At 42.5% G+C, this 144179-nt stretch overlaps 1 protein-coding gene across 3 annotated transcripts; it reads right to left on the minus strand.

The window, feature by feature from the left end:
* Nucleotides 1-1278: 1278 nt before the first annotated feature.
* Nucleotides 1279-117558, minus strand: LOC144678782 (uncharacterized). Of its 3 annotated transcripts, none has more exons than XM_078538687.1 (24): nucleotides 117477-117558; nucleotides 115351-117087; nucleotides 113296-113364; nucleotides 110285-110309; nucleotides 100726-100830; nucleotides 97221-97357; nucleotides 89420-89542; nucleotides 82562-82628; nucleotides 79428-79499; nucleotides 77287-77331; nucleotides 66559-66696; nucleotides 63699-63788; nucleotides 60802-60938; nucleotides 56374-56481; nucleotides 45152-45221; nucleotides 43916-44062; nucleotides 41694-41780; nucleotides 38686-38869; nucleotides 37625-37682; nucleotides 36231-36284; nucleotides 11641-11748; nucleotides 10684-10783; nucleotides 3076-3327; nucleotides 1279-2623 (listed from the first exon to the last, which is right to left on the minus strand). In XM_078538687.1, exons 2-24 carry the CDS (start codon nucleotides 117070-117072, stop codon nucleotides 2556-2558), a joined length of 3966 nt encoding a protein of 1321 aa, XP_078394813.1. In that variant the 5' UTR covers nucleotides 117073-117087; nucleotides 117477-117558; the 3' UTR covers nucleotides 1279-2555. The 3 variants fall into 3 exon arrangements, with proteins under 3 accessions (XP_078394813.1, XP_078394811.1, XP_078394812.1); XM_078538685.1 differs by having other exon boundaries at nucleotides 63699-63791; XM_078538686.1 differs by having other exon boundaries at nucleotides 63699-63791; nucleotides 117424-117498.
* Between the last annotated feature and the right edge of the window lie 26621 nt (nucleotides 117559-144179).

The raw sequence follows: 144179 nt of genomic DNA on the forward strand, positions 1-144179 counted from the left end.
CTCTTTCAATACACTCAGAATTACTGATTAAAAATGAAACTTTTTTTTAAAAGCCAGTTTCAAGAACTGGTTAACAATTTATAATCTGGAAATGTAACTATCTATCCCTCTTAAAATTCCCCAGCACACACACACACAATTGAACAAAAGACAAGCGGATGGGGTCTCTGCAGAGACGGGCGGTTGAAGACTTTATAAAATAAAGGATAAAGTTCGCAGGGTTTTGACGCTGTTGATCTGAAGTTCCCTCATGTGAAGATGGCTTGCTAGTCCTAGTAGGTTCTCACCAACAGAGCTTCGGCATGGAGGAAAATAAAGCCAACCAATCCTTCTCCTCTTAGCCTTTCGGGTTTCCAAAGACAGACAAGATCCACTGAGATGAGGATTCCAAGCTGGATACGGATAACCACTATTTCAGGCAAGGAAAGGAGTGTGTGAGCTGGGCAACTTCATTTTCTCAGTTCATTCACAACTGAGTTGAAAAAAAAAGTTCAAAACTTAAAGCTCCTTGGTCAGGTGATTTCCAGTAAATCACTAGGCCTTTGCCTTTAAACTAGTTTTTTTCCCCTCCATTAATTACAGCTCAATAAGCGAACAGCTCTCCTCAAATGCCATGCAGGTCAGGTGATTTATTTGAAAAGGCATGCTTGCTCACAATCCAAGGTGAATTTATGACCTTTTAAAAAAAGTGTCCAAATAATACAATGTCCTTCTGAATTAAAAAAATATACAGTTCTTAAAGATATTCTTCCCAACAATGACCAATACATTCAGCACCTCAAGTTACAATTACAGTTGATGCAGTCAAGCCAAACTGGGCCATTCCAGCATGACTGGCCACTGTATGGGACTCAGTCTAGTCATACAGTAAACCCAAATAGCATGTTTGAAAATAAGAAAAGGTGAAATTAGGAATGGATGAAACAAATCCAACTGTGGGTGACAGGAGAAAACGAACTGTCACACATATGACATTCATTTTCCCATCAGACATTTAAAAGGCTACATTTCTCATTGCCGTAGAAAGCAGCAGAAAATGCACAAAAAGTGAAGGGGAGCACTTACTGCCAATACTGTCCAGAATTTTCTTCCACCATCCCCAACTTTACCACCTTCCTTTTGATTGTAATTCTGTATTTAAATGTTGGCATGGAATGCCAAGGAAATAGCTCCTTACACACTAATCCCGCCAAACATAGTTTGCACCATTCAATAACTGATGAAACCAGAAACTCTCACATTACAAATGCTTCAATAGGAAACCAGACCTCACAAGGAAACAGTCATACAATATTTATTTTACCCAAAACACAGAAGAAAAAGATTACATTTCTCATCAGAACAAATAAAAGATATACTTGTATTGAAAGTCACTGTCTGTATGGGCAGACGGGCATTCAAATGAAAGTAATTCTTGGCAAATGAGTTTGAAAAAAGACATAATGCCATTTCTTGAAGCAGGTATTGTTAAAAACTAAATTGAGCTTTTAAGTTTTCAAAACACAAAAATGCAATTGTGTTTTATGATCGGGATGTTGGGAAATGACTGACTGTGCTCATCAGTGGCTCAGTAAAATTATACTAATTTAAGCTGATGGAAAATACTTGTGTGCAGAAATGTTAACCCTTCAGTACAAACAACTTTGCACCAGTAAGGTTCTAGAGTCTTTGAAACATCAACAAACCCTGGCTACAATACTCGATGACACTTTTTTCAATTACAGATTTTAAGCAATAAATGAATAGTTCTTTTATTCTTCTTCGTTGTAGTTCATTGAAGACCAAGATAAATTAAGCAAGCAAGATTTCTAATAGTTTTACATTTGGGGATACAGGTAAGTATGTTTCTCTAAAAAAAATCTTAGTTTGCTTTGTAACATTCACAAGAAACCCTCAAATGAATGAATTAAAACTTCCAATAACGAGGCATCAGCTCACAACAGGTGCCTTGCACCTGTGCTAAGCGACATGTTGATGCCAATGTGAAAATTATTAAAGGTGTTAAGATAATATAAGTACCGTCTAGAACCTAGATATCAGTCAGTATTCAAAAGATTTAATTTACTTACCTGGATCTCCAATCCCCTGTTGCGAATCAAAATGGTTTGAGTTTGTTTCAAATAACTGATGGGATCCCTCATTAGATTTGCACATTGTTGTTGGGACTACTACTTTCAGATCAGTGCCAGTTTTGACTATCATTTTGACTATCAAAATATTTGATCTTTGCATTTCTAACAATTTCAGCAAACAAAATACAGAACACTTTAGCTAACTTTGAAATCCAGAAGGTTGAAGCTTTGTTGCAACCAGAATTAAAAGATCTACATCAAAGCTGTAAATCAACAGTACTCACAAAAGTTAATTTTGTTCTACAGACATACTTAACTGACATTTCAACATCTTGGAATGCACAAAACAAGCCTTTTCCCTAATGTAAGCTTATAAACAAGGTTTAAAAAGGAATTTTAATTGATTTGTAGCTGTTGCCCAAGATGTCCAGGTACTTTCTTGTAGATGATCAGCTGGATAGGGCGCTGAATTGTAGTATATCTTTAATTTGGTCTTTTACTAAGCACACCAGCCTCCCTCAGCACAGTAACCAAGGTTGAAATCCTTATACCTAGAAAGAAGGCAACAAGGTATTGATTAACGTGGCTCTCTAACAATGAATATCTACAGAATTATAAATTATTTTAATGTTATATTTTAATCATCTTTGGGAAAGATGCTCTTTGTGATCTTTTCGCGATGAAAAGGCACAGATGACCAATGGACAAATGAAGACTGAACAATTTAACATTAAGCTTCTATATCTAATAATGCTGTGGATCTGTTAAGGTAATAGAACTTATAGCCAAATAAACAGTTCTCCTGGAGTCCTGACCAGTATTCAACCCTCAACTAGCACCATCAAACAACAGATTAACTGGTCATTCATCTCACTGATGTTTGTGGAATCTTGTTTTGTGCATTTTCTTACATAAAACAGGAACCATTTAATTTGGCTGTGAACAAATAATAATGCAATTTCATTCATTCTTCTTCCTTAATGCAGTTTAAAAAGTGGTTTACCTTCAAATGCAGGGTTGTTGGCTGCTAGCCTAGTGAGAGTATTAGTAATTGTATTCTCATCCATTCCACGAATAGAATTCAGTAGTGATGGGGTCAGGAGGTTGCTGTGTATCGATGACATTGACATACCAGTGTTACGCATCATGGGGTGAGCTGTAGGATTATTTGAGGAGCTTCTGGTTAGGGTACCAGAGGATGGATATGATGAATATTCAACTGATTGCCGCATGCTCTTATCCCTGCCAGAAATACCTACAATATTTAAAATATACAGGAACAGGTAAACAATCCAGTAATGGCCAAACTACAGACATTCAATTTCTCTGTAAAATACACCATATTAAAGATGTGTTTACTCAAAAGCAATGCCAACAAATTACATGAGAACTTGTGGCTGTGTACATTTTTGGGCTGGGTATAAATTTATTTGCATTTTACTATATCTTTCTTTGTACAAAAACAACTTGTTTATACAAAAAAAAAGTGAAATTTAGGAAGTATAGAACAACATTTTCTGCCACCCTTTGGGGAAAACAAGTTGCAACCATAAACAAAGCTGTTGTCCTGTACCTATTAAAATGTGAAAGTTTTAATAAAAACCTTCACTATGGCATAGTTATCAACAAACTGGGGAGTATTATGCATAATACATATTATGCTGCTGTATAAGCTTCCACAATCTGACCAACTGAGTCCTTTCACTGAAAATTCAGTTGGAGGAATCTTTTGGCAAAGAGAAAAGTTGTGATGGCATTCCCTTTCTTCTGCTTTTTGGATGTGGGCAAGGCTGAATTTATGCCCATTCCTAGTTGCCCTGAGTTGGTGGTAATGGGCTCTCTGAACAGCTGGAGTCCTCATGATATTGATGTTCACACACTGGTAGAAGATGGGATATTCCAAGACATTGACCAACAAACGCCAAAGGAACAAGTATGTACTTTGGAGGGAAACTTGTAGGTGATTATGTTCCCACAACATTTCTACCCTGACTCTTCTGTGATAGAAATTATAGGGAAAAGAGGTACTAATTGAAGTAATGTTCATGAGTTATGCAGTGCATCCTACTGATTGTACATGGTGCATCTACAGGATACGTGCTAGTGATGGAGCAGGTGGATACAGAGTCCAGTGGCAGAAACACCAATCAAGTAAACTGCTGTGCCTTGGATAATGTTGAGCTTGAGTCAATTGGGTTGTGCCTATCCAGGTGAGTGGTGAGCTTTCCATCAAATTCTTGATTTGAGCCTTGATGGAGGATAGATTTTGAAGGGATCAAGTTAGCTACTAACTAAAGAAACCAGCCTATGCCCTACTCTTGTAGTCATGGTGATGAAATATCTGGTGCAATTAAGCTTCCAGTGAATGGAATTCCAAATGATGTTAAAAACGCAAAAGAAGTGCAAAAACATAGTAGGAGATTTTAACTACCCCAATATTAACTGGGATAGTTTTAGTGAGAAAGGAATGGAGGGAACAGAATTCTTAAGATGCATTCAGGAAAATGTTTTTGGCTGGTCTGTAGCAAGTCCAACATGTGAGGGCAGGGTTCTGGACTTTGTCATTCATTTGAGGAATTGAAGCTAGGCAGGTGAAAGGAGTGACAATGGTCATAATTCAGTTACTTTTAACATAATTATGGAAAAGGACAAAGATAAAACAGAAGTTGAAAGTTCTAAATTGGGGAAAGGCCAATTTTACTAAGCTGAGGATTGATTTAGCAGAAGTGGACTGGAAGTAAATCAGTGTCAGAGAAGTGGGAGGCATTCAAGGGGGAGATTCGAGGTTCAAAGTAAATACGTTTCCACAAAGAAAAAAAGTGTGGGATGGCCAAATCTACAGCCCCCTGGATGTCAAGGAGCTTACAGGGTAAGATAAGAGAGACAAGGAAAGCTAATGTCAGGCACTGAACTCAATACTACAGAAAGCTGAGAGAAGTATAGAAAGGGGAGGGGTGAAATAAAAACGGAAATTAGGAAAGCAAAGAGAGGGCATGAAAGAATATTGGCGAGTAAAATCAGGGGGAACCCAAAGATATTTTATCAACATATTAAGAGTAAGAGGATAACCAAGGAAAGAATAAGGCCCATGAAAGGCCAAAAAGGTAGCCTGTTTGTGGAGTTGGAGGATATAGGTATGATTCTTAATGAATACTTTGCATCTGTCTTCACAAAAGAGGGGGACAATGCCAGACACTGTAGTTAAGGAGGAGTAGTGTGAAACATTGGATGTGACAAACACAGGGAGAGAGGAAGTATTAACGAGATTAGCATTGTTGAAAGTGGATAAATCACCAGGACCGGATGAAATGTACCTCAGGCTGTTAAAAGAAGCCAGGGAGGAAATTGCGGAGGGTCTGAACATCATTTAGCAATCTTTACTGGGTACAGTTGTGGTGCCGTGGGATTGGAGGTCTACTAATGTAGTACCTTTGACTAAAAAGGGAGCAAGAGATAGACTGAATAATTACAGGCCAATCAGTCTGTGGTAGTGGGAAAATTATTGGAATCAATTCTGAGACACAGGATAAACTAATACTTAGAAAGGCACGGATTAACCAAGGAAAGTCAGCATGGATAAAGAAAGGCTGTGTCTGACTAAATTTGATTGAAGTTTTTGAGGAAGTAGAAAGGAGGATTGATGACGGTCGTGCACCAGTGAGGTGGTCTACATTGATTTTAGCAAGGCTTTTGACAAGGTCCCACATGGAAGACTGGTTAAAAAATAAAAGCCCATGGGATCCAGGGGAATGTAGCAAGCTGGATACACAATTAGCTCAGTGGCAGGAAACAAAGGGTAATTGTTGATGGATGTTTTTGTGACTGGAAGGCTGCTTCCAGGGCTCAGTACTCAGTCCCCTGTTTTTTGTGTTATGAGTGATTTGTACGTAAATTTAGGGGAATGATCAAGACATTTGCAGATGACACAAAAATTAGCTTTGCAGTTGAAGTGAGGAGGATTGCTGTAGACTGCAGGAAGGGCCGGTCAGATGGGCTGAAAAGTGGCAAATGGAATGCAACCCGAAGAAGCGTGAGGTGATGCATTTGGGGAGGTCAAACAAGGCAAAGGATTACACAGTAAATGGGGGATACTGAGAGGTGTAAAGAAAGTGAGGGACCTTGGAGTGAATGTTCACAGATCCCTGAAGGTAGCAGGACAGGTTGATAGGGTACTTAAAAAGACACATGGAATCCTTTTGTTTATTAGCCAAGGCACAGAATACATGAGCAGGGACGTTATGCTGGAACTATATAAAACATTGGTTAGGCCACAACTTGAGTAGTGTGCTCAGTTCTGGTGACCTCATTACAGAAAGGGTGTGATTGCAGACAGGGTACAAAGGAGATTTATGATGCTGCCAGAACTGGAAAATTGCAGCTATGAGGAAAGATTGGATAGGCTGGGGTTGTTCTCCTTGCAACAGAGGAGGCTTAGAGGAGATTTGATTGAGATGTACAAAGTTGTGAGGGGCCTGGATAGAGTGGATAGGATGGGCATATTTACTTTAACAGAGTGATCAGTGACTAGGAGGGTATAGATTTAAAGTGATTGGTAGAAAGTTTAGAGGGGAGGTGAGGAAATATTTTCACCCAAGGTGTTGTGGGGTCTGGAACTCATGCCTGAAAGGGTGATAGAGGCAGAAATGCTCAACTCATTTAAAAGATGTCTGGATATGCACCTCAAGTGCTGTAACCTGCAGGGCTACGGACCAAATGTTGGAAAGCGGGGTTAGGCTGGGTGGCTCGTTTATCAGCTGGCTCAGACACAATGGGCCAAGTGGCCTCTTACTGTGCTGTAAACTTTCTATGATTCTATTCTAATGGTAAGGGGTTAGGTGATATTGAAAGTCAAAGGAGCTGTTGAAAGTCAGGTGAAGGTGATTGGTAATTTTCTTCATAAAGGTGGATATCATCATAATGTGGCATAATGGTTGTTCGTACTTGTCACAATAAGCTGGTTGTTCTCCAGTTCCTCTGTAGGCTGCCGTGGGTTGCTCATTTTCGGAGGAATTTTGAATGTAGCTGAACACTGAAATTATTAGTAAAACGTTTATGACAGAAGAAAGGTAATTGATGATCTAGCTGAAGATTATTAGCCCAAGGACACTTTGGAGGTAGTTCAGGGGGTGTAATGACTGGCATCTAACAACCATGACTATGTTCATTTATGTCAGATCTGACAAAACAATGGAGAGATTCCACCCTCGACATTCATTAACCTCAGTTTTGCTAGCATTCCTTGCTGCCATAGTCAAATAATGACTAAATATCTAGGGTAACTAATCTCATTCCTCCTCTGTTGTTTCGCTCTTGCACCTAAATCTGGATCAAGGCTATGATGAGATTGAGAACCAAATACGAACGAACATACAAATTAGGAGTAGGCCATTCGGTCCTTTAAGCCTGCTCCACCCATTTGATAAGCTCATGGCTGATCTGATTGTGGCCTCTACTTCCCCGTCTATCCACTATACCCTTTGACTCCCTTGTCAATCTGAGATTCTAATAATCTATCTAACTCAGCCTTAAAAGTATTCAATGTCCCTGCTCCACCACTTTCTAGGGCAGAGAATTTCACAGACAAGCAACCCTCACCTGTTTAATCTGTGTCCCCTAGTTTCTCCCACAAGGAGAAGCATCCTTTCAGCATCCACCTTGTCAAATCCCCCTCAGGATCTTAAATGTTTTAATAAGATCACCTCTCATTTGTCTAAACTCCAATGGATACTGGCCCAACCTGCCCTTATAAGACAACCCCTTTATCCAGGTACCCGTCGGGTGAACTTTCTCTGAACTGCTTCTAATGTAATTGTATGCTCTTTCTAAAATAAGATGACCAAAACTCTACACAGTACTCTAGATGTGGTCCCACCAATACCTTGTACAACCGCAGCAAAACTTCCTTACTTTTATATTCCATTCCCTTTGCAATAAAAGACAATATTCCATTTGCCTTCCTAATCACTTGCTGTACCTGGACATTAACTTTGTGATTCATGTACAAGGATACACAGATCCCACTGCACCGCAAAGCTTTGCGATCTCTCTCCATTTAAATAATATGCTGCTTCTCTATTCTTCCTGCCAAAGTGGACAAGTTCACATTATACCCCATCGGAGAAATATTTGCCCACTCACTGTAAATTATCTGTATCACTTTGCAGTCTCTGTGTGTCCTCTTCACAATTTACTCTCCTAGCTTTTGTTGTGTCATCAGCAAATTTAGCAACCACACATTCGGTCCCTTCATCCAGGTCATTGACATAAATTGTAAATGGTTGAGGCCCCAGCACTGATCCCTGTGGCACTCCACTCGTTTCATCTTGCCAAGCTGAAAATGACCCATTTATCCTTACTCTGTTTCCTGTTGGCAAATCAACACTCAATCCATGCTAATATGCTACCCTCTATTCCATGAGCTCTCATTTTGTATAGTAACTTTGTATTGACACCTTGTCAAATACATCCTGGAAATCCAAGTGCACACAACTACAGGTTCCTGTTTATCCACATTGTTTGTTACTTCCTCAAAGAACTCAAAAATTAGTCAAACACCATTTCCTTTCACAAAACTATTTTGACTCTGCCTGATCGCATTAAGATCTTATTGATGTCAGACCTGCTGAGTTTTCCCCAGCATTTTCTGTTTTTATTTCAGATTTCCAGCATCCACGGTGTTTTGCTTTTATCATAGTATTTAATTCACTGCCACTTCTCTTCCAGGAACGGCTAGCTTGAAGAAGTACTGCTCTTCTCTCCGACAGGATTTCTGTTTATCTCTTTCACCCTGTTCACATTCATTGCTTTCCATTTCCCTCCTGGTATTTGACAAGGTATTTATGAAAACTCGCTTTCACAGCCATATTTCCTTCCTCAGTGACCGTCTCTGACTTACCCTGCGTGGATTCCAACTGAAGTTCCATCCCTCATGTTTTGAATCCACCCAGGATTACAGGTATCTCTGGGACACGCAACGTTCCTCGGACTGCTGATCTTGCCACATCCTGAGATCCACACTCAGTGCCATGCGCAGTGATATGAACGCACTTGACCTCTCCCTCCAGCAGCACCGATTCATCCTATCTCAAAGCTGTCCTTGTCCCCAGTTTCACTTTATCATTCATCTCATCCGACGTCTTAAGAAATTTTTTCTCTTCCTTTCAAGATTTTCCAAGTGTCCTGCTATAACCTCCTTAATAATATGTTATAGGACGTACCCTATGATAATATGTTAGGCTAACTGGCCACTGGTTTCCTGCTTTCTGTCTTCCTCCTTTCTTGAATAGGGGAGTTATATTCACTATTTTCCAAAAATTAAAACCAATGCATCTACTATCGTAGCAGCCACTTCTTTTAAGACTCTATGATAAAGTCCATCAGGATCTGGGAGCATGTCATCTTTTAGTTCTACAAGTTGAGTATCCTTTATCCGTATCCCTCAGGGTCATACGAACATACGAGTAAGGAACAGGGGCAGGCCACTCGGTCTTTTGAACCTGCTCCACCGTTCAATAAGATCATGATTGATCTGACTGTAACCTCCTGCCTAGCCCTGATAACCCTTCAGCCCCTTGTTTATCAAGAATCTATCTACCTCTGCCTTGAAAACATTCAAAGGCTCTGCTTTACTGCCTTTTGAGAAAGGGAGTTCCAAAGACTCGATACTCTCTGGAGAAAAAAAATTATTCTAATTTCTGTCTTAAGTAGATGACCACTTGCGTCCAACTGCATTTTGGTTAATTTTGGTTTTTCGATACCGCATATAAACTTACATTACAATAGCCTAAGCTAGTTATGGTCTAAAGTAAATAAAATAGCTAGAAAAGCAAGATGTATCACCGAATGATAAATAGTTTCTTTTTGACCTGTTCACCACAGAAATCGCAAGATAAACAGTGCAGACAAACAACTAGGCTTCCCATGCTAAAGGTCGATGAGGTTCAAAAAGAGTGTGGTTTTTGGATGTGTTCGGTTTTCCAATTTATGGACAAAGAATATTCAACCTGTAATAACTTAAGTACTTTTCCCCTGGTGGATGTAATTGTTTAAGTTCCACCCTCCTTTTCATCTCTTGATTTACAATTACTTCTATGATGTCACTTGTGTCTTCTACAGTGAAAACAGTACAGAAAATATCTATTCAATGCAATCTAGCATGCTTTTTCATTTAATCAATCTTTATAAACAATTTTTCTATCAAATCAGTAGGGAAACTATAAGTCTGAAGATGTGCATGTTCAAGCTAGCTTTGTAGCTCCAAAATATTTGCTACCTGGTCAAAGCAAGTTTAGTGAGGCTTGATGAAGCGCAGTAATTTTGAGGGGTTTAACTAAAAGGTTAGGCTCAGGGTGTTCAACATGAAAATAAAGATCTACTTCCGTTTCAGCAAAACAAATCATGCAAAGGAGTTTGTGACAAAAAACATCAGAGTACTATAAATGGCTTCTGTTCCAGCTCTCCATATGCTATAACACTGACATGACATTGATGCCCTAAGGATCTTACAGGCAATGATAAACTGCTGCTAGGAGTGATTAAAAACACTTGGTAAATCAACACTTGCACCATACAGAGTAAACAAAGTCTAACATCTGTTTGAAACCCAAATTACCTGGGTAACTCCCCAAGTTCGTTGCCATACGAGATTCATGTCTAGGATTTTCATCTGGTATATAGGATTTTGTTTCTTGAATTAATTTCTCAGCAGAACCCTAAACAAAAAAGGAATACTTATTCTAATGTACGATGTACTAGGGACTCTACACACACTTAGCGTTTTTGACATTTGTAACAGAGAGAGATGTAAAGTTAATCTAGGGGCCCTTATAAGTTTTCTAGCAGTCAGCATAACGGTAACATGGTTATATAAATGTGTTTCCTGGCTGGGGAATACTGGCCTGGTAAGAACATAGTTTTTTTTAAAAGGTGTGGGAATTATTATAACATGCATTTTAAAAAAAAGGCATATCAATCCTGGTCACTGTAGCACAATAGCGATAGATTGGGACAAGAGAAATAAGGTAAAATTTTTAAAAATTGAAGATTTTATTCACGCGTGTGCGTGTTGGGAGAGTGATAGAACATAATGAAAATGCACACAACATTAGCTCAGTGAGCAAACACACTGTGCGGCTTAATAATGAGCTACGCAGATCAACAAAGATCATAGGTTCCATCCATGATTAGTGTTAATTTAGCCAATCCAAGCCAAAGTAGAGGAGGGGCATTGCATTTTGTTTTAGTGCCTCTGGCTATAAAGAGGAGAAACAAATTTTTTAATTTAATTTTTTCCTCTACCCCTGCTTTCTATGCAATGACCCCACTAAAACTCTGAACACTATTTGGCTAGGCTTTGCTCATCGCAACTAATTAGTCCACCTACATGTACTGGCCAGGGTCACACATGAAGGATTGCTACTTAACCAGGTACTTACTATTGCCAATGCAATTGTACCTCAACATAAGTACTGCCTCAGGAAAGGGAAATACGTGGTGGGAAAGGGAAATACGTGGTGAGACTGGAAAGGTTAACAATTACATGGAATTAAGTTTTCTTCAAAATATTTACCGTGATCTTCATGGCCTTTTGACCAAACTGCAAAAGTCGATTGCTAAGTTTGTACATAACCTCCTTGACATATCCAGCATCAGTATCATTAATAACTTTAAAACTGGTCTGAAAGAAAATAAAATATAATTACCAACCAAGAATTTTTAATTAATAACTCTTCTAACAGAGGTGTTTTAACACTTCAACAAAGAATTTCTGGCTTTAAAATCTACTCAGCACTTCAGAGCTGCCTCTTAACAATGCAAGTGACTTTCTACAATATTATATAGCAATCTATTCAGCGGCATTCACTTAATAGGTCTTCCCGAGCACTGCATCAAGGGAGCCCAGAGTCCCATGTGTTGGTTCTTTTTTCAGAAAAGAACAGAAACAACAGAACAAAATGAGACACTTGACTGTAACCCTTGGAGAAACATTGGAGGCATATGGAGAATGTTTCATTTAATGAATGAATGAAGGTAGTTCTAGAAACTAGAGAACGTTAAAATACCACATAATAATGTAAGTTAACAACTTTTAGTATTGACTTAATTGATCTCAAAGATGCTCATATCTGTGCAATCAGGAATTAATTCTACCCAGGATAGGGAAGAAAGTGAATCATCTAATTGGTTCCCTTGAAAAAAGCTCAACTCTAGCTGTAGAATTGTTTTCTCTCTCCTTCCTCAGTTCTGCTACATCATAACCTTGCTCCGAGGCAGGCAAACATCCAACATTAAGTTCCGACAAAATGGTGTAATAATCCAAGTAAAAATTGTACAATTGTGGATCAAAGCTGGCAAGACAGTTCAGAAAATAAATGGTCAGGCTGAGAGAAGAGAGCTTCTATAAAGGCTGAACTTAAAACCAATGCTGCAAGTATACTTCTTCAGCTGCTGTATTCAATCAGGAAGTACATCGTAGCAACATTAAACAAGAACATCGGGACAAACCTTTGACCATTTACATTTTCAGGTCAAAATGAACAGCAGCGCTTAAAATACTCACCAATTCTGACCTTGTAGAGGCACCTGGGCTTCAGAGAGAGTTTATACAGGAGCCTTCCATAAGCTGGCCCACATAGTGGGCATTGTGCCAAGAGAGATAATTAATTTTACCTGATGGCACTGACCCAGAGACAACTTAAGGGCTACTAACCAACTTTTGAAACCTCTGCTTAGTAATAGGTGTCCTTAATAGTTTATTTCTATATGAAACAAACATTTTGCTTAGGTTCGATATCCTATATCCATCTATATAGTAATCAAGCTTCCACATAAAACAAGTTTCTTTTAATAGGTTAAAATATGAAAACGGAGATAAAATGTTCAGCAGAATGATTTCACAAGGTTAATGGAATTCAGCTGACTTTAGGTCAAAACTAATAGAACTAAGCATACGCCGTTAGTATTAACATATTGTGTTGACTGAATGAAAACAGAAAGTGCTGGAAATACTCAACAGGTCTGGCAGTATCTGTGGAGAGAGAAATGTCTCAGGTCGATGACCGTTCGTCAGACTGGTGAAGGAAGTGGAAGCCATCCTTGCTAAAGAACAAGTCCTTCCTGTTTTCCAGAATCCCAAATGCTGGCCCTTTAAAGACTCTGGTCATTAGCTAAAGGGTTTCTGAGTCACAGATTGAGACATGTTCATCCTGTGGGGGATCCTGAACAGCTCATTGAGAATTAGAGCTCATATCCTATAAGAACCACATCCTTCTGTGCAAATATGGAGTCACAGGGATCACCGTCAACTGCTAACACTAGTTTACTAATCGTAACTATCAGGGGGAAAAGGAGTGAAGACATTCAAGAACCTCTACAGACAAAAGTGGAGATTAAGTATTACACCAACTGCATGCCAAAGATACTAACATGCTATGTTCATTGACCCTGGATTGAGTGTTTAAATGAGTCTATGAACAAGTAAACCAGGTTTTACCCTTCTTAGATAATCCTATGGTTTTTCTATGTGCCTTCCTTGGCATTCACAGAATCACACCGTGCAGAAGAGGCCCTTCGGCCCATCAAGTCTGCACCGACACGTGAGAAACACCTGACCTACCTACCTAATCACATTTACCAGCACTTGGCCCAAAGCCTTGAATGTTATGACGTGCCAAGTGCTCATCAAGTACTTTTTAAAGGATGTGAGGCAACCCACCTCCACCACCCTCCTAGGCAGCGCATTCAAGACCGTCACCACCCTCTGGGTAAAGAAGTTTTTCCTCACATTCCCCTAAACCTCCTGCCCCTCACCTTGAACTTCTGTCCCCTTGTGACTGACCCTTCAACTAACGGGAACAGCTGCTCCCTATCCATGCCCCTCAATCTTGTACACCTCGATCAGGTCGCCCCTCAGTCTTCTCTGCTCCAACGAAAACAACCCAAGTCTATCCAACCTCTCTTCATAACTTAAATGTTTCATCCCAGGCAATATCCTGGTGAATCTCCTCTGCACCCCCTCCAGTGCAACCACATCCTTCCTATAATGTGGCGACTAGAACTGCACACACTACTCCAGCTGTGGCCTCACCAAGGTTCTATACAACTCCAACATGACCTCCCTGCTTTTGTAACCTATGCCTCGATTGATAAAGGCAAGTGTCCAATATGCCGTTTTCACCACCCCACTAACATGCCCCTCCGCCTTCAGAGATCTATGGAAACACACGCCAAGGTCCCTTTGTTCCTCAGAACTTCCTAGTGTCATGCTGTTCATTGAATACTTCCTTGTCAAATTACTCTTTCCAAAGTGTATCATCTCACACTTTTCAGGGTTAAGTTCCATCTGTCACTTATCTGCCCATTTGACCATCCCGTCTATATTTTCCTGTAGCCTAAGACACTCAACCTCACTGTTGACCACTCGGCCAATCTTTGTGACATCCGCAAACATACTAATCCTACCCCCCACATAGTCATCTATGTCATTTATATAAATGACGAATAATAGGGGACCCAGCACAGATTCCTGTGGTACGCCACTGGACGCGGGCTTCCAGTCATTAAAGCAGCCTTCTGTCATCACCCTGTCTCCTACAACTAAGCCAATTTTGAATCCACCTTATCAAATTACCCTGTATCCCATGTGCATTTGCCTTCTTTATAAGTTTCCCATGTGGGACCTTGTCAAAGGCTTTGCTGAAATCCACATAAACTACATCAACTGCACTACCCTCAGCTACACACCTGGTCACCTCCTCAAAAAATTCAATCAAATTTGTTAGGCATGACCTCCCTCTGATAAAGCTATGCTGACGATCCCTGATCAAACCTTGCCTCTCCAAGTGGAGATAAGATTCTCTGTAGATTTGTCCACTTTTAAGCCTGCCAATACCTCCAATACCTTGTCACTCCCTATATCAATTTGCTCAAGAACCTCGCAGTCTCTCTCCCCAAGTTCCATACCTTCGTCCTCATTCTCTTGGGTGAAGACCGATTTGAAGTATTCGTTCAACATTCTACCGATGTCCTCTAGCTCCACCCATAGATTGCCCCCTTGGTCCCTAATGGACCCTACTCTTTCCCTGGTTACCCTCTTCCCATTGATATACTTAAGAGAATATCTTGGGATTTTCCTTACTTTTAACAGCCAGAGCTTTCTCATATCCCCTCTTTGCTCTCCTAATTGCTTTCTTAAGCTCCACCCTGCACTTTCTGTACTCCACTAATGCCTCCGCTGATTTGCTCCCTTTGTACCTGCTAAAAGCCTCTCTTTTCCTTCTCATTGTATCCCGACTATCTCTGGTCATCCATGGTTCTCTGGGCTTGTTACTCCTTCCTATCACCCTAGAGGGAACATGTTGAGCCTGTACCCTCCCCATTTCCTTTTTGAATGCCCCCCCATTGCTCTTCTGTAGATTTCCCCACAAGTAGCTGTTCCCAGTCTACCTTGGCCAGATCCTGCCTTATTTTACTAAAATCCACTCTCCCCCAATCCAAAACATTTTTTTGCAACTTGTCTATTTCTTTGTCCACAACAAGCTTAAATTGTACCATGTTGTGGTCGCTATCACTAAAATGCTCGCCCACCACCACCTCAACCACCAGTCCGGCTTCATTCCCCACAATTAGGTCCAGCACTGCGCCGTCCCTTGTTGGACCCTCTACATATTGTCCTAAAAGGTTCTCCTGTACACATTTCAAGAAATCCACTCCATCCAAGCCCTTAACACTATGTCTATCCCAATTAATGTTGGGAAAGTTGAAATCACCTAATATAATTACCCTATTGTTATTGTTTTTACACACCTCCGCAAATTGTGCACATATTTGTTCCTCAATTTCCTGCTGACTATCTGGGGTTCTATAATAAACACCTAACAATGTGGCTGCCCCATTTTTATTCCTACGCTCTACCCACTAAGCTTCATTCGATGCCCCCTCCCAGATATCATCTCTCCCTACTGCAGTAACTGACTCCTTAACTAATAGTGCAACGCCTCCTCCTCTTTTACCCCCTCCCCTGTCTCACCTGAAGATTCTATATCCCGGAATGTTCAGCTGCCAATACTGCCCCTCCCTCAACCACGTCTCTGCGATGGCTACTATATCACGTGTCAGTCCTCATCCGTTTTACCTGTAATACTCCTGGCATTAAAGTAGAGGCTATCCAACCTTGCCTTACTCCCTTGAAACTTAATGCAGCTGTACTCCGTCAGACTTGATTGTTTTACTGTATTATGATGTGTCCCTATTCTGCTAACATTCTGTGTCCCCTCCCACTGCTGAATTTGTTTAAACTCCTCCCAACAGCACTAGCAAACCCGTCCGCAAGGATGTTAGTCCCGCGCTGGCTCAGATGTAAACCGTCCCACTTGTAAAGGTCCCATCTTCCCCAGAATCGGTCCCAGTGATCCAAGAATCTAAAACCCTCCCTCCTGCACCAACTCTTAAGCCACATATTCATCTGTGCTATTCTCCTATTTCTGTGCTCGCTAGCACGTGGCACTGGGAGTAATCCAGAGATTACAACCCGAGAGGTCCTGCTTTTCAGTCTACTGCCTAACTCCCTGAATTCTTGATGCAAGACCTCATCCCTCTTTCTACCTATGTCATTGGTACCAACATGTACCATGACCTCTGCCTTATCACCCTCCACCTTCAGGATGCCCTGCAGCCGTTCACCGGACCCTGGCACCAAGGAGGCAACACACCATCCTGGAGTCACGTTGACGGCCACAGTAGCACCTATCTGTTCCCCTGACTATAGAATCCCCTATTGCTCTTCCTACCCTCCTGTTCGGACAGGCTGCTTGTGGTGCCAGTAGCTTGGCTCTGTCTGCACTCCCTGGAGGAACCAGCACCCTCATCAGCCTCCAAAATGGAATACCGATTTGCGGGCGGGACCCCAGGGGACTCCTGAACTACTTGCCTGTTTCTCTCGGACTGCCTGGTGGTCACCCATTCTCTTCCTTCCTCAAGTCCCTTCGGCTGCAGTGTGACCACCTCTCTAAACGTGCTATCCACGATGCTCTCAGACTCGCGGATGCTCCACAGTGTCCCCAGCTGCCGTTCCAGCTCTGAAACCCGATCTTCCAGGAGCTGCAGCTGGACACATTTCCTGCACACGTGCTGGTCCCGGGCACTGGAAATGTTCCCGGCTTCCCACATGGAGCACGAGGAGCACACCACGACTTTGAGCTCTCCTGCCATGACTTATCCATTTAAACTAAACCATTTAAATCAATTACCCTAGGGCCCTTCTTTCCTGATCCTCGTTACTACAGAATATGCAAACTATAAACCACAAAAAGACCTTAAACCATAAGCAATAAAAGTAGTAAATACTTCCCCGGCCTTACCCACTACTTACCAGTCATTTCTCTCCCTTGTAGCCTCTATTGCTGCAGCAGGACAAGACCACTCTCAGTTCAATTCCCACTGTGCACCAAATTGCCAATACCCACACTCACTCTGGCTGTGTCTCACTCAGGATGAGGTCTCTCCCCTGCTCGTGTGCAAGCACACTGATCGTGTGCTTGTAATATTCCCTTTTTTAAATAGAGCTGAGGTGAGCTGAGATATCTCTCACTAGTTAAGCTTCAATTAATAATCAACACCTATTCAGGCCCTAATCATGCTTCAGGTGATTGACAGTTAACTGTCACACAGTCAGCTACCTTACCAACCTTTTAACTCGGCTACCGAACTTACAAAACTTAAACAGAAAGACTTACCAGTTCAATTCCCACTGTGCACCAAATTGCCAATACCCACACTCGCTCTGGCTGTGTCTCACTCAGGATGAGGTCTCTCCCCTGCTCGTGTGCAAGCACACTGGCATTCTCTGGAGGTCCCATCAAACCACTCACTGCCACTTCCTTAAGAACAGCCACCCTAATTTCCCCACCCTACTCTATGACCTTTCCGCACAGTGCGTTCACTGGAGGCTAATCTCACCAACCTTCTTCCTGTCACGTGCAGCACTCCCAATACTGGCCTGGCGAACTCTGTCAGCGGATCAGCTATCACTGCATCTTTCTCTCTCTGTAGAATATCTGTTCATATGTGAACAAGGCCGTTGGCATCCATGAGCTTATTTGGGTGATTGCATACGACATCATGGCCTTGACAGAAAGCTGACTGAGGGGTGATGATACTCTCTCACTAAACTAAGCTTCCCTACCTGGCTATACCTTCCACTGCTTGTCCAATCCAAACTGGTATGGTGGCATTGTGGCTCTTATCACAAGCTGGTCTGCCCCCTTCTCTGGCATCATTTCCTCCTCCGAGTTTCTCATCTTGTTCTACTCGTCTCGCCTCTCATTTAAAATTCCTGTTCTCTACTGTCCACTCAAGTATCATGCCAAGTTTCTCAGGAACATCTTCCCTGGCTTAGCCTTTGCCATTGAGTGGCTTCCCAACCTGCTATTTTAACCTCCATCTAAACTCATCATGTTCTCCTCCAAGCCTTCCTATCCTCCTTTAATTTCTCCTTCTATATAACCTCATCGACCCATACTCTCAGCCGCCGGCTTGACCTTGTCATCAAACATGGACTATCTACTCTCATTGTCAATCATAGAAGAGGCCATATTTGTTCACTTCCTTGTATCACAACCCACCCAGAGAAAAACTCTAACCAATTTAATTACAACTGTACTTTCAACTTCCTAACTGACTAGCCTTTGGCCCTCCATTCACCATAACATTTCTGCAGCTACCCTGCTGATCTTCTCAGTCAACACCCTCACCTCCAATCCCTTGTCCATTAAAATCATTATACACTGACTTTGGCTGTTCCCACTTGCTCATTTTCACAGCTCTGATGGAAGGCTACATCCAAAACATTACTTTTTCTCTTTGCTCCACAGGTGATCAGTGACCTCCTGTGTATTTGCAGTTTTTGTTTTACTTGCATCCCATGTCATTATGTGTTCCTGACAAATGCTGAGCTGACATATTCCACCATGATTTCACCTGCATACATGCTAAATCTGCAGCATGCAGACCTAACAGATTGGGGATTGAGTTTTGTTCCCACAAACTCATTGTTCAATTGGACCATTGAGGTACTGTCAGTCCACAGTATCAGTGCATTGCCCTATAAAAGTGACTAAGCGACCAAACTTTCAAATTCAAATCAATTAATGCGCCAAAGATGGGTTGCTCACCCTTTGTTCATATTTTCTCCCATAATTTTTAGCATGCAATTTGAATTAAGACTTTTAATGTTTTGCTCAAGATAGTAATGATGAAACCAGAAACCACTGAATTAGAAATTTAGCTACATAAGGAAAGAAAAAAGACATCTATGACACCGCAAAAGCAGCTACTATTGCAAATCCTAAGAAATGAAATACTGGGCCTGAACTTCCTCAGAGTGGCAATCAGTTTCTTACCCAAAATCCTATCTTGCCTGACCTTCTGACTCAGGCTGGGCAAGATCCGATAAGTGCAGTGCGTCCCCAGGGCCTAGTGCAGAAGGGCAGCTCGGTTGGATGTAAAGAGGCCAAGCCCCCATTTTTTTTACAACACTAGCCAAGTTTAAAGCACCTTGACAGGCCAGGGGGAAGGTATGTGGGTAGGTTTGTTTGGGGGGTTTGTGGGGGGGGAAGAAAAGAATCCCTGTGGGGGTGGGGAATTCCTCAGCACATCTTTGGGATACCTCCCCAATACGAAGCCCTGGAGCTCAAAAGTTATGGACCAATGTGTCAGGATTGGGGAGCCTGCTCATTTCAAATGCATACTTGAGCTTTTATAGACCCAGGACATTATAAAGAACATGCAGGTTTGTACTCACCTTTATCTGAAATCTATATAATCTCTGAATTCCGGTTGTTTTTTTTAAAAAAAAATTTTTCATGGGATGTGGACTTTGCTAGCCTGGCCAACATTTACTGCCCATCCCTAAATGCCCTTGTGAAGGAGATGGTGTAGGTACACCCACAATGCTGAAGGAGATGGTGTAGGTACACCTACAGTGCTGTTAGGGAGTCCCAGAATTTTAACCCAACGACAGCGAAGGAACAGCAATATAGTTCTGAGTCAAGATGATGTGTGGCTTGGAGGGGAACTTGCAGGCAGTGGTGTTCCCATGCATCTGCTTCCCTTGTCCTTCTAGGAGGTAGAAGTCATGGGTTTGGAAGGTGTTGTTGAAGGAGCCTTGGCGAATTGCTGCTGTGCGTGTTGTAGATGGTACACACTGCGGTCACTGTTTGTCGGTGATGGAGGGTGTGAATGTTTAAGGAGGTATATGGGATGCCAATCAAGGAGGCTACTTTGCCCTGGATGGTGTCGAGTTTCTTGAGTGTTGTTGGAGCTGCACTTGTCCAGGCAAGTCGAGAGCATTCCATCACACTACTGACTTGTGCCTTGTAGATGGTGGACAGCCTTTGGGGAGTCAGGTGGTGAGTTACCGCAGAATTCCCAGCTGTTGACCTGCTCTTGTAGCCACAGTATTTATATGGCTAGTCCAGTTCAGTTTCTGATCAATGTTAACCCTCTAGGGTGTTGATAGTGGGAGATTCAGCGACGGTAATGCCACTGGATATCATGGGGGGATGGTTAAATTCTGTCTTCTTGGAGATGGTCATTGCCTGGCCCTCGTGTGGCACGAATATTATTCGTCGTCTATCAGCCTAAGCACGAACATTGTCTAGGTTTTGCTGCATGTGGACACGCACTGCTTCAATATTTGAAGAATCGCTAATGGTGCTAAACATTGTGCAATCATCAGCGAACATTCTCACTTCTGACCTTATAATGGAGGGAAGGTCATTAATGAAGCAGCTGAAGATGGTTGGGCCAAGGACACTACCCTGAGGAACTCATGCAGCAATATCTAAAATGAGAGACCTTCAATAACCACAACCATCTTCCTTTGTGCTAAGTATGACTCCAATCAGTGGAAAGTTGTCCAAATTAAATGCAAGAGGAAAGCCTATTAAAAATGAATTCAAATGTCTGTACAGCAATGTACACAGTGCCCATAATAAGTGAGGGAAGCTGGAGGTGAAACCAGACACTGTAGGGATTATAGAGACATTTCTACAGAAAAATCAGGACTGGGAATTAAACATTGCAGTGTATAATATATTTAGAATAGATAGGAGGGAAAAGGGGAAGTGGAATAGCTGTGCTAATTAGGGATAACAATAGTAGAAAAGTGACGCAGCTATCGTGTGGATGAAGATAAAAGATAAAGGATCACAACACGGGTGTAGACCAGTAACAATAATAAGAGCACATGAGAAAAGTAAAAGCAGGGGAACATTATACAAATTAGGAGGAGTAAGCCATTCGGCCCCATGAGCCTGCTCTGCCATGGCTGATCTGATTGTGGCTTCTACTTTCCTGTCTATCCCCAGATACCTTTTGACTCCCACGTCAATCGAGAACCTATCTAACTTACCCTTGAATATATTCAATGACTCGGCCTCCACTGCTTGCTGGGGAAGTGAATTCCATAGACTAATGACCCTCAAAGAACAAGAATTATGTTTCAATAACATCACCTCTCATTCTTTTCAACTCCAATGGGTACAGGCCCAACCTTTCCACATAAGACAACCCCTTCATCCCAGGAATGATATGAGTGAACCTTCCCTGAACTGCTTCTAATGCAATTATATTATTTCTAGTAAGGAGGCCAAAACAGTGCACAGTATTCCAGACGTGGTCTCACCAATGCCCAGAACTGCTGCAAAACTGCCTCACTTTTATATTCCATTCCCCTTGCAATAAATTACAACATTCCATTTGCCTTCCTGATTGCTTCCTGTACCTGGATACTAACTTTTTTGATTCATGTACCAGAACACCCCGATCCCTCCGTACTGCAGAGTTCTGCAATCTCTATCCATTTAAATAATATGGTTTTCTATTCTGCCTGCCAAAATGGACAACCTCACATTTACCCACATTATGCCCCATCTGACATTTTTTTGCCCACCTACTTAGCCTATCTATATCCCTTGGGAGACTCCTTATGTCCTCTTCATAACTTATTCGCCGACTTATCTTTGTGTCATCAACTAATTTAGCAATCATACATTCCTGGGCTAAATGGGATATGGAACGAGCAACTCAAGGCTGGGCAACCCACAGGGCACTGTGGGCCATCAACCACAATCTGTAACCTCACGGCCTGGCACATTCCCCACTCTACCATTACCACCAAGCCAGGGGATCGCAGAATCACACAGTGCAGAAGAGGCCCTTCGGCCCATCGAGTCTGCACCGACACGAGAAACAACTGACCTATCTACCTAATCCCATTTACCAGCGCTTGGCCCATAGCCTTGAATGTTATGACGCTCATCCAGGTACTTTTTAAAGGATGTGAGGCAACCTGCCTCCACCACCCTCCCAGGCAGCGCATTCCAGACCATCACTGCCCTCTGGGTAAAAAAAGGTTTTTCCTCACATCCCCCCTAAAGCTCCTGCCCCTCACCTTGAACTTGTGTCCCCTCGTGACTGACCCTTCAACTAAGGGGAAAAGCTGTTCCCTATCCACCCCGTCCATGCCCTCATAATCTTGTACACCTCGATCAGGTTGCCACTCAGTCTTCTCTGCTCCAACGAAAACAACCCAAGTCTATCCAACCTCTCTTCATAACTTAAATGTTTCATCTCAGGCAACATCCTGGTGAATCTCCTCTGCACCCCCTCCAGTGCAACCACATCCTTCCTATAATGTGACAACCAGAACTGCACACACTACTCCAGCTGTGTCCTCACCAAGGTTCTAAACAACTCCAACATGACCTCCCTGCTTTTGTAATCTATGCCTCGATTGATATAGGCAAGTGTCCCAAATGCCTTTTTCACCACCCCGCTAACACGTCCCCCCGCCTTCAGAGATCTACGAACGCACATGCCTAGGTCCCTTTGTTTCTCAGAACTTCCTAGTGCCATGCCGTTCATTGAATACTTCCTTGTCAAAATACTCCTTCCAAAGTGTATCACCTCACACTTTTCAGGGTTAAATTCTATCTGCCACTTATCTGCCCATTTGACCATCCCGTCTATATCTTCCTGTAGCCCAAGACACTCAACCTCACTGTTAACCACCCGATCTTTGTGTCATCTGCAAACTTACTAATCCTACCCCCCACATAGTCATCTATGTCGTTTATATAAATGACGAATAATAGGGGACCCAGCACAGATCCCTGTGGTACACTACTGGACATGGGCTTCCAGTCACAAAAGCAGCCTTCTGTCATCATCCTCTGTCTCCTACAGCTAAATCCACCTTATCAAATTACTCTGTACCCCATGTGCATTTGCCTTCTTTATAAGTCTCCCATGTGGGACCTTGTCAAAGGCTTTGCTGAAATCCATATAAACTACATCAACTGCACCACCCTCATCTACACATCTGGTCACCTCCTCAAAAAATTCAATCAAATTTGTTAGGCATGACCTCCCTCTGACAAAGCCATGCTGACTATCCCTGATCAAACCTTGCCTCTCCAAGTGGAGATAGATTCTCTCCTTCAGAATTTTCTCCAATAGTTTCCCTACCACTGACGTGAGACTCACTGGCCTGTAGTTCCCTGGCTTATCTTGACAACCCTCCTTAAATAGCGGAACAACATTAGCTGTTCTCCAGTCCTCTGGCACCTCCCCCGTGGCCAGAGAGGAATTAAAAATTTGGGTCAGAGCTCATGTGATCTCCTCCCTTGCCTCCCTCAGCAGTCTGGACACAAATCATCCGGACCTGGAGATTTGTCCACTTTTAAGCCTGCCAACACCTCCAATACCTTGTCACTACCTATATCAATTTGCTCAAGAACCTCGCAGTCCTTCTCCCAGAGTTCGATACCTTCATCCTCATTCTCTTGTGTGAAGACGGGTGTGAAGTATTCGTTCAACACTCTACCAGTGTCCTCTGGCTCCACCCACAGATTGCCCCCTTGGTCCATTGTGGGCCCTACTCTTTCCCCGTTATCCTCGTCCCATTAATACGCATAGAATATCTTGGGATTTTCCTTACTTTTACCAGCCAGAGCTTTCTCATATCCCCTCTTTGCTCTCCTAATTGCTTTCTTAAGCTCCACCCTGCACTTTCTGTACTCCACTAATGCCTCCGCTGATTTGCTCCCCTTGTCCCTGCTAAAAGCCTCTCTTTTCCTTCTCATCGTATCCTGAATATCTCTGGTCATCCATGGTTCTCTGGGCTTGTTACTCCTTCCTATCACCCTAGAGGGAACATGTTGAGCCTGGGCCAGATTCTGCCTTATTTTACTGAAATCCGCTCTCCCTCAGTCCAAAACATTTTTTTGCAACTTGTCTAGTTCTTTGTCCATAACAAGCTTAAATTGTACCATGTTGTGGTCGCTATCACTAAAATGCTCCCCCACCACCACCTCAGCCACCTGTCCGGCTTCATTCCCCAGAATTAGCTCCAGCACTGCGCCGTCCCTTTTAAAAAGTTCTCCTGTACACATTTCAAGAAATCCACCATATTCTATAAGTATATCACCCCAAGGTTAGTGCCTGCCTTCCCACCTCCATTTTTTGAGCTTTCGACCTTGCTGACACATGTTGGTCCTCGCATTTCCTGCTAGATGGTTAAAAGTTTGTGACCTGGGGCAGGCCCCAGGTGGCTGTCATGAACATGGCAAAATGGTACGCCGGGCCATACAGTCTGGCTAGTATGGCATCGGTGCGCCTTGTTTCTTTACCAGACCAGCTTTGTCCCTCCCACTATGACTGTGGAAATCCCTCCCATTGTTCTGGAAGAGCATCATGCTCAGGATTCCCTCGCTTCAATCACTCCCCTTTCTCCTCCTCTAATCCTTGATTCCATTGTCATCATCGTGGATATCACTCTTCTCTCCCCAATCCCTTTGATGTTGATGTCCCATGTGGGCTTCGCCCCTCCCCATCTTGAGGTCCATTGCACTGTGACCTACAGAGACGGTTCCGCCCCCCCCACCATGAGACCATTGAGCACCTGGGACTACATTACCTGTTTCTTAAAAAATGCAAAAAAGGTCACCCGTGACACGCCCAGCTGTGCTCAAGGTGCCTTCAAATTACGTGTGGGTGCTGCGCCTTAGTGCACCCCCCACCTCTGCCCCCTCGCTGACAGTGGCATTGGGATCAACCCTGGTTCGATGAAGAGTATAGGAGGGCATTCCCAAAGCAGCACCAGGCATACCTAAAAATCAGTTATCAACCTGGTGAAGTGACAACACAGGACTAAGTGCATGTCAAACAGAATAAGCAGCAGGTGATAGACAGAGCTAAGTGATCCCACAACCAACAGATCATATCTAAGGTCTGCAGTCCTGCTACATCCAGTGGTAAATGATGGTGGACAATTAAACAACTCACTGGAAGAGGCTGCTCCACAAATATCCCCATCCTCAATGATGGAGGAGCCCAGCACATCAGTGCAAAAGATAAGGCTGCAACATTCACAACAATCATCAGCCAGAAATGCTGAGTGGATGATCCATTTTGGCTTCCTTTGGCAGTCTTCAGCCAATTCGATTAACTCCACTTGATATCAAGAAACAGCTGAAGGTACCGGATACTGCAAAGACTGTGGGCCCCGACAATATTCCGGCAATAGTGCTGAAGGCTTGTGCTCCAGAACTTGCCGAGCCCCTAGCCAAGCTGTTCAAGTACATCTACAACACTGGCATTTACCCGGCAGGCAATATGGAAAATTGCCCAGGTATGTTCTGTACACAAAAGCAGGACAAATCCAACTCAGCCAATTACTGCCCCATCAGTCTACTCTCGATCATCAATAAAGTAATGAAAGGGGTCATCAACAGCGCTATCAAACAGCACTTGCGTAGCAATAATCTGCTCAATAACGCTCAGTTTGGGTTTTGCCAGGGTCACTCAGCTCCTGGCCTCATTACAATCTTGGTTCAAGCATGGACAAAAGAGCTGAATTCCAGAGGTGAGGTGAGAGTGACTGCCCTTGACATCAAGGCAGCATTTGACCAAGTGTGGCTTCAAGGAGACCAAGCAAAACTGGAGTCAATGGGAATCAGGTAAATTGGAAAAACAATCTGCAGGTTGGAATCATGCCAAGCACAAAGGAAGATGGTTGTGGATGTTGGAGGTCAATCATCTCAAGTTCCAAGACATCACTGCAGGAGTTCCTCAGGTAGTATCCTAGGCCCAACCATCTTCAGCTGCTTCATCAATGGCCTTCATTCCATCATAAGTTCAGAAGTGGGGATGTTCGCTGATGATTGCACGATGTTCAGCACCATTCGTGACTCCTCAGATACAGAAGCAGTCCATGTCCAAATGCAGCAAGACCTGGACAATATCCAGGCTTGGTCTGACAACTGACAAGTAACATTCGCTCCACACAAGTGCCAGGTAGTGACCATCTCCAACAAGAGAGAATCTAACCATTGCCCCTGACATTCAACGGCACTACCATTGCTGAATCCCCCACTTTCAACATCCGGGAGGGGGGGGTTACCATTGACCAGAAACTGAACTAGCCATATAAATACCGTGGCTACAAGAGCAGGTCAGAGGCTAGGAATTGTGCAACGAGTAACCCACCTTTCGACTCCCCAAAGCCTGTCCATCTACAAGGCACAAGTCAGGAAAATACTCTCCACTTGTCTGGGTGAGTGCAGCTCCAACAACACTTAAGAAGCTTGACACCATCCAGGACAAAGCAGCCTGCTTGATTGGCACCCCATCCACAATCAATCATCTCCATCAACACTGACGCACAGTAGCAGCAGTGTACACTGTCTACAAGATGCACTACAGGAACTCACCAAGCCTCCTTAGGCAGCACCTTCCAAACCCACGACGATCTAGAAGGACAAGGGTAGCAGATAGCTGGGAACCCCACCACCTGTACGTACCCCTCCAAGCCACCACCATCCTAACTTGGAAATATATCGTCATTCCTTCACTGTTGCTGGGTCAAAATCCTGGAGCTCCCTCCCTAACAGCACTGTGGGTATACCTACACCACATGGGCTGCAGCGGTCAACAAGGCAACTCACCACCACCTTCTCAAAGGTAATTAGGGATGGGCACTAAATGCTGGCTTAGCCAGCATGTTCACATCCCATGAATGAATATATATAAAAAAATGTAGTCTTTTCATTCAAGTCATTGATATAGATTGTAAATAGTTGCGACCCCAGCACTAATCCTTGTGGCACTCCACTAGTTACAAGCTTGACAACCCAAAAATGATCCATTTATCCCTACTCTCGGTTTTCTGTTAGGTAACCTCCCCTATCCATGCTATTATGTTGTCACCCATACCATGTGCTCGTATTTTGTGTGGTAACCTTTGATGTGGCACTTCATCAAACGCCTTTTGGAAATCCAAGTACAGCGCATCTACAGGTTCCACTTTATCCACATTGCTTCTTACTTCCTCAAAGAACTCTAATAAATTAGTCAAACATTATTTCCCTTTCACAAAACCATGTTGATTCTACTTGATTGCATTAAGTGCCCTGCTACAACCTCCTTAATAATAGTTTCTAGCATTTTCCCTATCAGAGATGTTATGCTAACTGGCCTGCAGTTTCTGATTTCTGTCTCCTTCTTTTCTTAAATAGAGGAGTTATATTCACTATTTTCCAATTGATGGGACCTTTCCAGAATTGGAGGGAATTTTGGAAAATTAGAACCAATGCAGCTACTATCTCAGCAGACACTTCTTTAAAGACTCGAAGATGCAGGCCATCAGGTCCTAGGGACTTGTCAGCCTTTAGTTGTAATAGTTTTCTCAGTACCCTTTCCCTGGTGATCGTAATTGTTTTAAGCTCCTCCCACACTTTCACCTCTTGATTTACAATTATTTCTTAGATGCTACTTGTGCCTTCTACAGTGAAGGCAGACACAAAATATCTATTCTACTCTTCTGCCATATCCTTATTTCCCATTATAAATTCCCCAGACGCACACTCAAAAGACCAACAATCCCTTAGGTTACTCTTTTCTTCTTAAATACTTACAAAGACAGACAGTGAGAGTTTCTACATTTCTAGCTAATAATAGTAATAATACGCTAATTTCTCCCTTTTTTTAAGTCATTCTTTGCATGTTTTTAAATTCTGTCCAATCTTCTGTCCTATCACTAATCTTCACAAAATTAAACACTTTTATAATAGTGACCACAACATAACACGCATTAAGATGATAACAGAGAAGTACATCAATGAGATGAAAACCAGTCAATATATTGAGGAAAAGCTGATTTTGAGGTGTTGAGAATTTAGGAAAAATAAAATGTGCAACAATGTTGGCAGACAACAATGTAGAACAACAACAGAAAACATTTAAAACATTGCTCAAAATGCAGGAATAATATATATTTCACTAAAAAGAACAAACTAAACACTATTGAGAGTCCATGGATGAATAGACAAAGGAACAATTGAGATTTAGGAAGAGGCATACATTAAGTACATTGACAATAGAGGAGTGCATTATAAGAGAAAACACAGAGATCTGGAGAGAAGCCAAAAGGCAATTAGGAAGCAAGCAGAAACTATGAAATTAAATAATCAAGGAACATAAAATAAGTGTTTTACAGACACACTGATAAAAAAGGAAGCTGGCATGGGAAAAGGTCCATTAAGGGATAGATAGGATACTCGCATTAGAGAGATGGTAGAAATATTAAGTAATTATTTTACTTTGGTATTTAGTAGAGGGATAGAATGGGTAGACAAGACATTGAATGGTGAGATGACCAATGAGATAAGTGCATTTAAAATAAAAAGGGGATGTACTGAATAAACTAATCACACTCAGAGGATAAAGCCCATGGTCCAGATGGATTGTGCCAAGTATTTTAAAAGAATCTAGGGAAAAGATAGAAAAAGCATTACTAAGGATATTTAATAATCAGTCAGTAAAAGGTGTAGCGTCAGAAGACTGGAGGATAGCAAATGTCAATCCTGTATTTAAGAAGGGAGACAGAACATGCCCATGGAATTATAGTCCAGGCAGCTTAACATCAGTGGTAGGAAAAATAATGGTATCCTTACTGAAGAAGAGAACAGAAGAAAATCTAGAGAAGAAAAATATAATAATGAATAGTTAACAGAGATTTCAAAAGGGAAAATATTGTTTGATCAAACTTATTGAATTTTTTTGAAGAGGTAACACAGGGAGTAGACAAAGGTAATGCAGTAGATGTAACTGATCTGGATTTTCAAAAGGCCTTCGATATGGTGCCCCATAATAGACAGATTATAATAAGGTCAGAGAATGTGAAGTCAGGGGACAAGTGGCAGAATGGATTGCTAGCTGGCTTCAAGGCAAAAAGCAGAGATTGGGTGCAAAGGGTAGTTTTTCAGAGTTCAGACCAGCAGAAGGTAAGAAATTACGTTCCACAATTAGCAGTTCTGGGACACTGCTGTTCACAATTTACTTTAATGTTTTGGGCTTTGGAATCAAAAACACAATTTCTAAATTTGCTGACATCATCAAATTGGGGGTGGATAGTCAATTCTGAGGAGGACTGCAACAAATTATCGGAGAGCAATAATAAACAACAAATGAAGTTCAACACATAAAAGTACATATTGGTAGGAAAAATAGGGAGGCCATTTATTACTTGGAAAATGTGAGTTGGGGAGGTAGAGGAGCAAAGGGATCTCAGAGTTAAAATATACCAATCACCAAATGTTGCGGCACAGGTTAGCATGGCCATAAAAAAAAAGCTAAACTTTATTTCTAGAGGCATAGAATTTAAAAGTAGGAAAATTATGCTAAACCTTTATCAAACTTTGGTTAGACCATATCTAGAGTAGTGCATGTAGTTCTGATCACATTTTAAAAAGGACATAGAGGCAAAGGAGAATATGCAAAGATTTGCAAGGATGATACCAGAAACATCTGAACATACATATCAGGAAAGGATGAACAGGCTGCACCTCTTTTCTCTTGAAAAAAACTGAGGGGGATGACATAATAGAGGCCTTTAAAATTATGGAAGGTTATGATAGCGTATATACAGAGAGAATGTTTCCACTACAGTCTATCAATATAAAATAATCACCAAGAGATACATTATGGAATTCAGAAGAAACATCTTTACGCAAAGAGTGGTTAGAATGTACCACAGGGCGTAGCTAAAGCAAATAATAAGGTGCGGCATGGACTTGTTGGGCTGAATGACCTGTTTCCATTCCATATATCCTATGTAAACTTATAGATTTGTCCTTATCTATATCTTAGACCTAGATAACCTTAGAATTGTCGTTATCCAAATTAATCTGTTTTTATCCACAAGGCAACACTGGAATACTGTACATGTAAACATTAGTAATCAAAATTGATTTAAAACATTAACTGGCATTAAATACGCATTCTCCCAGAAACCAAGACATTACAGTTTCTCTAAAACGAAAGAGAAACTATAATATAGCTATCTTGCAAGTTTACTTTTTTCATGCAGTGAGTAGCACGTTCATATGATAGTGGAAGAAACAAAATCCAAACAAACAAGTGTAAAGAAGAATCATTAAAACTGGGTTGAAATCTTTTAGGAGACTAAGAGATTTTCCTGGATCTATGCAAAGGTGCATTAGCTTGCCCGGACACAGGAAATATTTTTAAAAAACTTGAATAAGCTCCACTGCTATAACCTGCTCTTGCATATTTGCTACTCCACTGTGCCTGGATGTCAATTCAGGAAAATGATCCTAAACGAATATGTTTTGCCTGAAGTGAACCTATAAATGATTATCCATCTGATTTGCTCAGTTGAAAAACATACCTTTTGCATAATGTAACAGAGCTCCATTTCAAAGAATAATAAATTAACACTCTGCACAAAATATCTTTAAAATAATAATGGCATAGAGAAAGGGAAACTTGCTGTCAGATCTGTTGATTCCCCCTCACTTCCTTATCTAATTTCAGATAAGATATCAGATTATCTCATTTCAGATAATACCCATGATGTTACCAGCATTATTGCACATCCTTTGTGCGTGAAAATTATTCTTCCAATTATCCTCAACAACTAGTACATATATTTGTCAGGAATTATATGCTGAATAAGCTTAATTTGTTTTGTGTAATGTGTCAGCCTGGGCTCAGTTAGTAGCATTCTCACCTGAAGATTGTGGATTCAAGTCCCACTCCAGATCTTGAGCACAAAAATCTATGTTGATACTCCAGTACAATACTAAGAGAACACTGCACTTTTGAAGTTGTATTGCAGCATATTTTGGATGAGGCGTTTCACCCACTCAGGTGAACATGAAAGAGTCCTCGGCACTACACCTTGCTACAATTGTATAGGACTTTGATGAGAACACACCTGGAGTACTCTGTGCAGTTTTGGTCTCCATATTTAAGGGAGGATATACTTGAAGGTTTACTAGATGCTGAGTAAATTGGGCTGATACTCTCCGGGGCTTAGAAAAATGAGAATGATCTCATTGAAACATACAAGATTCCGAAGGAGCTTGACACAGTGGACACAGAGGTTGACTGGGGAATCTAGAACACAGGGGCAGTCTCAGGATAAGGGGTCGATTATTTAGGACTGAGATGAGGAGAAATTTCTTCAGAGACTTGTGAATCTTTGGAATTGTCTATCACAGAGCAGAAGAGGCCCTTCGGCCCATCGAGTCTGCACTGACACGTGAGAAACACCTGACCTACGTACCTAATCCCATTTACCAGCACTTGGTCCATAGCCTTGAAGGTTATGACGTGCCAAGTGCTCATCCAGGTACTTTTTAAAGGATGTGAGGCAACCCGCCTCCACCACCCTCCCAGGCAGTGCATTCTAGACCGTCACCACCCTCTGGGTAAAAAAGTTTTTCCTCATATCCCCACTAAACCTCCTGCCCCTCACCTTGAACTTATGCCCCCTTGTGACTGACCCTTCAACTAAGCGGAACAGCTGCTCCCTATCCACTCTTTCCATGTCCCCCATAATCTTGTACACCTCGATCAGGTCGCCCCTCAGTCTTCTCTGCTCCAAAGAAAACAACCCAAGTTTACCCAACCTCTCTTCATAACTTAAACGTTTCATCCCAGGCAACAGCCTGGTGAATCTCCTCTGCACTCCCTCCAGTGCAATTATAGCTTTCCTATAATGTGGCGACCAGAACTGCACACACTACTCCAGCTGTGGCCTCACCAAGGTTCTATACAACTCCAACATGACCTCCCCACTTTTGTAATCTATGCCTCGACTGATAAAGGCAAGTGTCCCATATGCCTTTTTCACCGCCCCACTAACATGCCCCTCCGCCTTTAGAGGTCTATGGATGCACATGCCAAGGTCCCTTTGTTCCTAAGAACTTCCCAGTGCCATGCCGTTCATTGAATACTTCCTTGTCAATTTACTCCTTCCAAAGTGTATCACCTCACACTTTTCAGGGTTAAATTCCATCTGCCACTTATCTGCCAATTTGACCATCCCGTCTACATCTTCCTGTAGCCCAAGACACTCAACCTCACTGGTAACCACCCAGCCAATCTTTATGTCATCCGCAAACTTACTAATCCATAGTCATCTATGTCGTTTATATAAATGACAAATAATAGGGGACCGAGCACAGATCCCTGTGGTACACCACTGGACACGGGCTTCCAGTCACTAAAGCAGCCTTCTGTCATCACCCTCTGCCTTCTACAACTAAGCCAATTTTGAATCCATCTTATCAAATTACCCTGTATCCCATGTGCCTTTGCCTTCTTTATAAGTCTTCCTTGTGGGACCTTGTCAAAGGCTTTGCTGAAATCCATATAAACTACATCAACTACACTACCCTCATCTACACACCTGGTCTCCTCCTCAAAAAATTCAATCAATTTGTTAGGCATGACCTCCCTCTGACAAAGCCATGCTGACTATCCCTGATCAAACCTTGCCTCTCCAAGTGGAGATAGATACTCTCCTTCAAAAATTTCTCCAATAGTTTCCCTACCACTGACGTGAGACTCACTGGCCTGTAGTTCCCTGGCTTACCTCTACAACCCTTCTTAAATAGCGGAACCACATTAGCTGTTCTCCAGTCCTCTGGCACCTCCCCCGTGGCCAGAGAGGAATTAAAAATCATCAACCGTCTTTTCTGCTAAACTCCTTTCCCAGTCCACTCCAGGCAACTCAGCCCTCATTCCATTGTAATTACCCTTATTTAAGTTTAGCACAGTTGTTTCCTACCCTACTCCATCTTAAATTGAGTGCTAAATTCTACCATATTTTGGTCACTGTTTCCTAGGGGATCCTTTACTCTGAGATCATTTATTAAACCTGCCTCATTACACATTACCAGATCCAAAATAGCCTGATCCCTCGTTGGATTCACAACATATTGTTCTAATAAACTGTCCCGAATTAATTTTTGCTCGTGTCTACCTCTGCCAATTTGATTTTCCCCAATCTACATGAAGATTAAAGTCATCCATGATTAATATGCTGCCTTTTTTGCATGCCCTCATTATCTCCTGATTTATTCTCTGTCCTACAGTATAGCTACCATCAGGGGACCTATAGACTATTCCCTACCAGTGTCTTCTTCCCCTTGTTATTTCTTACCTCTACCTATATGGATTCTACATCTTCCGATCCTAAATCCTTTCTTGCTATCGTCCTTATTCCATCTCGTCCTAACAAAGCTACCCCACCAGCTTTTTCTTCCTGCCTATCCTTTCGAAAAGTCACATACCCCTGAATATTTAGTTCCCGGCTTTGATCTCCTTGTAACCACATCTCTGTAATGGTTATGAGATCATACCCATTAGCCTCTATTTGTCCCATTATTTTCCCCTTGTGACCCTATTTGCTGCTGTTTTTTATGTTTGTACACTCTGTCCCTTCCTGTCACACTCTGGGTATTATTACCTTAATAGCTCCCTTGCAAGGCTGCCATGTCCTTTTGCTTTGTAAGCCTACGTATCCCCTTTCCAGCACCCTCCCCCAGCACCCCATTTAGTTTAAAGCACTCTCTACTGCCCTAGTTATTCGGTTTGCCAGGACACTGGTCCCAGCACGGTTCAAGTGAAGTCCGTCCCACCAGAACAGCTCCCTTCTACCCTAGTACTGGTGCCAGTGCCCTATGAACGGAAATCCATTCCTCCCACACCAATCTCTGAGCCACGCATTTAACTCCTTGACTTTATTTACCCTATGCCACTCTCTCCACAGATGCTGCCAGACGTTGAGATTTTCCAGCATTTTCTGTTTTTATTTCAGAATTCCAGCATCTGCAGTATTTTACTTTTATCTTACCATTCACTCTTATCTTGTGTAGTAACAAGGGCAATTAAGAATGGGCAACAAATGCTAGCCTTGCCAGTGAAACCCACATCCCATGAAGGAATAAGAAATCTTTTATGTGGCACCTTATCGAATGCCTTTTGGAAATCCAAATACACACCTACTGGTGCCCACTTGTCCACCCTGCTCGATATCCCCTGAAAGAACTCTTAATATATTTGTCACACCATATTTTACTTTTATAAAACCGTGTTAAGTCTGTTTGATTGTATTATGATTTTCTATATGTCTTGCAACAACTTCCTTAATGATAGATTCCAGCATTTTCCCAAGGACAGGTTAACTGGCTTGTAGTTTCCTGCTTTCTGTCTCCCTACATTCTTGAATAGAAGAGTTTCATTTGCAGTTTTCCAATCTGCGGGGACATTTCCAGAATCTAGGGGATTTTACATGAAAGATTACAACCAATGCACCCACCATCTCTGCAGTCACTTCCTGCAGACCCTCTCATCCAGGCCATCAGGTCCCGGGGGACTAGTGAGCCTTTAATCCACACACAAACAGCAAAAGGATGGTAAGAGGAGTAGGGCTGATTAGGGACCAAAAAAGGGATTTACACATGGAGGCAGGGGGTATGGTGTTAAATGAATACTTTACACCTGTCTTTACCAAGGAAGCAACACGATGACAGAGAAGGAAACTCTGTCACTACAAGGGCTCAAAATTGATAAGGAGGAAGTGTTGGATAAACTGTCGGTACTCAAGGAGAGGGCTGTGGATGCTCCATCGTTCAGTATGTTTAAAGTGGACATAGACAGATCTTTGGATTCTCAGGAAATCAGGAAGTGGGTGGGAAAGTGGGGAGTTGAGGTAGAAGATCAGCCGTGGCGATATTGAATGGCAGAGCAGGCTTGAGTGGCCGTATGGTCTACTCCAGCTCCTATTTCTTATGTTTATGAGCAGGGGAGTTATCCCCGGTTTTCTGGCTAGTATTTATTCCTCAAACAACATCACAAAAACAGATTATTTGGTCATCACCGCATTGCTGTTTGTGGGCACTTGTTAGGAGCAAACTGACTGCCGTGTTTCCTACATTAGTACAGTGGGATGTCCTGTTGTCAAGGAAGGCATCTTTAAGTTCAAATTATAGAATTTGTAAAAGAAAGTTAACTGCAGTTATAATGACACTTACTTCATCAATATGAAAGCTGCAGAAAACTCAGGAATCAAATTACAACCTGTCTCCTGAGCACATTAAACTCAAGCAATGTGAGATTCCTTTCAGGAAACATACCATTTCGATTCTGTACTAAGTAGAGTGTAAACGCCACTCCAGTAGATAGCTGCATTTAAAAATAACTCAGATCACCGAATCCCATGGACACTTTACACATCTGGTAAATAATCCTTTGGATGTTATATGAATGCTCTTTCCTAATATTACAAATATTAAAATGTGGAACATACATGCAGAGCTCTCTTCAGGTAGACAGATTGTAAGCTACAGTGCAATACAATTCTAGACTTGACAGTTGCACTTCCCACTCTACAACTACTCGCTTAAACCAGCACTGCAGCACAACTGCAGCCCTGGAGACTTGTTATCTCAAGAGATATGACTGCCAACATCCAAGCAAGTGTTTTTCAGCTCTTATTACTTCTACATTTGTCATCCACCAATTTTGTAAAAATAGGTTTATCACAATGTAAAAAATACTAACATATTTATGATCACTTTTGGAAAAGTTTTTTTAAAAGTGCATTATTTTAGCCAATCAATTATAATTTGCTCCGTGCAGCATTTGTGAATAATTGGTCTTTAATCCACAGATTTAAATTGCAAAATAAAACGGCGAGTTGTCTTTACAATGTGGTCACAATGTTTGGATTGCAATTATAATTCTTGATTCCTTTCATGTTCTCAAAATTATTTATTTTGCACTCACCAAATATTTCAAAATCTCCTTCTTTATGATAGCTTCACGTTTGGAATGGTCAGGCTACAATATAGAAAGAAATATTTTTTCTTAAATATTACTGTAGCTGTTAACACTGAGATTACTTACAAAACTATTTCTAAATTAGAACCCACACAGTAATACTAAACTACAGAGTTATGGAACACATTGATGCTTGTGTTTTGTGTGTGACCTTAAACGAACAGCTTCAATTCATCCACAATATGGAGGTTTTTCCCAATGAGCAAACATACAGAAATTTAAATAAAACTTAGTGGTTCGGTACGGTTATACCACTTGTTCATTTCCCAATTCTCAATGTGACATAGAAGGGTTTATTGTCTAAGTACGATCGGGTTCTATGGGTTGCCACCATAGCAATTGTCCTTGTTTCGCATATCAAAGACTGTCAGTCACGTCTATGACATGACCACGTCAATTTCAGATACTGAATTATTTGGTGGCTGAAAACCCAGTCTTTAGAGTTGGTTTTTCAACCAACAAAATCCAGAATCAGAAGAAAGAAAAATGGCTATGTGAATTGTTTAAAAAAATAAGGATTAGAACTTTTAAATAATAAAAAAGTACCTAAAAATGAAAAATGAGGTGACAGAAACACAAGTGGTTACAAAACAAAGATTACAAAATGCTCTGCCTGATATTGTGCAAGAAAAGTCAGAGCCAAATATAGTCTTCCAGTGAGGTGGAGCTAGAGGATGAAGAACTACTGGATTAGGGTGTGATGTGGTGGTGGGGTGAGTAGGGCAGTAAGTGGGATGAAGTTAGTTCCCAATTAGCATACTGGGCATGAAAATCACGATGAAAGATGGAAAATTTGAGGGTTGCTATCCTTAAGGAAGCAGTTACAGGGAATTCTAAGAGAAGTAGAAAGGGCAGCTGTTGGTTTGTTCAAGGGGGAATTCAAGCCTGGGATGGTTGTAGAAGAGAATGTAGACTGAGGAATAGCAGTGGATTGTAGTAGGGATCACAGGCAAGGTAATACTGGAAATGAAATAAAAGAGGACACGGTCAATTTAGGAGAGGTAAGCAAGGCTCTGCTTGGACATACCTGACATCTCATGAGAATGAATTTCCTGTTCACAGCAGTGGAACAAAACCTCAACACATTACTGAAAGCATTTTTCTAACCCAAACATATCACCAAACTGCTTAGCAGTATTAAAACACAAAGATGAACTGACAGGTGGCATTAAATACAAACCTAAAGTGTTAAAAGATGGTCACTGAGATGAATACAGGTCAGTTTCAGAGTCTTAAAACTAACTAATGCTTTGAGTTTTTAAAAATTTAAAACACAATAGTTGGTTATGTGGCAACTATTCATTTGTAAGACATGAAGATTTTTTACACTTTTTATTTACCTTTGCAGGTGCCCGAATGCTGGTCTCAGGTCCTTTGTGGTGATCATCTTTACTGCTCCTATGGAAGAATAATCAATTTCACGTCTTCAATATAGCACTGGAACGTTGGGTTGAGTCAGGACACAAGAACGCATGGACACTACTTTTAAGAAATCGGCCAGATAGTTATTTTCATTAGAATTTTGCTTTTTCTCGCACAACAAAATGCATGTTGATTGTATTGCAATGGAGAGAGAAATAAGAATAAGACTTCCATCAAGAGAAGGAAATGTACTCACTGCCAGCAAACAATTTGCCTTATTTACATCTCTGCCATTTAATACAACAGCAACCATGCAAGTTAGGAGAAACACCTATCTGATTCCAAGTGCCTGGCTTAGGAGGGCTCTAAAAAGGAGACTGCTCTGCCACGTTCCATATTTCTGCAAGAAGCAATGCAGCTTCACAGATCAAATTTTTGAAATTTGCTCTTAAAATAGCTGCTCCGGTACAACGGGAAAACTGTAAAATTCCACTTTCGAGATTTGTAACAGTATCGTTATAGGGTCCCTACAATATTTCACAGTTGGTGCTCAAGATTAGCATGCAGTATCTTTTCAAGCCATATGCACCAGATATCATTGTGTTCCCAGTAGGTTCCTTACCTCTTGCTGAGGTACACTCCTGATTCCAATCTGGTTTTGACTAGGTATGATAAATTTATATGACTGGCATATTGATCCCTAGGAACCAAATTTCAAACTGCAGCAAAATAAACAAAAGAGCTATAACTGAGATAAATGTAGAACATTAACAATTTTGTCTAATTGACAAATTTATTGTTCTCCTGACCTAAACTTTCTGTATGTCTGTGCCTGAATACTGCCAATACTTTCTCTTGTTTTCTCAATGAGTTTAGAGACTATTAAGAAGATTCTAAAACAGAATTGTTGCAGTACAGGAGGCTGCCATTTGGCCCCATCGTGTCTGCACTGACTCTTCAAATGAACAATTACAAGATAGTGACAGTATTTTAGCATCACTAGACAAAGAGAAAAAACGTTTTGCACATAATGCACTACCTGGGCTTCTCTTTTTTCTTGTAGTCATCTTTAGAGTCCGATCTGCTTTTCCGTCTGTCTTTATCTCTGTCAGAATGTGTATCTTTCTCTTTCACTCTTTCTTTTTTATCTTGTTTACTGGGTTTTGTCCGTTTAATAGATCGCTCCCATTCATCTCTCCATTCTTCTCCAGAACGTTTAATATCTTCAAAAACATTTGAAAAGTGAATATCCAGCTCGATTAACATATAAAAAAGTGCTATACCTTGACAGAATACTTGTGAAACCAATTTTACGATTAAAAAATTATGGCATGGCCAGAAAAAGAAAACCAAACTAAGCTTTATTTCTGAAGTATAGAATTGAAAAGTAGGGGAGTTATGGTAACACTGTATCAAATCTTGGTTAGGCCACACCTGCAGTACCGCGTTCTGGTCATCATTTTATAAAAAGGGCAGAGGCACTGGAGAGCGTGCAGAGAAGATTTCCAAGGGTGAAACCAGAAATGGTAGGTATACATATCAGGAAAGGATAAACAGGCTGGTTTCTTTTCTCTTGAAATAAGAAATAAATCATGAAATAATTATGAGGGATGACCTTATAGAGGTCTTTAAAATTATGGAAGGATTTGTTAGTGTAGATACAGATAGATGCTTTCTCTTGTGGGGAAGAGAATACCTAAAGGCATCAATATAAAATTATAAAGATAACCAAAGAGAATTCAGAAGAAACTCGAGTGATGAGTGGGTGGAACTTGCTACCACAGGGTCAAGCGATAGCATAGATGCATTTAAGGGGAGGCTAGGCAAGCATTTGAGGGAGATGACAACAGAGGATTACAATAATAGATTTAAATAAGGAAAGACAGGAGAAAGTTCAAGTGGATTATAAACGCAGGAATAGTTGGACCGAATGGCCTCTTTCTGTGCCATATATCGTATGTAATCATGTTGCTTTATACTTCTTTTGGAAATAATGTAAAATCCAGAAAAAACATAGCATGAGCTAAGGCTGGATCAAAAATTTAATTCTCCAAGCAACTACTCGGAGATACACAAAATCAGCACCCTTCTATTATCCCTCCATGGAGTGGAGTCATAGAGTCACACAGCACAGAAACAGGCCCTTTGGTCCATCATGTGCGTGCCAGCCATCAAGCACCTATCTATTCTAATCCCATTTTCCAGCACTTTGCCCGTAGCCCTGTATGCTATGGCGTTTCAAGTGCTCACCTAAATACTTCTTAAATGTGAGGATTCCTGCCTCTATCACCCTCTCAGGCAGTGTTCCAGATTCCAATCACCCACTAGGTGAAAAACATTTTCCTCAAATCCCCTCTAAACCTCCTGCCCCATACCTTAAATCTATGCCCCCTAGTTATTGACACCTCCGCTAAGGGGAAAAGTTTCTTCCTAACTACCCTATCTATGCCCCTCATAATTTTGTATACTTCTATCAGGTCCCCCCTCAGCCTTCTCTGCTCTAAGGAAAACAACCCTAGCCTATCCAGTCTCTCTTCATAGCTGAAATGCTCCAGCCCAGGCAACATCCTAGTGAATCTCCTCTGCACCCTCTCCAGTGCAATCACATCCTTCCTATAGTGTGGTGATCCAGAACTGCACACAGTACTCCAGCCGTGGCCGTGGCCTAACTAGCATTTTATACAGCTCCAACATAACTTCCCTTTTTCATTCTATGCCTCGGCTAATAAAGGCAAGTATCCCAAATGCCTTCTTAACCACCTTATCCACCTCTGCTGCTGCCTTCAGGAGTCTATGGACATGTACACCAAGGTCCCTCTGATCCTCCGTACTTCCTAGGGTCTTACCATTCATTGTGTATTCCCTTACCGTGTTAGTCCTCCCAAAATGCTTCACCTCACAATTCTCAGGATTAAATTCCATTTACCACTGCTCTGCCCATCTTACCAGCCCATTTATATCATCCTATAATCTAAGGCTTTCCTCCTCACTATTTAGGAGACCACCAATTTTCATGTCATCTGCAAACTTACTGATCATCCCTCCTATATTCACGTCTAAATCATTAATGTACATGGCAAACAGCAAGAGTCCCAGCACCGATCCCTGCTGTACACCACTCGTCACAGGCTTCCAATCGCAAAAACAGTCTTCGACCATCAACCTCCGCCTCCTGCCACTAAGCCAATTTTGGGTTCAATTTGCCAAATTGCCCTGGATTCCATGGGCTCTTACCTTCTTCACCATTCTCCCATGCAGGACCTTGTCAAAAGCCTCACTGAAGTCCATGTAGACTATATCCACTGCATTACCCTCATCTACACAACTAGTCACCTCCTCAAAAAATTCAATCAAATTTGTTGGACATGATCTCTTCCTGACAAAGCCATGCTGACTATCCCTGATTAATCCCTGCCTCTCCAAGTGGAGATTAATCCTCAGAATTTTTCCAATAGTTCCCTACCACTGATGTTAAGACTCACTGGCCTGCAATTATGTGGTTTATCCCTACTACCCTTCTTGAATAATGGTACCAAAACTCGCTGTCCTCCAGTCCTGTGGCACCTCTCCTGTGGCCAGAGAGGGTTTGAAAATTAGTGTCAGAGCTCCCTGCAATCTCCTCTCTTGCCTCAAATAGCAGCCTGGAATACATCTCATCTGGACCTGGGGATTTATCCACTTTTATGCCCGCTAAAACCTCCTCCCTTTTCTTGCTAATTTGTTCAAGTATATCACAGTTCCCCTCCTTGATTTCTAAACCTCCATCATTCTTCTCTTAAGTGAACACAGATGAAAAGTAATCATTCAAAACCTCACCTACGTCCTCTGGCTCCATGCACAGATTGCCACTTTGGTCCCTAATGGGCCATGCTCTTTCCCAGGTTATGGTAGATCATGGTAGAACAAAGATGTGTGTGCCACTGATACAACCGACCCAGCTTTACTTTTTTTTGGATTTTGATCAAATCTTAAGACAATATGGCCATACGGGCTTTTAACTGAATCTATTTGATAATAATAGTTAGAGTACATAAAAATATGTTTTACCTTTAGAGCTTTCTCTTTTCCTAGGCTGGTCACGTTTACTTGTTGAGGAGTCACGTCGGGAATATTTATAATCTGACCGAGAACCAGCTGAAACAGAATTTATTGTTGCAAAAAATTCTTAGCACCTTGAATGTTAAAATAAAGTAGATTGTTCATGTACTGGTAACACAGTTTTGATTGAGGGACCGGTTTCTCCAATTAAAACGTGAAGAGCAAAGTTGTCATCTTTGGCCCCCATCACAAACCTATCCTCCATCTGCCAAAACTTTCAGTTCATCATAAACTCTGTTCCTCATGTCCTACCCTATATCAAATGTTACTTACCCGTCTCGATGAACTGACTAACTTTTCCTGGCTCCAGGTCTTTTCAATTTAAAAATTCTTATCCTTACTTTTACACTCGCTACAACTTCATTCCTCCATCTCTCTTCCTTTAAAATCCAGATTTTCAACTAAACGCTTGGTCACCGTTCATTTTGGCTTAGTTTGGCCTTTTGCTTCGCAAGTGTCTCAGGATGCATTCCATGTTAAAGGCACTATATAAGTGCACCTTAATTGCTGTAAACCCGGTGATTATTAGGGCAGATTAAGGGATATATAGATTGGATGCTAGGTATGGTAACATTCAGAGGAATATCAGAATGTGCAAGCAAGGAGCCATCAGCTGAAATGTTTTGGCGGTATACCAAACTTCACAATCCATTTGCCCTATTTTGCCGTACATGTCCTCAGCAGCATACAAAACAAAGAAGCTTAAGGAGAGAGTTCCAGCATGTAGAACACGATGGCTGAAGGTTCTCCTGCTAATGGTAGGGCAGAGGGAGGTAGAAAATTGAATTGCAGGGATAGGGCAAGGAGCTGAGCCAGAGAATTAACACTGTGATATAGGGCTGGAGCAGATTATGAAGTTAGGTTGGAGAGAGGGCAAGAAGGTGTGCAAAAGTGAAGTCAAGTATTTCAATATCAAAACATCAATGGATAGAGGCCAGCGCTAGCTCGTGAAGGGATAGGTGATGCATGTCCAAGCTTTGCCCAGGGTGAAATACAGCCACTTAATTCAGTGGACTTTGTGTAATGTTTAACTAGGGAAGCTGGTGGCTGAAAAACAAGATTTGCAGTGGAATAAACATGGATGAAAGTTTCAGCAGTATGGAGATTACATAGGGAATACAGTAGGCACTGTGGAGTTGATGAATGGTTATTGAGTATGGCTGATAGTCATGCTTTCTGATGACAGTATTAAGTTGGGCAACTCTCTCTCCTGTATTCAAAGTTGCCTACAGAAAAGTTCTATTTTCAACTCCTTTAAGTTTTCTCTTCCTCTCTGGCTCTTGAAGATTTTATGCCTTTTTCCTCCCTGGATTTCTTCATGTTTATGCTATTTGTACTTGTTTTGTGATTTTTCTGTTGCCTTGTAGATACTTTGTTACTTTCTATTGCAATGGGAGAATGAGCAGGATCTGCACGTCAAAGGAGCAGGCTGTGTGAATGAGGAAAAATGACCAAGACAGATGCATGACTGCAGGCAACAAATATTGTTCATCAACAATCAAACTAGAGGTACAGAAACTCTGGGCCCAAGGTTAGGAGGTGATGAACAGATTTTTTTTTTGTAAATATAAATAGGCTCAAAATGCACAGACTAAGGAATAGGTCGCCCAACGTAGCAGAAATTAGCCATGTTGCATTATGGTGGTGCTCTTACACCTCGAGTTACTCCTATACAAATAGCTGTTTTTTCAAAAAACAAGCACAAGTCCCCAGAGAAAATGTAGTTACCATCAGTATTCATCTTTAGAGATATTACCTCCTTTAAGGACTTATATTAAATATACAATTTTTAAAAATACACATTGATAAGCACCTCACAATTTTTACTCCACATGCTTGGCCACATGTTGTTAAACAGAAGATTATGCATTATGAATAGAGTATAAATCAAAACATTTAGCATTTTTAATTTAGTAAATATATTTTATCTCTATAAAAGCAGTAGAGCCAGCAGGTAAACGGTCTACTTCCAAGCCTGAGCCTGTATTGGTTTGCAACAGTTTCTAACAAATGTGAAAACACACCTACCTAGCTGGATTCCTCAGATTACCACTCCAGCTATGATAGGGAACTTACAGCACAACAAGCTACAGAAGCATGCTCCACTTTGTGATTAAACTGAATTTTGATTTTGAGACAGGGGAATATTAAAATGCTATAGACAAACATACCTTTCGAAGAACTTGTTCTGCTGGATGGTTTAGAACTTGTACTAACGGAAGACCTTTTTGTTCTCGTATCTGGAGAGCGAGGGGTTTCTGTGTAAATGCTCTGGTCTTGGTCAAAACTGCTGTATTCCATGTCTTGCAGCTGACTTTCTATAATTAAAAAAAGAATCCATTTGTTCAGTAATTAAAACTGTGTCAAAAAAACACACCAAATAAAATTTGACAAATTCAAATAGTATCACTTAGCAGATCAAATGGAAAGAACAGCTCTGGTTTTCTAAATTCTCCAGTACATTTTGTATGGGAGAGTTTGGCTTGAGGATCATACTTGTTTACCAGCACATGACAAACTGCTTGTTAAAGAGCTTCTCCATATAACTGGGAAGCTGCCTTGGCTTCTACACACCATGTTGGAACTAGGCACTAATACAAAAGCAAAATACTGCGATGCTGGAAATCTGAATCACGGGGATGAAACTATCATTCTGTTTTTCACTCCACAGATGCTGCCTGACCTGCTGAATATTTTCATCATTTTCTGTTTTTATTTCTGATGGAACCAATGCTAGCTAATTTCACAATGCAGATGTAAAAATAATTAATGTGCAAATATTGTATTTACTGTCTGTACTCCTGCCATTCTCTTCTAGATGATCATTAGCCATTATACACAGAAGGTAAAGCATCAGTGAAATGAGGAACACTTCTATACACACAAAAGGTGGTACAAGTTAGGAGCTCTTCCACAAATGACAACTAATGGTGAATAAATTGCTAATTTTAAATCTGAGATTAATATAGGAGGGGCAGGTGGGAAAGTGGAGTTGATGCTGCAGACCAGACATGATCATATTGAATGGCGGAGGAGGCGCGAAGGGCCGTATAGTATACTCCTGGTCCTATTTCTTATGTTATGTTATTTTAGAAGGTTTTTTAAAAACCAAGGATATTAGGCAAATGGAGTTAGCTCACAGATCAGCCATGATGTCACTGAATAAGCTCGAGGGGCTAAATGGCCCTAGTCCTGTTGTGTTCATACAGGAACAGGAGCTGCATCAAGCTCAATTATTTCACTTAAGTTTGTAATATGTATTAAATGCTAAATCATTTGGTACATGTATAACTGAGTTGAGTCATGAGAATTAAAGTAACTTTGTTAAAGGAACATACAGACACTTCCATATCGTTTACTAAGTTTCCTATTGTCTAAACTAAGAGTAGCGAATGCTGGTGCTTTACCATCTTCAGATGCAATCTTTGCAACAGCTATCCTCTCGCTAAGTGCAGGTCCATCATAATCTCGGATAACCTGGAATTTAAAGAAATTTCACTTTGAAGAGAAAACATTGTTAGCAAATTCTGCTCTATTAAAATATTAATTTAGTGTATTTAAGATTGATGTTCAAGTAGTTTTTCTTCTGTAAAGTTTATTATTTCTATAGAGAACGGTACTTCTTTCAATAGTTCAATGCACAGAAACATTCTCTCAATGACATGTGCCTTTCACCATAAGATTATGTAGTCCTGGGGAAACCATATATTCAGCCCAAAGGTAAACTATAATGACCTTTTGGATTGGCAGAGTCTCACATGACCTCTACTCCCACATGCAGTAAGATACCAGGATTGGTGGCATTACTATAGCTGGTTGTCAAACAAAACTAAATTAAAACCAACTGCTAAAACCTGTAAGCCATTACCTAGAGAAGCTGAGGGAACAATGGGGTAGAATTGTAATGTGGAGGATGAATCACCTTGTATTTATATAGCACCTATAACATAGCAAAACGTCCCAAGACGCTTCACAGGACCATTAGCAAACAAAAAGAGACTTGAGCTACATAAAGAGCTATTAAGACGGATGATCAAAAATTTGCCAAAGAAATCAATTTTAGGGGATGAAAGGAAGAGAAGGCATGAGGTTTAGGGAGGGATTTCCAAAGCTCAGAGCTTTGTCAGCTGAAGGTCACCAATGGTGCAGTGGTTAAAATCAGGGAAGCTTATGAGGGCAGAATTGGGGGAGTACAGCTATCTTAGAGGGTTGTAAGGCTGGAGAAGATTACATCATTAGGGAGGGGCAAAACCATGGAAGGATTTGAAAACAGGCATGAGAACTTTGAAATTGAGGCGTTACTTAACTGGGAGCCAATGTAGGTCAGTGGACACAGGGGTGATGGGTGATTGGGACTTGGTGCCAGTAAGGATTCGGGCAGCAGAATGTTAGGTAATCTCAAATTTACAGGGGATAGAATTTTGGGAGGCCAGCTAGGAGTGTGTTGGAATAGTCAAGTTTAGAGGTAACAAAGGCATAGATGAGGGTTTCAGCAGATGAACTGAGTCAAAGGTAGAGTCGAGCGACTTTACGGAGGTGGAAAATAGCGGTCTTAGTGATAGCGCGGACATGGGTTGTAAGCTTGTCTCAAGATCAAATATGACATTAATGTTGAAAACAATTTTGTTCAGCCTCTCACAGTTGTCAGAAGGGAAATGGAGTCAGTGATTAGGGAATGGAATTCGTGGTGGGGACTAATTCTTATTTAGTTTCTTCTCATCTAGTATTGGATGTCAAACAAGAAATCTGACAATTTAGGGACAGTGGAAGGGTTGAGAGAAACATAATTTGAAGGATGAATACAATTCCATATTGGAAATAGAGTATGTCATGTCATCTAGTGGCAGATGTTGGTCAGTGCAGGTAGCAGCTGAAGTCCTGACTACCTGCACCAACCAATGTCTGCCACTAGATGGAGTCCAGGACTTCAGTGCAAATTCAGCAAAAGAGCCATGAGCAGAGCAGCAAGAACAGACCCTGGGGACTAAGGTAAGAAGAGGGCGAGAGGCGAGGGTGGGGTGGAGCCAAGGCCAGACAGCGAGTAAGAGAGACTAATGGCAAGAACAGAAGCACAGCAGGAAAGGTTATGTGAGCAGGCAGGCCACAGAAGAGGAAGTCTGTGGCAAGCAACATTAAGGTGAAACTAGCAACATTAAATAGATATACTGACACTACTTTATTAACGGCGTTAAAGTGAAACAACATTAAGTGAGGCAACATTAAGCGAGGACTTTATGGTTTTTTTCTGGAATTTTAGTTGTTTTAAATTAATTACTGTAGCTGTCATCTGGATGCGTATCGCCAATGTACACACATAGAGGCACACATATTTATGTGGCAGATGCATCTTGCAATACCAGCATCTGAAGGAATTATGTTCAGGTGTGTGCTTAAAAGTTCTGGAACTCCTTCCTTAATATGTTCCGATCAATGTACAATAATAATTTTAAGTAATTGAAAAATGTGTCCTTTTTTTTAATGCCATGAGACAAGTCATAAAAAGCCTTTGCAAGAACAGGTGGAGCTTAAATTGAAACAACTTTCAGCTGAAACTGAAGATATGTCCTAAAAATCATTTGGTCAGAATCCCAGAAGTTTCAGCTCAGAAGGCAGCACTCACCTCAGTGAAGCGGCACCAGTGAAACACCACACTAAACCTAACAGCAAATAAGGAAAACAAATACTAGAGATTCACACAGGTTTTCAGTTTGTTTTCACTAAAGTTAGCATGCCCTTACAAAGGTGTGACAACATGTTTCATCAGGTACCAGGAATGGAATATTTAAATTGGCTGGAAAATTGTAACGGGTGACAATGCTACAGAGGACATGGAGAAAATGTAGACAAGACTGTTGAACTATGACTCTATCTACAAGTTAGGAGTCCTGTAAAAAGAATTTGGTAAATGGCTCTCTCAGCCTGCATCAAGTTCTAGGCTGCCACTGCTACAGATTCCCTTAGTTGCTCTTCATTGGTCCATCTTGCACCTGTTGGTGCCCCCCCGATGTGCTTTCTTCAGGTCTTCCTTTTTGTATGTAGCACACAACAATCCTTGAAACCTTAGTGAGAATATATTGCATGATGTCCCAGGTCCATTAAAGTACTGCTGAGACATATATTCAATGACAACTCCGACTGATGTCAGTATCTCATAACTATTCTTGACTGGTGTCTTGGGATACCACGCATTTGAGGGTAGCCCTGCTCAAAGGAGCTTCCCCAAGACCCACCTTTGTGGATCAAATAGGGGTGGGACAGTGGATTGCTTTAAAAACTCATCATGACAGCTGGCAAAGCACTGATTTGCAAATCAGATGATAAGGAAACTGGACAGAGTGGATACAAAGAGAATGTTTCCTCCTGTGGGTTAAGAGCATAATTAGAGGCTATCAATTTAAAATAGCCACCATGAAATCCAATAGGGAATTTAGAAGAAACTTCTTTACCCAAGGAGTGCGGAAGGGAGTGGTTGTAGTGAATAGCATAGATGCATTTATGGGGAAGCTAGAAAAGCATCTGAGGGAGAAAGGAATAGATGGTCACAATGGTAGATTTAGAGGAGGAAAGATGGAGGGCTTGAATGGAACATAAACACTGGCATGGACTGGTTGGGCTGAATGGCCTGTTTTCATAATCCTCCTGTTGATATAGGTAGTGGCAATGTGAATGACAGAAAATAGTGCCCTAAGTAGTATTATCTGTAACTCCCAGACTTCTGGAATTTTGCGAATCTATAAAATTGCCTAGTTGTCTTATGCTGGCTGGGAAGGAGACAAAATTGCTTGCTCAAGCAAACAATAGTTAACTGAACAAAAACAAAAATACCTGGAAAAACTCAGCAGGTCTGACAGCACCTGCGGAGAAGGATACAGTTGACGTTTCGAGTCCGTATGACCCTTCATCAGAACTAAGGAAATAGAGAAATGGGGTGAAATATAAGCTGGTAGAGGGGAGTGGGACAGGTAGAGCTCGATAGGGGGCCAGTGATAGGTGAAGGCAAAGAAGAGATTGCTAAAGATGTCACAGACAAAAGGGTGTTGACGGTGGTGATATTATCTAAGGAATGTGCTAATGGGGACATTAAGGGTAGCAAGCAGGATAGGCTAGTGGCAGATGGCCCTAGTGGGGGTGGGGTGGGGGGAAGGGATCGAAATGGGCTAAAAGGTGGAGATAAAACAATAGATTGAAATAAATTTAAAAATAGGTGGGAAAAGAAACATATATTTGTAAAAAAATTTATAAATTATTGGAAAAAGGGGGATCGGAAAGGGGGTGGGGATGGAGGAGAGAGTTCACGATCTGAAATTGTTGAACTCAATATTAAGTCCGGAAGGCTGTAAGGTGCCTAGTCGGAAGATGAGGTGCTGTTCCTCCAGTTTGCATTGAGCTTACTTGACCTATGTTGCTTATGCTCCCCATTGGAAGCCTGAAACGGTCAACATAAATGTCAAGCACCTGTAATACTGTGCCTGCAAAGAAATTTGCTGCAGATCCACTTGGAACTTCTGGCATAATTCTGTCATGATCTCCATTATAAATCACAGCCCAGGAAGTACTGGACCCCTGACAAGTGTCTATACTTTTGCTGTAGAGGTGCCATCAAGTGGGTGTATATCTCCATTGGCACTCCTCCTTTCCTGTCAAATAGCAAATTATTGAGGAAACTAACTGTGTAAACCACTGGAGCTGTTAGAGCAATGAAAATAGCATCACAATTATTGCTACAAAAGCTGCTGAAAATCTAAGTGACTACAAGGGGGAAAGAGCCAGAAAAAAAATGCAGGATAAGCTTGGAATCAGTCCATTAAATCTTCTTACTGGCCCTTTTAAATTGACTTCGGTATACAGCGCAATCCCAAGCAACCTTGGAAAACCATTTCATATGGGTGGGTACACCTCAGCCGATGCTGTGGGAATATGGGTTCACACTACCCTTGTACGCCAATGTATTGGTCTGTTTGTGGGATCAACACAAGTTAAATCAGCTTTGCCTAAGGCAAGGATGAGATGAGGAATATGTGCAGGCCATCATCCATATCTTGAGGATATTAAGTGGAACATATAACCATGGTAACAGGATGGTTAAGAAGTTGAGAAGGACTAAGTGGACCATCATGTCTCCATGTTGATATATTCAATGTCACTTTTGTGTGTAGAGCTCAGAAGAAGAGCTGGTATAAGAGTTTTGAGTGAATCACTATGTTGTAGTCATACTGGATTGCAGAGTATGATTTACCCATGTACTCATGATGAATTGTGTAACATGAACTAATTAAAGACCTGATTCTGTGGTTGTTGCAATTGATGTCTCCGTACTCTGGTATTTAAAGTAATGAAATGAAACTGAAAGCAGCCTCAACAAAAGAACACCAGAAAGTGCTTAAATGTTTGCAAACATCTTCAGCCAAAAGTGCTAAGAAATGGACTGGCCGCATCCCAGGTCACCAGCATCAAATGTGCTACTGTCCAGCCAATTTACTCGAAGTGACAGCAAGCGGATGACTGAATATGGCAAAGTGAAGTCTTCATGCATATGACATCTTGCAGCATTACAAATCTAAGTCCAAGTTGGACAGCGAAGACATACCACTGCGTTGTTAGTTGGATTGCCCTGAATCCTGTGGCAAATTTTTGTAGGCCTCATTCATTCACAATGTGGTGAGCAGTCTGATCCGGGTGACCACAGTCTCACGTTGAGCTGTCTTTGAAATTCCGTTTGTGGAGGTGTAATGACCTTGCATGGAGAGTGCGGATCCTGTTGAGTGTAGACCACAATTTGAGGGATGTTGAAGCTTGGAAGTTCTGCTGTCAGATCACTTGCTAGAACTTTGTTGGCATCAGCCCAAATTTGCCAGCTTTGTGAAAACCTGCACTGCTCAAAGCATTCACAGAGGTCCAGAAAGGTTGTGTGATTTTAGTTTCATATTTGGTGGGTTCTGACAGTCTTCATGCATTGGCAGTTCTAGGATGGCTTCAATGAGGTCAAACTCTTCCAGTGTTTCTGCCTTATGGTGCACATCAGGAGGTGGGATAGACACAACTGGAATCCATTGTACTGATGTATATTTCTGTGGTTAGAGCAGTCTATAGGCCCTGACAATATCCCAATTATAGTGCTGAAAACCTGTACGCCAGAACTAGCTATCTCAACTCCATAAGTCAGGTCATTCCAATGCAGCATCTACTCAACAAAAAAAAAAGGACAAATTTAATTCAACTCATTGGCAAAGTGATGGAAAGGGTTATTAATAGTGCCATTAAACAGCACCTAGATACCAATAACCTGCTTGCTAAAACTGTGTTTTGGTTCTATTGTAAGCATTCTGCATCAGGCTTCATCACGGCCTCGATCCAGACATGAACACACAATCTAAAGGGCAGGCAAGATTAACTGCCCAAGACATCAAGGAGCCCTACAGGACTTAGGTACAAAATAAATCTTTGTGAAAACTATCCAGTTAAAATAAAGATGGTCTTGGTTGCTGGAGGCAAATCATCACATTCTTTTTTTTTCAATTAAAAAAAAAATTCATTTACAGGATGTGGGCATCATAGGTTAGGCTAGTATTTATTGCCCTCCGTAATTGCCCTTGAGAAGGTAGGTAGTGATGAGCTGCCTTCTTGCACCGCTGCAGTACATGTAGTAGTAAAAGTACACCCATGGTGCTGTTAGGGAGGGAGTTCCAGGATTTTGACCCAGCGACAGTGAAGGAATGGTGATATATTTCCAAGTCAGGATGGTGAGTGGCTTGGAGGGAAACTTCCAGGTGGTGATGTTCCCATGTATCTGCTGACCTAGTCCTCCTAAATGGTAGCGGTTGTGGGTTTGGGAGGTGCTGTCTAAGGAGCCTTGGTGAGTTTTTGCCGTGCATCTTGTAGATGGCACACACTGCTTTGTCCTGGATGGTATCAAGCTTCTCGAGTGTTGTGGGAGCTGCGCTCGTCCAGGCAAGTGGAGAGTATTCCACCACACTCCTGACTTGTAGATAGTGGACAGGCTTTGGTGAGTCAGGAGGTGAGTTACTCGCCGCAGGTTTCCTAGCCTCTGACCAGCTCTTGTGGTCACAGTTTTATGTGGTTAGTCCAGTTTAGTTTTTGGTCAATGGTAACCCCACAGGATGTTGATAGTGGGGGATTCAGTGATGGTAATGCCATTGGATGTCAAGGGGCGATGGTTAGATTCTCTCTTGTTGGAGATGGTCATTGCCTGGCACTTGTGTGGTGCAAATGTTATTTGCCACTTGTCAGCCCAAGCCTGGATATTGTCCAGATCTGCTGCATTTGGACATGGACTGCTTCAGTATCTGAGGAGTCACGAATGGTATGAACATTGTGCAGTCATCAGCGAACATCCCCACGTCTGACCTTATGATGGAAGGAAGGTCATTGATGAAGCAGCTGAAGATGGTTGGGCCTAGGACACTACCCTGAGAAACTCCTGCAGCGATGTCCTGGAATTGACATGATTGACCTCCAACAACCACAACCATTTTCCTTTGTGCTAGGTATGACTCCAACCAGAGGAGAGTTCCCCCCCACAATTCCCACTGACTCCAGTTTTGCAAGGGCATCCCAACTATTTTCATTTAATTCATCAATGATCTTCCTTCCACCAGAAGGTCACCAGGGACTTTTTCCTAATGATTCCATTGCGTTTATTTCCATTCACAACTCTTCAATATGAAGCAGCTCATGCCAGCCTATTTGCAGGGCTTGGACAACACCCACACGGATGATTGGCAGGTAACATCACACCACACATTAATGCCAGACAATAACAGTATGCGACATGAAAAGACCCAACTACTTTCCCCAACCTTCACAAAAACTACAATGACCAAGTTCCTCACCAACATCCTACACCAACACCACTAACCAGAAACTTAACTAGACCAGGTACATCAGCACAGAATACAGGCTGTGTACACTGCACAAGTGGCTCACTTCCTGAACCCTCAAAACTCCTCCAGGACCCACAAGGCTCAAGTCAGGAGCTTGACAGATCACTCGGCACTCATGTGGATGAGTGTCGCTATGACATTCGATGCTCAACAGCATCCAGAACAGTGCACTCTGCTTGATTAGCATACCTCCAGTGGACTTGATATCTATCCCCTCTACTATTAGCGCACTGTAGCTGCAGTACATTCTATTTACAGGCTGCACTGCAGGCCACACTAAACCTACTTAAAAAGTAATTTTTACCATGAAGAACAGCAGCAGGAACACAAGAATATAAGAATATCAGTTCCAGAATCTCCTCCAAGTGACATAACATCTTAAGAAACATACTGCCATTCTTTCATCACTGCTGGGCCACAAACCTAGAAATTTCTACTTAAATTTAGAGAGCATCATTGTTACAAGGACTACAACAGTTTAAAGTGAAAGCCAACCAACACCTCAGGACAACAAGGGACGAACAATGATTGCAGCTTTGTCAGGGTCATCTATAACACAATAGAAAAATGTTGCATGCATGTCAAAACAACATCGCCACAACTCAAGTATTTAGCTCCTTGATGCTTTAGCAATGGAAACCCTCACAATGTGTAAAATGTGAGGGAATCTACCATGACCAATGTCTTTCATTTTCTGATTAGTGCCCACTTTATGCCCAAAGTATGGCAATTATTGATGAGAAAAAAAACATTAAATTGGCAAATCTGGAATTGATTCTTACATTAAAAAGAACTTCTGGTTGTGAATGACTGCCAGGGTTTAGGAATGGAGAAATTCCTCATCACTTATACCTCTTGGAATTGGGGTCATTATTCTCATAGCATCGTTGACTCAAAAAGCACCATAGAGTGGAAGAAGGACTCAATCCTGTTCCTGCCCGTAGACTTATTCACCCACTACGACTGTGCCTGCTGACCCACATTAGTTCCTGGTCCCCTAAAGCTTCCAATTTAAAATTCTCCTCCCTATGTTTAAATACTGGATAGACTGGATTTACTGTCTTTGGCCCCTGCCACAAACTTGAATCCCTGACCGTCGTTACCATCTGTCTCCAGGCTATTCACAACCTTGGTGTTGTTTTTGAACCTTAGTTGAGCTTCTGACTACATGTACAGTCCATCGCCAAGACTGCCCGACTCCACCACCTCTGATTCCAATTCTGCCTCAGCTCATTTCCTGCTGCATTCCTCATCCATGCCTTCGTTATCACTCAGTTATTTCAATGCTGTCCTGACTGGCCTCCCAACTTCCACCCAACATAAATGTGCGCTCTTCCAAAACTCTGCTGTCTATATCTTAATTCATACCAAATCCCATTCACTCATCATCCCTGTTTTGCTGATCTAAAACAAAAATAAAAATACCTGGAAAAACTCAGCAGGTCTGACAGCATCTGCGGAGAGGAACACAGTTAACGTTTTGAGTCCGTTTATGACTCTTCAACGGAACTCTGTTGAAGAGTCATACGGACTCGAATCGTTAACTGTGTTCCTCTCCGCAGATACTGTCAGACCTGCTGAGTTTTACCAGGTATTTTTATTTTTGTTTTGGATTTCCAGCATCCGCAGTTTTTTGCTTTTATCTTTGCTGATCTATACTAGCTCCTAGTTTGACACTGCCTCAGTTTAAAAATCCTCATCCCTGCTTTCAATCCATCCATGGCCTTCCTTCTCCTTTTCTATGTAAAGTCCTCCAGCTCTAAAAGCCATTGAGATACCTGTGCATCTCCAATTCTGGCATCTTGCACATTCCCAATTGCTCCGTCATTGGCAGTTGTGCCTTCAGCTGCCTGGTCCTTTGGCCCTGGAATTTCCTCCCCAAACCTTTCAGCTTCTACTTCCCTCTCCACCTTTGAGATTCTCCTTAAAACTTAACTCTTCGACCAAGTTTTTGCCATCTGTATTGAAATCGCTCTCAGTGGCTTGGTGTCAAATTTTTTATTGCTAATTCTCTTTGTAAGCACCATGAGGTGTTTTGGCCGCTGACCTACAATGTCAGGGGGCAGCAGCAGTGGAGGTAACAATGGTGGTGGTCAATGAGGAAGGGGGAAGGGAGAGACTGTTTGACTCAGAAAGGGAGGGAAACTCTGTAGGGTTCAGTGTGGGAGGGATGGATTGCAGGGATCAGTAACCTGGCAGAGGGGTGGGAAGAAACTTCAGGGGTTGGAGAGTGGAGCTGCTGAGCAACTAAGTGGGGGGTGGGGGGGGCGGGGGGTGGTAGAGAGGATGGTTGGGAGGTGAGGTAGCTTGTGTCCTCACTCTGCACCAGATTACTATATCCTTTAGGTTTTTGTCTCTTTTATATTGGCTCAGTGAATTAGCATCCCCTTTAAACTTTTCAAAATGATTCTTACCTAAGTTATCAGTTGGGTCATTAATTTGGGTGTGGTCCTCTTACTGCATAGTAGGATGTTTGGAAGCCAGCATCCTGATGTGTTTGTCAGCACTCACTTTAAACAAAAGTCTTGAGGGGGAAAGAAGCCTGAAATTGGCAGAACAAAACTAAAGAATGCTGGAGAGCGCTAATTGCAATTAATTTTTAAAAGGGGCTGCAGATGTGAGACTCAGTCCCAATAAGTTACCTTGTGTCAAGTAGTTAGAATTTTCATTTTAGAAACGGAATATGGGAGATTTGTTTATAATAAATTAACAAAAACATGTTGTTTATAGATTCCTAATTACAAGTTTTATATAACATACAAACACATCTATTAGTCTTTGGTAAAAGCAAAAAACTGCGGATGCTGGAAATCCAAAACAAAAACAAAAGCAAAAATAAAAATACCTGGAAAAACTCAGCAGGTCTGACAGCATCTGCGGAGAGGAACACAGTTAACGTTTCGAGTCCGTATGACTCTTCAACAGAACAGTTCCGTTGAAGAGTCATATGGACTCGAAACGTTAACTGTGTTCCTCTCCGCAGATGCTGTCAGACCTGCTGAGTTTTTCCAGGTGTTTATATTTTTGTTTTTGTATTAGTCTTTGGTATTTGTGCTACATTTTCTATCTAAAGGAGGAAACCTTAAAAATATCAACACAAATATAGAAGGTAATGTTACTTTGTGACTGCATCACCTAATAAAGGAGTTAGTGAGAATGAAGAAGGTGCCCCTGAAAATCAAGAAGCCGCCTTCGTGTAAATCTCAAGAAGACCCCTCAAAATAGAAAATTATTTTGACGCCTGCTTGACAGCTAGTCGTATAAGGAGATATAAGAATAGGCAAGCAAAATTTTTGGTAAAGTTTTTAACAAGCGTCTCCAAGGTGGGAGAGGGAAGTAGAATGGTAAAGACGTTCAGAGAGGGAATTGGAGTTTGGATCTAGACAGCTGAAGGCGCAACCCACCTGATGGGGCAAGGAAATTCAGGAATGTACAAGAGGTCGGAATTAAAGAACAGTTTTTGGAGGGCTGAAGAAAGTTACAGAAATAGAATGCAACAAGGTCAAGGACAGATTTTAATACAACAATGAGAATTTGAAATTTGAGGTATCACGGCACCGGGAGCCAGCACCAGGTCTGCAAACACGGGGTGAAAGAGGACTCCAACGTTGTGAACAGTATAGTCCAGCCTCAGACAGTGGTCAGACAAGGGGATGGAACTGGTTTTGACACTATTTGTCATGGATTCAATTTGCTCCTATAACGAGCATTTCATGATGCATACTTACCCGAATCCTTCCTCTTCCATCTATCTTTTCAATTTCAGCTGCTTTCTTCTTGACAATTGTTTTATATTTTCCTGTATTTACTTTCAATAACTCTGGATGCCTTTTTTTCTGAAAAATAGACACAATAAATATGCCTTATGCATGGAAAATCACCAATAGCCATATAAATAGAGCATTCTAGCATGGTCCACATTTAACCAAATGTTTTGACATTGGCATAGAAGATAAATCATGAACAAAAAAAAACATCAGCACTTTTCATTTGTTAAGCAAACTAGCACTGAGCAAGAGCAGTTGTTTAGTACCTTGATATTCACTCTAGGACTAATGGTCATTTATTTTTGACCTCCTCCCCCAAGACAAATAATCAATTTATTTTTATAGGCTATAGGAGAGGTAACTGTGTTTTTCATCCAGGAGTATTTCCTAATTGTTCACTTTTAGAACTGGTAGCGCTCACACCAATAGTAGTGTTGCCAGGTACTAATACAACAGGAGGAATGCTGGGGTCAGCAGGGAGGAAGACGGCGAAAAAAAAATCTCACTCATTCTGATATGCATTAATGTCCAAAGCTCAATTCATTACCTCAAATTATTCCCATCACCTGTGACAAAGCTGTGACCACCAATATGCTACCCTGTTTATACAGATCAAAACTACCTCTCTATATACGATCTAGAATCTATAATTGCACTGCAGGGTGCTTTTCACAATTCAAATGTACATTCAAACTGAAGCTCATTGTACCCTCATTGTAACACCCACTTTACATGGTTCCTGTTCAGTGTCTGAAATCCGACACTCAGAATTTTGGTTCCTTCACTCCCCCTGTCCCCATTTTTATTTCATTCTTTCATAAAGCATGAACATCGCTGGTAAGCCATCATTTGCTTGTCATCCCTATTTGCCCTTATTTCTTGCAAAGCATGCCTAAGTACACCCACAGTGCTGTTAGGAAGGAAGCACCAGGATTTGATCCAGCAATAGTGAAGAAATGGTGTTAAATTTCCAAGTCAGCATGGTTTGTAGCTTGGAGTGAAACTAACAGGTGGTATTCCCATGCGTCTGCTGGCCTTGTCCTAGGTGATAGAAGTTTTGGGTTTTGAAGGTGCAGTTGAAGGAGGTTTGGCGAGTTGCTGCAGAGAATCTTGCAGAAAGTAAGCACTGCTTCCATTGTGCACTGGTCACAGGAGTGAGTTTTGGTGGATGGGGCACCGATCAAGTGGGCTGCTTTGTTCTGGATGGGGTCAAGCTTCTTGTGTTGGAGCTGTACGCACCAAGGCAAGTCCTCCATCACACTTCCAATGTGTGTCTTGAAGATGAGAGACAGGCTCTGGGGAGTTAGGTGAGTTAATCGTCGTAGAATTCCCAGGCTTTGACCTGCTCTTGTAGCCACAGTAATTATATGGCATGTCCACTTAAGTTTCTGAACACTGGTAACCCCAAGTATGTTGATGGTGAGGGATTTAGAAATGGTAATGTCTGGGGAGATGGTTAGATTCAGCTATGGAATTCAGCTCTTTTGGCCATGTTTGGACCAAAGCTATAATGAGGTCTGGAGCTGAGTGGCCCCAGTAGAACTCAAACTGCACGTTGGTGAATAAATTGTTGTTGTCTAAGTGTCACTTGATAGCACTATCGACAAACCCTTCCATCACTTGTTGATAATCAAGAATTGACTGATTGGACTTGTCCTGCTCTTTGTAGACAGGACATTCCTGGGCAATTTTCCACATGGTTGAGTAGATACCTGTGTTGTAGCTGTACTGGCGCAACTTGGCTAGGGACGCGGCCTGTTCTGGAGCACAAGTCTTCAACTACAGCTGAGATGTTGTCAGAGCCCACAGCCCTTACTATATCAAGTACCTTTAGCCTTTTCATGATGTCACATGGAGTGAATCGAACTGTCTGAAGATTGGCATCTTTGATTGTGAGAACCTCAGAAGGTGGAGATGGATTATCCACTGGGCGCTTTTGGCTGAAGATGGTTTCAAGTGCTTCAGCCTTGTCTTTGGTACTGACATGCTGGACTCCCCTATCATCCAAGGATGGGGGTATTTTTGGTGCCTCCTCCTCCTCCGGCTAGTTGTTCAATTGTCCACTATCTTCCACAACTGGATGTGGGCAAGGCTACAGAAGTTTGATCAGATCCATTTTGGGGTCGCTTAGCTCTGTCTAAACCGGCTTCCACTGTTTAGCATGCAAATTGTCCAGCGTAGCTCCACTAGATTAGCACCTCATTTCTAAGCATGCTGCTCCTGGTATACTCTTGTACATTTTTCATTGAACCAGGGTTGGTCCCCTATCTTGATAGAAACAAAAGTGTCAGGAATATGGCAGGCCATGAGGTTACAGACTGTGGCTGAACACAGTTCTTCTGTTGCCGATGGCCCACAGGACCTCAAATGCTCAGCTTTGATCTGTGGGGATAAAATGCAGATTGGTGACCGCTTTGCGAACACCTTAAATTAGTTTGCAAGAAAGATTCAGAGCTTTCAGTGGCCTACTATTTTAATTCTCCAACTTGCTCTCAAGCTGACATCTGTCCTAGGTCTATTGCAGTGGTCCAATGAAGCCCAATACAAGCTGAAGGCACAGCACCTCACCTTTTGATTCAGCACTTTATAGCCTTCCGGACTCAACATTTAGAAAGTTAGTAATTTCAGACCTCAGACCTTAATCTCTGCCCCCATTTTGTTTCCTTTTCTTTGCATGTTTTGGTCTTAATCTTGCTGTTTTTTCCTATTTTTGCTTCTGGACAGCAGCAGTTCATTATTCTGCCATTCACACCTCCTCTGGACGCATCTTTTGTTTCAAGCGAGATGAATTTGTTAAGGTGACAGTGACTGCCCTTGACATAAAGGTTGTATTTGACCAAGGAACCCCAGCAAAATTTAAGTCAAAATAGGAGTCAGGGAGAAAACTCCCCATTGGTTGAGTCATACCTACCACAAAGAAAAATGATTGTGGCTTTTGAAAATCAATCATCTCAGCCCCAGGGTGTAGCTGTAAGAATTCCTCAGGATAGTGTCCGAAGCTCAACCATCTTCAGCTGCTTCATCAATGCCTTTCCAACCATCATAAGGTCAGAAGTGGGGATGTTTGCTGATTATTGCGCAATGTTCAGCACCATTTGCAACTCCTCAGATACCGAAGCAGGTCGTGTCCATATAAAGCAAGACCTGGACAACATTCAGGCTTGGGCTGATAAGTGGCAAGTAAAATTCATGCCACAGATATACCAGGCAATGATTATCTCTAACAGAGAATCTAATCATCTATGCTTGACATTCAACTACATTACCATCACTGAATCCCCCATTGTCTACATCCTGGGGTTACCACTGACCAGAAACTGAACTGTACCAGCCATATAAATACTGTGGCTACAAGAGCAGGTCAGAGACTGGGCATTCTGAGACAAGTAATTCACCTCTTGACCCCTCCAAAACCTGTCCACCAACAACAAGTCAGTATTGTGATGGAATACTCTCCACTTGCCTAGATGAGTGCAGCTCCAGCAACACAAGCTTGAACCATCCCAGGACAAGGCAGTCCACTTGATCCCATCCACTACTGTAAACTGCCTCCGCCACTGGTGCACAATGGAAGCAGTGTTTACTGTCTACAAGATGCACTGCTGCAACTCGCCAAGCTCTTTAAACAGCATTTTTGAAAACTGTGAACCCTCTTCCACCTACCAGATAAGGGCAGCAGGCACATCGGAACACCACCACCTGCAAGTTCCTCTCCAAGTCACTCACCATCCTGACTTGGAACCACATCATTGTTCCTTCACCATCGCTGGATCAAAATCATGGAATTCTCTCCCCAACGCAATTATCAATTTACCTAAACCGCATGCAGCAGGTCAAGAAGGCAGTTCAGCACCACTTTCTCAAGGGCAGGTAGGGATGGTCAATATGCGACTGTCGCATCGCAAAAACAAATTTAAAAATTACAAGGTTGAGGGTGGAGTGTGAACTGAGAACTAAAATATGTACAGTAACCAAGTGGGAATTATTAGTGGTTAACATGTATTTCAAGCAATGCTGAATCAACATTTGACCAAATATCCATTCATCCAGTTCTAATGTTTGCTGCAACTTTTTTAAAAAGTCATCAATTTCCTTGCCAAATATATCAATGATACAAGTAAATAAGCAACAGTCAAGCACCATTTCAAGAAGGTGGTCACATCCAATGTATTTTTGGAGATTCCTGCCAGAGTAACATTTCTTGGCAGTCTAGGTCAGTGTTGTCCACCATCATCTCAATAGGGAAATATGGTATTTGCAATTTGTCTGTTCAATTCAGGCTAGGATGATATTTCTACACAAATTCTACAGTACAAATGACAAATATGCAAAGTAAATATATTTATATGTATTTATAGTATGTAGTACATTTATAGACTGTATACTTACTACATAACGCATCTTGTGTTTAAGTCCAAAGATATGTGCCAGAACACACTGTAGAGGCAATTCACAAGTGCACAGTTCACAGTAATATAATGGTTCAGTTTTTCCAACATAATGGTATTCAGTCACAAAATCCAACCCTGTGAATGGAAATAAATATATATTACTCTCTCAGCCCAGAGGACTCAATTCCTAAGAAATTTGGCCACACAACACTAGTGTGTCCACAATTTAGGAATTTTGCTCACAGGCATTAAAACAAAGAAATGGAGAAACATGAAAAACAAACTTGAATCAATAAAGGTACCTACTGCACTCTGCATTTCATACAAGTTGAATATTTTTACACTTTCTGCATACTTTGCTAATTCAAAATGCAAAGTAATAGCCAAATTACCTGATGTCAATACAAGATTAATAAGTTCACTCCCATTGTAAGATCTGCGACCCTAGTTTTTGGGGCTGATTTCTTTGTTCAATAAGGAATACGTACAAGCCTCAAGCCTGTTTCGAATTACCCAGAAGCTTGGGGAGCCAATAGCTCCCCATTGCTTTCACCATGGCAACACCTTCGCCAATTATATTCATTCCACATGATATCAAGAAATGACTGAAGGCACTGGATACTGCAAAGGCTATGGGCCCTGACAATATTCCGGCAATAGTGCTGATGACTTATGCTGCAGAACTTGCCGCACCCCTAGCCAAGCTATTCCAGTACAGCTACAACACTGACATCTAACCGGTTATGTAGAAAATTGCCCAGGTATGTCCTGTACACACAAAGCAGGACAAATCCAACCCAGCCAATTATCGCCCCATCAGTCTATTCTCCATCATCAGTAAAGTACTGGAAATGGTCATCAACAGCGCTAACAAGCTGCACTTGTTTAGCAATAACCTGCTCACTGATGCCCAGTTTGGGTTCCGCCAGGGTCACTCAGCTCCTGACCACATCACAGCCTTGGTTCAAACATGGACAAAAGAACTGAACTCCCAAGGTGGGATGAGAGTGACTTCCCTTGACATCAAGGCCACATTTGGCCGAGTGAGGCATCAAGTAGCCCTAGCAAAACTGGAGTCAATACGGATCAGGGAGAAAACTCTCTGCTGGTTGGAGTCATACCTAGCGCAAAGAAAGATGGTTGTGGTTGCTGGAGGGTCAGTCATCTTAGCTCCAGGACATCACTGCAGGGGTTCCCTAGGGTAGTGTCCTAGGCCCAACCATCTTCAGCTGCTTCATTAATGACCTTCATTCCATCATAAGGTCAGAAGTGGGGGTGTTCACAGATGATTACACAAAGTTCATGCCATTCGCAACTCGTCAGATACTGAAGCAGCCCATGTCCAAATGCAGCAGACCTGGACAATATCCAGGCTTGGGCTCACAAGTGGCAAATAACATTTGTGACACACAAGTGTCAGGCAATGAACATTCTCCAGCAAGAGAGGGTCTAGCCATTGCTCCTTGATGTTCAATGGCATTACAATCACTGAATCCCCCACTATTAACATCCTGGGGGGCTTACCATTGACCAACAACTGAACTGGACTAGCCATATAAATACTGTGGCTACAAGAGCAGGTCAGAGGCTAGGAATCATGTGATGAGTATCTCACCTCCTGACTCCCCAAAGCCTGTCCACCATCTACAAGGCACAAGTCAGGAGTGTGATGGAATACTCCCCACTTGCCTGGATGATTGAAGCTCCCACAACATTCAAGAAGCTTGATAATGTCTAGGACAAAGCGGCCAGCTTGATTGGCAGCACATCCACAAACATTCACTCTCTCCACCACCAACGCACAGTAGCAGCAGTGTGTACCATCTACAAGATGCACTGCAGAAATTCACCAAGGTTTCTTCAACAGCACCTTCCAAACCCATGACCACTACCATCCAGAAGGACGAGGGCAGCAGATAGATGGGAACACCACCACCTGGGAGCTCCCCTCCAAGCCACTCACCATCCTGACTTGGAAATATATCACCATTCCTTCACTGTCGTTGGATCAAAATCCTGGAACTCCCTTCCTAACCGCACTGTGGGTGTACCTACACCACATGGACCGCAGCGGTTCAAGAAGGCAGCTTACCACCACCTTCTCAAGGGCAATTAGGGATGGGCAATAAATGCTGGCCCAGCCAGCGTAGCCCACATCCCATGAATGAATAAATAAAAATCAGAGTTGTCTTGCCAACCAGTCAGCACCCTTTTCACCAGTAGTATAAATTGTTCTGGTCATTTGAAATTAGGCACTCATGTTTTTCCTGATGAGCGCAAATAAACATGTCAACGCATCCACAAATATATGGGACAGTTGGTCATCCTGATTAAATTAACTATATCCCTTTGCATCCTCCTCACGGCGTACTATTCTGCCAAATTTTCGATAATCAGCAAAGCTGGATGCATTACACTCAGTCTGTTTGTAGAAAGAAAGGCATAGTTTTGCATAATGCCTTCCATGGTCATCAGATACCCCAAAACTTGAATAAGCTATCTTCTGACTGAGAGGTCTAAGTGCTAGCTATCAACTGAGCCATGACTAACGTTCCTCATCTAAGTCATTAATATAGATTGTAAACGGCTGAAACTCAAGCATTGATCCTTGCAGACCTATCAAACACCTCTAGCAAATCTTAACTTTTTCTCTGCTTTCCTTAGCGCAGAGCAGAGAATATTAAGTACTTATCACAAATTACCATCCTGACAAGATTAACACCAATTGACTTACACCAGAGGAAAATAAATCCTGCAATGTCTCAATACAGCACAACAGGGAGCAGTATTTTTTGTAGTTTTCTGAAGCAAATTTACTTTAAAAAAATATATACATCAGCAAGTCATAGGAAAATGCATAGTAAAACATTTCATACTGAAAATATTGAAAAATACCTATTATAGTCTCCTCAAAATCAGAGTTTGTGATGTGATCTTCCAGAAGTTTTGATCCTATAGCACTTAACAGGTCATTAACTGCGGCAGCTGCTAAAAGTAAACCAAAATTAGATACAACAGAATGAGTGCTAAGAATTGAAATTATTGTTAACCTCTTTTCCAAGCCCTCCCTTGCCCAGCCCACATCAATTCTCTCCATTCCTCTCTTTGAGGTGCTGATTCATGCCAGCTAGAGGTCATGTTAAGTTCTGGCAGCACACTGGTACCAGGCCCAATGAGCTATTCTTCACACACAAGCCTAAACAGCTGTTAGCAGACTGTTAGCAAGAACATGCTCCACCATTCAGCCAGCCCTAAACTGAAATACACTTTTCAGCAGAAGTCACCGGATAGTAATCAGCTGCAGAGCTATGGCCGATTTTCCCAAACGGGGGACATTAAGGGCAATAGCACAGTCCTTCTGCTGTCCAAACAGCAATCAGCTAACTATGCAAAGACCAGTTATCAAGCTTGGGACCTTCCTAGTGTGAAATCATATTTGTGTTTGAACCAGTTGTACGAATATTTTTATGTAACATTCAATGGCATTACCATTGCTGAATCCCCCACTATCAACATCTTGGGGGTTAGCATTGACCAGAAACTGAACTGGACCAGCCATATAAATACTGTGGCTACAAGAACACGTCAGAGGCTCAGAATCCTGTGGCAAGTAACTCACCTCCTGACTCCCCAAAGCCTGTTCACCACCTACAAGGCACCAGTCAGGAGTGTGATGGAATACTCTCCACTTATCTGCATGAGTACATCTCCAACAACACTCAAGAAGTTTGACACCATCTAGGAAAAAGCAACCCATTTGATTGGCACCCCATTCACAAACATTCAATGCCTCCACCACTGATGAACAGTGGCAGCAGTGTGTACTATCCACAAGATGCACTGCAGGAACTCACCAAGGCTCCTTGGACAGCACCTTCCAAACCCACGACCACTACCATCTAGAAGGACAAGGGCAGCAGAAACATGGGAACACCAATACCTGGAAGTTCCCCTCCAAGCTACTCACCATCCTGACTTGGAAATATATCGCTGTTCCTTCATTGTCACTGGGTCAAAATCCTGGAACTCCCCCCCACCCCGCCCCGCAACAGCACTGTGGTTGTACATACACCACATAGGCTGCAGTGGTTCAAGAAGGCAGCTCACCACCACACTCTCAAAGGAAATTAGAGATGGACAATAAATGCTGGCCTAGCCAGCAACGCTCACATCCCATGAATGAATTTAAAAAAACACGGTTCAACAATAATTATAACAATTGTGAAATGTTCACAATTCTTGGCATTTTACAGGAAATGTTTAATGGATAATATGAAACATATATTTTGCAGATACATGTAGTTGCTTTTCAGACTCAAGATTCAATGGCTGAAACATTGTAAGCACTTCTTAATATAATAAAACACCCGAGATAAATAACAGGAGTACTAAAAAGCAAAAGGCGACACTGATTCACATAAGGAGATATTGAACAAATGACCAAATGCTTGGTCAAAGAGTTGGATTTTAAGGAGCATCTTCAACGAGGAAAGAGAGGTAAAAAGAGGGAGATGTTAGGGATGGAATTCCAAAGCTAAAGGACAAAGCAGCTGAAGACATGGCCAGCAATGGCAGTGGGATTAAAATCAGGGAGAATTGCAGCAACTCAGAATATGGTTGTGGGGCTGCATTAGGGTTAGGAGGAACAAAGCCATGGAGGGATTTGAAAACAAGGAGAAATTTAAAATCGAGGCCAATATAGATCAGCAAACACGGGTGATAGTTGAAGACTTAGTGCAAGTTAGGCATGGGCAGCAAAGTCTTTGACAACCTCAAGCCTGCTGAGGGTAGAATGTGGATGGTCAGCCAGAAGTCCATTGAAATAGTCAAATTTAAAGGTAACAAAGACATGAATGAGGGATTCAGCAGGTGAGCTGAGGAAGTAGTGAAGTCAAGCAATGCTACAGAGGTAGAAATAGGCAGGCTTAATTTTGTTTGGAAGTTCATCTTGGGGTCAACTATGACATCAAGGTTGTGTACAGCCCAAGACAGTTGCCAGGGAGAGGGGTGGAGTCAATAGCTAGGGAATGGAGCTTGTGCAGGAACAGAAGGCAATGGCTTCAGTCTTCCCAATATTTGATTAGATCAAGTTTCTGCTCATCTAGACTGGACGTCAATGAAGAAGTCTGATAATTGAGAGACAGTGGCGGAGTCGAGAGTGGTGGTGTTGAGGTAGAACTGGGTATCGTCAGTGTACATGTGGAAACTAGTGCTGTGCTTTTTGGATGATATCGCTGAGGGGCAGGGTGTAGGTGAGAAATAGGAGGGGGCCAAGCATAGACCTTGGGGGACACCAGAGGTAAAGGTGTGGGAGAGGAAGGCGAAGCCATTGCACGTGATACTCTGGCTATGATTAGAAAGAATGTAATCATGCGAGTGCAGTCCCACCCAGCTAAACAACATTGGAGAGGTGGAGGAGGATGGTGTGGTCAGCTGTGTCAAAGAGGACCAAGCATCATAGGGTATTTTTGTCATAATTCCATAGAAATATTCAAAATAAACCATCAGTATAAAACATCTGCCTAATCTGTCTTTTTCCACTACTCGATAACTAATCTATGCTGGGATAAATCAAAAACTCAAATATAAATGTATGTACAAAGCAGATAGCAGAGACTTCAGATCCTGTGCTGCCAGCTTAGTAGTAGCCAACAACAGAGTAGTGCCCACATTACGCCTCCAATTCCTATTACACCCTGCAAGCCTTCAGGCTTTTGCTGCAATCTCTCATGCAATCTTGACTTTCTTTCCTCACCTCCATGTGTTGCAGTGGCTTCCTGACGTGCCAGTACCGGTCGGGGCTGTGGCTTCGGATCCACTGGGAGATTGATAGGAAGACCATCTGGATAGAGGTACATCCCAGTCCAGTTCTCATTTTCCTTTGTGTCCTGGGCTTTAAGGTTAAATATACAAACTAAGTACATCAATAGAGGAGTACATGCGAGAGACACTGATTATGAGAATTGACATGAGACATAAGAAAAAGCATAGAAAACTTTAGAAAGACCAAAAATGTGAGGTTTAGGCATAGATAAAGAATTACAAAGAGAAAGTTAAACATACAGTGCAAGATAAAAACAAAAGGGCACAGTGCAAAACTAATAGAAAACAATGGAAGACAGCAGTATGGAGTAGGGGACGAGTAAAAACAGCTATAAGAGAAAAAAAACTTCTTCATTTGTATGTCAGAATAACAAGGTACATCAGCTATAGAAAGAAGACTGCCTAGTACCAAGGAAACAATACTGTACAACATGGCAATATTGTCCAACTTGTTCATAACGTAGCAATGTAATCTACATATGAACGAATTTGTACAAGGGCGCCAGAAGCAGTTCGGACAATGGTCTTTCACCCGGATTAAGATTCTGCCCCAGAACATACACTTCAATCTAGAAAAACAGCAACGGTTATCAATATCATCAAAAAAAGGGTCAGAATTTAAGGAGGGCAGTGGGGGAATGGCCTTATGTCCAGCACTAAAATAGTGGCAGCCCCGCCAACCTAATCTCTGGGAGCCCCAAGGGAATTAAGTCCCTAATTGACAGCGGGATTTGTGTAGCCGGCGCTCCACGGGGGGACATTTAATTCCAGGACCTCCCCTAGTGAGACAGAAATCATACCCCCCGTGAGCTGCCAGCAATTTAAAGGCCGGCGACTCTCCATTACTGGTAGTGTCACCGGGAGTGGTGGCTGCTGCTGGTAAATCACCTGGGTTTTCACCAGAGATCCCTGGCGAAAGGTAAGTGAGGGTGCGATGGGGATCATGGTGGGGTTCCTGGCAAGGGGCCTGGGGATAGTGGGCCAGACGAAATGGCAGGGTTTGGCTGTCAGCAGGCACCCCCTTTCCAGCACTAGTACCCTCAATCAGGCACTTTGAACGAAGAACAGCTCTCCCCTCCACCCCAAGTCGGTTGCAAGCAAACCTTGCTGGACAGTCTCCCTGCATGACGAGTCCCCGCTTGCCACTGGAGTGGGAAGAGGCCCTTAATTGCCCACTCAATTGGCATCTCGCCCCAGACTCAATGGAATGGAGGCAGGATAGTGGTGGGGTCTCCGCACCACCTGATCCCCCACTAACCTCCGAACTCACCAAGGGCTGGCGGGGACATTAAATTCCACACAAGCTGACAACTCAAAGTGGCCTGGCATGCAAAAACAAGTCGTCATACATGCTTTGTTCTTCAGCAATAGGTACACAACAATGTTGCATTGAGAGCCTGAAGGGGAAATTCAAATGTAAAAACGCTAAAATCACAAAATCAGTCATTAATTTCTAGGAAGCAAGGCTGGGATATGTTTCCATGGAGAATTCTGAATTTTTACATTAGATGCATTCCAATTAATTTTGCACATTCTTATCCAACTACCCATTTCCTCGTCAAAGTTTTTGAACGTGTTGTCACTTCCCACATCCATGCCTTTCACACAATTCCATTATTTCAATCTCTCCAATCAGGTTTCCAGTCCGGTCAGTGTTGAAACAGTCTGTGTTTTAAAGTCACAATTGATATTCTTTGTGGCCATGAATGTGTTAAACTATCCCTTTTCAACCCATGTACAGTTTTTAACCCAGTTAAGCACACTATCCTTCTCCAATGCCTCTCCTCCATCATCTAACTGGGTAACATTGGCTTGCTTGATTTCATTCTTACCTATCTAATTGTAGTCAGGGAATTTTGCGCAATGTCTTCTATTCCCATTCTTGCTCTGCTACCCTCGAATTTTTGAAGGATCTACCGTGATGACTACCTTTTATTTTGCATCTACACGTAACACAATGGAGAGGGATGGCAGGAAACCAGGATATAGAAGTGGCTTGGGTAGAGATGAGGAATGATAAAGACAAGAAGTCGCTTGTGGGAGAGGTGTACAGACTCCCTAACAATAATCACATGATAGGATGGGATATCAAAGAAGAAATAGTGGGAGCTTTTCAGAAAGGTCTGATGATTATCATGGAGGGATTTTAATCTACATATAGGATGGAACAACCAGATGGGCAAAGATAGCACAGGTGACGAATTCATAGAATGTTTTGGGGATGATTTCTTCGATCAGCTCCCAACCAGGGAGCAGGCTACACTGGACCTGGTATTTTGCAATGAGATAAGATTAATTAATGACCTCATAGTGAAGGCGCCCCTAGGTAGCAGTGATCATAATATGATTGAATTTTACATTCAGTTCAAGGGAGAGAAGACTGGGTCTAACACTAGCAATTTGAACTTAAATAAGGGCAACTACGACAGCATGAAAGCAGAGCTAGCGAAAGTGAACTAGCAATTTAGGTTAAAGGATAGGTCATTAGAGATTCAGTGGCAGACATTTAAGGAGATATTTCAGAATACACAGAATAGATACATTCCAGCAAGAACAAAATATTCCAAGGGGAGGATTCACCAACTGTGGTTAACTAAAAGAGTTAAAGATAATATCAAACTTAAAGTAAAAGTACATAATTGTGCAGAGATCAGTGGCAGGTCAGAAGATTGGAGAGAATATAAAAAACAGCAAAGAATGACTAAAAGATTAATAAGGGGGGATAAATTGGAGTACGAGAGAAATCTAGCTGGAAGTATAACAACAGACAGTTAAGAGTTTCTATAGATATTTAAAAAAGGAGAGTTAACAAAGTGAGTGTTGGTCCTATAGAAAGTAAGTCTGGGGAACTAATAATGGAAAATAAGCAGATGGCAGATGAATTGAATAGATATTCTGCATTGGTCTTCACTATAGAAGATACAAGTAATATTCCGGAAATAGCTGTAAATCAGGAATTGGAAGGGAGGGAGGAACTCAAGAAAATTACAATCACCAGGGAAGTGGTACTTGGCAAATTGCTGAAACTGCAGGTTGACAAGTCCCCTGAGTCCTGATGGATTTCATCCTAGGGTCTTAAAACAAGTGGCTAGTGAGATAGTTGATGCGTTGTTTTCAATTTTGCAAAACTCACTAGATTTGGGGAAGGTTCCATTAGATTGGAAAATAGCTAATGTAGCTCCTTTATTCAAAAAGGGAGGGAGACAGAAAGCAGGAAACTATATGCCAGTTAGCTGAACCATCTGTCATAGGGAAGATGCTAGAAGCTATTATTAAAGACATTATAACAGGGCACTTAGATAAATTCAAGGTAATCAGGCAGAGTCAACATAGCTTTGTGAAAAGGAAATCATGTTTGGCCAATTTATTGGAGTTCTTTGAAGAAGTAACAGGTGCCGTGGATAAAGGGGAACTGGTGCATGTGCTGCAATTAGATTTTCAGAAGGCAATTGATAAAATGACTCCTAAGGTTATTGCGGAAAATAAATTCTCATGGTGTAGGGCATGGATAGAAGATTGGCTAGCTAACAAGAAACAGAGTAGGCATAAATGGCTCATATTCTGGTTGGCAGGATGTGACAAGTGGTGTGTCACAGGGATCAGTGCTGGGGCCTTAACTCTTTACAACTGAAATAAATGATTTGGATGAAGGGATCGATGATATGGCTGCTAAATTTGTTGATGCACACAAAGGTAGGTAGGAACCTAAGTTGTGAAGAGGGCATAAGGAGGCTACAAAAGGATATAGATAGGTTAGGTGAGTGGGTAAACATCTGGCAAATGCAGGAAAATGTGAGGTTGTCCATTCTGGCAGGACAAATAAAAAAAGAGGCATATATCTCAATGGTGAGAGATTGCAGCTCTGAGATGCAGAGGGATCTGGGTGTCCTATTGCATGAATTCAAAAGGTTAGTATGTAGGTGAGCAAGTAATTAGCAAAGCTAATAGAATGTTATCGCTTATTGTAAGGCAAATTGAATACAAGAATAGGGAGGTTATGTTTCAGTTATGCTTGGTGAGAGATCACATCTGGAGTACTGTGTACAGTATTGGTCTCTTTATTTAAGGAAAGTGTAAATGCATTAGAAGCAGTTCAGAGAAGGTTTTCTGGATTAATACCTGGAATGGATAGGTAGGGAAGGCTGGACAGGCTAAGATTGTATCTGCTGGAGTTTGGAAGAGTAGGAGGCGACTTGATTGAAACATACAAGGTTCTGAGGGGACTTGACAGGGTGAATGTGGAAAGGATATTTCCTCTTGTGGGAGAATCTAGAACTCGGGATCACTGTTTCAAAGTAAGGGGTCGCCCATTTAGGACTGAGATGAGGAAAAAAAATTCTCAGAGTTGAGAGGCTTTGGAATTCTTTTCCTCAAAAGATGGTTGAAGCAGAGTCCTTGAATATCTTTAAGGCAGAGGTAGATAGATTCTTGATAAGCAAAGGGGTGAAAGGTTATCAGGGGTAGGCAGGAATATGACATTAAAATCAGATCAGCCATAACCTTACTGAATGGTGGAGCAGGCTTGAGGGGCCAAGTGGCCTACTCCTGGTCCTAATTTGTATGTTCATATCTACATGCCACTCCTCAGCAACATAATCCGAAAACACATCAGGTTCTAGCGGCATGCTGCTTACACTCAACTCTATCTCGACACCACCTCATTCGACACTCTGCACTGTGACTTGTCACACTTTCCTCTAAATATTACGAAGATTGAAGCCATTGACTTTGGGCCTTGCCATAAACTCCATCTCATGCCAGTTTCCATCCATGGTAGCTATCTTAGATGAGTAAAACCATTTGCACACTTGTTGTGTTTCAGACTTCAAGATGCATTTCCGACCACATAATTACACCATCACCAAAGCTGCCTACCTACACCTTCGTAATATTATTCAGTTCCAACCCTGCCTTAGCTTATCTGCTGCTAAAGCCTCACCTGTGCCATTGTTACCTCTAGATTTAACTATTTCAATGCTCTTCTGGTCAGCCTCTCATCTTACACCATACATAAACCTGTGATCACCCAAAACTCTGCTGCCTGTATCTTAACTCACATCAAATCTCACTCAACCATCACAACAATGCTCGTTAACACTCTCTGGTTCCCCATCTGACAATGCCTCAATTTTAAAATCCTCACCCTTGATTTTAAATACCTCCATGGCCTCAACCCCTCAATATCTATGCAGTCTTCTCCATCTCTATGAGCCTTCTGCTTTCCATTAATTCTGGCCTTGAGCATCCCTGATCTTAAATCAAACTGCAGTCGGCAGCTGTGCTTTCATATGCTTTGGCCCCAAGCTCTGAAATTTTCTCCCTAGATCTCTCTCTCCTTTTATAAGATGCGTCTTAAAAGCTCTCTTTGATCAAGCTTTTGGTCATGCCCCGATTTTGCTTTTTGCAGCTGTGTCAAACGAGTCCAAATTGTTTTTATTGATATCACACTGTTAAGTGCCTTGGAACTTGTTAAAATGCATTAGTATAAATGTAAGCTGTTGTTAAAAAGGAAAGTGCTGTTTGGATTTTCCACATGCTGCCACTTACTTCAAAATTAAGTCAACAGCCACTCTCAGCCAACCTCAATCACCTCAGTTCACAAAGGTGCACAAAGTCTTCTACATTTATTTCAGAGACACTCCATCTTATACAACTCTCCACCCTTTCACATAGATCCAGTTCATACTGGGACTTGGCCCTTTTCCTATCCTGCATTCAACCTACTCCCCTTCTCTGCCTTCACAGTTAAGCTAGTATTAGAACAAAAAACAAATAAAAGTACAGCACAGGAACAGGCCCTTCGGCCCTCCAAGCCTGCGCCGATCATATTGCCTGTCAAACTAAAACATTTTGCACTTCTGGGGTCCGTATCCCTTTATTCCCATCCTATTCATGTATTTGTCAAGCTGCCTCTTAAACACCACTATCGTTCCTGCTTCCACCACCTCCTCTGGCAGCAAATTCCAGACACTCACTACCCTCTGCGTAAAAAACTTGCCCCGCACATCTCCTCTAAAGTTTTCTCCTCTCAACTTAAATCTATGTCCCCTAGTAATTGACTCTTCCATTCTGGGAAAAAGCTTCTGACTATCTACTCTGTCCATGCCATTCATAATTTTGTAAACTTCTATCAAGTCGCTCCTCAATCTCCGTCGCTCTAGTGAGAACAATCCGAGTTTCTCCAACCTCTCCTCATAGCTAATAACCTCCAGACCAGGCAGCATCCTGGCAAACCTCCTCTGCGCCCTCTCCAACGCCTCCATATCCTTCTGGTAATGTGGCGACCAGAATTGCACACAATATTCCAAGTGTGGCCTAACCAAGGTTCTATACACCTGCAGCATGACTTCCCAGCTTTTATACTCAATACCCCTGCCGATGAAGGCAAGCATGCCATATGTCTTCCTGACTACCTTATCCACCTGCGTTGCCACTTTGTGACCTGTGGACCTGTACACCCAGATCCCTCTGCCCGTCGATGCACTCAAGGGTTCTGCCATTTACTGTATAATTCCTACCTGTATTAGACCTTCCAAAATGCATTACCTCGCATTTGTCCGGATTAAACTCCATCTGCCACTCCTCCACCCAAGTCTCCAACCGATCTATATCCCGTTGTATCCTTTGACAATCCCCTACACTATCTGCAACTCCTCCAACCTTAGTGTCGTCTGCAAACTTACTAATTAGCCCAGTTACATTTTCCTCCAAATCATTTACGTATACTACAAACAGCAAAGGTCCCAGCACTGATCCCTGCGGAACACCACTAGTCACAGCTCTCCATTCAGAAAAGCACCCTTCCACTGCTACCCTCTGTCTTCTATGACCAAGCCAATTCTGTATCCATCTTGTCAGCTCACCTCTGATCCCGTACGACTTTACCTTCTGTACCAGTCTGCCATGTCAAAGGCCTTACTGAAATCCATGTAGATAACATCCACTGCCCTTCCATCGTCGATCATCTTTGTCACTTCCTCGAAAAACTCGATCAAGTTAGTGAGATACGACCTCCCCTTCACAAAACCATACTGCCTCTCACTAATACGCCCATTTGCTTCCAAATGGTAGTAAATCCTGTCATGAAGAATCTTCTCCAATAATTTCCCTACCACTGATGTAAGGCTCACCGGCCTGTAATTTCCTGGATTATCCCTGCTACCCTTCTTAAACAATGGAACAACATTGGCCATTCTCCAGTCCTCTGGGACCTCACCCGTAGCCAGTGAGGATACAAAGATTTCTGTCAAGGCCCCAGCAATCTCCTCCCTTGCCTCCCTCAGTACTCTGGGGTAGATCCTATCTGGCCCTGGGGACTTATCCACCTTAATATTCTTCAAGATGCCTAACACCTCCTCTTTCTTGATCTCAACATGATCCAGGCTATCTACACACTCTTCCCTAGACAAATCAACCGCTAAGTCCTTCTCTTTGGTGAATACTGATGAGAAGTACTCATTTAGTATCTCTCCCATTTCTTCTGGCTCCACACAGATTCCCACCTCTGTCCCTGAGTGGGCCTACCCTTTCCCTGGCTACCCTCTTGCTTTTTACATATGTATAAAAGGCCTTGGGATTTTCCTTAATCCTGGTTGCCAATGACTTTTCATGACCCTTTTTAGCCCTCCTGACTCCTTGCTTAAGTTTCTTCCTACTTCCTTTATATTCTCCACGGGCTTCATCTGTTCTCAGCCTTCTAGCCCTTACAAATGCTTCCCTTTTCTTTTTGACTAATCTCACAGTATCCTTCGTTATCCAAGGTTCCTGAAACTTGCCATACTTATCCTTCATCCCAGCTGGAACATGCCGGTCCTGAATTCTTATCAACTGACGTTTGAAAGTCCCCCAACATGTCAGTTGTTGATTTCCCTCAAACATCCGCCTCCAGTCTAGATTCCTCAGTTCCTGCCTAATACTGTTATAATTAGCCTTCCCCCAATTAAGCATCTTAACCTGAGGACTCCTGTTATCCTTATCCACCAGTACCTTGAAACTTACTGAATTATGGTCACTTTTCCCGAAATGTTCCCCTACTGAAACTGTTCTTCCATTGCCACTTTTTAAACTGGTACTTGTCGCATTTCACTCTCCTATCTCCACGTCCTTATATTAACACACACTGCTGCACAACATTCACTGTTTACATTAGCATTGTACTTCACCAACCAAAATATCTGCTGCCACCCTCTCCTTCCTTGCTCAAAGGATTGCTCTGAGCTTTTGACTACTTCAGTCTCCCTCTCACCAGCACAAGGACATAAAAAATAAAAGGAGTAGGCCATTCAGCCCATTCTGCCATTCAATGAGATCGTGGCTGATCTTCTACTTCAACAACATTTTCTTGCACTATCCCCGTATTCCTTGATGTTTTAAATATGTAGAAATCTATGGATCTCAGTCTTGAACATACTCAACGACTGAACCTCCACTGTCCTCTGGGGCAGAGAATTCCAAACTTTCATTACCCTCTGAGTGAAAAAATTCATCCTCATCCCAGTCCTAAATGGCCTGCCCCTTAATCTGAAACTATGTCCCCCGGTTCTTGACCCTCCAGCCAAGGGAATCACCCTTCCTGCATCTACCCTGTCGAGCCCTGTAAGAATTTTTTATGTTTGAATGAGATCAGCTCTCATTCTTCTGAACTCCAGAGAATAAAGGCCCAGTCTATTTAATATTTCCTCATAGGACAATCCCTCCATCTCAGGAATTAGTTTAGTGAACCTTTGTTGCATTCCCTCTAAGGCAAGTATATCTTTCCTTAGGTAAGGAGACCAAAACTACACACAATACTCCAGGTGTGGTCTCACAAAGTCTCTATATAATTGCAGTAAGGCATCTTTACTCCTGCTCAAATCCTCTTGTAATAAAGGCCAACACACCATTTGCCTTCTTAATTGCTTGCTGTACCTGCATGTTAGCTTTCAGTGACGCATGAACAAGGACACCCAAGTCCCTTTGAAGTTGAACACTTCCCAGCCTCTCACCATTTAAGAAATACTCTGCATTTCTGTTTTCCAACCAAAGTGGATAACCTCACATTTTTCCACATTGTATTCCTTCTGCCAGATTTTTGCACACTCGCTTAGCCTCACCAAACCCTCTTGAAGCATCGTTGCACCTTCCTCACAACTCAGATTTCCACCTAGTTGTGTATCATCTGCAAACTTGGAAATAAAAAATTTAATTCCCACATCCAAATCATTGATATAGATTGTGAATAGCTGGGGTCCAAGCACTGATCCTTGCGGTACCCAACTATTTACAGCCTGCCACAAACTGAAAATGTCCCATTTATTCTTACTGTTTTCTGTCCATTATCCAGTTCTCAAACCATGCCAGTATGTTCCCCAAATGCCATGTGCTTTAATTTTGTTTACTAACCTCATGCCTGGAACCCTATCAAAGGCTTTCTGAAAATCAAAATATACCACATGTACCAGTTATCCCCTTATCTATTCTGCTAGTTACATCCTCAAAAAATTGCAACAGGTTTGTTAAACATGATTTCCAAGAATTTGTCCTCCACGACATAATTAGGTTTACCCAGTGTCTATGTAGGTTGAAATCCCCCATAATTACTGTATTACCCTTGTTACATGCAACCTCTAGTTTACTGTAATTTTCATTACCACTGCTGTTTGGTGGCCTAAAAACAACTCCCACCAACGTTTTCGGCCCTTGCTGTTTCTTAGTTCCACCCAAAATGATTCTATGTTCTACATCTTGATCTTTAGAACTATTAACCAAGCTCCCCCCGCATCCTGTCCTTCCTGAATGTCACTTACCCTCGGATATTCAGGTCCCAGCTTTGATTTCCTTGTAGCCACAACTCTGTAATGGCCATCAGGTCATGCATATGAATTTCTATTTGTGCTGTCAATTCATCTGTTTTATTAAGAATGCTGCAGGCATTCAGATACAGAGCCCTTAATTCAGTTTTTTTCCATTTGTAAATTCTGGCCCTATCTGCAGACACACTCTTAAATTTGCAATCACCATCCCTTCCTGCCATACTCTGATTATCATTACCTTTATTGCTATTGGTTTACTTCACTGTTCTTTCCCAGTTTCCCTTCTCACTCCTCCACTGCTATCCATTGTACCTCTCTCCTCCGGCTATTTTCCCCCTCGTCTTGCCAATCATTATTACCCTCTTCCTGTTAACAGTTTCCTATTCCCATGTATTCTGCCTCCGTTCCTTTGCGAAAAAGTTGTTTCCCTTTTCCCTTATGCTGCATTGTCCTTCCCAACACTTCATGTATTTGGCCATCTCACTTTGTGAACTATTTCTCCATCCCTCCCTTTGCCCCCAACACAAATCATTACCCCCTCTTCCCTACCATCTTCCAACCCACTTATTTTTAGCTGATGGCTTACACACTGGAATGGCCCTGATGCTCGCTTCAGAGTATTGTCAGAGCTAAGTGCCACTTGTGGGAATTTTCAGTTTGATGAATTCTGCCTCTACAGCAGGCACTTCAGCTCATTAGTGCAGGTCATGCAAATTTCAGGTTTCCAATATATTCAGGTTTCTTTCAACAGACTTAAAGGTCACCATCTAAAATGTTATTTAAATTGAGCTCCAAAAGTGAATATGGAAAAAAGTCAGTGGCAAACATTTGGAATGATGCATAATCCTTCATCATATCAATAACTGTACCTGGGCTAGGCTTGGGTTGCTCATCAGGCTTAGCGTTCTCAGCAGCTGAAATATAAAACAGCAGGGAAATTGTGAAAATGCTTCAATGCCAATTTTGAACAAAATTTTGAAAGTAGACACTAATAATGCAAATTGCTTCTATTATAGTTACCCCACACACAAACAATCTGGGATTTTAACCAGTGACGTTCCTGGAAAATGACTGCATATCTGATGGAAAGGACTGGATTTGGTACTGTTGGACCCACAATGAATTAGCATGCCAGCATTCACCATTTAAGTTGATATAAAAAATGGCTACTTGAATGAGTTATATGAGGATGGCCTAATGCCATTCAAACTACATCACAACAGAGGAAAAGCCTGCAGGAAAGAGCAGAAAATTCTGAAAACAAATTAAAAGAATGCTGATAATGGCATGAAAATCATTCAAAAATGTAGTCAGAACATAAACATAACAGCCAGTCAGTCATCCATGTGGAACCTTAAAATATTATAAATCACGTATTACTAGAGCACTAGAAAAAACATGAACTGTCTAACCTGATCACAAGCCTTTAACATGGTGACAGCAGACTCTAGATGAAAATGTGCATCTGTATCTCTAACAGAGGTTGCTTTCAGTCACCAGTGATAAGAAGTTTTAACATGTCAGAATCTTGTCCAGGGCTTAATTTGATACAAATACTGCAAGCACTGTTAGCTGTCTACAAGTTTGATGGAGGAAGCATCTACTTTCAAACAGACTGCTTTGATCAGTTATCTGAACGACTAATCGAATTTGTTATTCAAGTCCTAGAACATCCTGTTTTCTGGGATACTTAAAGAGCCGTGGTTCCAGCTAGTACTGCTGCCATAACGAAAGCAGAAACACTGCTTACTAAGCAAAGAGAGTAACGAAGGGGAGGGGACAGAGTCATGGAGGCATAATGGTACAAAAGGAGGCCACTTGTCCTATAAAGTCCATGCCAGCTCTCTGTAGACCAAACCAATCAGTCCCATTCCCCCTTTCAATACCCTGCAAGTTTATTTCCCCTCAAGTACTAATCCAATTTCCTTTTGAAATCATTCACCTCCCTCATAGGCAGCAATTTCCAGTCCAATACCACTTACTGTGCAAAGAAAATCTTCATCACACCCCCCACATCACGTGCCCAAAATCTTAAATGTGTGTCCCCTAGTGGTTGTACCATCAGCTAATAAGAACAGCCTTTCTTAGTCTGACTTGATTAAATCTGTCATAATTTGTCAAATTTCCCCTCACTCACCTTGACTTCGAGGAGAGCAACCTCAGCTTCTTCAACCTAACCTTGTAGCTAAAATCACCAATCCCTGGAATCATTCTGATAAATCTCTTCTGCCCCTTTCAGGGATCCTCACATAATTCCTAAAGTGTGGTGACTAGAATTGGACGGAGCCAGTGGTAGGTCTGTGCAGTTTTGTTTTCATTGAGCAGGGGGAGGTGAAAATTTTCAAATGCAAAAAAATTCTGTCTGATAAGTTGTGTATGAGCTAAACAGTTCCACAACACAAAGATGATTCTGAAAATCTGAAAAGTGGAGATGATGTACTGCTAGGCAGTCAACATACATAGAAGCTGATCCTAATTTCATTGATGGAGCCTTTGAGGAGTAACACCTAGATTAAAAGGGACAAAAAATGGATCCATGGGATCTGCAGAGTTGATTACATAGATCTAAAGAGACAGTTGAGATATGATCCCATGTCAAACTCTGCAGAAAGGTTAGGGAGAACAAGGAGGTACAATGCACTATGGTTGTAGCCAGAGAAGACAGCTGTGGGCAGTTTCTGTACACTGAACAAGCAAGGGAAACCAAATCTGCGAGGAAGTTCAGGTCTCTCAACAAGATAGAAAGGTTAGAAATATGGAAAGGCTTGGAAAGGACAGAAAAATTCAAGGGTAATCATGTCTAGCACTTACTTTATTTCACATACCTCCACATGGACAAAGGCTCCTGTGCTGTATTCACAAATACAGTAGCCATTTTTTGTGGCACAAACAGATCAACTTCCAACACAAGACTTATATGGGTTTGAAATCATGATCTCCAAAGTTTATAATGGGTAGGGGGCAGTGAAGAGGAAGGAGAAAATGACAAATAAATGTAACAGCAGTTCACCTGTGCTAGGGCCAGTAGCAGTACTTGGAGCAGCTTCAGACTTCTGAACTTTACATTCTGGCTCTGCAGCAGCTGAAAAACAAAGCCAGAAAACTTCAGTGAAAATGTTTTGATGAGGAAAGTACTTGACTGGACAAAACCAAACTTGTCTCTTCACTGTTTTAAAATGGATAGGATTTGCCAGAGTGAACTTTTCTTCTATATTCTCATCCTTAGTCTGAAATATCCATGAACAGTGTAATCTTCTCCAGCTTCAGTTTTTTAAAAATATATTCATTCACGGGATGTGGGTTTCACTGGCTGGGCCAGCATTTACTGCCCATCCCTAGTTGCCCTTGAGAAGGTGATGATGAGCTGCCTCCTTGAACCGCTGCAGTCCACATGGTGTAGGTGCACCTACAGTACGGTTAGGAAGGGAGTTCCAGGATTTTAACCCAGCGACAGTGAAGGAATGGCAGTATATTTCCAAGTCAGGATGGTGAGTGACTTGGAGGGGAACTTCAAGGTGGCGGTTTTCTCCTCTATCTGCTGCCCTTGTCCTTCTAGATGGTAGTGGTCGTGGGTTTGGAAGGTGCTGTCGAAGGAGCCTTGGTGAATTCCTGCAGTGCATCTTGTAGATGGTACATACTGCTGCTACTGTGCGTTGGTGGTGGAGGAAGTGAATGTTTGTGGATAGGGTGCCAATGAAGTGGGATGCTCTGTCCTGGACAGTGTCAAGCTTTTTGAGTGTTGTGGGAGCTGCACTCATCCAGGCAAGTGGGGAGTATTCCAGCACACTCCTGACTTGCACCTTGTAGATGGTGGACAGGCTTTGGGGAGTCAGGAAGTGAGTTACTCGTTGCACGATTCTTAGTCTCTGAGCTGCTCTTGTAGCCACCGTATTTATATGGCTAGTCCAGTTCAGTTTCTGGTCAATGGTAACCACCAGGATGTTGATGTTGGGGGAATTCAGTGATGGTAATGCCACTGAACATCAAGGGACAATGGTTGGATTCTCTCTTGTTGGTGATGGTCATTGCCTGACACTTCTGTGGCGCAAATGTTCTTTGCCACTTGTGAGCTCAAGCCTGGATATTGTCCAGGTCTGGCTGCATTTGGACATTAACTGCTTCAGTATCTAAGGAGGTGTGAATGGTGCTGAACACTGTGCAATCATCAGCGAACATCCCCACTTCTGACCTTATGATGGAAGGAAGGTCATTGATGAAGCAGCTGGAGATGGTTGGGCTCAGGACACTACCCTAAGGAACTCCTGCAGTGAGGTCCTGGAGTTGAGATGACTGACCTCCAACAACCACAACCATCTTCCTTTGTGCTAGATATGACTCGAACCAGCGGAGAGTTTTCCCTGATTCCCATTGACTCCAGTTTTGCTAGGGCTCCTTGATGCCACACTCGGTCAAATGCTGCCTTGATGTCAAGGGCAGCCACTCTCACCTCACCTTGGGAGTTCAGCTCTTTTGACCATGATTGAACCAAGGCTGTAATGAGGTCAGGAGCTGAGTGGCCCTGGCGGAACCCAAACTGGGCGTCAGTGAGCAGGTTATTAAGCAAGGTTATTAATTATTATTAAGCAAATGCTGCTTGATAGCACTGTTGATGACCCCTTCCACAGCGTCATTCAATGTGCCCTACTCCAAGTCTAGCTGTAGATAAATATGAATTGGAGAAAGGTTAGAGCTGAGGAGAATATTTTTCCACCTGGAGGGTGATGGGAGGTCTGAAACTCGCTGCCTGAAAAGGTGGTATAGATAGAAACATTTACTGTATGAAAAGAAAATTGAGGGAACAGGAGGGTCGTTTAGCATGGTGTATTTGATGTGGTCAACATAGATTTTAGTAAGGCGTTTAACAAGGTCCCATGTGACAGACTGTCAGAAAATTAAATGCTCATGGGATCCTAAGAGAAATAGCAAGTTGGATCTAAAACTGGCTCAGTGGTAGGAAGTGACGGGTAATGGACGATGGGTTGTGATTTGTGATTGGAAGGCTGTTTCCACTAGGTTTCTGTAAGGTTCAGTATCAGGTCCTTTGCTGATCGTGGTATATTTTGATGATTTAGACTTAAATGTAAGAGCCATGACTGAGAGGTTTGCAGAGGATATGGAAATTGGTTGTGTGGTGGAAAGTTGCAGTCTGCAGGAACATATCGATTGACCAGTCAGATGGGCAGAAAAGTGAGAAATGGAATTCAATGCAGAAGAATGCAAGGTCATACACTTGGGGAGGGCAAAAGATCTCCTAGGCTCTCTTGAAAGGCACACAGCCTCAAAGTTATCAGGCTACACTGTGATGGCTTCCATTCTGAAATTCAGGACCCATACACATGAGGGAGGGGATAGAGACAAATGAGAGAAGATTAGAGTGAAGATAAAAAGCTCAATGAATGGAGCACAGCGGGAGCTCTAAAATTCGACCTGATACCTAAAACTCATTCAGTAACTTTGTCCATGGATTGAACAAGCAGACCATTTTCTTGAACATGATGAACACAAAACTATTTTTCAAAGCCAATTTTGAATATCCACTTGTACAATATTTCATTAACTGCATACGCTAAGGTCTTCAGTCAAGAAACCTATTGCTCGTAAACAAGTTGTCTGGAGATTTTTAAGCAGGCCCAAGCAACTCACAGCATCATTTTAATACAGTACAATGGGAACAGAAACAAACAGTATTGGATAAGTAAAACAACTTTTATTATAGCCTTATAATCTTTTATCATCGCATCAGGTAAATATTTATATCTATGGTGTTTTCTGGTTCGGCATTCTAACATTATTCTATAATCCAGAAAATTCTGAAATCCAGAAATGACTTGGTCCCAATTATTCCAGACTGGAGAGGTTACAACCGTGTATAGAAAACACAAGTTTAATATTTGAAGAATATCAAAAGGAAATAGGACATTTTATGGTAACTTGATTACAGAAAATCAAAGCAAGTCTTCAAAGATAAAAATAAAGGCCTGGACAAATTTTCATTCCGTAAAGAGATAAATAGCAATCAACTTTGGCAGTTGGATGGATAACATTATTGTGCAAGACGGATAAAAAAAACCAAACTGAATCTATTATTGTAAATGATGTGTAATTTTGATGGCTTAATATAAAATAACTGTGCCAATAACTTACATTTTTCTGCAACTCTTTTTACAGCAGTTTTTTCATTGGCCTTTGTATCATTTTTCTCTAGGACAACCTGAAATTTAAAATATAACCAAAAGCTTAATTCAAAACCTTTTTTTTTAATTCATTCATGGGATGCAGGCATCGTTGGTTAGGCCAGCATTTATTGTCCTTGCCTAATTGCCCTTGAGAAGATGATGATGAGCTACCTTCTTGAACTGCTGCAGTCCATGTGGTGTAGGTACACCCACAGTGCTGTTAGGGAGGGAGTTCCAGGGTTTTGACCCAACGACAGTGGTGGAACGACAATGTATTTTCAAATCAGGATGGTGGGTGGCTCGGAGGGGAACTTGCAGGTTGCGGTGTTCCCATGTATCTGCTGCCATTGTCCTTCTAGATGGGCGAGTTTGGAAGGTGCTGTCTAAAGAAGACTGGTGAGTTCCTGCAGTGCCTCTTGTAGATGGTATACATTGCTGCCACTGTGCGTTGGTGGTAGATGGAGTGAATGTTTGTGGATGGCATGCCAATCAAGTGGGTTGTTTTGTCCTGGATGGTGTCAAGCTTCTAGAGTGTTGTTGGAGCTGCACTCAACCAAACAATTGGAGAGTATTCCATCACACAGCTGACTTGCGCTTTGTAGATGGTGAACAGGTTTTGGTGAGTCAGGTGGTGAGTTACTCACTGCAGGATTCCTAGCCTCCAACTTGTTCTTGTAGCCACAGTATTTATATGGCTAGTCCAGTTCAGTTTCTGGTCAATGGTAACCACCAGGATGTTGAGAGTGGGGGATTCAGCGATGGTAATACCATTGAATGTCAAGGGGCGATGGTTAGATTCTCTCTTGTTGGAAATGGTCATTGCCTGGCGCTTGTGTGGCGTGAATGTTACTTGCCACTTGTCAGCCCAAGCCTGGATATTGTCCAGGTCTTTCTGCATTTGGACATGGACTGCTTCAGTATTTGAGGAATCAAAAATGGTGAACATTGTGCAATCATAATCAAACATCCCCACTTCTGACCTTATGATGAAAGGAAGGTCATCGATGAAGCAGCTGAAGATGGTTGGGCCTTGGACGCTACCCTGAGGAACTCCTGAAGCGATGTACTGGAACCGAGATGATTGACTGCTAAACACCACAACCATCTTCCTTTGTGCTGGGTATGACTCCAACCAGCAGAGAGCTTTCCTCCTGATTCCCACTGACTCCAGTTTTGCTAGGGCTCCTTGATGCCACACTCGATCAAATGCTGCCTTGATGTCAAGGGCAGTTACTCTCACCCCATCTCTGGAATTCAGCTCTTTTGTCCCATGTTTGGACCAATGCTGTAATGAGGTCAGGACCCGTGTGACCCTGGCGGAACCCAAACTGAGAGTTAGTGAGCAGGTTATTGCTAAGCAAGTGCCGTTTGATAGCACTTCCATTACTTTACTGATGATCGAGAGTAGACTGATGGGGTGGTAATTGGCGAGTTGGATTTGCTCTACTTTGAGTGTACAGGACATACCTGGACAATTTTCCATATTGCCAGGTAGATGCAAGTGTTGTAGCTGTACTAGAACAGCTTGGCTTGGGGCAAGGCAAGTTCTGGAACACAAGTCTTCAGTACTATTGCTGAAATATTGTCAGGGCCGGTAGCCTTTGCACTATCCAGTACCTTTAGCTATTTCTTGATATCACATGGAGTGAATCGAATTGGATGAAGACTGGCATGTGGTGCTGGGGACCTCTGGAGGAGGCCAAAATGGATCATCCACTTGGCACTTCTAGCTGAAGGTCATTGCAAATGGTTCAGCCTCATCTTCTGCACTGATGACTTTCACATACAATAGACAAATCCATTGCAAAAGGCTTTAGAATGTTTAAAGTTTTTACTCCAACCTGTCAACCTGGTGAAGCAACAACACAGAACCACTTGCATGCAATCGACAGAGCTAAGCGAACCCACAACCAACAGATTAGATCTAAGCTCGGCAATCCTGCCACATCCAGTCATGAATGGTAGTGGACAATTAAACAACTGTAGGAGGAGGCTCCACAATAAGGGGCTTCCCCATCCTCAATGATGGGGGAGCCCCACACATCATTGCAAAAGACCAGGCTTAAGCATTTGTAGCCATTTTAAACCTGAGGTGCTGAATGGATGATTCATCTCGGCCTACACCTGTGGTCCCCAGTTTCAGATATGGATATCACTCCACTTGATATCAAGAAACGGCTGAAGGCACTGGATACTGCACAGCTATGTGCTCCAACTACATTCCAGCAATAGTGCTGCAGACTTGTGCTCCAGAACTTGCCACACCCCCAGCCAAGCAGTTCCAATGCAGCTACAACGCTGGCATCTAACAGGCAATGTGGACAATTGTCCAGGTATGTTCCACCCACAAAGAAAAGGACAAATCCAACCAGGCCAATTACCGCCCATCAATCTACTCTCAGTCATCAGCAAAGTATTGGAAAGTGCTGTCAACAGTGCTATCAAGCAGCACTTACTCAGCAGTAACCTGCTCACTGGCACTCAATTTGGATCCCGCTGGCGCACTCAGTTCTTGACCTCATTACAGCCTTGGTCCAAACATGGACAAAAGAACTGCACTCCTGAGGTGAGAGTGACTGCCCTTCACATCAAGGCAGCATTTAACTGACAGTGGCTCAAGGGGCCCCAGCAAAACTGGTGTCAATGGAAATCAAGGGGAAAACTCTCTGCTGGTTGGAGTCATACCTAGCACAAAGGAAGATGATTGTGGTTTTTGGAGGTCAATCATCTTAGTCCTGGGACATCGCTGCTGGAGCTCCTCAGGGGAGTGTCCTAGGCACAACCATCTTCAACTGTTTCATCAATGACCCTCCCTCCATCATAAGGTCAGAAGTGGATGATTGCACAATTTTCAGCACCATTTTTGACTCCTCAAATACTGAAGCAGTCCATGCTCATATGCAGCAAGACCTGGACAATATTCAGGCTTGGGTTGATATGCGGCAAGTAATATTCACGCCACACAAACGCCAGGCAATAACTATCTTCAACAAGGGTGAATATAACCATCTCCCCATAATGTTCAATGCATTACCATTGCTGAATCCCCCACTATCAACATCCTGGTGGTTACCATTGACCAGAAAATGAGCTGGACCAGCCATGTTGGTAATGTAGCTATAACAGTGGGTCAGAGGCTAGGAATTCTGCAGACATCAACTCACCTCCTGAGTCCCCAAATCCTGCCCACCATGTACATAGCACAAGTTAGGGGTATAATGGAATACTCTCCACTTGCCTGGATGAGTGCAGCTCCAACAACACTCAAGAAGCTCAACATCATCTAAGAGAAAGCAGCCTGTTTGATTGGAACCCCATCCACCGCAATAAACATTCACTCCCTCCACCACCAATGCATAGTGGCAGCAGTGTGTACCATCTGCAAGATGCACTGCACCAACTCACCAAGGTTTCTCTGGCAGCACCTTCCAAACCTGCGACCTCTACCAGGACAAGGGCAGAAGATACTCGGGAACACCACCACCTGCAACTTCCCCTCCAAGCTACACATCATTCTGACTTGCAACGATATCACATTCCTTCACTGTTGCTGGATCAAAATCCTGGAACTCTCTTCCTAACAGCACTGGGGGTGTTCCATACACCACATGGACTACAGCGGTACAAGAAGGCAGCTCACCAGACCCTTCTCAATGACAATTAGGGACAGGCAATAAATGCTGGCCTGGCCAGCGACATGAACAAATATAAATAGAAACATCAAACATCATCTTCCAAAATCTGTATTCCCCACTGCTCCCCCGTACTTATACACATAATTAATGCATTGCTATTTTGCACTTTAATGTCGAGGACTACACAAGTACTCCATCTAACATATGAACTGTGTTCAAAAGTAACTGTCTGAATAAACATAATGTTGGATTACTGCATTTAATCAACAGGAGGCTTCTTATTAGAAAATAAACAAAACTAACAAAGGTTTGAACGAATTTCCAGTTAAAAATGACTTCACATCATCAAGATGTCCCAAAGTACTTCAGAGCCAATTATTTTGAAGTTAAGTGACTTTATAAAATTTAAGGCAGCTACGTTGCACACAGCAAGATCTAACAGGTAGCAAATAATCAATTACTCTTTCTCTGTGGCACTGATTCTAGATAGTGCGTTGGCCAAAATCTCTTACTCTTCTTCAATTAGTGGTATGGGAACTTTTATTTCACATGAACAGTCAGTCAGTCAGCAATGATTCCCTACAGGTTTTACCATCATAAATCCCCAAGGAACAAGCTGTAGACAAACTATAAAGCCTCATACTGCTGAAAAGCTTGCTGCCTTTAATACAGTTGATCCAGTATAATAACTCAAGCTGAACAGTTTGAGCCTCTTTGAAGAGCCAACACCCAGCACGGCAAATGTCATTTAACATTTATTCATGTTGCCAACATAATCAAAAACATCTTTTACCATAGCTATTTGATGAAGCAACAGAGGGTTGATGGGAGTGCAGCTGATATTGTGCGTAATGGCTTTCAAAAGGTGTTTGATAAAGTATCAAATAAATAGATGTTAAAAAAATTGAAGTTTACTGGATTAAAGGGGCAGTGCCAGCATGGATGAAAAACTGGTTAAGAGACAGGTTGCAGAGAGTAGTGGCGATCAGTTATTTTTCAGACTGAAAGTGTGCAGTTTTGTCCTTCAGGAGTTAGCATTAGGACCATTGTCCTTTTTGATATAAATTAATAGCCTGGACGAGGGTATACAGGACATAATTTCAAAGTTTGCAGACGACATGATACTCGGTAACGTAGTATACAAAGAGGAAGAAAGTAACAGACTTCAGGACGACATACACAGGCAGGTAAATGGGTAAACATGTGGCTGATGAAATATAATGCAGAGAAGTGTGATGTGATGGGTTCTGGTAGGAAGAATATGATGCGCTTTAAATTAAATATTATAATTTTAAAAGGAATGCCGGAACAGAGAAATCTGGCAGTGTACATACAGAAATCTTTGCAGGTGACAGGACAAGTTGAAAAGGCTGTTAAAAAGCATATCAGAAAATTGGTTTTATGCACAGAATCACAGTACAAAAGCAAGGAAGTTATGCTAAACTTTACAAATCTTTATAAACTCCATTTGGAGTATTGCAGCCCATTTTTGGGCACCATACTTCCAAGGTGTCAAGGCTTTAAAGAAGGTGCAGAGGAGCAGTACCAGAATGGTATCAGTTTTACATCATAGAAACTAGGGTTATTCTCCCAGGACAGAGAAGTTTAACTGGAAATTTAACACAGGTGTTCAAAATTATGAATGGTTATGAAAGAGTAAAAAAGGAAAAACTGTTTCCAATGACAGCCAGCAAACAGAGGATGCAGATTTAAGGTAACATAGACCTTGGATGAAACCTAGTGCAGGGAAAGGTGAGGCTGTATATTTTGCAAAGACATGAGAAATTGATGCAGTTTTTCATATGGAGTCTTCTGTATTAAATAGTGGCACAGAGTACAAAAGAGGTAATGCTAAACCTATACAAATGATCAATTATTCCTGTGTTAGAATATTGTGTTGAGAATAGGGCACCCCAGTTTAGGAGGACAGCCACTAAGATATCAGGGATGAGGCTTTCCTTATGAGGAAAGGCCAGAGAAACTGGGGCATAAAAGATAGAGCTGTACAAAATTGCATTTCGGAGTTGTGCATGTTTCTTTCTTCCCTCCCTCCCAGAACCATGATAGGATTTTGTCTTTCCTTCAACCACTCCACCAGACTCTATATTCAACGAATTAACCTCTGCCATTTCTGCCACCTCATGATGTCACCACCACCAAATATCCTTCCCCGCTGCTGCCGCCACTCCCCCCACCCCTTTCAGCATTCCTAAGGGACCATTTGCAACATACTGGTCCACTCCTAAATCACCAACACCCCTTACCCTACCCACAGAACCTCATCTTTCAATTCAGCACTTCACAGCCTTCCAGGCTCAAGACTGAGTTCAACAATCTCAGATCATATCCACGACTCCCATTTTTTTCCTGAACAGCAGCTGCTGGTAATGATTCTGTGATCATTTACAACACCTCCAGACCCAGCTTTAGTTTATTCACTTGTCCCATTACCAACCACTTTTGGTTTGCACCATCACTCTTTTTGTCAGTGACTCATACCTTCAACCCTATCACAAAGCTTCCCTTCTGAGCTTACTTTTTGTTCTTTCCACCCTACCTTTATATGAAATCTGTTATATCTCTTGCCTTTTTCCAAACTGATGAAAGGTATTTGGCCTAAAATGTTAATTGTCTCTCTTTCCACAGATGACATTTGGCCTGCTGAGTATTTGCAGCATTTTGTTTTTTCAGATTTCCAACATGTGTAGTACTTTGCTTTTGTCATAAAACAGGTAATGCACATCAAAAAGTAAGCTATTCTTTCAGAGGGTACAAACACAATGGGTTGAAAGGCCCCCTACTGTGTTGCAAAATTCCCCGATTCTGTGCAACTTATGAATGACGCTGGCAAGGTTATTTGGCGTTCACTGTGCTTACTGGATACAGAAGTATGTTTAAAAACTTGACAGTCAAACATATGATTAATCAGTTCCTCTCAAAGATATGAAATCAATAAGAGAGAAATAAAGCAGACCCAATTCATGTGGGAAGACATGCAGATTACTGCCGCTGCAGCTTCATGAACATGGCAGATAGTAAGGTGAAATCACTGATTAGCTGCAACCAAGAGTCACTTGGGTACCGTGAGAAACAGCCTTAAAGAAGTATTGCCCCAGTGTTCCTTGTTGCAAGTTCTTGCAGTTGCCAGGATAATTTGTAAATAAACAACCCACAAGCAGATTTGTACTTACCTTCACCTTTCCTCTGCCATCCTTTTTTTCAATTTCCAGTGCTTTTGTGAAGACAAATTCTTTCCATTCAGAAGGTTTTAGTTTTTCTCCCTCATATTTGAGAATATATGGATGATGCTTTTCCTGAAAAGAACCGCATATTACCAAATGTCATCCTTCCAACATACATTAATTTTGATAATTTGATACAGTACTGGTTGAGAAAAAAAGCTTCATGCTCTAGCAGCTAAGTATTTTGTATTCAAAAACAGAATTACCTGGAAAAACTCAGCAGGTCTGGCAGCATCGGCGAAGAAGAAATCAGTTAACGTTTCGAGCCTTCATGGCCCTTCGGCAGAACTGAAGCATAGTTAGAAGAAGGGAGAAATATAAACTGGTTTAAGGTGGGTGGGTGGGAGGGGTGGGGGGAGAGAGACATTGAGGGTGTGGTGATTGTGGAGATGAGCAGATAATCAAAAGATGTCACAGACAAAAGGGTCAAAGAGGTGTTGAAGGTGGTGATATTTGTCTAAGAAAAGTGCTAATTAAGAATGGAAGACAGGATATTCAAAGTACAGCTCTAGTGGGGTGGAAAGACTAACAAGGTTTTAGTTTTAGATTTAAAAATAATGGAAATAGGTGGGGAAAGAAGAATCTATATAAATTATTGAAAAAAAAGCCGGGGGGGGGGGGGGGATGGGGGCGGGGGAGTTTAAGATCTAAAGTTGTTGAATTCAATATTCAGCCCGGAAGGCTGTAAAGTGCCTAGTCGGAAGATGAGGTGCTGTTCCTCCAGTTTGCGTTGGGCTTCACTGGAACAATGCAGCAAGCCAAGGACAGACATGTGGGCAAGAGAACAGGGTGGAGTGTTAAAATGGCAAGCGACAGAGAGGTTTGGGTCTTTCTTGCGGACAGACCGCAGGTGTTCCGCAAAACGGTCGCCCAGTTTGCGTTTGGTCTCTCCAATGTAGAGGAGACCGCATTGGGAGCAACGAATGCAGTAGACTAAGTTAGGGGAAATGCAAGTGAAATGCTGCTTCACTTGAAAGGAGTGTTTGGGCCCTTGGACGGTGAGGAGAGAGGAAGTGAAGGGGCAGGTGTTGCATCTTCTGCGTGGGCATGGGGAGGTGCCATAAGTGGGGGTTGAGGAGTAGGGGGTGATGGAGGAGTGGACCAGGGTGTCCCGGAGGGAACGATCCCTACGGAATGCCGTCAGGGAGGGTGAAGGGAAGATGTGTTTGGTGGTGGCATCATGCTGGAGTTGGCGGAAATGGCGGAGGATGATCCTTTGAATGCGGAGGCTGGTGGGGTGATAAGTGAGGACAAGGGGGACCCTATCATGTTTCTGGGAAGGAGGAGAAGGCGTGAGGGAGGATGCGCGGGATATGGGCCGGACATGGTTGAGGGCCCTGTCAACGACCGTGGATGGAAAACCTCGGTTAAGGAAGAAGGAGGACATGTCAGAGGAGCTGTTTTTGAAGGTAGCGTCATCAGAACAGATGCAACGGAGGCGAAGGAACTGAGAGAATGGGATGGAGTCTTTACAAGAAGCGGGGTGTGAGGAGCTGTAGTCGAGGTAGCTGTGGGAGTCGGTAGGCTTGTAATGGATATTGGTGGACAGTCTATCATCAGAATTTTGTATTGTTCTTTTTACTGCCAGCATCACACTTTGGATGCTTGGACACATCGATTGGCCAAAGTACAAATCAAAAATTGCATTTATCTAGCATCTTTAATTTAGTAAAATATCCCAAGATGTTTCAAACTAGCATTGCCAGATGAAATTTGACACCTAGTCACATAAGGCGATTTTGGATGAGTGACACAAAGCTTGGTCAGAGTGAGATTTAAGGTTGACTTAAAGTAAAAGTAAGCAGGCAGGCAGAGAGGTTTAAAAAGTGAATTCCAGAGCTTAATGCCTAGTCAGCTGAAGGCATGGAAACTAGATAAATGATGAAAATTGGGATTGCACACAAGGTCAGAATTGGAGCAGTGCAGAGATCTTGGAGGGTTACACTGCTGAAGAAGGTTACAGAGATAGGAAGGCAAGATAACATAGGAAACATATGCAGGAATAGACCATACGGCACCTCAAGCCTGCTTCACCATTCAGTAAGGTCATAGCTGACCTGATCTTGGCCTCAACTCAGTTCAAAAATCTATCTCAGTCTTGAATATATTCAATGACTCAGTCTCCAAAGCTCTCTAGAGTTGAGAATTCCAAAGATTCACAATCCTCGGAAGAAATTCTGCCTCATCTCCACCTTAAAGGGGAGACCCCTTATTCATAACTTATATCTCCTAGTTCTAGATTTCCCCATGAGAGAAACATTGTCTCAGCACCTACCCTGTCAAGTCCCCTCAGAATCCTATATACTTCAATAAGATCACCTCTCAATCTAATAAACCCCAATGAGTATAGGCCCAGCCTGCTCAACCTTTCCTCATAAGTCATCCCCTTCACCCCAGTAATCAACCTAGTAAACATTCTCTAAACTGCCTCCAATGCAAATATATCCTTCCTTAAATAAGGAGACAAAAACTATATGTAGTATTTTAGGTGTGGTCTCATCAATATCCTGTACAGTTGTAGCAAGACCTAGCTATTTATGTACTTCACCCCTTTTGCCCTCCTAATTGTTCTACCTGCATGCTAACCTTGTGTGTTCACGTATAAGGGCACTCAGATTGCTCTGCACTGCAACATTCTGTAGATTCTATTTAAATAATATTTAGCTTTTTGCACATTTTTCCACATTACATTCCATCTGCCAAATTTTTATCCATTCATTAAACCTATCTATACCCCTTTGCAGAGTTTGTGCCCTCTTCACCTTCCCATCTATCTATGCATCATAAGCAAGTCTGGATACAATACTCGAGGCCTTCACCCAAGTCATTAATATAGATTGTAAACAGTTAAGGCCCCAGCACTAATCCCGGTGACACTCCACTAGTTAGTTTGCCAACCTGAAAATAATCCATTTATCCCAACTCTCTGCTTTGTTAATTAGCCAACCCTCTATCCAAGCTAATGTATCACAGAATCTCTCAGTGCAGAAGTGGCCCTTCAGCCCATTGAGTCTGCACCAACACGTTAGAAACACCTGACCTACCTACCTAATCCCATTTACTCCACTTGGCCCAAAGCCTTGAATGGGCCAAGTGTTCATCCAGGTACTTTTTAAAGGGGGTGAGGCAACCCACCTCCACCACCCTCCGAGGCAGTGCATTCCAGACCATCACCACCCTCTGGGTAAAAATATTTTTCCTCACATTCCCCCCCCTAAACCTCCTGCCCCTCACCTTGAACTTATGCCCCCTTGTGACTGACCCTTCAACTAAGGGGAACAGCTGCTCCCTATCCACCCTGTCCATGCCCCTCATAATCTTGTACACCTTGATCAGGTCGCCCCTCAGTCTTCTCTGCTCCAACGAAAACAACCCAAGTCTATCCAACCTCTCTTTATAACTTAAATGTTTCATCCCAGGCAACATCCTGGTGAATCTCCTCTGCACCCCTTCCAGTGCAATCACATCCTTCCTATAATGTGGCGACCAGAACTGCACACACTACTCCAGCTGTGGCCTCACCAAGGTTCTATACAACTCCAACATGACCTCCCTGCTCCCTACCCACCCCTAACATTTGAGTTCTTATCCAGTGCAGTAACCTTTTCGGTGGCACCTTATGGAATGCCTTTGTAAATCCAAATACTCTACAACTACAGGTTTCCCTTTATCCACCCAACTTGCTACATCTTCAAAAAACTCACCATGTTGAATCTGCTTGATAGTATTATGATTTTCTAAATGTCCTGCCACTACTACCTTAATAATGGATTCTAGCATTTTCCCAATGACAGATGTTAAATCAACTGGCCGATAGTTCCCTGCTTTCTGTCTCCCTCCTTTCTTGAATATGGACATTCCAATCCACTGGGACCTTTCCAGAACATAGAGAATTTTGGAAGACCAGCATTTCAGCAGCTACTTTATTTAAGACCTTAGCATGCAGGCCATCAAGTCCCGAGGACTTATCAGTCTTTAATCCCATTAGTTTATGATTGTTTTAATTTCCTCCCTCCCCTTTGCCCCTTGATGTTCCACTATTGTTGGGATACTTTTACTGTCTACTTCTGTGAAGATAGAACATGCTTGTTCAAAGGCTTTGCCATTTTCTCATTTCCCATTATTAAATTCAGTCTCATCCTCTAAGGGAACAATGTTTACTTGGCTTCTCTCTTTCATTTTTTATACTTGTAGAAGCTCTTACTATATGTTTCATAGTTTCATATTTCATCCTAGCATACTCGCAATCTATTTTCTCCCTCTTATTTTTTCAGTTACGCTTGCTGGTTTCTAAATTTTTTCCAATTATCTGGCCTAGCACTAATGTTCACAACATTGTATGACTTCTCATTCAATTAGAAACCATCCTTAACTTGCTTAGCTAGGACAGATAGTGCGTCTTTCTCATAGTCATTTCTTCGCAATGGAATATATCTTTGTTGAGAATTATGAAATATCTTCTTAAACGTCTGCTTATCTACAATCTTATCTATTAATCTTTTATCCCAATCCACTTTAGCCAATTCTATCTTCATACCAGTTCTGATGAAAGGTCACTCAACTTCGAACATTAACTCTGTTTCTCTCTACAAACGGTCCCTGACCTGCTGAATTTTACCAGCGTTTTTGGTTTTTATTTCAGATTTTCCAGCATTCGCAATTCTTTGCTTTTCTATCTTCATACATTTGTAATTGCCTTTAAGGCGACTCTAGCTTCAGACCCAAGTTTTACATTCAGTTTTTGGGTGAGAAATTCGATCAAGTTGTGAGCATCGCTTCCTAGGGGATCCTTTGCTATTGGATTAATTAATACTGTCTCACGACACATTACTAAATCTAAAATAGCTTGTTCCGATTGGCTCCACAACATATTGTTCTATGAAACTGTCCTATATACTCTATAAACTTATCCTCAAGGCTACCTTTGCCAATTTGATTTGTTTAATCTATATGAAGATTAAAGTTACCCTTGATTATTGCAATACCTTTCTTACAAGCTCCCATTATTTCTTGATTTATATTCTGCCCTACAGTATAGATATATGTATTTGACGTAATCTAGTCTACGTAGTCTACTTGGACTTCAGCAAGGTTTTTGATAAGGTCCCGCATGGGAGACTGATAACGAAGTTAAGAGCCCATGGGATCCAAGGCAATTTGGCAAATTAGATCCAGAATTGGCCGAGTAGCAGGACGCAGAGGGTGATGGTCGAGGAGTGTTTTTGTGACTGGATGCCTGTGTCCAGTGGGGTTTCACAGGGATCGGTGTTGGGTCCCTTGCTGTTTGTGGTATATATAAACGATTTAGACTTGATCAACAAGTTCACGGATAACACGAAAATTGGTGGGGTGGTAAATAGAGAGGAGGATAGCCTTAGATTACAGGAGGATATAGATGGACTGGTCTGATGGGCTGATCAGTGGCAAATGGAATTTAATCTGGATAAGTGTGAGGTGATGTACTTGGGCAGGACAAACAAGGCCCGGGAATACACGATGAATGGTCGGACCCTGGGAAGTACTAAGGATCAGAGGGACCTTGGTTTGCATGTCCACCAGTCCCTTAAGTAGTGGGGCAGGTAGATAAGGTGGTTAAGAAGGCGCATGGGATACTTACATTCTATGCCTCGGCTAATAAAGGCAAGAGCAGGGAGGTTATGCTGGAACTGTATAAAATGTTGGTTAGGCCACAGCTAGGGTATTGCGAGCAGTTCTGGAATCCGCATTGTAGGAAGGATGTGATTGCACTAGAGAGAGTGCAGGGGAGATTTATCAGGATGTTGCCTGGCCTGGAGAGTTTTAGTTATGAGGAGAGATTGGATAGACTGGGGTTTTTTACCTTGGAGCAGAGGATACTGAGGGGGGACATGGTTGAGGTGCATAAAATTATGAGGGGCATAGATAGGGTAGACAGGAAGGAGCTTTCCCCCTTGGTGGAGGGATCAATAACCAGGGGGCATAGATTTAAGGTAAGGGGCAGGAGGTTTAGAGGGAATGTGAAGAAGAATTTTTTCACCGAGGGTGGTGGGAATCTGGAACACTCTGCCTGAAAGGGTGGTAGAGGCAGAAACCCTCGTAACACTTAAGAAGTATTTGGATGTGCACTTGTGATGCCATGGCATACATGGCTATGGGGTGACTGCTGGAAAATGAGATTAGAATAGTTAGGTATTTGTTTGACCGGCGCAGACTTGATGGGCTAAAGGGCCTTTTTCTGTGCTGCAGACCTCTATGACTCTATGAATACTATTAGGGGACCTATAAACTATTCCTACTAGTGATTTCTTTGCTTTGCTATTTCTTATCTCCACCCAATTCTATTTCTTGGTCTTCCAAAGCGAGATCATTTCTCAGTGCTATACTGATCTCATCTTATATTAACAGAGCTATCACACTTTCTCTTTCTTTCTGCTTATCCTTCCCAAATGTCTGAAAACTCCTGAATATTCAGTTCCTGGCCTTGGTCACCTTGCAACCACATTTCTGTAATGGCTGTCAGGTCACGCCAATTTATTTCTGTTTGTGCCATCAATTCATTGATCTTGTTACAAACACTGTGTGCTTTTAGATAACCTTTAATTTTGTCTTTTTACATTTTCCCTACTCTGATCTTATTTGCTGGTGCACTCTTTATGTTTGTACATTCTATCCTTCCTGTCGCACTCTGGTTATCATTGCCCATGTCTATTGCCTTGCCCTTTCCCTTTAACTTTTGAAATTTCCCATCATTTGAACACTTTCCCTCTCCCTATTTACCAGAACACTGATCCGATCTCAGCACAAGTCATGTGAAGCCCACCCCAACAAAACAGCTCCCTCTTTCCCCAGTACTGGTGCTAATGCCCATAAATTGAAACCCATTTCTCCCACACCAATCTATGAACCACTCATTCAACTCTGATTTTATTTACCCCATGCCAATTTGTTCATGGCTCGGGTAGTAATCAGAGATTATTACCTTTGTGGCTCTGCTTTTTAATTTAGCCCCTAGCTGCTTGTACTCCCCCAGCAGAACCTCTTTCTAAGTCTTATCGATGTTGTTGGTACCTACGTGGCCCATGGCCCTCCCCACTCCAAGCTCCTTTCCAGGCCTAAAGTGGTATGCTTAACTCTGGCACCAGGCAGGCAACACATTCTTCAGGACTGCTTACGTCCGCAAAGGCTGCAAGAACCTCATATGTGTTTGACCAGTGCAAGGGCCAAGGCTCTTCCAATGCTAAATTCAGTCATAGCTCCTGGAACAGAAGTGTCCAGGTAACGTTCTCCCTCCTTGATGCATTGCAGTGTCAGAAACTCGGATCCCAGCCATGGAGTAATTTTGAAAACGAAGTTGAGGATTTTAAAACTGAGGCATTGTCATAGTAGGAGCTAATGTCCATCAGTGAGCACAGGGGTAATAGGTGAATGGGACTTGGTGAGAAGTATAAAACCAGCAGCAAAATTTTAGATGGTCAATTATACTGTTCTGTGTAAACAGTTTGCTGATCACAGAGGTGTGGCTCCAACCCACATGCAGACATTTAATCAATAGAGTCACTGAGTGGAAAATCAGATAAGTAGGAATATCTCAGGTCATGGAAGTTTTCTGTTAAATAGACAGTTGAGAAAGTACTTTGTATTAAAGCATTTCTAATTCATGCAGTAGTGTTCTCCTTCAGTATAATACTCCATAATTGCAACAACTGTAATCACATAATCAAACTTAAGTTTTTATTCTAAGGATTCTATGTATTACTGAATATACACTTACCAGGTAATTTGCCATGTGTTTAGCTCCAAGGAGGTGGGGGAGAAACCAGGTGAGTTCTGATTTACAGTAACACAGTTTACAGACAAATTGTGGATTTGTCTTTTGGTCATAACGATATTCAACCACATAGTCAAGTCCTACAGATTAAGAATAAGCATCAGAAAGTACCCTCCACGGAGATTACTTCCTTAAAATGAGCACAGTTTAGCTAACAAATTCAGATCTTAAAATTACATTGAGAGAATATTAGTAATAGATTGTTAATGTTGCTATATGAAAATATTGTGTCCATTGTTTTAAGATAAAAAGTTAACACCTCAACTAAAAGCGGACAACTGAATTTCATTAAATGGATTAAACATTTTAATACTTATAATTGCATGATGCAATCTTGAGTACCATTTAAAACCGGGAGACTGTATGTAAAAAGCTGTATGGCACCCATGTAAGTACATTCTTCAATATGGTAAATATGAGTACTGCTGAAAAAAGAGACACATCTAAGCTTTTCATCTTGCACTCATCAGGACATTCGCAAGAACACCAATATAAAGGGGAAAACAACAATTTATACTGCATGTGAAGAGACTGCTGATTGGTTGGCAAGTAGTGTTGCCATGGAGAATTCACCACTGATAGTGACTGTCAGTTAACTGCCAAGCACTGTTTGAAATTTAAACCAGGCAGCTTGACCCTGAATGGCCATTCACTGACCCATTCCTCAGAGCAATGCCTGATGAGTGTCCTAATGAGTTTAAGACAAAAAGCAGACATGTCTCTTTTTTCAGCAATACTCAAGTTCTGTACTACCAAACGACTAATGGTAAATATTCTTCAATTTTACACCCATAGAAACAGTGTGAAGGTTACAAACTTTCAACAGAACTAGTGGTCTTCCAATTGTTGCCAGTAAGTCTGGGTTCTGATGAAGGATACATATTCAACATACCATACCCTATCTTTCTCTTTACAGATGTGACCAGCCTATGTATTTTCAAACTTTGTTTCAGAATTTCAACATATGTTGTTGTCCTATTTATATTACTGATCAAGCCACAGTATCTTCTGCTACATGTTTCCTCCTCCAGGTATCCTTCATAGATAAAGGAAGATTGATAGAAACAGTGATGTGCTTTCTTTTCTACCCAGGAGATCAGACTTACAAGCACAAATTAGAATCACAGGATAGTTACAGCACAGGAGGGGGTCATTTGGTATTTCGTGTCAGTGTCAGCTACCTGCAAGAGCAACTTGCCTGGTCCCACTCCCCTGCCCTTTCCCCATAGCACCAAATTTTTCTTCTCTTCAGATAATTATCCAAATCTCTTTTGAAAGCCACAACTGAATCTGCCTCCACCACACTCTATCAATGAATTCCACATCCTAGCTCGATGCATAAAGAAGCTTTCTCTTGTCACTGTTGATTCTTTTGCCCATCAGCTTAAACCTGTGTCTTCTAGCTCTCGATCCTTCCACCAATGGGAACAGTTTCTCCCCATCTACTCTATCCAGACTCCTCGTGATTTTGAATACCTCTATCAAATTTCTCAAACTTCTCCAAGAACAGCCCCAGCTTTTCTAATATATCATTTAACTGAAGTTCCTCATCCCTGGAACCATTTTCCTGAATCTTTTCTTCACCCTCTCTAATGCCTTCACATCCTTAAGTGTACTGCCCAGAATTGGACACAATACTCCAGTTGTCACCGAAACAGTGTTTTGTACAGGCTTATCATAACTTCCTTGCCTTTGTACTGTATGTCCCAATTTATAACACCCAGGATCCTGCATGCTTTATGAACAATTCTCTCAAACCACCCTGCCAACTTCAATGATTTATGCATTTATACCCCCAGGTCCCTCTCCTCCTGCATCCCCTTTAGAATTGTACCTTTTTTTGATATTGCCTCTTTTATTCTTTGTGCCAAAATGAATCACTGCGCATTTCTCTGGATTAAATTTCATTTGCCATTTGTCTGCCCATTCCATCAGTCTATGTCTTTTTGAAGTTTAATACTATCCTCCTCACATTTCACAATACTTTCAAGTTCTGTGTCATTTACAAATTTTATGCTAGGTCATTAATATATAAATATATATCAAGAAAAGCAGGGGTCCTAACACTGGCCCCTGGGGAACCCCATTTATAAACCTTCCTTCAGTCTGAAAAATATCCATATATCTGCTCTGTTTCCTGTTACTCAGCCAATTTCGTATCTATTCTGCTACTGATCCTTTTATTCAATGAGCTCCAATTTTGCGCACAAGGCTATAATGTGGAATTTTATCAGATGTCTTTGGGAAGTCATGTACATTACAACAATCTTATTATCCTCATCTACCCTCTGTTACTTCATCAAAAAACTCAAGCAAGTTAGTTAAACATGATTTGCCCTTAAAAAATCCTTGCTGGCTTCCAGTATTTGCCCAAGTGATTGTTATTTTTGTCTCGAACTATTACTTCTAAAAATTTCCTCACCACCAAGGTTAAACTGACTGGCCTATAAGCTTAGCTTTACACCCTTTTGTGAACAAGGGTGAAACATTTGTAATTCTCCAGTCCTCTGGCACCACTCATGTATATAAAGAAGGTTGGATAATTATGGCTCGTGCCTCCGTAATTTTCATCCTTACTTCCTTCAATGTACTTGGATGCATCTCATTTGGTCCCGGTGACTTATCAACCTTAAGAACAGGTGGCCTATTTAATACTTCCTCTTTATCAATTTTTAGCTCATCAAGGGTCTCAATTACCTCTTTTTCACTATGAAAAATAGCGCACCTAGTGACTGGAGGCCAGATATAAAGGAGGGGGAATCAAAGGCCAAATATAAAGGAGCAGCGGTTGAAAAATTGTTCCAGGAGCCCAATCGAACATAGGAAAAAAAAAATCAAAAAGTGATGTCAGAGTGACATCACAATCAAGGAAGCGTGGAGAAACAGAAAGCAGGTCGGAGTATACTGGTGAGCTTGTAATCTAAATTAACCACTATAAAGTAAGACTTTATTGATCCATTAATATAAATTAAGCACATTTCTTTCAACCCTATTAAAATGATCCATTTATAGAGCAGGCATTTCCTTAAATATTTCCAATGATAATCAATATTTTTTTTTGTTAATAAATTGGTGACTCAAAGGTTAGCTGAGAGCTGCTCTCCATAAAATAAAAGTACCCATGGGCGATGAATAGATTCATACAACAAAAAACAAATAGATTTAGATTTGCACATTTCCAAATTCTGGAACTAACTACAAAACAATAAGCATTAACAGAACTTTGTGATCTGATTAAAATTTTCTGACAAATGAAAAGTTTTATTGACAAGACAGGCTGACCAGCACTTTTATTGAAATTGAAAAGTGAAGAGAAATGGAATTTTGCTATATACAATTGCTTTCATATTTGACTTTGTGGTTTTTCATATGAAACATCAAGAGACAGCATACTTCCAGCTGATACTGTAAATATATATTTTATATATATGAACTTTGAAAAACATACCAAGCACAGCCTTGTTTAGCTTCATTTTGCTGAGGTGATCTTCTACGGTTCTCGTCTCCATAGGGGCTAGAAATTCATCTTTAGTACCTCCTTCCTCAGTGTGAACTAGAATCCAAAATTTGGACATTAATTCTGCTACATATTTATATGTATATATATTTTTAAAAATCACAGAAGGGATGACTATCCATGTGACAACATACATTTTAAAAATCCAGTATTTTGGAATTTCTTGAATTCTGCCACTTCCAAATCTTATTAAGGACACAAAATGCATCACTTTCAGCTTAACAAGTTCCTTCACATACTACCGTGATCCCAACTGTGAAACGATACTAGAAATAAAAAGCTATAAATCACCATAATTATCGGAGCAGCAATTTAAAAAACCAAATATTTAAAGCTTCCTGAACAAATTCATCCATGCAGTGCATGTAAGCTTTGCTTTTTTGCTATTTCAACCAACTTCCCCCTCTCCTCTGAACAACAATTTGTATTTATATAGCACCTTTAATGAAATAAAAAATGTCCCAAGGCATTTCACAGGAGCATTACAAAACAAAATCTGAATGCATTAACTCCTTACTGGAGCATGTTTCCATGGGTGACAGCTCCCTCTGGCACCTTGTCTAAGTGGCCATTAATCGGATAGATTCACCTATGAGCACTCTGGCACTACCTGAAACATGGCTGTAATGACAACTTGCTCCTTACTGAAGTCTCCTCATCTGGGTGTCCAGTTTGTTCTGCCTAAACCAATATGATGGGAGCATGGCTTTCATCACCAAGTCACAACAAGGACTTGCTTCCCCACACAACTCCTCCGGCCCTTCTTTCTCTGAGAACCTCACCCTGTCCCATTCTTTCATCCCTTTTTAAAAAATATTACCTCCCTTCTCAGGCTCCTCAATGAAACTGTCTCAACGACTGAACTGAGCAACTTCCTTATCTCTGAATTCACCACTCTCCTATTCACCTCATCAGCCTTGGCTCTGTGGCAACACACTTGCCTGACTCAGGTTTAGGGTGCAAGCACCACTTAGAGATTTGCGGACACAATCCAGGCTGACACCCAAGTGTATCACTAAGGGTGTACTGAATGATCTTTTAATTAAGACATTATACTGAGACCCCATTTGCCCTCTCAGGTGAAAGTAAAAGGATCCCATGGCACTATTCAAAGAAGAGCAGGGTGATTCTCCGAGTGTCATGGCCAACATTTAGCATTTAATCAACATAATTAAAAGAGACGATCTCGTCACTGATTGAGCTTTTTGTGGGAATGTGCTGTGTGTAAATTCGCTGATGTGTCTTCCTGCATTTCGACAAGAACTACAATACAATGTCATCAGTTACACAGCACTTTGGAACATCCTGAGGTCGCAAAAGGTGCTATGTAAATGCAAGTCCTTTTCCTTCCTGCCATTTTCCCCTTGAAACTAAAAAAAATCTCCAAGTTACTTAAAACTACATTTTCAAACTCAACTGGCTAGCCTTAAAGCTTCCATTTGCTACAAATACGTGCGCAGCTACTAATTTGTTCAAACAATTTTTCACCACTACTTCAGATGTCCTTCACCCCAAAACCATGATCATATCCGAAACGAATCATTCCATATAGTATAGCCTCCATCATCTTCCCCTCAATTGCAAGGAGCATACCACCACAACTCGTTCAACCATCAATCACCAGGTCTGGCTGGCATACATCAAGTTCTACATGGTCTGTCTCTCTCTGTCAAAACCACTACCCTAGGATCACACTGTAAGAAAATACAATCTCAAGCTACTTTTCTCCACTATCTCTACAATGTGCTCGGAGCTCATCTTGTCCATGAGCCCCATTTCCTGCTCCTTCAGCCCCACTCCCACTAAACTACTGCCCAAGTAATTTCTCTTTCTGGCTTCTAATGATAGAGGAAACAGGAAATGGACCCCTCTGCTCATCCCCTGCCCTTTCAAAACTGCCATCAACTCCTGCTAAAAAGACCCACCCACCGCCCACTGTCCTTGCAAATCCACACACTATATCTAACATCCCTTGCCCCTTCAAAATACATCAATACATTACTGCCTCTCAGGTCCAGGCCTATGCTTCGCACTCTGTTTGAATTCTTCAAATCAGATTTGTGTTCCTCCTGCAGCACCAAAATAGCCCATCCATGATTGTGATCATCATGCATTATTCCTCTTTAATTCGCTGCAGCCTTTGACGCAGTCAACTTGTTGTAACACCCTTCCTCTATTTTCTAGCTCAGTGGGGCTGAGACATGGTTTCCACTCCACTCAATTGCATACAGGACATATACACCAATGGTTTCTCTTTTTCCTCTTCCTCATGCACATGGTGCCAATGGCAACATCATTCAAAGAGGTGGGGTCAGCATTAACATGAACATAGATTACACCTAGCTCTACCTCTGTACACTTCTCTGAATGTGCCGTTATTACCAATCTTCCAATGTTTTCCTGACCAGCCTCTCAACTGCCAAAAACTTGAGCAATTCCAAATCTCTGCTGCCTGTATCTAATCCATTATGTGACTCGGTACCAAATTTTGACAATGTTCCTGTGGGACATTTCACTCTCACCAAGAGTCCAACCCAAACCAGGCCACTGTCTCAGGTTGATTCAGACTGTTCACAACATCAGTATCTCAAACAATCCAGAGCCAAGCATCCAATCCAATCCCATCACTTCCCACCACCCCCAAGAGACTACCTGTTTCAACATCCATACCATTACCTGCATCTGCCCCTCTATCAGTGAAACTCTCAATGAGGTCTGTTGCCTCCAAAAATGTTCTCCCAGCCAACTTTCCATCCCACATCTATGGAGGTAGAAACATCAACTGGTCCAAATCCTGTTGCAATTCTGCAAGAAGTTCCAAATGTCCATCTCTCTTGCCCTCAATGACTTATTTGCTCCAGGTCCCCCAATATCTCAAATTTAAAATCCTCATCCTTGTGTTTAAATTTCTCCATAATCTTACCTTTGCTCTTCTCTGTAACCTTCTCCAATGTTAACCAACATCCTCCCACCTTTCCAAATCTTTTCATTCCCGTGTCCAGCCTTGAGGACCCACCATTGGCAGTGGCACTACAGTGCCATAGTCTCCCACTTCAATTTCCCTCCTTAATCCCTCCACAACCCCCTCCTCCTTTTAGACTCCCCATAAGACAAATCTTTGACTACTCCTGTATGGCTTGGTTGCTCACTGGATAAACATGCTCAGTTATTAGAGTTACATACAGATTGTCGAACCTATGTACACCCCTAAGCATACAACATTGAATCAGGTTATATCAGTTATATAATTTCACAAAATCACAGTGCAGAAGAGGCCCTTCGGCCCATCGAATCTACACTGGCATGTGAGAAACACCTGACCTACCTACCTAGTCTCATTTACCAGCACCTGGCCCATAGCCTTGAATTTATATCAATATAATTATTTTAGAACATATACTTTCACTATACAGTACATTGTTAATTGGTGACAACACTTCACACAAAATAACTAAAAGTAGGTATCACAAAGTACAGCTGCTTGTAATCATGGCATTTTTGCACATTTTCTACAACTGTAAAGGTTATTTTGTAACATAATGGACTTTAAGGATTCATCAGTGTTACTTCTAAAGTGGCAAAAGGAAATACAGGTACACATTTTTCTCCCTTGGTGCATTATCAAGTTAACATTCCTAGACTTGTGCTAATGTTTGGTAAATCTTCCATGATTGGTCCACAATTTAATAGTGCTTTTTGCTGCATCATTATCCCTATCCTTTTTCATAAAACATTATTCTGGGTATTTATCCCTTTAACAAGGGGCACTAAGTAAATTATGTTTTCTAAAGGTCTAACACCCCTGTATGCAATTACACCAGAGCCATTATATCCACGTAGCCTGTTTCAAATGTTATAACCAATTTAAAGCTGATATCTATGTAAATCACTACCAAATTCTGAAAACCTATATAACCTCAATTTTCCCACAGGGGGTAGATTTCATTTTAATAGATGTTATTTCAAAGAAAGGTGTTTCCCTGGAAATGTGAACTTTAGGCCTGTGGATCAGATAACAGGGGAAATAGATTATGCAACATATACGAAGATATGATTAGGCACAATTTTATGTATTTACCCCTGCAATAATGTTCCCCTTTAACTTTTAGTTCCTTTCAATGCATGCACATTTCTCCTCTCTAGTAGACGAGCACAGAGTTATTTTGGCACAGAAGGATGCATGTGGCTGATTGAGTCCTTGCCATATAACAGCAAAGGTACAAATCATTTGAAATTTAATCTTAAATGCAGAATTATAGGCATGTTATTGCACAAGCACAATCAAAAAATGCATTTGCAATTATTATAAAGGAAACACTTAGTATCTCACTTGTCATCTTTGATTTGTAGTATTTAGTAACTTATTGAAGTCTCATAAAAAAAAATCTCAAACAAAAGCCTATATAAATCAGAGGCCGTCCAGGACACTTCCCATAATCCTCTATGTTATGTTATTCACAGAACCATGACTGATAATACAGGGAAGTTCTTGATCTTTACTTGGGGGTCTTGGAAAAACCAGACTATTAAGCTTTTTATTTCAGTAGAGTAACACCACAAATGTCACTATTCACAAACTACCCAGTCACATGACATGGAAGAAAATACTGTTAAAAAATGCACCATGGTACAGGGAGGGAGCATATGGGTTTATCTTTTCAATTTGTAAAAAAAAACACTGAATTTGACTGTGTCCATTAAAATAATATGCTAACAGTGGGATTGTCCAAAATTAGTGCTGTTACAAGACGACTCAAACTATAATCGAATAAGGTCAATTCTGTTCAATAAGAGACGAGGAAGGTAAAACTGTCCCTTGGGATTATATCCTGCTAGCTTGTTTTAACTTCTGTAATCACATACCCTTGTATTTTGAACTGACTCTGGAAGTTTATAAATGTTGAGTTGCTGTTATATTTGGATATTAATACCTGTGTATATATAGCAATCTGAAATCTATTATGATTTTTCAAATAAGGAACCAAAATCAAGCCACATTACTTTCCAAAATATTTCCCACCAGATTGGGAAGACAATTTCAAAAGAGTTGCTTCAAGTTAAAGTGTTACACAATTCAAATCCTTCAACTCAAGTTTCTGATCATAAATTCAGCACAAAAACTAACTCAATTCCTCACCCAAGATTTAACAGTTGCCATAATTTATGACCTTCATTTGTCTTCCAAAATTTCCAATTTCTGATGCTTTTCTCCTTTAAAAAAAATTCTAATTTTGTTGAGCAATTCTAATTTTAAACAGTGGGAAAACAGGGCAAACTTGTTATTTTTCAGAATGCTGCTTTTCAGATTGCAACGGTTTTTAGTGGCCAAAATTAAATATTTGCAATATTTTGAAGTAAGTAACAGCTTGAAAAAAGGATGCCCACCCACCACCACACTAAAAATACAGGAAAAAGTGGTTAGGTTTGGGAGGAAGGAGAAAAAAAGAAAATTATTACAAACATTAATAGAACACCAGGGGAGGCAGTGTAGTGATATTATCACCAGGTTAGTAATCCGGAGACCCTGGGTAATGCTCCGGGGTTCTAGGTTCAAATCCCATCAATAATTGAATTGAATTTTAAAAATATCTGGAATTAATAGTCTAAGGATGACCATGAAACTACTGTCGATTGTTGTAAAACCCCATCTGGTTCAGTAATGTCCTTTAGGGAAGAAAATCTGCTGTCCTTACCTGTTCTGGTCTACATGTGACTCCAGACCCACAGCCATGTGATTGAATCTTAAATGCCCTCTGAAATAGCATAGCAAGCCACTCAGATCTCAAGGGCAATTAGGGATGGGCAATAAATGCTGGCCTAGCCAGCGACACCTCTATCCCATGAATGAATAAAAAAATCTGTAGGTAATACTTTATGGTGCTGAAGCCAGCATGGGTTTTGGAAAGATTATGACATAAGAACTTTGTCACATCTCAAATTAGTTCAAGCATTAATTTGTTCATTTTACTTTTGCTCAGCCAAACATTGGATCATGTAGGAATTGGTCACCATGCTTAGGGTACTTCCAAAATGAGTAGAAATTCAGTTTGTCTGATATTAAGTACGACCCTCTCCAAATGCATACACACAACCTACATGAGGAGCAGGAATTAGGCATGCGTTGGTAGAACCAAGCTTAGGGCCTCTGAAGTGTACATACAGTACTGCTGATATGCAAGTGGCTGAGACTGCACAGCTTACCGCCACAAAAGCACTGGTAAGCTTTCTGCTCGTTTCCTTGTCAGATAGTGCTCCACACATTAGGGCACTGACTTGCAGGGTTATCTGGAAACAAACAGGAAGCGTCAGAGCCCCCAACTTTACTCCTCCAAATATCTTCCAACGAGCCAGGCCAGCTGGTAAATCATCACTTGTGCTGTGGACTTGCGTGGTTCAAGGATCGGATACTTAGTCTACCATAAAAGATTGACTAGGTTCCAATCCCTCTTTCGCCAGACATGTCACCCTGACCAACTCAACCTCAGAGATCATATTTACCTCCGCTTGTCCCTTCCCTCATTAGGCGATTATTAAACTGCTGACAAGCAAGAGTTTGAGCCCTTGATTGGTGCACAGCGGATGTCAGGAACTCCACCTGAGCAACACAGTGAGAAGCACAATTCACCATAAGTTGTATGAGTTCACGTCTACCTCTTCAGGCACAATACCTCATTAAACCAATTAATTAAGGTATTGGAAACTGTGCCCAGTAAGGCCACCGACGCAGTCAGATGATGCTGTTTATGCTTGCACAAAGTTTTGCTGCAAAGTTGAACAGAAGACGTGATCATCTTTCATTATACAGCACCGATTTACTCCCTTGTGCTCTGGTCTTTGAGGGAATGCTGTGGATGCAGTACCAGTGGTAACAGCTTAGACAGTTCTAAGCTATCCCAAACATAATATTGCATCCAAAACTCCTCAGGACAATGCATCACAAAGGTACAAACACTAGAAATTCAGCTTCAGTGAAACCAAGACCATTCTGAACTGACATTTTTGGCTTCTTGATTGCTTCAGTTCACGAAAGAAACCCAAATAAGTTTAGCTTCAACCACATGAAGCCAAAACCCAAAGTGCAACCTTTATGCTTTCCATTTACAGCAGACCTACTTCTTCAGCTCGGGTGCCAGTGTAGTTTCTTTATCTAAGGCAATTGGCGAATAAGGCGAGATGAACTGGGCCATCAAAACCCACCTCCAAACAATTCAAGACATGATTGATATATTGGCATTTGCTCGATTACCTTTGATGCATCAGGTTGAATAATGTGCGAGAGTAGATGAGATACCTGGTCTTTGTTTCAAGATTTAAATGAGAAGTGTTGTCGGATGGGTCATCTGAAGCCATGATCTCAAACGTACCCCATTTACCACCACGCTGCCACCACCACACCGTCCCCCACCTCCAAGGAGGACAGTCATCTGAATAGCTCCACCATGAAAATATCCATGTTCCTTAGCACACACACTTTACTTATTTTTATGGTTCCTTTCAAAAATACTAAACAATTTTCTGTTAACCTGCACTTGTCAGAGTTAAATCATGGCCTATTTATAAAAAAAACTGTTCTTTTGTTATGCCATTCCATTGATTACAGGGCACATTGGTTACATTGTGGGAACTGCATTAACTTTGAAGCCAGCAATAACATTTCAGCACTGTAATCTTAATTACAATTATACCATTACACAATTATCAGTATTTTGTAGATACATCTTTGTAGCCAATTTTATAAAATAAAAAGTAGGTGTTTCACATGGAAGTTCCCATCGGTTTTCTGGCGATGAGGCCAGCAGAATTATTAATTTACTTTCAAGGACACATTAAATATTTTGAAAAGTTGCTCACAAAAATAAATTTCAGTAAGAAATGTTTTAAAATTTGCACTTTCCTTTAAAAACAGATCAATATTAATTTTAATGGGCACTTTCCTAAAATACTTGCTGTACACCTATCAGAATAAAGAAGACATCACCACTGAGTTATTTTCTTGTCTTGATATGTTAAAGCATAGGTAGGATCCATTACAGTGCATTACAAGGCACATTAGTATTGCAAATGCACCAGGCACAACTACCCAAGTTAAAATACATTGCTGGTGAAAGATTAGAGTTTATTTTTCTAGAAATTGAGATATCAGGTTTTGATCCAGGTTTTATTCTTTGCACAACTATAGTATAAATTCTAAGTGACAGGGATCACATTTTACCTATGAAATTTGTTATTGTAAAAATTAAAAATAGTCCCTGATATTAGAGAGATTATTCTTCCTCACAAGCACATCTACCTCCAATTTGTACAATCTTAATTAGGCAACTTTGCCCAGTTATCTGATATTGATGCTGGAACGCAACACCTCTCTCAACAAGAAAGTAGAAGAATTTTAAATCATTTTTCATAGCACAAGGTAACATGCTTAAATAATGAGTGATGATAGAACTTTTTTACTTATATCTTCAATACCTTTTTTTCTTTTTTTCTCTCGCCTATAAGAGTACTGTATGTCTGCACCATCACTGAACTACAAGTGGTGCACCACTACATGCAGCAAGCTAGATAGAATTAGGCACAATTGCAGTGCATGGTTTAAAAAAATTTCAGTGGGCAAGTAATTCAATTGCACATTAAAACTATCCACGGTAAGGTCGCCCCTTATATTTTGATGAATAAAGGCTTTGCACGGAAGATCACAATTTGATTCCTAGCCTGTGCTTAATTTATTAATCTCACTTACAACTCTTCAACTGGCCTCAGGAAGGAGAGAAAATAAACCAGAAATTGGTCAGAACTCCCAATCCAGATGAGTGCATATACCTGTGTTAAACATGTGGTGTATGGACATTGGATAAGGACAGGATTGGGCTTGATTGCAATGCCTTCCATGATGGAATAGTCTGCCAAGTCACTGACAAGGCTCACACTTAATGAAGCAACAAAAGGTTAATGGCACCAACTATTCCTTAGTGGTAGTCATAGTCCGAAAGAGAGAAGGAAAGAAACCGAAAACCATTGGGAAGATTATCTGGAACACAAAGTCTAACACTAAGATGCTGTTCCTGGGTCAAAAGCCATATTCCACTATGTACTCTGACATAAATGATGGACAAGATGATATCTGCAACGAAGTGCACCTCAGAATTGAGACTCCCTAAAAAAGGTTGTACTGTTGGAGGCAATGGGCTAATGAATGCAGAATAGAAATCTAATTTAGTAGCCCTCAAAGCTTGGCCAGGATTTTTTTGGGAAATTAAATTTGCTGTGCTCTTTCAGCCAACTGCAGCAAAAACAGATGTCCTAATTACTGTATTTTTCATTGTTGTCAACCACATTATAAAAAGTATTCTCAGAACTATTAAAAACAAAAGCTATAGATGTTCATTAGTTTTAATAAGCACTAACAATTGATATTAAATCTCAAAACATCATGAAGAATTTACAATATCTGTAGAGATGGGAACAGATCCAAAAGGAATCCTGCAATACTTACCATTCCATTTTAAGGCTGCTTCAATCTGCCATAATGATGTTTGGAGAGAATCAACCAGGAAAAGGAACAGAAAAAGTTAGCGAGATTGTTTCTGTTGGGACATAAAACTGAAACATTTAATTAAAATGCGCTTTTTGCATATTTTGCTTGAAGGCCACCATTTCACTGCTTGCTTAAATTAAGGAAACCTTGTGGCTGCTCTGCAAAAAATGCAAGAATGCAAATAGGGGTGAACACTAACACACATCCAATTACTTAGAGCAGGTGGATATAGAGATTCTGCCAAAGGGGTTTACAGCTCTATAGGATACAACCGAGTTGATAAGGAAAATAAGCCCATGTTCACAGTTGTTTTAGAATAACAGTGGAGTGGGAACTTAAATGCTTAAAATAAAATTCATATATCTGCCAGTGTCATGAATTTCATGCTGGTGTGAAAGTTTAAACATTTAAAAACAATAATAATTTTCTGCAGTAACATTAACATTACACATAAAAGCAATGGTGCCAATGCTATAAATGTATGCACATGCACTAATTTGTAAGCCCCAATAAATACATTTTCCACAGGGAAAGCCTCAGTTATTGTTCTAACAAGATGTACAACATTTGGTATTTTAACAATCATCTACATCATTTTATCCAGCCTTTAGAATGAGATTAAGACTGCAAAAAATTTCAGAGCTCAGTGAAGTATGCAATGTAGCTCAGCAACCCAGGTCACCTCCTCATATGGCCATTGATAATTGCTGAGGCAGGTAGTTGATGCGCATCGAGGAAAATCCAGCCTTCTAAATAGGGAAGAAAGTCAGGTGGTTCCTCTTCTTCTCTCCCTCCCTACAAGTCCATTATGTGCTCTTCTGTTGGAAAGGCTGGAGGGTGTACCCATGAAGATCTTCACAGATGCTTTTATCACTGCTCCTTGATCAACCGACTAAAAGGCATATCAAGGATGCAGGCAAAAAACTTTCCGCAGGCTCTTACCCCTTCCACTGAGAATTCAATGAAGACAAGAAAATATGATGTGTATGGAAGCCTGAGTGCAAGTATCTGTCCGGAATGGGATTTAAATGTGGGTGCCCCTGTTGCTTTTTGGAAACCTGGGTGCAATTTCTTCAAACCTCTGAATTTAAGAAGTGAAATAGCTGGTATGCCTACCAATCCACACTTCAATGAAGTAGCCATTCTTCATGGTCAATCAAGGGCGCCAAAGGTATTTTGGTGGTTACATCGAACACATTACAAAGCTGTCATTTATTATAAAATTCAAGTATGGAGAATAAAAGGAATGATCTACAATCATCTAAACTTGAAGGTTAGATTCTGGTCTTGAAACACGCTTCCAAGGAATACTTTATGGAACATAATCGTTCAATGAAATGTAACCACTTTGTGCAAAACAGCAAAAACAATTAATGCAGTGCTGACGACGGTCATTCAGTGAATGCTTTAGTTGATTCATGGGAAATAAAAATAATGGCCGATATAACAACACACACCTGTTGAAAACAGTTTTTTTTTGCATCTTTTATGGAAGGTCGCAAGTTACTTAGTCAAATAGCCATGACAATTAAAGAAGCACCAATTAAAAAATGTAACAGCCAAAACCATGGAAAAATTCTAGGTCCAAAGTAATTTAGCTGCAAATAATTTGAAATTATAATAACATGACTCATCTGATGTCGGGGATGAATGCAGGTTCTATGAATTATATGAGATTTGTGTTTTGCTGTAATAAAGGTCATAAAAATGGTGCACGAACTCTGTCACAGGCATACACATGTTTAAAGAGTACACTGCACAAATTTGACATGTTATACAGAAGTGCAAGTCATCAAACAATTCTATAAAATGGGGAGACTAAATTCTCAAACCTGAAGATAACATTTCCAAATGTTTAATGTTTTATTCTTAAAAATCACTTCACAACTTCAACACATACCAAAGCCCTGTGCTACCCAAATAATTTTCATAAGTTATTTTGTTGATCTTGAGTTTCTAAGCAACTGAACAAGTCTCAAAGACACATGCAAGTCTGTGTTTGAGATATCAAGCAATAGCAGCCACTGAGAAATGACAATAATTTATTTCCTTCTGATTGTTAATTTTTGTCGAACAGTTTTGCAGCACAGAATTTATTTTTAAAAATCTCTTCTGTTAGAACCTAGACTAGTTCTCTAAAAGCACATAATTTTCTGAGACAGTACAAAAGGATGAAGGTTAAAAAAAACCTAGGTCCTAAGAATTTTTTAAGTAAGGGTATACAACAAATCTAGGAAAACAAATTAGAGGAATACATTTAGAACGAATTTAGTTAATTCACTTAAATTATCAATGTGAATTGTAGCAAAATACAAGGACCATTTAATTTATAGAAGTGTATAGTACACCAAGTACAATGAAACCTCAATTAAGCCCATAAACGGAGGGAAATTAATTGCTGGATAACAGAAATTGCCAGGTCAGAATCCCAAGCACTCCTCTTTTTAATGATGGCTATTCAACCAAATACTGGCAACCCTAACTAATCACTCCACTGGTCGTTATCATAATTGGAAAATAGTGTCACAGTTAAAAATATTCCCGTGCTGCCCATTTTCTTTAGGATATTAAAGGTCCTCAAAAAAAAAGGTGACTGAATGATTGCAATCTGATAACCTAGAATAGGATACTTGCTATCAAGGGATTTACTTTTTTTCCTCAATTTCAATGTAAGATTGTTATCTCTGTTGGGATGCTCTGTTTTTAGCAGATTTACTGGCAGCCCATACACTTGACCCACAATGACTTTGTCTACTCTCCCCAACAACAACTCCCATGAACGTTCTTACAAATAATATAGACAGATAATTACTAAGTGATAATCAAGGTTCCACTGTATTCGAAAGTGTGTAACATTATTGATACATTAATGTATTTAATAAGAGCATATTTAGTGTTGAAATTTAGGAGTAAAGTTATCAAAATATTTTTACAGAGGGAAGTGTTTAATTATAAAGTCACATTCTTACCTTTTTGTGTTTAAAGCCAAGGAAATGCATCTGGAGATTCAGTGCAGATGTGCAAACTACTTTGCAAATCTATAATAAAAATACACTTCTTTAACTATCAAATGATAAATTATAATGTCCTCCATTTTTGTTTGTTTGTACTAACTCTTACAGGTCAGGTTTATGTAGTTAGTAGTCTGATCAAGGGGAATGTTGAACAATGGCAAAACTTCTAAACAGTTTCAGCTTAATTAACAAACCATATCACACAAAACATTTCACCCTAATTACATTCAGCCTAAAAAAGATATGTACACCACTTTCCATCCAAAATTCTGAAGTCCTGTTGCCTGTTTCAATCCCCCTGCCTTAACACTGCGTATTGCACTGAGTCCAAGATACAACAGTCCTCTTTCATTCTTTATACAGGACTGATTTTAAAGAAAAACGTACCAAAAATAAACTTACATGTTCCAGAATTTTTTTAAATCAAGTTACACTGCACAAAAGATTCTACAGTATCTAAGATAAAAGCAAAAAACTGCGGATGCTGGAAATCCAAAACAAAAACAAAAATACCCGGAAAAACTCAGCAAGTCTGGCAGCATCTGCGGACAGGAACACAGTTAACGTTTCGAGTCCGAATGACCCTTCAACAGAACTAAGTCTATTTTTACTTAGTTCTGTTGAAGGGTCATTCGGACTTGAAACGTTAACTGTGTTCCTCTCCGCAGATGCTGCCAAACTTGCTGAGTTTTTCCAGGTATTTTTGTTTTTGTTCTACAGTATCTAAAACTGAATCAACACAGCTACATAATTCTGCCACAACACTATGCATAAAAAACAAGACTATTTCATATTTGTTTACATCGGCACTTTGAATTTTTGACATTAGTCATTATTGAAACAGAATGTCTCAAATGAGGCATGCTGAGGCAATGAAGGTTCATGAGGACTCGAAACGTCAACTCTTTTCTTCTCCGCCGATGCTGCCAGACCTGCTGAGTTTTTCCAGGTAATTCTGTTTTTGTAATGCTGAGACAATGATAGACTAAATCCAATTCACTCAACTTCATTGTTAATTGTGTGGTCAGGTTCATGTGTTGAAATGTTTTATAGATCTTGTTACTTTATATGCCATTTACCATTCATTTTGAAGAAACTTACAATGCAGTAATTTACTTATAATGCTCTTCATTTCACAATTCCTGGAAATCAAAGCAAGTAGTACCAAAGAAGTGTTCATCTTGGAACTGCAAATGTTCACTATGACAATATTAATTCCTGCTGCAAAAAGTTTAAATGTCTTCAAACTGATTTATCAAAGGAAAAAAGTATACTAAATCTATAACTCATTACGGAAACGAGATATATAATTGGCCAAGAAATAACCAAGCATTGCACTTGTCAGAGGTTCAGAGATAAATGCAAAGGAAAGTTGTAATATCCCAGAGCTTTATAATTATAATTTTACAGAATCTTAGTGAAAATGAAGTCTGTATTTTTTTTATATAATCGCACTCAAGATCTTTGTATAAACAAAAAAGAACTGACAGGCAGGGAATGGGGGCAGCAAAAGTTTACTTAAGGCCCGATAGCTACAAAAATTTGTCTACTTCAAATAATTTTTTTAAAATGAGATTTATAGCACGCCCCCACAAAAAAATTAGTAATAAGACTCCATTATGTCCTGCATTGTACAGTACTACTTTATCCATTAAGGCAGATGGAAGTATAATACTTGAAGAACCTCACTGCTAAACACAATTTTTTAAACACTATGTCAAGAAGCCAGGGTCATTACACAACCAAATTAATCTGCGCATTAACTAGCTACTGCATGGAAATAATGTAACCACTTCAATATTATGCGGCAAGGCATGATAAACCATTAATGAGATTAACTTATTCAAAAAGTGAAATAATTCATAATTACAGGTGATAAATATGTCTAGAGATAACACAGATGCGCAATATTTGTATCTAATATGTGGTAGCTCAGATTAAGCAGACCAAAAATATTAATATATAAAGCAAAATGTCAATGAGTCTCTCTGCAAAAGTTTAAATACTTACATCACACCAAAACATAGTCACAGGTTTTCCCTCTTTACTAGCATGAGATCCACCGCTTTCAGGCAGTCCTCCACTAGCAGGCGACTGTGTACTCACAGGTGGGCATGTTAAGTCTGTGTCAGCTTGGGATTGGTCTTTATTGAGCACACCTGCTATCTCATTTTCAGTTTCTTTCGTATCACTTGCATTGTTTCCAACACTCATTGGTTCTTTCTCATCAGTCGTTTCAGGTTGAACTTCATCTGCAGACACAACATTTAACTTTTCTTTTCCAACGCTCTTTGCTTGAGATTTAAGCTTGGCAAGCACAGTCTTAGTCTGAGCTTGGCCTGAGGCACTTTTAGCTTGCAACAGGTCGCTGCTGGCTTTACCTATTTTTCTAGAAATTTTCGTGGCTAGTTTTTTCTTTCTCCCAATATAAGCCGGGAATCTATTTCCAGTAAGCTTACCAACTCTTCCACCTGTTAGCTTTGGTTTGACTTTGCCCACAGCTGTCTTAGCTGCTACTGCTCTACCACCATTAGTCTGAGGTTTCACTTGGTTTGTGGCACTTTTAGCTTCAACTTTTTCATCATTATTAATTTTATTTTGGCCTGACTCATTCGGAGCTGCTTCCTGCTCACTGCTGGTAGGCTGAGCTTCAACTTGGTCTATCTCACTCTGAGCTTCATCATGTCCTTCACCAGTGGTCATCTGATCATCAACTTGCCCTACTTCACTCTGAGCTTCATCATGTCCTTCATCAGTGGTCATTTGGTCATCAACTTTGCCTACCTCACTCTGAGATTCTTCTTGTTCACCAGTGGTCATCTGATCATCAACTTGGCCTACCTCACTCTGAGATTCTTCTTGTTCACCAGTGGTCATCTGATCGTCAACTTGGCCTATCTCACTCTGAGATTCTTCTTGTTCACCAGTGGTCATCTGATCGTCAACTTGGCCTACCTCACTCTGAGATTCTTCTTGTTCACCAGTGGTCATCTGATCGTCAACTTGGCCTACCTCACTCTGAGATTCTTCTTGTTCACCAGTGATCATCTGATCATCAACTTGGGCTACCTCACTCTGAGATTCTTCTTGTTCACCAGTGGTCACCTGATCGTCAACTTGGCCTACCTCACTCTGAGATTCTTCTTGTTCGTCACTAGTCATCTGATCGTCAACTTGGCCTCCCTCAGTCTGAGATTCTTCTTGTTCACCACTGGTCACCTGATCGTCAACTTGGGCCACCTCACTCTGGGCTTCATCTTGTACATCATCAATAGTAGGAATTTGGATTTGTCCTGTCTCACTCTTAGCTTCATCCTTTTCACTACTGTTAATCTGAGATTGGATTTCCCCTGTACCTTGTACAGTACTGCTCTCTTGAACATGGGCATGGTCCCCAGAAACCTTAGTTACGTTGTTTTCAAAACTGTTAGCTCCTGGTTGGACTTTATCTGTGCTACTCTCTTCTTCATCTTGTCTACTGTTAGACTGAGCTTGGTCTTGTCTGATGTGATCCTTTACTTCACCTTGCCCACTATTGACTTGAATTTGGACCTGGTCTTCAGGGCTCTTAGTTACACCTGCTTTACTACTGATATCGTGATGTCGGATTTCACTTGAATCTTGATTTGCAATCTCTTTTCCATAATCAGTAGTAGGTGCTTGGTCTGTATCACTTTTAGCCGTATCATTTTCATCTATGATAGCTTGGGCAACTTCATCTGCATCACTCATGTTTCAACACGAAACCTACAACAAATTAAAAATAGACATTTTTTAATTTATTTCAAATTCACCTAAATCGCACTCAGATATATTTCAAACACTCGAACGTGGAAAATATACGATGGTCTATTTTTTGGGGGGGTGGTCAGTTGGGAATGGGCGAAGGGAAAAGAGGCCGAGTCAGCGGCGCTCCTCATTCTTTTGGTAGCAGCTTCTCCTCACAAGAAGCTGTTTAAAAGAGTCAGGAGCGAGAGCGGGAGCCGTGCAGCCCCTCACAACAAGGCCCAGCGCCCCGCGACCACAACCCGCGCTGGCTTCCAGCAGCCCCTTCTATCGCTTGTTAACACTGATGTCAAACACCTTTCCATTACAACCTCTCAGTCGCGCGAAATGGAAGTAAAACCGGCGATTACCCAGCTCGCCGCTCCGAGCCGAACCCCACAAACGGTCCGTCTGTGACCCCCGGCAATCTAGTTCCGGTACGTATAACGTCACTTCCTCACGGTCGCGCTCAACACGCATGCGCTGAAATCCGTCCCGCCGGAGTGGGCTCCGCTTTGAGATCAAAGTGGAGGTGTCAGCTGTGGCTCAGTTTATAGCACCCTCGCCTTTGAATCAGAGGGTTGTGGGTTCATGTCCCACTCCCGGAAACCAAGAACTGTGATTGTACTCGAAAGAGTTGCAATCTGTGACTGTTGATAACTCGAAAGAGTTGAGATCAAAGTGCAAATAAAGGCTGTGTCTTGAAAGAATTTCATTTGAATGAGTTATTTCCCAATCTTAGAACTCTCCCAGCATCACTTAAAAGACTAAGATAAAGGCAAAATACTGCCGATGCTGGAAATCTAAAACAAAAAATGCTGGAAAAACTTTGAAGGAGAGTCATACGGGCTCGAAACGTTATCTCTGTCTCTCCACAGATGCTGTCAGACCTGCTGAGTTTTTCCAGAATTTTTTGTTTTTGTTTCACTTTAAAAACGTTGATACAAAAGAGTCCAACAACCTTTACATGAGTAGAAAATCAGCAAAAACCTAATCATAGTTTTTTTTAAAATGAAAACGAATACATGAAAGCAGCCCTAAATATGGGTTCCTACTGCACACTGAAGGAGCAATGGATACAGTCTAGTAATCATTCTCTAATAAGGTTCCTAGCCCTTGCCACAGCCCCAAACAGCCCTTATCAAAGTCACAAATCACATTCTATGTGACTGTGGTAAAGTATTCCTCATTCTTTTGTCCTGTCTGCAACCCTGTTATGAGTTTCAAAACAAATGTCTCTCCACTGTTCTCCAGCTGGATGGGACTGCATTCACCTAATTTCATTCTTATCTATTCAACTGTAACCAATGAATCACCTGCAATGGCTTCTCTTCCTGCTCGGACACCATTACTTCTGGTGTCCCCAAGGATCCATCTTTGACCTCCTCATATTTGTCATTTACTGGGGAATGTGCAAAAGTTCCGATGCCCAGATGGGGAATTGCCCAGAAAGTTTGAACTGCCGATGGGTAACTCCCCTGCTACCTGGAACCCTCCAAAAAATATTCTGAGTTAGAGTCAGAGACTTCGGACAGTTCAACTTACTTACCTGGATAGTATCCAGAAAATTTTAGACAGAAAAATCCTAGTCTAACCCCTGGGTAGCTATACAACTGACTCACCCCCAACTCCCCCCTCTACCTTCCGACTAAGCTCCCTGACACCTCTAACTGCCCCCTGACTCCCCGACTCCCCCCTGACCCCCCAACTCCTCCCAACCCAACCCAGCTAGCCCCCACCACCTGACTCACTTCTGACCTCCCTGACTCCCCCACTGACTCCTCCGGCTCCCCCTGACCTAACTATCTCCACCATCCAACCCCCACTGGCCCCCGACTATTCCCCCCGACTTGACTGTCTAGCTCCCACCACCCAATTCCCCCCAACCCCGACCCCTCCTGATTCGACCTGACTTCCCCCATGAACCCCGACCTGACTGACTAGCCCCCAACCATCCAACTCCCCCGCTGACCCTCTGACCCCCTCCCAACCTGACTTGACTACCCGCACCACCTAACTCCCCTAATCCCGCCTCCCCCCTTACCTCCCTGACTCCCACACCAACTCCCCCGGCTCCCCCCAACCCAACACAAGTACCCTCATCAGCCGACCCCAACTGATCCCTGACTTCCCCCCCCAACCCCTGACTAACTAGCCCCCACCACCAATACCCCCTTTACTGCTAATGCAGTAAAAATGGGTCCTGGCTTCTGCACTGATTCTCTTTGCTGCTCTCTGCAAGGATTCCTGTGCTGAGGGAATTCTCTTGCATCATATGCAGGTAAGTGGGTAGTTTTCTGTCTGATCAGCATCGAACACAGGAGTTCTGACACTGATCGGAAGTTTTAGGTCTTTAAAAGTCAGTTTCCATATGTATGCTGATGACACCTGGCTCTACCTCACCACCGCTTCTCCAAACCTCTCCATGGTCTCTAAATTGTCAGACTGCTTGTCTGATATCTAGTACTGGATAAGCTGCTCCAATCCCCTAGCCACTGAGGCCAATCCAAACTGATTGCAACCTTGGTGTCAAATTTGACCCCAAGATAAGCTATTAAGCAGGTATCCATGCCATTACAAAGACTGTTTATTTTCACATCCATAACATCGCCAACGCCGCCCTTGCCTCAGCTCATCTGCTGCTGAAACCCTCACCTGCACCATTGTTACCTCTAAACTTGACTATTGTAAAACACTCCTGGACGGCCTCTCACTTGATACTGTAAACTTAAGGTCACCCAAAACTTTGCTGCCTGCATCCTGACTCATACCAGTTCGCCCATCATCCATGTGCTTGTTAATTTACACTGACTCCTAATTATGCCTTGATTTTAAAATTCTCATTCTTGTTTTCAAATCCCTCCATGGCTTCATCCCATCCCTATCTCTTTAATTTCCTCCTGCTCCACAGCCCCCCGAAAACTCTGTGCTCCTCTAATTTTGACCTCTTGAGCATCTCCCATTTTAATTACTCCATCGTTAGGGCCTGTGCCTTCGGCAACCTGGTCCCTAAGCTCTGGAGTTCCCTCTCCACCTCTCTTTCTTCCTTTAAGATACTTCTTAAAACCTACCTCTTTGATAAATGTCTCTTATCATCTGTCCTAATATTTCCTTATGAACTTGGTGTCATATTTTGTTTTATAATGCCCATGTGATGTATTTTGGGATGTTAAAAGTGTTATATAAATACAAGTTGTTGTTGTTGCTTTATCTATCCAGTCTGAGCCATAAAATCAGCTATTATATGGCTTCTCTTCCCACTCCCTCGCTATTACCTCGGCAGGCCTGAAAGCCCCCTCCTATTTCTCATCTACATGTTGCTCATCAGTAACACCTCCTGAAAGAACAATGTTAGAATTTACGTCTGCTCTGACAATACCCACCTGTACCCCTCAGCCACCTTGCTCTTCCCCTTCACTGTGTTAGGATTGGGGTAGAGACCAGTAACTGTTTTTTAAAAAAATAGAAGAAATCCGAAATCCCAGTTATTTCCTAAAAGAATGAAGGCACAAGATTCCACTGTTTGAAACAAAATAATTTTTTTCTACTTTTTTAATGGGGTAGTTCACCACAATGTTGTTGTTTTTAATGAATTTAAAGTAACTCTTTTCCTCGCTATTGCAACTGAGAGTCTAAACATAGCTCTGATCTCCCCACTTCTCAGGTACCATGCCCTAAGAAGACATTGGCAACCATGAACTTGGTCTATGATCATACTTGGTAAGATACTGCAGTGGTTTGCCATTGCCTACTGTAGTATGGCTGACCAGAAGGCTCTTCCACTCTTACCTCCTACCATCAGGCACTTTGGAAGGATTCACAGGTTGATAACCAACATGTTTGGCCACATTATGAAAGCACTTTCCATGGCCATCAAGTCCTGGAACGGGACTTCAACCCAGAGCTTCTGGCTCAGAGGTAGGGATGCTACCCATAGCACCACATCATCACCCTATACAAAAGAATTGTTACTGTACAAGAGTCAAACAAAGCAAACAACCCATACTCTAACATCCAGAATCAACATAAGTTAAACATGAATTAACAGGCAAATTGCGGCTGATTATAAACTCTAAGATACATATTAAATGGCATTTACAACTAAAACAGATCTTATGAATTGGCTCAGCAGTCCACACAGCATATACATAATTAACCTCAGTCACCAAGGGTGGAATTTTCCACTTATGAGACTAAGTGCAGTGGCGGGTGGTTTTGGCGGTGCCCTTCCCGCTGCTCAGAATGGTGGGTACTCGCGCCTGATTCTGTGCTTGGAAGCTCATTAATTACACACAGGCGAGTGCTGGGCTGAATGACCTGGTGGGTTGGGAACTGATTCGTGCATCGCATTGTCAGCTGGTGGAGTTGAAGGTGCGGGCGCCATATTCAAATGTCAGTCAAACTCATACATCTCATTCTCTCCAGCCGCCTGTCTCCAGGAGACCGTTATGGATGTCTTCAATGCACAATAAGAAGGCTGCACTCCACCTCAGACATGACATGAGTGCAGGCGCATAGGGATGTGCTCAATCCCAGGGATGGTTCCAGGAAGCACACAGACCTCATCTCTCTGGCCTGGAAGGCCATTGCCAAGGAGGTCAGCACAGCTGCCAGCCGTGGCTGGAATGAGATCCAGTGCAGGAAGAGGATGAATGATCTCATCCGCTCTACCAGGGTAAGTCACCTTTCAACTCCCTCCAATATCAAACTCTCATTATGGCATCATGTGCGCAAATGGCTACTCTCTTCAGGGATCTCACACAACTATTACTAAGGGACACATATTAGCACTGATAGGCTAGAGAAATGTGTTACATCACATCCACCCTCTCCATCCTCAGACCTGCTGGGGAGGGGTCACCACATACAAGGGACATAAATCTTTGCTAACCTATTCTCCATCCCTTCTCATCACATGCCTTTCTTGTGTCTTCATCCAGGCCAAGCTTGCCCACAACATGCGGGCAAGTTCCCAGACAGGGTGGGGCATGGCTGATATCATTGACCTCACAGAGTTCAAGGAGGCTGCAGCACAGACTGCCAGGGAGGACAGGGATCGCTCCTGTGGGGAAGGGGAGATCAGATTATCTCAGCAACCTAGTACAGGTCACTCCTCCATGAGCTCATCACATCTTGACAATCACAGCGAGTTACATGCTTATATTCTTACATGCTTACATTCTTATATTCCTCATGTTCATCTGCTAAAACTCCATTCTCCATCTAATAGGCACCTGCAGATCGAGGCCCACAGGGACACCATCAGAACTCCCAGGCCCCCAGACCACATCTGAGGAGGAGGATGATGAAGGACTGTCACAGCACCCACCCGCACCCTCCAGCAGCTCATAGACACCACCTCGGTGGAGCACATCTCTAGATGAGGCTTGGGCTCACTTTCTGGAGAACACTTTGCTGACACGTCCCCATAGCAGTCAGGGGCAGGGACAGGCCAAGCCTCCAGCACTCGGAGGGCTGTTGGAGAGCAGCCACCCCGTTCAGTCTGAGTCAGTTGATAAGCCTCTGGAAGGGGCCTTCCAACTCATAGTGGATAGTCAGCAAGAGGTAGGGGAACATCACACAACGGTGTTTGAAGCCCTCAAAGAGGGTGATCGCTGAAGTCATCAAAGGCAAGAGGGCAAACAACTCTGCAGGCTGCCTCCACCCCTGCTGCGGATGTGAGGGAAGCACCTAGAAGGAATAGAAGGCCTCAAAAAATCAAAACATTTTGACCACAGCTTGTTGCGAGGGTGAAGACAATAATTGTCACTAATTGAATGTCTGCAAATATATTCCCTTTCAATGCATATTGTCTACAGTTTTCTTTCAGCGTCCTGCCAAAGGCTTTGCAAGGCCCCCCCACCCCCAAGCAGTTTTTCTGCACATAGCTGGCCCCATGACTAAATGTGCAGGGAGAAGGGTCTGTGGCAGTGCCTCCCTGAGCCTCGTGCAAGCAATCTCCTGCCTTCATCCATCAAACTCATCTGTCTCGTCCCTAGCGTATTCAATAATATTTGCAATAATCCTTTTCTGTTGTCCAGCTGAGATGACCTGCATCTCCACCTACGCACTGACCCAACTCCCATGCAGCACCTGTGCCCATCCAACATGAGGCTCTACTCATTTTCAATTTGAGAACTATGGTTGTAGTGACTTTTTTCGTGAGCACCCCCACCATTTCCTCTCCCCCAGTCACCCATGTCCTTTCTCCCATCACTACTGACCCCCTTCAACCTCTCCACCATCGCCCTCCAGCCCAAAACCTTCTCCTTCCAGGTTGTCCAGGTGAACCTTTGAGAGCATCCCAACCCCATTCACATTGACCTCCCTAACCCCTTCCTTCCCACCCCCGTGTCTATGTCTATCTCTGTGTCTCAACTAACAATCCTCGCCACCCCTTCACTCTACATTGTCGAACCCTCACCCTCTCATCCCTCTTCCCTCGTTACCTTAACCATTCCCTCCTATCACACCCACCCTGAGTTCGCACCCCAGTAGTCAGACATTGACTCCATTGACTCCACCCTATGAGCACGTTTACCTGGACACATCTGACTCCCCCCACCCCTTCAGACATAGACATCCCCCCCACCCACCCCCAACTTTGCCGCCCATCAGTATCTCCTGCTGCCTTCCATCCATGTGGACGAGGCTCCACCCACCATGCAATGCACGTATTCCTCCAGGGTCTGGTAGCTGTAGGCCTTCATCATCTTCCTCTCATCGGAGGTCTGCGAACTGAGAAAGGCCTTAAACGTAAGTCCTGACTTGTGCACACCACTCATTTTCAAATGGGTTTGAGGCTGAAGTGATTTTCCGCTGACCTGACACAAGGTTGGAAGGCATGAGAAGATTCCGGCGAGCAGCTGCTTCAATGAACATTCATGAGATGTTAATGAATGCTAATGGCGTTCACGCACTAGTTGGCAGGATAACCGACCCACCGTTAACCTGCCAATGGGAGAACTGCAACCTGTTTTTATGCTGGCAGGTTCCTGACTTTTTTTCTCTGGATTCTCAGCTCCTGCCCGCCTCGAAACCCACCGCGGGAAAATCCGCTCAAAGTCCTTCAAAACTCTCTGTTCCTTATGAAGAATTTCAGCTCCTATCCTTCTAAGATATATCCTGATTCCCAATTGGCAGCAGTGTACAACCAACCCAAGTTCCATGTGCATAGGTCTTAGCCACCAATGGCACACATCTGCAAAACATCCTCAACTCAGTCTGGATGGTGTAGATCCACCAATGTTATCTTCAAGGAACAGAAACAGCTGCAGCAACTTATTCTGAACTTCTGGATCTGGACTCTGTCCTCTTCAGCTTGCCTGTACTGTACCACTGGACTCATCAACTGCTACTGCTGATCTTGGATGGTTCTGCGTCCCTATATATTGTCTCAACCAGTTTTGGTTTCCAAATCTCAGTTTCAGTTTTTAGAAAACCTATAGAAACTGGAAGGGTTAGTTTCCTTCCTTGGTTTCCCTTTTCAATTTTTGTTTTCAGCTAGGGTATTCCTCAAAAAATACAATCTTTGAAAACATAGATTCCATCACAATTGCCCCTGATTTGTCATGCTTCTTAGTTGACATCCATTATCAGATGAGCAGGTTTCCTCCAACTAAGTATTGGGAAGATTGAAACTGTCATCTTTGGGCTCCACCTCAACATTGCTCCTGAGGCACTGACTCCATTCCACTCTATTGATACAGTCTAAAGCTGAACCAAACTATTCATAACCTTGACCTTCCGACTCCATATCCCCTCTGTTACCAAGACCAGTTACTTCTGCTTCCGTAGCATTGCCTGTCTCTGCTCATCTCCTCAAGGCTCAACTAATCCAATGTTCTTCTGCCACCTTGCACCATCTGTAAACTTGAGATTTTTTTTCCCAAAAAGATATTTTATTCATAAGATTTGAAAAGGTGGGTTACATGACAGTTCAAATTTGACATTGCATAAAGTGCAATACAGATCAGTTTCTTTTAATACAGTGCAAGATGTGCCCCAACTTAAGCTTCCCTGGTGCCTTAGATGCCTAGGATATAAACTCTAGAATTCCCTCCCTACACTACTCCACCTCTCCACTTCTCTTTCCTCCTTTAAAGATACTCCTTAAACCCTACCCCTTTAATGAAGCTTTTGTTGATATATTTTAATATCTCTTTATGTCAAATTTTATTTGATAATGCTCATGTGAACCGCCATGTGACACTCCCAGGGGGAGGCGATGGCATAGTGGTATTGTCCCTGGACTAATAATCCAGGGACCCAAGGGAATGCTCTAAATCTCGCCATGGCAGATGGTGGAATTTGAATTCAATAAAAAACTGGAATTAAAAAGTCTCATGACCTTTGCTGATTGTTGTAAAAACCATCTGGTTCACTAATGTTCAGTAACTCACCTCCTGACTCCCCAAAGCCTGTTCACCATCTACAAGGCACAAGTCAGTGTGATGGAATGCTCCCCACTTGGATGAGTGCAGCTCCAACAACATTCGAAGCTCACCATCCAGGACAAAGCAGCCCACTCTATTGGCACCCTATCCACCGCCCTAAAAATTCATCCCCATCACCATCAACACATTGTGGCAGCAGTGCATACCATCTATAACATGCATCGCAGCAACTCACCAAGGCTCCTTTGACAGCAGCTCCAAAGCAATGACCTCTACCAACTAGAAGGACAAGGGCAGCAGATGCATGGGAACAACACCCCATCTGGAAGCTCCCCTCCAAGCCACTCACCATCCTGACTTGGAAATATATCACCGTTCCTTCACTGTCGCTGGGTCAAAATCCTGGAACTCCCTCCCTAACAGCACTGTGGGTGTACTTACACCACATGGACTGCAGCGGTTCAAGAAGGCAGCTCACCACCACCTTCTCAAGGGCAACTAGGGATTGGCAATAAATGCTGGCCTAACCAGTGACATCCACATCCCGAGAACAAATAAATACATTTTAAAAAGCTGAAGGTATATTGAAAGATTGTGGCAAAAATGTTGGGCATTTTCTCTCAATTAATGCAGGTAAATAGTGGGCAATGGTGGATTGTATTGGTGCCCTCTGATGTTAAATTTGTTTGTAATATTTTTGTATCGGAACAAGCAATATCCCTCCAGTTCAACAAAACATAATTCCTCCTCCTCACCCTTCTATTCAAGCTGGCACTGTGCTCCCTCTTCCAGTCCTGACAGCTTTCTTTTCACACCCCCCAGCCCCACAGCCATTGTGTGAATAAGGAAAGTGTAGGTTAAGCTGCCTGCTTCTTTTTTTCCCCTTCCATTCATACACCTATCACTTTAGGCAAACGTTATGTATATAATCAGTAACTCCTGTAGTTTGCAACAAGGAACTTATCTACTATGCAATCAGTCCCACTGATGACTCTTACCCGATGCTGCTTCTGTTATTCTAGGGATGTAATTCTGTTGTGGGCACAAATTCCTGATATCAGAAAACTATTATGTGAATTCTTGTGAGAAACATTAGGCAGAGTCGTCCCAGGTTTGCACTAGGTGCGGTAGTGGACGGGAAAAAGAACGTTTTACCTGTTGGCTGCAATGGCGGCTTTTCACACCGCATTGTCCCAATCCTGCCTCGTTAATCATGCATTCCTGGGAAACATGCTGGGTCGTTGGCGGGGTGTGCCTCATCAGCTCAGGCCTTCAGTAAACTGGGCACTATATTTAAAGCCCGCCCCTGCAAAGAGCTGGCACTCTTCAAGGGATAGGAAGTGCTGGGAACTGATGGCTGCCAAAGAGAGGAAATATGCTGCCCCCAGACACCTCCCTCGAGCGCCTACTAGACACAGTGGAGGGCCGCCACAAAGTCCTCTATCCCCGCTCTGAGCGAAGGCTAGTGAGCAAGGTCACCAGTCCAGCATGGGAGGTGGTGGCAGCGGTGGTCAGCGCCAAAGCCCTGCAAAAGAGGACAGCTACTCAGTACCACAAGAGGATAAATAGACTCATCCATTCCGCCAGGGTAAGTCACTCTTCTCATCACTCTCAACTCACACACTCACAAACCCATCACACATTCACAGGGATCTCACAACTTAAGGAACAACACCACTCACTCTCACACACAGCCTCACATGTCCATCAGGCTCATATCCTTTGGAGCTCGTGTCCTCATCCTGTCCATGGCTCCGGTCGCCACACAAATGCACACCAAAGTCATCAGAGGCAACAGGGACAACCATTGCACAGGCTGTGTCCACCCCACTGTGGATGTCAGGGCAGCACCTAGAAGTGTTAGGCCTAGAAAAGTTAAGAATTTCTGATCACAGTTGGTTGCACAGGTGAACACATTTTATCACTTTATTGTCTGATAATATATTCACTTTCACAGAATAATGTGCAATGGTGTCTTCCAGCTTCATTTACAGACTTCATGAGTTGTCCCACTGCATCCCCCCACCACTAGCAGTTTAGCTGCATGCAGCCAGCCCACAAGTGATTCTAATGTGTGTGGCAGGACTTTTCGGAGCCTCGTGCAAGCACTCTCCCACGTACGCGGATCTTTCCTCCATCACACTCATGTCCTTAGTATTTTCAGTGCTGCCTGCTTGGGTTCTCTTTCAGTTGTCTATTTGAGCTGACCTGCAACTCCACCCACCCACTGACCACACTCCCATGCAGCAGCTGTTCCCGCCCAACACAATGCTCCTCTCACTTTCAATTTTAGAAGCATGTAACTGGTAAAGTTTGTCTTCAGTTTCCTCGTCTTTTCCCTCCCCAGTCACCCATGTCCTTTTCCCCATCACTGTCAACCCCCCAGTATCACCTGCTACCTCCCCACTGTCACCTACTAGCCAGAACCCTTTTCTTTCCTGGGTGTCCAGGTGAATGTGCACATTCCCAACCTTCCTGAGAATCCCACCCCCATCCACATTGACCTCCATGACCTCCTCCTTCCCACCTCCAGGGGCCATGCCTGCCTCCGAGTCCCTACTGCTACCATTGCACCCTCACCTTCCCACCCAGCTGGCTCACTCTGCCCTCTCTCATTCTCACCATTCCCTCTTACCATGCCCACCGTCATTTCGCTCCCCAGCAGGCAGTCATCAACTCCACCCCTCCTTTGCACGTTCACCTGGACATCCATCCCCCACTCCTTCCTCCTTGCTTACTCCTTCCTCCCCCTGGACTCCTTCCCCACTCTGAACTTCTTCCTCCGCCCAAAATCCTTCCCCCCTCCAAACTCCTTCTCTCCTTTAAATTCCTTCCCTTATACCTACCTCCCCCCTTACACCTACCTCCCCTACCAGTTGCCATATTCTCCCCCGTTACACCCTCCTCCCCATCCCGTACTCCCTCACTCCCTCACCCCCAACATAACTTCAACCACCACTCCCCTGCGACACCATTGTTCCCTCCTTCCAACCTCACCCCTCCCAGTACACCTTCCTCTCCCACCCTTCCCGTTACACCGTCCTCTCCCAGCCAAACCTAGACCTTCCTCTCCCACACCCCCTGCTACACCTTCCTCTCCAAGTCAAACCTACACCTTCGTCTCCACCCCTTCAACAATCATCTGTAGCAGACCTTGGCCAAGACCGTGATGTCCTGAAGCAGACCCTCAACCGTGACCTTCCACTTACCGTGAGTTGCTTCGTGGTGAAACCATGTCCATCAGAATCCACTCAGCATGTGATGCACGTGTTCCTCCAGGGTCCGGTAGCTGTAGGGCTCCAGCAACTTCTGCTCCTCAGATGTCTACAATGTGAGCAAGGCCCTGACAGCAAGTCCTGACTTTTGCACGTCCACTTGTCAAGATGTGTTCTGCACCAGTGTGTTTTCCAGCTGACATGGGTGGTAAATTTGACATGGGGGTATGATTCTGGTGAGCAGGACTTATAATGATATGCAGATGTATAAAAATGAAGTTCCCGATGTGCGGTAGTGGGAAATGCAGACCTCCATTGATGGGCAGAGCGAACGATTGCAAACAGGTTTCACGACAGCATGAAACCGATTTTTGGCCTTCCTGCCATATTGTCCACTCATGCCCGCTATGTTGCCCGATGCCAATGGGCATGGAAAATTCCCCCCATCGTCCTTTCCCCTGACCATCAAATAGAGGCCAGGAACAGGACTAGAGCGTGGAGCTATTACAGCATATGGATTTTTGTTCTGTAATTGTAGACAATTAGATATTGACCTCAAAATATTAGCTGAAACATATCACAGTATCACAAAGTTTTCACAACTGAGGATAAAGCTTTACAGATCCTAGGAAGAAAGGCAAGCAAAGATGCTGGAGATATATGTGGGCATTTGTCGGGTCACCCTGCCTCTCCTATTCTACCCTTCAATAATTGTCAAACATGTGAAGTCCAAATGTCATTCTTTGGAGTGAAAGTAACATGAAAGCCCCATTTTTCATGAATGATTTAATCTTTTCTTTTTCTTTTCTGTCTGGGTCTTCTGTAGCTTGAGGAAGGCACAGCCCCTTAGTATTCAGTGAAACCAGCACTTTGCAAGATGCACCCTCACTTGACCTGAAGCACCAGTCCAGATGCATCCACATGGGGGAGTTAGATAGTGCAAGTAGGAGATTATAGTACATTGTGAGAATGAAGGCATTGCTGGCCAAAGCTTCAGGAAGTGGTGCCTGAAGATCTTGAGGGTCTGCAAATAATGGGTTCAGCAATTCAAACAATGTCATTCACATGAAATATTGCTGCTGGTATTAGGCACTATATTGGACAATGTGCTGGAACTGGCTGCCCGGGTTGAGAAATACACAAACAAAATGCAAGGTATACTGGAGAACCATTTAACTGCAGTTCAATATGGAGCATTGCTGCAGAGCCCTGAAGGATAGTCTTTGCTTCTTGCATGGATGCTTAACTTGTCTGATTTGTGTTTTTTTTCATTTGGTCAGGATTGGCACTGATTGCAGAGATGCATTTTACATGGCTGCATTGATCTTATTGGAAGCATTAAATTTGCCCACACATCAGAAACCACACAGCTTGAGTACACAGTATGATTGGCATTGCATAGATAATAGTGCTGCCTCTACAAATAGCAACACATATGTGTTCTCTTGCCAGCCTCTGTAATGCCTACAAATATGCATAAAGGAGCCAGTGCCACCTTGCATTGCACATGTGCAGGAGATACAGCCTACAGCAAGAACATCCCAGGGCTTAGCTGCTATGAAACAAAGGCAACCTAAGAAGCAAAAGACTCCTTGTGATACAGAGCAGTCAACTACCTCACATGTTCCTGGATCCTGGCAGCCCCCAAGGTCACATGTTGGCACCAAGGAAAAGCACATGTGAAGAAGCACTAGGCATGCACACACACACATAGTAAGGCTATAAAAAAATTGTGGTTGCACTAAAATTCTGGTGCATGCAGACAATGCTTTTGGCAAGGTTGCAAATGGCAAGAATAGGAGCTGCACGCGCACAAAGGAAGGTTTGTGGATGACAGCATATTTGTAATGAATATAAGACAAAGAGATTGTGTCCTTCATGTAAAAAATCCTGATTGCAAATAACTGGAAGTAGTTAATCTCCTGTTTTGTTGGACATAAGAAATGAGGAACATTTATTAATTTAAAACTTCTGATCTGAATATTGATGTTTCTGGGTGAATTTTAATTTTTTCCAGGTTGGATGTGAGCATGTTAATTCCTCCTTTATAGTTCTGTTGGCATCAAATGATGAAAGTAATACTTTGTGACAAAGGACAGAAGCATAACTGATTTAATGTAAAACTAGGTAAAATGAATTTTTGGATTTTTGACATAGGGTTGCAGTATCACCAAAGCATTTAGAGTGAAACACAGCAGCCAACTCACAGGAATCAATTTTAGTGTGAAATTTGCCAGGTTTTCAGGTCTACATTCTCATTACATCAGGTGGGACACAATCTATTTTGTAGGCAGAACTTACCAAAATATATGCAACAAACAGGATGAGAAGAATTAAGGAATAGATTTGGATTTAAAACGGTAATGGGAGTTGTGTATCATCCCCCTGGTAGCAGCTGTAAAGTGGTAGAATATATAAATGCAGGGACTATACAAACATATGGCAAAGGCAGAGTGGTTTTAGTCAGGGATTTTAACTTTCAAATAAATTGGTATAAGCAGACGAGCTCATATCATAAAGATAGTGAATTTCTTAAGTGTGTTCAGGGTAGATTTCTGCAACATTATGGCTAGAACCAACAAAAGAACATGCTATATTATATTTAATAATTAGTAATGAGCCATATTTAGGTAACAGTCTAATTATTTGAACATTTATCCAATTGTGAACATAATATGATTGAGTTTAACATTGTGTTTTAAAGGGAAAACCACAAAGCTACTAAGATTCCAAATTTAGAAAAGGCTGACTTCAATGCCATGAGACAGACTGCTCACAGTAAACAGAGAAAATCTGTTAATGTAAAAATAGTAGATCAGTGGGGGATGCTCGAAAAATAATTTAACATGATACAGAACCAGGTTATACCCCAAAGGGGTAAGAATTCTACTTGCCAATAAAAAAGTCATAGGTGGCTAAAGAGATAAGAGACGGCAGCAGAAATAGAGCACATCAAAGCTATTCTGCAGGACAATGGCTATCCTGATCAGGTCATTGTAGACTGTATATTGAGCAAACACACAAATGGGCCAAAGGCTGCCACTGAAAGGCTGAAAAGTGCCCAGTCTACCTTAAATTACCCTGAAAAGGCAAAACATATCCAAAATTTTAACAACAGGTTAAGCAAGCCGTTTCACGTTGCAATTATGCAGTGGCTGAGTGGGTGGTATTTTCCACTAACAGAATGCTGCCATCAGTCCAAAATGATGTTCTGCTTAGCACATAATTTTGAGCAATGTTGTGTATGAGTTTCAATGCCAGTGTGATGCCAGGTACCTAGGCTGTAAGTCCCACTGATAAACTGATGGAATCAAAACAGCATGTTCTTTCAGTTGTTCATATTAGGCAGAATACGGACTATTTTGAGTGAGCTTGGGACAGGACACTGCTGTTGGACTGCTTTTCTTGCCCCCAGATTTGGAGGATCTTATGAAGCCATCACTGGTGGTACTTCTCCAATGCATTGAAGTGCCTGCTGTAGGTTGTCTAGGTCTCAGAAACATATAGGAGTGTGGGGATCACTGCTGCTTGGTAAACCATAACTTTAGGTTTGAGATTTTGGTCCTCAAATACTCGTTTCCTCAGTTGGCCAAAGTCTGAGTTGGCACATTTGAGGCAATGATAAATTTTAACACCTGCATGCCTTCATCAAGAGGAGGCTCCGAAGATATGGAAAATAGTCCACATTTTCCAGGATCTCACCATTGATCTTAATTGACGGGGAAGGTGTTTTGCTGTGGGAGCTGGTTGGAATAGGAACCTTAGTTTTCCAGGTGTCTAGTGAAAGACCCGTTTTCTCTTATGCTTCAGAGAAGGAGTCGATAATGGCCTGGAGCTCAGTTTCTGAGTAAGTGCACACACATGCATCATCTGCATACTGAAGCTCTATGACTGAGGTTGGAGTGGTTTGGCTGGGTGGGACATGTCTTTTGTATGCCCGACATCAGACTCTGGAAGCAATTGCTCCACTTGGAGCTCAGTCACGGCAGGAAACTCTGAGGAGGACAGCGGAAATGTTTTAGGGACGTCCTCAAAGCATCCCTGAAGACATCAAACATACCCACCGATTCATGGCAGACCCTGGCTTGTGTGAAGGGTTCTCAAAATTCCCACATACACCGGAAACCACACAATGAGAGGAGACAGAATACGCATTCTTCCCTTTAAAACAATCAACCCAGAGAAAGACTTCATCTTACACGAAACTAAAGCCCATCAAAATCTTGCATAAATAATCGCTACTAACTACTAGGGCAGGAAGACAACAATCAATGCAATTATGCGAACCCATCAATACTCCACATATACAATGGCTTTCAGTTCAAGACTAGTTATGGAGGCAGGAAGACAATAATAAACATCATGCGAGCCCATTAAAAACAACAAGACAACAATCACCTGAAGAAGCCCAAATCAGACAAAGAACTAACCTTGATTTGGTTTCAGATAAGACATTCAAAAAAACAGTATATCTGGGCCAGGAGTGATGAGGGGAAAGCGGACACAGAAGGGTGAGCAGTTTGGAAAGCTGGCACAGGGCAGTGAGCAGTTGGGAGCGGTTGAAGCAGAGTTTAAGCAGGGAGCGGAGCCAAGCGGAGGAAGGAGATCTGGAAGTTTGCAGGGCCGCAGGCAACATCATGGCGAGGGGCATGGGGTGGCAGGCTCAACCGAAGACAACAAGGCTGCAACCACAGCCCTCCATGAAGATCGACCACCTACAACCGCGCCCTCCTCCCACCTGAAGAACCTTTGCAGATTCCACAGACCAGGACCACGTGGGGATGGCAGGCCCCAGAGGACTCAAAGAGCGTACCCCAAAACTGCAACTGGCTTGTCTGGCTGGATTTCGAACTGTCAAGGAACCCTGGTTGGTGAGCATGATCCCTGACCTCTCCTAGTTCAATTTAGTTAGGTTTTGGGGGTGGGATAAGGGTAAGGGGATTAGTAGCGTGATTTTCCCTCGTTATGCCGTGTGTTCCCCATTCTTAACTAAGTGTACTTTGTAAATCTGTATAATCTCAGTGTAATCCTAATGTTAGAAGTTCATTTGTGGCTTCAATAAGCCCAGTTTTTTTCTTGCACCAAAACCAGTTGTCTGCTGCACTTTGTCACAACCCCCAAATAAGTCCATGGTCTAGAACCCAGGCAGTGGGAGCGATTCGGACCACTCAGAAGTCAGAGGTGAAGCTGACACATGCCACCAGCCCCTACATGTGACCGACCAAAATGGAGAAGGTTCATTTGAGAAGGCATTGAAAACATCAACAGACTTCGTCAGGAACATGCATAGACAAAGTCAAGGCATCGGAGAGAGCGCACAAACCTCCAAACACCCCATCCACCCAACCCTTCAAGCACCACCTTCCCCATATGTGGCAGAGTCTGCAGGTGGTGCATTGGACTCGTCACCCATTTCAAAGCCTATTGAACTGGAGTGGAAACAAGTCATCTTCAATCCTGACAGACTGCCAAAGAAGAACAGACTGTACTCAACCAGCCCGAATTTGCGAAACCCAAGACAAAACGTCTATTGTTAGGTGTGATTCTGCGATTGGGCAGCACTTGCTGAAAGTTCTGAGTGTGCTAATAACTACATGAACAACTGGTTTAAGATGCAATCAAGACTGTAACGTGGCTCAGTTATGCTTGCTGGAAGTGACATACACTCATAGGCAGGGACCCATTCTCTGCAAACAAAAGGAATATGTTCAAGCTGTTACTACCATGGAAAAGGCATTTCCTTAAAGTGGTCTGTGAGCTAAGAATTTGTGTGTGTGTATGCACCTCCCTTTTAATTTATGAGTGATTCAATTTAAAAATAACAAAGCAGACAAGGTGTAGGACGGAATCGTCCCAGATTTGCACTAAGTTTGGCAATGGGCATGAGAAAAGACGTTTTACCCGCCAGCTGCAATGACGGATTTTCATGGAGTATCGTCCCCTTCCAACCTCATAAATTATGCAGTCACGGGAAACACACCGGAACAGTTGCGGCCGGCCTTCGATTTGCTCACCACGCTGTTATCTCACCACTTCCTCACTCCGGGTGCCATATTTAAACTGCAGCTACACGTAAAGTTCTCAATGCTTGCAGCCCAGGACTGCTCTGGTGAAGACATGGCCCCAAAAGCCAAGAAGGGTGAAGCCCCCCCGATTCAGTGATGCATCCCTGGGATGTCTTTTGGATGCCATGGAGGCCCACCATGATATCCTCTACCCTGCTCTGGCTACAGGAGGTCCATTATTCTCACTATTCCAGGTTGGGAGGCAGTGGCAGAGGTGGTCAGTGCCAGCGCTGCATACAAGAGGTCAGCCATCCAGTGCAGGAAAAGGATGAATAATCTCATTAATGCTGCCAGGGTAAGTCAACCATCTCATCACTCTAAACTCACAAGCCCATCACACATTCACTGGCATCTCGCTCACTGCCAGCTTAAGGGACATTACCACTCACTCTCTCACACACACCCTCACATCCCCATCTGGCCTTATCTCCTATGGAAATCGCCTCCTCATCCCGTCCATGGCTCCGCTCAGCACACACGCCTGACATCCTTCTTATTTGGCCTGGCATGCACTTTGCTCACAGTCTCTCCATCTGTCTTTATGCAGGACAAGATCGCGCACAATCAACGAGAGAGGTCCCAGACAGGGGTTGGCGGGGGAGGAGTGCCAGACACTCTACATGGTGCTCATTCGATTAGAGAGTTGTGTGTTGGAGCTGGCTGGAGAAGACGTGAACTGTTCCTGCAGTGATGATGAGGTCAGCGGCAAGCATCCACATCGGGATCCTGCACCACATCATCCCTCTGTCAACGCTACTCTGAGTCCTATGTTCTGCGTGTAGCGCGGCTGCCAAGCACTAACAATCTCCACTTTCTCTCCTAGGCACATCTGACACATCACTTTCAGGCAACCTTGCCCCCAACCCCAGTGCCGAGAGCACCTCGGATGAGAATCCTGAGGGCAGCACTGTTGAAGACTCATCAATGCTCACCCACACCCTCCGGCAACGCAGCGGCACACATCTCAGTGGGACCTAGGTGTAGAGCAACCTTGGGATCACAATCTGATGAGCATAGCACACAATCTGCTCCACAGCAGGTGGAGGCAGGAACATCCGAGGTCGCTGGCACTCGGAGGACTGCTGCAAGGAATCTGCTGAGTCCGAGTCAGATGATCCTCAATCAGTTGTTAAAGCTGCAAAGACAATCATGGGAATATCAGAAAGGGATGCCTGGTGCACTCCTCAGATTGCAACGGATGATTGAAGAGGCCATCCACCTTCAGTCAGACCTGATAGCGCTGGCATGCCAACGCGCTGAGGTCAACACTGGCAGGATGGCAGCCACCATGGAGACCTTGGTCCAGGACATCGGTCCTACACTGCTGCAAGGGCTCAACTCCATCGCTGATGCCATAGTTGGCCTCCAACAGTGTCAATGCAAGATAGGTGTGGGGCAGCTCGATCTCACTTCAGCTTCCCCTTCTCCTCAAGAAGTCAGCCAGAGGTCATCGGGCACCAATAGGGAGGAGGATCAGCAGCTCATCACCCAGGGGTCATCCACCCAGGCGACTCCAAGAATATCTGGCCGATCCAAATCCCCTCTTCCTGTGACTCCATCATCTCCAGCTCCTCAGGCCGAGGAAGATGCACTTGGCCAACAGCAGGATACTCAAAGCAGGCTGGGGCCCTCCAAGTCTTGAACCACCAGAGGACACGCGCCAAAATCATCACAGATAACAGGGCATAACAGTCAGCAGGCTACCTCCACTGTGGATCTCAGCGGAGCACCAAGACAGGGTTCGGAAGGTTAAGAAGATGTAACTCTTTTGGAGTTAAACAATTAAACTAAATTAACAAAATAAGGGATAAAATAAACACAGCCCCTAAGTCAGGTCAGCTGTAAAACTAAGGACAAAGATTAAAGGAAACTTACAAACATTAAACCAAAATGTGATTAAAGGGGTCGATAAAGCACCTCAGTTCCCGCGGTGCCCACCGAGCACAGAAGGCCTCGAGAGTGCCGGCAGACACCGCGTGGTCCCTCTCCAGGGACACCCGGCCGCGAACGTAGCCGCGGAAGAGGGACAAACAATCGGGCGGGACTCCCCCCTCGATCGCCCGCTGCCTGGACCTGTTGATGGCCAACTTGGCCAGGCCCAGGAGCAGGTTCACGAGGAGGTCCTCCTCCTTCCCGACCTCCTTCCGCACCGGGTGTCCGTAGATCAGGAGCGTGGGACTGAAGTGCAAACAAAATAGTAACAGAAGGTTTTTTAAATAACTAAAAAGGGAGTGCAGCCTACAACACCCTATATAAACGTAGTCCACGGACTCCACAAGACCACAAAAAAGGCAGGTGTCTTGGGAGTCCGTGAACCTACACATTTTACGATTGTAGGGGACTGCTGCGTGCAACACCCTCCAACCCAGGTCCCCGATAGAAAAGGGGAGGACACCTATGTAAAGGGCCTCCCAACGGGGGCCTCCGCCGTCGGACGACAACAAGGCACGCCAGGGCGTGTCCGGGTGGCGGACGAGGGCGAGAAAATGGAAGGTGTGCAGCAGCAGTCCATACAGAAAACTCCTCCGCACCGTGCCAAATGGCACAGAGGGCATGTCCCCGAGGCGGCTCGTATTGCGGGGCACCGGCACCCGAGGGAGGGTTCGGGGCTTGGGGCCAATGTGGAATTCCGTCCGAACAGGGGAACGTTCAGCAGGAAGACCACCGCGCACCTGGGCCACCTCGAGACCTAAAATTACATCCTGTCCGAGCACGACCGTCCTTAGGTCTCGAATGGCATCGGCTGCGACCTGGATACTCACTGACGCGCGACGCGCCAACTCCTGCGGGAGCATCCAGCCCAGTCCTCCGCCACCCAGCACGTCCCCGATCCTGGTCACCCCAGCAGCCACAGCCCTCCATTCCGCCAGCCACTGAAAAGGACGGAGGGGCGGATTCCTGAGCAGCGGCTCTCTGACGATAGCCGTTACTCCTGACGGGGGAGAGCTGCGTCGTGAGGCGACCACGTTCCAGACTTTGATCAGGTCCTGGTAAAAGACAGGCAACGCCTGCAAGGAGCCACCGAGGCCCCTCAGCTCTATAAACAGGAGCTGCACATCATAATTCAGGCCGTGTACCTGGCGGGTGAAATACGTCACCAGGGCACACCAGCTCGGAGGAGGCTCGACGTAAAGGTATCGCTGCAGGGTCTGAAGGCAGAAAGTCACCACCTGTGTGCGTAGGCACACTAGCGCCTGACCGCTCTCCCTAAGCGGGGGACTTAAGAAGTTGTAGTTGCACGGGGTGGGCACAGGTGTTAATCACTTATGCATAATGTTCACTATTGTAAATAAACTCCCAAGAATGTCTCCTTGCCTATGGCTCCTTGTTAGGATGAGCAGTGTTCGTGTCACTCAGATGTGAAACATTGGTTCCTGCACAAGATAAAGGCAGGTGTGTCAGTCCAGGGCCTCTTCCCTGTGCAGTGTGTAACCTTAAGAGTGAAGTGATGGCCTGGCTTCACACTCACTGGACATATTAGTGGTGCCTGCATCTCGATGGTGCTTGTCATTTCTGCCTGAATGTCGTGGGCAGGCATCACAGAGTTCCGTCATTCTGTGTGTGTACTCTCAGCACCTTTGAGGTGGGGCTGCCGCCCATCTCTTCAGCATCTGTGATTGGTGATGCTGTGCTGCTGAAGGCTGACAAAGGATCAAATGCATTTAATGTTTCACGGCTGCGTCTCCATGATATGACCCTGATCACAGAGCACAAGCGAGCTGCCCTCAGCTAGACAGGAGTCAGACATTCACAGAGGCTATGTGAATATCTATGGAGCATCCTCACTGCATGTCGTCATCATCCTCCTGGAATTTTGTGACTATCAGGGCCTCCGCCGCATCTCCATGACATGAGCCTGAGCACTGAGGAAATGTACGCCACCATCAGCCACACAGGAGTCAAATGTTCACAGATACAAGGTGAGGATATCAGGACTGTCCTCACTGCATCTCGTTATCATCCACCATGAATCTTGTAGCTATTCGGGACTCACAAGCCTGCCTCTCCTGTCTGGCCAGTGTGATGGCCTCATCTCCGGCATCCTCGCTTTCAAGGACCTCATCACCCTCATCACCTTCGATGTCCTTCTCATCAGAGGAGATGTGCAGCTCTTCCATTTTCTCCTCAGCCAGGTCCTCCACCATTGCAGCGCCAGGTTGTGTAGTGTGCAACAAGCTACAATGATGCACGACACCCTTGGTGGACTGTATTGCAGTGCTCCACCAGACCTGTCAAGGCACCGGAACTTCATTTTCAATTTGCCTATCATTTGCTCCACCAAAGTCCGGGTTGCAGCATGAGCCTCGTTATACTGTCCCTCTGCTGCAGTCTGAGGCTGTCGCACAGGCATCATCAGCCACATCCTCTGTGAGTAGCCCTTATCCCTGAGGAGCCAACCCTACAGCCTCTGAGGACCCTGGAGGGATCTGAGACCTACTGAGGATGTAGGAGTCATGGACATTCCCTGGGAATCGCGTATAGACCTGCAAGATGCGTTTGTGGTGGTCGCACACCAGCTGAACATTCAGCGAGTGGAACCCCTTGCAGTTGATGTAGTAACTGCTTGTTGCCATGGAGATCTAAGTGCCACGTGAATGCACTCATGCTGCACCTGTGGAAAACCAGAGATCGTTGCAAATCCCAGTGCCCTTGCTTTCTGGCTTGCCTGATCCCGGTTGGAATGCACAGTGTTCTGTGCCTTTACAAAGATGGTGTCCACGACCTCCTGGATGCTCTTATGGGTGAAAGCTTGTGAGATCCTGCACAGTTCACCTGGAAGGAGCCACTGGCATAAAAATTGAGCGCTGCAATCACTTTCATGGGCATTGGCAGTGGATAGCTTCCATTTCCCCATGGAGCCAAATCCTGCAGCAGATGGAATATGTGACCGACTAGTTCCCGAGACATGCGCAGTCTTCGGCAACATTGGTTCTCAGTCATCTGTAGGAATGACAAGTGCCGACTATAGACCCTGGGTCTAGAAAGGCACCTACAAGCGATTGCTCGCTGTGAATTATCATGATAATAGTTGATTGTGGTCGTGGACTCCAGTATTTGATACTATACGGTACTCTGTACTAGATAGGGGGTCACCTGACCTACGAGTTGAAGGTCAGATAGCATATGCTGGAGCCTGTCTTGATAGAATTCAGTTACTGCAGATATGTGTTTATGTTAGTAAAATGTGTTATCAATAAAGTTAGCTCAGCTACAATGTCGACAGCCTCATTACAACATCATTGAAACAAAAAACAAGACATGGTGTCAGAAGTAAACCAAATGCAACAATGGAGGTTCTGAAACCACCAACAGAGCTCAGTTTGGAGGGAAATCTTGCCGGAAACCGGAGGAGGTTCCGACAGTGATTCGAGCTGTACCTCACAGCGACTGGCTGTGATAAAAAAGATCCTCAGGTACAGTCTTCCATCTTTCTTCACGTAGCAGGGGAAGCAGCCCTAGAAGTCACATTCACATTTGAAAGTGATGAGAAACAAAATGACTTGAAAGAAATAATGGAAAAATTGAAGCCTACTGCAGCCCTAAGAAAAACATCACGTATGAAAAATATTGATTTTTTAATGTGCACACAGGGCAGTGACAACATTAGTAACTGAGTGAGAAAATGAGCTAAATCATGTGAAATTGGAGAGCTTGAAGGATCACTCATCCAAGATAGAATAATTTGCGGAATCGTAAATGATTCTCTGAGAGAACGGCTTTTGAGAGAAGTTGATCTCATGTTGGAGAAAGCAATAAATATCTGCAGAGCGGCAGAGACAACAAAATGCGAGGTTAAACAAATGACACAAGATGATAAGCCGTACACGGTCAAGCAGTCAGATGAAGTTAAACAGAAACAGCCCCAGGAAGGAACAAATAGACAGTCTGAACGTAAAAAGAACGAAACTGCTATTAAAACATTTAAATGCAGCTGATGTGGAACAGAACATTTACCACATAGTTGTCCAGCCTATGGAAAGCAGTGTAAGAACTGTGATAAACTAAATCACTTCACTTAAGGTGTGTAAATTGGAGAAAGTGCACACGATTGACACAAACACTGAAACTGAACTTTTCATTGGGGCAGTAACAACAAATTCCAAAGAAGATGAATGGAAGGTTGATTTAAAAATTGCCCACATGATGGTGAATTTCAAGCTTGACACAGGTTCACAAGCAAATGTCATTCCTGTAAGCCTGTATCGTAAGATAAGCAAAGCAAAACAGCTAACTAAAACAAAAGTGAAGCTGTCTACGTTTTCAGGTGAAAAAATTGCAGAGAAGGCAATTGCACACTTAAAGTGAACTACAAAAAACAGTCTCAAGCTCTTCCATTCATAGTGGTGAAAACTGATGCAAGACCCATTCTTAGAATCAAAGCTTGTGAAAATCTGAAGCTAATCAAGAGGATAATGACTGTCACCACTGATGACATCATGAATGACTATAAAGATGTGTTCCAGGGGATTGGTTGCCTAAAAAGAGAATCCACCATCCAGATTGACGAAGCTGTGACACCCAAAATACACACACCCAGGAAAATACCAATAATGTTGAGAGATCAACTGAAAGCAGAGCTGGACAGAATGGAGAAACTTCATGAAAATTGACGAACCGACAAAGTGGGTTAATTCAACTGTAATTGTAGAAAAATCAGATGGGAATCTGCGAGTTTGTCTGGATCCCAGAGACTTAAACTAGAGAGCATTACCAGCTGCCCGCAGTAGAAGAGATCACGTGTAAGCTAGCTGATGCTAAATACTATTCAGTCTTGGATGCGAGTTCAGGCTTCTGGCAGGTCAGGCTGGATGAACGCAGCACCTATCTCTGTACCTTTAACACACCATATGGGCAATACAGGTTTTTATGCTTATGTTTTGGTATTAATTCAGCTCCGAAGGTGTTCCACAGAACAGTGAAGCAGCTGTTTGAAGGGTTAGAGGGAGTGGAAACCTAAATAGACGATGTGCTGGTCTGGGGAGCCTCACAAGAAGAACACAACCAGAGCTAGAGAAAGGAACCTCAAGCTGAAGAAGGAGAAGTACAAAATATGTCTTCATGAAATGAAATACTTGGGACATGTGCTAACAAGTGAGGGACTGAAGCCAGACCCGAGTAAAATCGAAGCAGTTGTGAACATGCTACCCCCAGAATGTAAGTAATACTTGGAAAGGGTTTTGGGAATGGTGACCTATCTTGGAAAATTCATTCCAAACATGTGAGACCTGACAGCACCTCTCAGAGAACTTCTACAAAACGATGTGGAATGACACTGGGAACAAAGTCACCAGGAATCTTTGACCAGTCTGAAGAGAAAACTTACCCAGGCACCAGTGTTAAAGTATTACGATGTCAGTCAGCCGGTCAAGATCTCAGTGGATGCTTCAAAGATTGGCCTGGGAGCTGTCCTCTTGCAAAATGAAACATCAGTGGCATAGGCTTCAAAGGCAATGATTGAAACACAGCAACGGTATTCCCAAATAGAGAAAGAAAGGCTAGCAATTGTATTTGACCTAGAACGCTTCCATCAGTTTGTCTATGGCAAAGATGTGGTGATAGAATCTGATCATAAACATTTGGAAGCTATACTTAAAAAGCCCCTGAACTGTGCACCACCAAGAATCCAAAGATTACTAATGCGTCTGCTGAAGTACCAGGTCAGAGTTAAATACAAACCAGGAAAGGAAATGTACATTGCAGACAACCTGTCATGCGCATATCTACCCATCAAGGAGGAAGAGGATAAAGAAACGGAAGCACAGGTTCACATACTGACAAATAACTTACCTGTGGCTGTAACCAAACTGGATGAGATCAGGGAAGCGACCAAGAACGACACCACCCTGAGAAAACTGCAGCAGATTGTGCAAACTGGTTGGCCCACACATCGGAGTGGAGCCCCTACTGCTGTAAAGGAGTACTGGAACTTGCATGAGGGACTTCATGTAGAAGAAGGAATACTTTTCAATGGAGAAAATATCATAATTCCTGCAACAGTGAGGAAAGAAATGCTGCAGCACATACATGAAAGTCACCTCGGCACAGAGACATGCAGGAGAAGTGCTTGAGATGTAATGTATTGGCCTGGAATGGGAACACAAATTGGGGAAATGGTGAATGCGTGTGCAGTGTGCCAAAAGTACAGTAAATCACAACAAAAAGAACCACTTCAACAATACAGTGTTCCAAAGAGACCCTGGCAGAAAACTGGAGTGGACTTGTTCACATTTGACACCAGTGAGTACCTACTAGCAGTAGATTATCACTCAAAGTTTTTTGAGTCTGTGCTGCTGAGAAATGACAGTATCACTATAATAAATTATTTAAAATCAATTTTTGCTTGCCATAGCATACCTGAAGTGCTCATCTCCGATAATGGTCCATAATTCTCAGGGGCTGGGTGGGTTTTGCAAATTTGCACAGGACTGGGAGTTTTGCCACATTACATAAAGTCCCAACTATTCACAATCCAACAGAATGGTGGAATGTACTGTGCAGACCTTAAAACACCTGTTGAAGAAGGCAAAGGCAGATGGAAGAGACCCCAACCTGGCTCTGCTGGATTTCAGGAATGCTCCATTGGAAGTCATTGGATCATCTCCAGCACAGCTCCTGATGGGGAGAAGACTAAGAACTAAGCTTCTAACTGTGCCCCAACTGTTATTTCCACAGCCAGTGAGCTACAGCATGCAGGACCTGCTCAAACTGAGACAGCAGAAGCAGAAAGAGTACTTTATAAATCCGTTATAAATCCCATTGACAACAGCGGGAATGTAAAATCCCACTGTCGTAAAATTCTGCCCCTTGAGTTCCTCCTTTACGAAGCGAAGGGGTGGAAACCTAAGGTTTGGTTAGCAGTTGCGCTGGCTTCTGCAATCGACCAGTCGGTGTTCACCTTTTTCAGGTGGACTCAGTAGGTCAGCAGGCTTTTGCGAAAGGAAGAGAAGTTTTCCTATTCCTCACTAAATCTGTGGTTATGGCACTTGTAGATTGCCTGGATTCTTTTGGCAGAACAGCAATTGATTTCCTCATACCTTCCTCTTTGTCCTCCTTTAGCCAAGATCCCTCTCTGAAGTTGTTTCTCAGAGCTCTTGGGGCTTTGCACACTGCCTCCCAAGATGGTTTCTTACAGTCTGTCTTTATCATAACCAAATCAAAATGGCTGCTACGTTAATTTCAATGAAGCATTGTTACACCAGGCAATAAAATTAATTATGTTGAAGCCTTTTAAAGTCTCTTCCTGTCTCCTGTTCCTGCAGAAGTAAAAGGACTTTTCACATGTTTTAGAATTCAACAGACATCCTGAGCGGGGTCTTTGCATTTTTAATAACTCTTCGTAGCCAGTTCTAGAGATATGAATCTGACAAGATTTGAATAAACATCAGAAGGGGCCATGT

The sequence above is a fragment of the Cetorhinus maximus genome, chromosome 3 (assembly GCF_964194155.1).
Source record: "Cetorhinus maximus chromosome 3, sCetMax3.hap1.1, whole genome shotgun sequence".
NCBI lineage: Eukaryota > Metazoa > Chordata > Chondrichthyes > Lamniformes > Cetorhinidae > Cetorhinus > Cetorhinus maximus.

Coding starts and splice junctions, on each gene's coding strand:
- LOC144678782 (XM_078538685.1), bottom strand. CDS start 117,072: ATGAGTGATGCAGATGAAGTTGCCCAAGCTATCATAGATGAAAATGAT. Junction 79,500..82,561: donor AAAAAGAGTTGCAGAAAAAT/GTAAGTTATTGG, acceptor TTTGTTTTTCAG/CTGCTGCAGAGCCAGAATGT. Junction 10,784..11,640: donor AAAAGGCCATGAAGATCACG/GTAAATATTTTG, acceptor TTTTTTGTTTAG/GGTTCTGCTGAGAAATTAAT.